At 36.9% G+C, this 144,179-nt stretch overlaps 3 protein-coding genes across 4 annotated transcripts; 2 read left to right on the top strand and 1 right to left on the bottom strand.

Annotated features, from left to right (window-relative positions):
* The first annotated feature begins 72,886 nt into the window (after positions 1–72,886).
* Positions 72,887–98,131, top strand: LOC135154474 (uncharacterized). Its single transcript, XM_064100647.1, has 8 exons — positions 72,887–72,910; positions 74,707–74,855; positions 77,618–77,726; positions 79,072–79,138; positions 80,463–80,648; positions 88,533–88,669; positions 89,899–90,013; positions 97,618–98,131. The coding sequence occupies exons 1-8, from the start codon at positions 72,887–72,889 to the stop codon at positions 97,740–97,742; spliced, it is 912 nt and encodes a 303-aa protein (XP_063956717.1). The 3' UTR covers positions 97,743–98,131.
* A 5,332-nt stretch (positions 98,132–103,463) lies between these two features.
* LOC129263531 (uncharacterized) lies at positions 103,464–126,866 on the top strand. The gene is made up of 8 exons (XM_054901437.2): positions 103,464–103,787; positions 105,461–105,609; positions 111,519–111,627; positions 113,643–113,709; positions 116,032–116,244; positions 117,991–118,127; positions 120,539–120,656; positions 123,925–126,866. Exons 1-8 carry the CDS (start codon positions 103,533–103,535, stop codon positions 124,059–124,061), a joined length of 1,185 nt encoding a protein of 394 aa, XP_054757412.2. The 5' UTR covers positions 103,464–103,532; the 3' UTR covers positions 124,062–126,866.
* On the bottom strand, positions 124,904–141,170 carry LOC129263532 (uncharacterized). Of its 2 annotated transcripts, none has more exons than XM_064100744.1 (6): positions 140,586–141,170; positions 138,494–138,524; positions 136,786–136,932; positions 136,148–136,262; positions 130,780–130,898; positions 124,904–127,499 (listed from the first exon to the last, which is right to left on the bottom strand). In XM_064100744.1, exons 1-6 carry the CDS (start codon positions 140,586–140,588, stop codon positions 127,471–127,473), a joined length of 444 nt encoding a protein of 147 aa, XP_063956814.1. In that variant the 5' UTR covers positions 140,589–141,170; the 3' UTR covers positions 124,904–127,470. The 2 variants fall into 2 exon arrangements, with proteins under 2 accessions (XP_063956814.1, XP_063956815.1); XM_064100745.1 differs by having other exon boundaries at positions 130,780–130,895; positions 140,586–141,164.
* Between the last annotated feature and the right edge of the window lie 3,009 nt (positions 141,171–144,179).

The raw sequence follows: 144,179 nt of genomic DNA, 5'->3' as shown, positions 1-144,179 counted from the left end.
GTGGTGATGATGATGATGGTGATGATGGTGGTGATGGTGATGATGGTGGTGATGAGGATGATGAAAATGATGGTGGTGATGGTGATGATGGTGGTGATGATGATGATGAAAATGATGGAGGTGATGATGATGATGGTGGTGATGATGATGATGGTGATGATGAAAATGATGGTGGTGATGGTGATGATGGTGGTGATGATGATGGTGATAATGATGATGGTGGTGATGATGATGGTGATAATGATGATGGTGGTGATGATGATGATGGTGGTGATGGTGATGATGAAAAATGATGATGATGGTGGTGATGATGGTGATGATGATGATAATGGTGATAATGATGATGATGGTGATGATGGTGATGATTATGGTGATGGTGATGATGATAATGATGATGGTGACGATGATGATGGTGATAACATTGATGATGGTGGTGATGATGATGGTGATAATGATGATGGTGGTGATGATGATGGTGATGATGGTGATGATGGTGGTGATGGTGATGATGATGATGGTGATGATGATGATGGTGACAATGATGATTATGGTTATGATGATGGTGATGATGATGACCATGGTGATGATGGTAATGATTGTTATGGTGATGATGATGGTGATGAAGAAGATGATGGTGATGATGATAATGATGATGCTGCTAATGACGACGATGATAATGATGATGGTGATGATGATGCTGATGATGGTTATAAGGATGATAATGATGGTAATGATGATGACCATGGTGATGATGGTAATGATGGTTATGGTGATGATGATGGTGATGAAGAAGATGATGGTGATGATGATAATGATGATGCTGCTAATGACGACGATGATAATGATGATGGTGATGATGATGCTGATGATGATGGTTATAAGGATGATAATGATGGTGATGATGATGACCATGGTGATGATGGTAATGATGGTTATGGTGATGATGATGGTGATGAAGAAGATGATGGTGATGATGATAATGATGATGGTGATGATGGTGATGGTGATAATGATGATGATGTTGATGATGATGATAATGGTGGTTATAATGGTGATACTAATGATGTGATGATGATGGGGATAATGATGATGGTAATGATGATAGTGATGATGATGATGGTGATGATGAAGATGGTGATGACGATGATGGTGATGATGATGGTAATGTTGATGGTGATGATGGTAATGATGATTGTGATGATGATGGTGATGATGGTGGTGATGATGATAATGGTGATAATGATGATGATGATGATTATGATGGTGATGATGATGATTATGGTAATGATGCTGATGATGCTGCTAATGACGACGATGATAAAGATGATGGTGATGATGATGCTGATGATGATGGTTATAAGGATGATGATGATGATGGTGATGATGGTGATGATGATGGTGATGATGGAGATAATGATGATGGTGATGATGATAATGATATAGCTTAAAATATCAAGTTTTGAAGTCAATATACAAAACGTATTTCAGCTCGGACATCGAACTTTTATCATTTTGTTTGATTTACAAATTGATTTTTTTAGAGTGCTCTGTAAAATGTCCATTTTATGATGGTGTGAATATCATTTGCAGCTTTTTGCGCTGTGCACTCGCATTATTTGATTTGCCAAGTAGGCCTACATATCGTCTTTGTTTATTCAATAATATTCTTTATATATTAATTCTGTAACAAACTACTTAAATTTCCCCTTTTATGACAGTTTATCGAAAACCTTCGTCTCGCGAATTGAGCTCGCATTAATAGTTGAAAATATAACAACTCATAAAACCTATTCATGATTACAAAAGTGCTTAAAATATCAATTTTCAGGCCTCAAATGTCATCAAATTTCGGGGTCCATCCGCCAGTCAGAAGGACCATAAGTCATAATACCCGCTAGTTATAAGGACCGCTAGTCATAATAGTCATAAGGGTCGCTATTCATAAGGGGCGTTGTTCATAGAGGTCGCTAGTCATAATCAACGATGGGGGTCGCCATTCATAATGAAACAAGAGGGTCGCTAGTCATAATCAAGGAAGAGGGTCGCCAGTCATAAGGAGGAAAAGGGTTCGTTAATCATAAGGGTCGCCAGTCATAATAGTGGATGAGGGTCGCCAGTCATAATAGTAGAAGGGGTTCGCCAGTCTTAATGGTAGATGAGGGTCGCCAGTCATAATAGTGGATGAGGGTCGCCAGTATTAATAGTAGAAGGGGTTCGCCAGTCATAATAGTAGATGAGGGTCGCAAGTATTAATAGTAGCAGAGGTTCGCCAGTCATAATAGTAGATGAGGGTTCGCCAGTCACAATAGTAGAGGGGGTCGCTTGTCATAATAGTAGATTTGGCCGCCAGTCATAATAGTACAAAGGGTTCGCAAGTCATAGTAGTGGATAAGGGTCGCTAGTCATAATAACATATGGGGTTCGCCAGTCATAATAGTAGATGTGGGTTGCCAGTCATAATAGAAGAAAGGGTTCGCCAGTCATAATAGTAAGTTAGGGTCGCTTGTCATAATAGTAGATAGGGCTCGCCAGTCATAATAGTAGAAAGGGTTCGCCAGTCATAATAGTGGATGAGGGTCGCTAGTCATAATAACAGATAGGGTTCGCCAGTCATAATAGTAGAAAGGGTTCGCCAGTCATAATATTGGATGAGGGTCGCAAGTCATAATAGTAGAAGGGGTTCGCCAGTCATAATAGTGGATGAGGGTCGCCAGTCATAATAGCAGATGGGGTTCGCCAGTCATAATAATAGATGTGGGTCGCTAGTCATAGTAGTAGATGGGGTTCACCAGTCATAATAGTAGAAAGGGTTCGCCAGACATAATAGTGGATGAGTGTCGCTAGTCATTATAGTAGAAGGGGTTCGCCGGTCCAAATAGTAGAAAGGGTTCGCCAGTCATGATAGTGGATGAGGGTCGCCAGTCATAATAACAGATCGGGTTCGCCAGTCATAATAATTGATGAGCGTCGCTAGTCATAATAGTATGGGGTTCGCCAATCATAATAGTAGAAAGGGTTCGCCGGTCATTATAGTAGATGAGGGTTGCTATATAGTCATAATAGAAGAAGGGGTTCGCTAGTTATAATAGTAGATGAGGGTCGCCATTTATAGGCGGATATCAAGGTGTCGCGGAGCAACAAAAATTGTGGGAAAAGAACGAAAAACAGAAGGGAAAAGAGAGAAGAAAGAAAGGAAGAGGGGAAAAAGAGGAGGAAAAACGAGTAAATAAAATAAGGTAAGGGGAAGCCTTGGAAAATTAATTAAATATTTTAAAATATGTACAATTATTCCTCGCACGGTTTAGCGTTCACATTGCATGTGATGAGGATACATATGTTGCTCAATAGGCTGATATGGAGCTCATTACTTCTTGCAGTGAATGTACAAAACATATTTCAGCTCGGATATCGAGATTTCATTTTTTTGTTTGATTTATTAATTTATTTTAAAAATTACTTTGTAAAATGCCCGTTATAGTCTGAGTGTCAACATTTTCAGCTCGCGCTGGGCGCTCGTATTATTTGGTTAAAGTAGCTATATTTCATAAAGTTCTCAAAATTCGTTTCCATTTTCAGGTCTGATTGTCAAAACATATCAGCTATAGCGCTGCGCGCTCGCGTTTCAATTCGTGAGATATGTATACCTCTGTATTAATTATATGATTTATACTAAAAATCTCCTTTTCATGACATTCTGCTCGCGATTTGCGCTCGCATTATTAGAAATATAATAATAATAATGATAACGTTTTATTTACCCAGGGTAGCCACTTCAACTGCTCTTCCAGCGGGCCCTGCATAACATAATATGTTATCATTACCCCTCTCCAGTCTAAATGCTGAGCGCCAAGCAAGAAGGCAGAAGGTCCCATTTTTATAAGTCTTTGGTATGACTCGGCCGGGGATCGAACCCACGACCTCCCGTTCATGAGGCGGACGCTCTACCACTGAGCCACCACTGAACCCAAGCATCCTATTCACGATTACAAATTTCTTAGAATTTCCATTTTTTTGACCTCAATATCAACAAATTTGGCGCTCGATCTCATTAGGCTTATTAGAATAATAGATAAGATGAATTTTTCATGAATTCCGTCTAATTAAATCGTCCCTTTTTCAGAATGGAATATGGACAAGTTTCATATCACGCTTAGGAAGAGGAATAGGAAGACAGTCTTGATGACAAAATGTCCTTAGATTGTTCCGGTCCTTGGTCAAAATGATGAAAAAAAAATTATATCAGCTCGTGCTTCGCGCTCGCCTCATTTATTAGCTGCGATCCATATTAACTTCACAATTACTTTTCCTACGCGGTGCTTGAAGGAGTGCCAAAATTGCCCCTTTTTCAGTTAGGAATGTCAAATATTTTCATCCCGCGCTCGCATTATTGTTTTTCATGATGAAAGAATGAATTTAAGAAAGCCTATATTCTAGGTCTAAATATAGAACACGCATATGTTTTTTTAGATACGCATGCAGCTGGTTCTTTATTCAAAACGTGCGTAAATTATCGAATTTCAGATCAGAATATAAAAAAATTTCTGCTCGCGCTTCACTCCTGCATTACTGTTGTAAAACGATAACCAATTATATCCATCATTTTCATGATTTACAAAACATGAATAGAGTATCCCTTTCTTAGTTTATAAATCTCATTTTTTACACTCGCGCATCGCACTCACATTTTTTTTATACTATCTATCCTGTTCATGATTTAAAAAAGTACTCAAATGTAATTTTTTTAGGTCGTGATTGAAAAAAATACAATCAGCTCGCGATTGACGGTCGCATTATTAAAAATGTTTATCGTCTTCATGGCTTACTGCATACAGTCCTAGCTTAGCAGGATCCTTTTCGATTAGGCCAGAATGTAGATTGGAAAATTTTGCTCGCGCTGCGCGCTTGCAGTGATTATTCATTTACATACGCATCTTTTTTATGATCACAAACTTGGCCCAGAATACTGAATTTTTCAAGGCAAAATACATAAAATTTTCCACAAAATTGAGCTTGCGCTTCGCGCTCGCACTATTAAATAAGTTAGATAGGGCTTATGAGATTTTCATAATTCATAAAAATAAAGCTATAAGAAGTGACTGTTAGGACTAACCCTTCAAATAAACATCAACTTTGAGGGGCCGATCGGAGAAAACATGGGTGCAAAATTTTTCCGCCCCCCCCCCCCTATTGGCGAAAGCTGGATCCGCCCCTGCCACATCAGGGTTACCAGTCCTAACAAGAGAAGGCGGAGGGTCGCCTGCCGAGGCTCGTTGTTATTCCGGGCATGACTTTGGTTGGCATTTTCCTTGGCCGTTTCGGCGTTTTCATTATGGTGCAGGTTTACTGGTTCGCAGTCACAACCCGTCCCTCTGATAGGATGCTAAATTGGTTGAGGTTCCATATAAGGTGCAGATCCGTGTTTGTCCTTTGAAGGGGGGGGGGGGGCAGAAAACTGAAATTATGAAAGGCTAAAAATGCATTGCCGAAACACCCTTGCATATAGGCCTATCCCCTTGTACCAAAAACAAACAAAAAAGTATGAAAAATAAGAATTTGGGGCAAGATGTATAACAACCATGCAACGGCCTTATCCCGACGCTGCTGACTCGATCGCACTCCCTGTAGATTAGCAATGAGAGGAAGATTGAAAACAAGGGAAAGGGATAAGAGAAAGAAATTAACTTTTATGTTATCAAAATATCAATGGGGTTATATAAATTAATTACTTTAGTGAATTAGTTGCCTTTGAAAGGGCCTGATTTTTTTTAGCATGTTTTTTGAATGAAACCAAAATTTGTAATCATTATTTTTCCCAACCTTCACAGTGTTATTTGATTCCGATATCTAAGATAAATTATATTCGACATAAAACACGTTTTGTTAGCAATTTTTTCTTAATACTTTATGTTCTCTCTCTAATCCCCTTTAATTGTTGGCCAAGTGGCTCGATCGATTCATACCAGACATATAAATGAGACCTTCTGCTATCTTTTCCGACACTAGCCTTTTTTGTGTTCTTTTTATGATTTTCTTCAGTTTCCTGTAATCGAGGAATGGGCAAGGACTCCTGGGCCCCCTGGATCTACCCCTGAACACACCCACCGCATAAGGCCCTACCTCTTTCTCTCTCCCTCACACACACCCACACCCGCAATCACGTCCACTCTCTCATGCTGATACCATGAAGGTATAATTTTCCCCATTTTTTAGCCCTCCAAAGGCCTTTTATTGATTCACATAATATCAAAATATACAAGAGCAAACATTATTACAATAATAATACTTAAACATTTCTCTCAAATAAATAAAAAATGAAGTGACATCCATTTAGTATTAAATTTGTTAAACAAACCCGATATAGAACTAATATATCTCTCATCTGCATAATATTGAATCATTTTTTTCTTTGCATATGTAAACACTGGTTTTTTACTATTTAACTTTTGAAAAAATAAATGTTTTTTTATTATACATACCAAACAATTCAATGCATCATTTCTTTTCTCATCAAAACCAAAGATTACATTTTTCTAACTAAACTTAATGTGTGCCTGAAAACATTCATGAATCCAATTTTCAGTTTTCTTCCTAATTTCTTTACTAAATTTACATTTATAAAAAAGTGTAGAATATCTTCCAACTCCCTATTACAAAATGAAAATTTTTCATTTTAAAAAATCTTTATCTTATGTAATTGTTTGTTCAGAAATAATATTCTATTTAATGTCTTATACTGAAAATATCTTAAACCAATATCTGAAGTAAAACGAAATATCATAATATGGTTTCTTTCAATTGTTATATTATCAAGAGGGTCATCTAAATATCGATCCCATTTTGAACATATTATAGGAACACATTTTGTTTTTCCAGGCAAAGTTTTATAGACATATTGACATCCTTTTCGGTCATGTACTAATATTTTAACATGTGAAGGTATCAAAGGATTTTCTATATTTTTTTCACAAGTTTCGACATTTACTCGATATCGACACTTTATAGTTTGTCTTATAGAAAAATAGGACAAATAATTTACTTTAAAGCAAAATTTTGTTCACATTCATCATGAGTAAGTAAATTTCCGTTATCATCAATCAGGTCATTAATAAATCTAATCCCTTTTCATACCACATTTGAAGAATACAGACTTATCCCCTATTTGAATAGCATTATTTCTCCACAAAGGATTGGTAAGCCAATTATTTTTCCCCGCTTGAATTAACAAAAAAACATAGCATGAAATACGTTTTTCCAAAATGCATTACCAACTTCATGAGATAATGACAGAAAATATTCATCCACAAATTGTAATACAAATGGCTTAGTTAAAAATGATTTCATCAGATGAAAGACGTCATCACATTTTCCTAAAATCATTCTCCGAATCCATGTAAGCTTTAATGACATATTAAAGAAAATCAATGTCTGGCATCTTAAGACCTCCTTCTTCATAAGCACCAACAACCTGTTTTCTACTATTCTTGTTTGGCCTGTTCTTCAATATGAAATTAAAGAACTTTACTTTTTATAACTTTCATTAACTTAGCAGAAGGAGATAGAATTGACATAAACAAATGATTAAATTGTGGCAGTAATAATGATTTCACAACTGCAATTCTACCAGTGATATTTCGTTTAATCCATGAAATCATTTGATGTTTTATTTTGTCGAAAACTCTATCGTTATTATAATCGGGTATTTTATCAGTAACAACATGAAAGTCTGTACCAAGGTACCGAAAAGAAAAACCATTATGCACAAAATCAACTTGTTTTCCATCTAGTTGTATATCTTTTTCACTTTGTGAAGCACCTATCCAAATTGCATTATTTTTTTTTGCATATTGACCTTCAACCCACTACATTCAGCAAATGAATCCAAAATATTTAGTACATTACATAAACTGGCAGCTGTACCATCCAGAAAAAAAAACCGTGCCATCCGCATACTGAAGAATTTTGTATTCTTTTAAGCCAACATAAATTCCTTTGACAGAGCAGGGAAGTGTTAAACACTTCCCTGGACAGAGTGTGAATTTCGAATTAACAACCAAAGAATTTCAGCGCGTAACAAAAACAGATAATGCCGATAGGGGACCACCTTGCCTATATACCCTCTTTCAATACGAAATCTTAGTTTCATTTGCCCATTGACTATAGCACTAGAAAATGCATTCTGATGTAGTATTTTTATCCATTTCATGAAAGAATTGCCAAATTTAATTTTCACCAATAATTCGTCGAGACAAGAATCCTGATTAACATGAATAACATATGGTAATACTTTTTTAAAGTCTGTTAGCAATACAACTTGACAACATTCAACAATGAAATTGGTCTCCAATTTTTAATGAAATGTCTTACTTTGTCACCTTTATGAATTAATGTTATCAAGCCATTATTTTGTGAGATGGATAATTTTCCAGAAATGTAAGCAAAATTCATACTTCGTACCAAATATATACGTAAGTCCTGAAAGAATACTTAAAAAAAAATCTTACCTCTGTCATTTTACCTCTGCCATTATTACCCCTGCCATTTTACCCCTGCCATTATTACCTCTGCCATTTTTACCTCTGCCATTATTACCTCTGCCATTTTTACACCGAGCCGATTGTGCATAATTCAAAGTAGATTTCTTTGATATTGGAATTATGCACAATCTACACCTTTTCACCTAAAGATAAGGTGATTTTTTTTTAGGGGAGGTTGTCATTTATAACAGCTTCTGCTGGTAATGTTAAAAAAAATCCCCGTAGGTAAAAAAATGCCCTTTTTTCAAAAGGGAAATGCCTTTTACAAAATGGAATGTGCCCTTTTTCAAAATTAAATACTCTTTTTGAAGTCCAACATTTTCAGGATGGTCACAAAAGTTATGTGAATAACCTCAAGGTAATTTTCTTTTTAAGGGGAGAGGGTGTCATTATTAACAGCTCCTGCTGGTTATGATTTAAAAAAACAAACCAATTTTTCAAAATAGAATGTGCTCTTTTTCGAAATTGAATACCCTTTTTGAACTTCAACATAATACATATTACGTTTGAAAATCACTTTTTTGTGCTCGCACTTTGCATCCACCTCAGTTATTATGTAGCAAAGTTCCCTTCTTCTGACTGGCGAACCCCTTCCACTATTATGGCTAGCGACCTTCTTCTACTATTATGACTGGCGAACCCCTTCTACTACTATGACTGGCGAACCCCTTCTACTGTTATGACTAACGACCGTCATCTACTATTATGACTGGCGAACCCCTTCTACTATTATGACTAGCGACCCTCATCTTCGTTTTTGACAGGCCAACCGCTTCTACTATTATGTCTGGCGACCCTAATGTATTATTATGACTGGCGAATCCCGTTTGTTATTATGACTGGCGAACCCCTTTTACCATTATGACTGGCGAACCCCTTCTACTATTATGACTGGCGACCCTCATCCACTATTATTACTGGCGAACCCCTCTACTATTATGACAAGCGACCCTCATCTACCATGACTGGCGAACCCCTTCTACTATGACTGGCGAAACCCTTCTACTGTTATGACTGGCGAACCCCTTATACTATTATGACAAGCGACCCTCATGTACTATTATAACTGGTGAACCCTTTCTACTATTATTACTAGCGACCCTCATCTTCTATTATAACTGGCGAACCCCTTCTTTTATTATGACTGGCGAACCACATCTGTTATTATGACTGGCGAACCCCTTAACCATTATGACTGGCGTACCCCTTCTACTGTTATGACTAGCGACCGTCATCTACTATTATGACTGGCGAACCCCTTCTACTATTATGACTAGCGACCCTCATCTTCGTTTTTGACAGGCCAACCGCTTCTAATATTATGTCTGGCGACCCTCATGTATTATTATGACTGGCGAATCCCGTTTGTTATTATGACTGGCGAACCCCTTTTACCATTATGACTGGCGAACCCCTTCTACTATTATGACTGGCGACCCTCATGTATTATTATGACTGGCGAATCCCGTTTGTTATTATGACTGGCGAACCCCTTTTACCATTATGACTGGCGAACCCCTTCTACTATTGTGACTGGCGACCCTCATCCACTATTATTACTGGCGAACCCCTCTACTATTATGACTAGCAACCCTCATCTACTATTATGACTGGCGAACCCCTTCTTCTATTATGACTGGCGACCGTTATGTATTATTATGACTGGCAAACCCCATCTGTTATTATGACTGGCGAGCCCCTTTTACCATTATGACTTGCGAACCCCTTCTACTATTATGACTGGCGACCCTCATCCACTATTATAACTGGCGAACCCTTTTTACTATTATGACTAGCGACCCTCATCTACTATTATAACTTGCAAACCCCTTCTTCTATTTTGACTTGCAAACCCCTTCTTCTATTTTGACTCGCGAACCCCTTCTACTATTATGACTGGCGAATCCTTTCTACTATTATGACAAGCGACCCTCATCTAATATTATAACTGGCGAACCCTTTCTACTATTATGACTAACGACCCTCATCTACTATAATGACTGGCGAACCACATCTGTTATTATAACTGGCGAACCCCTTCTACCATTATGACTGGCGAACCCCTTCTACTATTATGACTGGCGAACCCTTTTTACTATTATGACTAGCGACCCTCATCTACTATTATTACTGGCGAACTCTTTCTACTATTATGACTAGCGCCCCTCATCTACTATTATGACTGGCGAACCCCTTCTTCTATTATGACTGGCGACCGTCATGTATTATTATGAATGGCGAATCCCATATGCTATTATGACTGGCGAACCCCTTCTACTATTATGACTGGCGAACCCCCTTTTACAATTATGACTGGCGAACCCCTTCTACTGTTATGACTAGCGACCGTCATCTACTATTATGACTGGCGAACCCCTTCTACTATTATGACTAGCGACCCTCATCTTCTATTATGTCAGGCCAACCCCTTCTACTATTATGACTGGCGACCCTCATGTATTACTGTATTATGACTGACGAACCCCATTTGTTATTATGACTGGCGAACCTCTTCTACTATTATGACTAGCGAACCCCTTCTACCATTATGACTAACGATCCCCGTCTACCATTATGACTGGCGAACTCCTTTTACTATAACTGGCGAACCCCTTCTACTATTATGACTGGCGACCCTCATCCACTATTATTACTGGTAAACCCCTCTACTATTATGACTAGCGACCCTCATCTACCATTATGACTGGCGAATCCCTTCTACTATGACTGGCGAATCCCTTCTACTATTATGACTGGCGAACCCCTTCTTTTATTATGACTGGCGACCGTTATGTGTTATCATGACTGGCAAACCCCATCTGTTATTATGACTGGCGAGCCCCTTTTACCATTATGACTTGCGAACCACTTGTAAAATCCTGAATATTTTTCCACATTTTAACATTGGTACAGATCCATTTAAGCAAATTACGATATAACTGTCGAAAAAATATTTCCGCTTGAGTGAGCACCACTTACTTTTGAAAAGTTAGTGAAAAATGGGGTGCTGGTTTGTTAAAAAGCCAAGAAAAAAAGTTTTTACTCCAAAATGAAAGGGGATTTGGTTAAGGGGGAAAATGACACAACAAATTATTTCAACTAAATCAAGTTCTTTTAGGTCAGAAAAAGAATTACAACAAAATAATAACAATTAGATAATAAACAATGTTTTTTCATTTTAGCATACCAAGCTAATTGCCAAGAGGATGCTGCTTATGGTGTACAAAATACCCAACAGTACTTCCGCTTCCAAGGGTTATGACCATCAAGGCGTTTATATCATATTGGATGCAGTGGTAAAGTTTCAGGGTCTTCTTTTATGCAAAGAATCTGAACCAGACGGTCTCCCTCGATCGACCCCAAATTGGTTTACCAGTCAAAACAAGATTATTATTGATTTTCATAATCAGTTACATATTCAGTGCCAAGCCTGGGAACGCATGTTTATTGTAATTCAATTATTCAAAAAGAATAGTACAGACGACATTACAAATAAGGAAATAATATTTAACCACAATCATTCATGATAATTTCAACATCTAATCTTTCCCCGCTATGTTCTCTATGTTTTCCCCGCCCCTAACCCTCTCTGTCTCTCCACCTCTCTTATGTCTACCCTTCCTCATTTTAGCATCGGTAAACCTGGCAAAACTTTAGATATAAAAAATCCAGCCAGAAAAAAAGGAATGTTATAAAATGATGAATGAGAATAGTGCAGTTTCATTTTGCTCCTGATAAATTGAATGAAAAAATATATGTTGTCTGATTTCTTTTTAAAAAGTGTTCACGGTACACCTCCAACGAATTCGTAAATAGCATTGTTTAGGCCGATGAAGACATAATGATGATGAAATGCCTAACCGTGACATGCACTTCTTATTTAATGTATGTACATGGGGGGGCTTTTTGACAATTCATTGCATGGGGGTTTAAGACTGGCCATATTTTACCTAGAGCTGTCATTTTTACCTCTCCCATTATAACCCCTGCCATTTTACCTCCGCCAATATTACCTCTGCCATTATTACCTCTGCCATTTTTACCTCTGCCATTTTTACCTCTGCCATTTTTACCTCTGCCATTTTTACCTCTGCCATATTTACCTCTGTCATTTTACCTCTGCCATTATTACCCCTGCCATTTTACCCCTGCCATTATTACCTCTGCCCTTTTAACATCTGCCATTTTTACCTCTGCCATTTTTACCTCTGCCATTATTACCTCTGCCATTTTTACCTCTGCCATTATTACCTCTGCCAATTTTACCTCTGCCATTTTTACCTCTGCCATTTTTACACCGAGCCGATTGTGCATAATTCAAAGTATATTGACCAACATTTTCAGGATGGTCACAAAAGTTATGTGAATAACGTCAAGGTAATTTTCTTTTTTAAGGGGAGAGGGTGTCATTATTAACAGCTCCTGCTGGTTATCATTTAAAAAAACAAACCAATTTTTCAAAATAGAATGTGCTCTTTTTCGAAATTGAATACCCTTTTTGAACTACAACATAATACATATTACGTTTGAAAATCACTTTTTTGTGCTCGCACTTTGCATCCACCTCAGTTATTATGTAGCAAAGTTCCCTTCTTCTGACTGGCGAACCCCTTCCACTATTATGGCTAGCGACCTTCTTCTACTATTATGACTGGCGAACCCCTTCTACTACTATGACTGGCGAACCCCTTCTACTGTTATGACTAGCGATTGTCATCTACTATTATGACTGGCGAACCCCTTCTACTATTATGACTAGCGACCCTCATCTTCTTTTATGACAGGCCAACCGCTTCTACTATTATGTCTGGCGACCCTCATGTATTATTATGACTGGCGAATCCCATTTGTTATTATGACTGGCGAACCCCTTTTACCATTATGACTGGCGAGCCCCTTCTACTATTATGACTTGCGACCCTCATCCACTATTATTACTGGCGAACCCCTCTACTATTATGACTAGCAACCCTCATCTACCATTATGACTGGCGAACCCCTTCTACTATGACTGGCGAAACCCTGCTACTATTATGACTGGCGAACCCCTTCTACTATTATGACAAGCGACCCTCATCTACTATTATAACTGGTGAACCATTTCTACTATTATGAATAGCGACCCTCATCTACTATTATAACTTGCGAACCCCTTCTTCTATTATGACTGGCGAACCACATCTGTTATTATGACTGGCGAACCCCTTCTACCATTATGACTGGCGAACCCCTTCTACTATTATGACTGGCGAACAATTTCTACTATTATGACTAGCGACCCTCATCTACTATTATGACTGGCGAACTCTTTCTACTATTATGACTAGCCACCCTCATCTACTATTATGACTGGCGAACCCCTTCTTCTATTATGACTGGCGACCCCCTTCTACTGTTATGACTAGCGACCGTCATCTACTATTATGACTGGCGAACCCCTTCTACTATTATGACTAGCGACCCTCATCTTCTATTATGACAGGCGAACCTCTTCTACTATTATGACTGGCGACCCTCATGTATTATTATGACTGGCGAACCCCATTTGTTATTATGACTGGCGAACCCTTTCTACTATTATGACTAGCGACCCTCATCTACTATTATGACTGGCGAACCCCTTCTTCTGTTATGACTGGCGACCGTTATGTATTATTATGACTGGCAAACCCCATCTGTTATTATGACTGGCGAGCCCCTTTTACCATTATGACTTGCGAACCCCTTCTACTATTATGACTGGCGACCCTCATCCACTATTATAACTGGCGAACCCTTTCTACTATTATAACTTGCGAACCCCTTCTTCTATTTTGACTGGCGAACCCCTTCTACTATTATGACTGGCGAATCCTTTCTACTATTATGACAAGCGACCCTCATCTACTATTATAACTGGCGAACCCTTTCTACTATTATGACTAACGACCCTCATCTACTATAATGACTGGCAAACCCCTTCTTCTATTATGACTTGAGAACCACATCTGTTATTATGACTGGCGAACCCCTTCTACCGTTATGACTAGCGACCGTCATCTACTATTATGACTGGCAAACCCCTTCTACTTTTATGACTAGCGACCCTCATATTCTATTATGTCAGACCAGCCCCTTCTAATATTATGACTGGCGACCCTCATGTATTATTATGACTGACAAACCCCATTTGTTATTATGACTGGCGAACCTCTTCTACTATTATGACTAGCGAACCCCTTCTACCATTATGACTAACGAACCCCTTCTACCATTATGACTGGCGAACTCCTTTTACTATAACTGGCGAACCCCTTCTAATATTATGACTGGCGACCCTCATCCACTATTATTACTGGTAAACCCCTCTACTATTATGACTAGCGACCCTCATCTACCATTATGACTGGCGAACCCCTTCTACTATGACTGGCGAATCCCTTCTACTATTATGACTGGCGAACCCCTTCTTCTATTATGACTGGCGACCGTTATGTATTACCATGACTGGCAAACCCCATCTGTTATTATGACTGGCGAGCCCCTTTTACCATTATGACTTGCGAACCCCTTCTACTATTATGACTGGCGACCCTCATCCACTATTATAACTGGCGAACCCTTTCTACTGTTATGACTAGCGACCCTCATCTACTATTAAAACTTGCGAACCCCTTCTTTTATTTTGACTGGCGAATCCTTTCTACTATTATGACAAGCGACCCTCATCTACTATTATAACCGGCGAACCCTTTCTACTATTATGACTAACGACCCTCATCTACTATAATGACTTGCGAACCCCTTCTTCTATTATGACTGGCGAACCAAATCTGTTATTATGACTGGCGAACCCCTTCTACCATTATGAATGGCGAACCCCTTCTACTATGACTGGCGAACCCCTTATACTATTATGACTGGCGAACCCCTTCTACTATTATGACAAGCGACCCTCATCTACTATTATAACTGGCGAACCCTTTCTACTATTATGACTAGCGACCCACATCTACTATTATAACTGGCGAACCCCTTCTTCTATTATGACTGGCGAACCACATATGTTATTATGACTGACGTTTCCCTTCCACCATTATGACTGGCGAACCCCTTCTTCTATTATGACTGGCGAACCCTTTTTACTATTATGACTAGCGACCCTCATCTACTCTTATTACTGGCGAACTCTTTCTACTATTATGACTAGCAACCCTCATCTACTATTATGACTGGCGAACCCCTTCTACTGTTATGACTAGCGACCGTCATCTACTATTATGACTGGCGAACCCCTTCTACTATTATGACTAGCGACCCTCATATTCTATTATGTCAGACCAACCCCTTCTACTATTATGACTGGCGACCCTCATGTATTATTATGACTGACAAACCCCATTTGTTATTATGACTGGCGAACCTCTTCTACTATTATGACTAGCGAACCCCTTCTACCATTATGACTAACGAACCCCTTCTACCTTTATGACTGGCGAACTCCTTTTACTATAACTGGCGAACCCCTTCTACTATTATGACTGGCGACCCTCATCCACTATTATTACTGGTAAACCCCTCTACTATTATGACTAGCGACCCTCATCTACCATTATGACTGGCGAACCCCTTCTACTATGACTGGCGAATCCCTTCTTCTATTATGACTGGCGACCGTTATGTATTATTATGACTGACAAACCCCATTTGTTATTATGACTGGCGAACCTCTTCTACTATTATGACTAGCGAACCCCTTCTACCATTATGACTAACGAACCCCTTCTACCATGATGACTGGCGAACTCCTTTTACTATAACTGGCGAACCCCTTCTACTATTATGACTGGTGACCCTCATCCACTATTATAACTGGCGAACCCTTTCTACTATTATGACTAGCGACCCTCATCTACTATTATAACTGGCGAACCCCTTCTTCTATTATGACTGGCGAACCACATATGTTATTATGACTGACGAACCCCTTCCACCATTATGACTGGCGAACCCCTTCTACTATTATGACTGGCGAACAATTTCTACTATTATGACTTGCGACCCTCATCTACTATTATGACTGGCGAACTCTTTCTACTATTATGACTAGCCACCCTCATCTACTATTATGACTGGCGAACCCCTTCTTCTATTATGACTGGCGACCCCCTTCTACTGTTATGACTAGCGACCGTCATCTACTATTATGACTGGCGAACCCCTTCTACTATTATGACTAGCGACCCTCATCTTCTATTATGACAGGCGAACCCCTGCTACTATTATGACTGGCGACCCTCATGTATTATTATGACTGGCGATCCCCATTTGTTATTATGACTGGCGAACCCTTTTTACTATTATGACTAGCGACCCTCATCTACTATTATGACTGGCGAACCCCTTCTTCTATTGTGACTGGCGACCGTTATGTATTATTATGACTGGCAAACCCCATTTGTTATTATGACTGGCGAGCCCCTTTTACCATTATGACTTGCGAACCCCTTCTACTATTATGACTGGCGACCCTCATCCACTATTATAACTGGCAAACCATTTATACTATTATGAATAGCGACCCTCATCTACTATTATAACTTGCGAACCCCTTCTTCTATTTTGACTGGCGAACCCCTTCTACTATTATGACTAACGACCCTCATCTACTATAATGTCTTGCGAACCCCTTCTTCTATTATGACTGGCGAACCAAATCTGTTATTATGACTGGCGAACCCCTTCTACCATTATGAATGGCGAACCCCTTCTACTATGACTGGCGAACCCCTTATACTATTATGACTGGCGAACCCCTTCTACTATTATGACAAGCGACCCTCATCTACTATTATAACTGGCGAACCCTTTCTACTATTATGACTAGCGACCCTCATCTACTATTATAACTGGCGAACCCCTTCTTCTATTATGACTGGCGAACCACATATGTTATTATGACTGACGAACCCCTTCCACCATTATGACTGGCGAACCCCTTCTACTACTATGACCTGGCGAACCCCTTCTACTGTTATGACTAGCGACCGTCATCTACTATTATGACTGGCGAACCCCTTCTACTATTATGACTAGCGACCCTCATATTCTATTATGTCAGACCAACCCTTCTACTATTATGACTGGCGAACCCCTTCTACCATTATGACTAACGAACCCCTTCTACCATTATGACTGGCGAACTCCTTTTACTATAACTGGCGAACCCCTTCTACTATTATGACTGGCGACCCTCATCCACTATTATTACTGGTAAACCCCTCTACTATTATGACTAGCGACCCTCATCTACCATTATGACTGGCGAACCCCTTCTACTATGACTGGCAAACCCCATCTGTTATTATGACTGGCGAGCCCCTTTTACCATTATGACTTGCGAACCCCTTCTACTATTATGACTGGCGACCCTCATCCACTATTATAACTGGCGAACCCTTTCTACTATTATGACTAGCGACCCTCATCTACTATTATAACTTGCGAACCCCTTCTTTTATTTTGACTGGCGAATCCTTTCTACTATTATGACAAGCGACCCTCATCTACTATTATAACCGGCGAACCCTTTCTACTATTATGACTAACGACCCTCATCTACTATAATGACTTGCGAACCCCTTCTTCTATTATGACTGGCGAACCAGATCTGTTATTATGACTGGCGAACCCTTTCTACCATTATGAATGGCGAACCCCTTCTACTATGACTGGCGAACCCCTTATACTATTATGACTGGCGAACCCCTTCTACTATTATGACAAGCGACCCTCATCTACTGTTATAACTGGCGAACCCTTTCTACTATTATGACTAGCGACCCTCATCTACTATTATAACTGGCGAACCCCTTCTTCTATTATGACTGGCGAACCACATATGTTATTATGACTGACGAACCCCTTCCACCATTATGACTGGCGAACCCCTTCTACTATTATGACTCACGAACAATTTCTACTATTATGACTTGCGACCCTCATCTACTATTATGACTGGCGAACTCTTTCTACTATTATGACTAGCCACCCTCATCTACTATTATGACTGGCGAACCCCTTCTTCTATTATGACTGGCGACCCCCTTCTACTGTTATGACTAGCGACCGTCATCTACTATTATGACTGGCGAACCCCTTCTACTATTATGACTAGCGACCCTCATCTTCTATTATGACAGGCGAACCCCTGCTACTATTATGACTGGCGACCCTCATGTATTATTATGACTAGCGACCCTCATCTACTATTATGACTGGCGAACCCCTTCTTCTATTGTGACTGGCGACCGTTATGTATTATTATGACTGGCAAACCCCATTTGTTATTATGACTCGCGAGCCCCTTTTACCATTATGACTTGCGAACCCCTTCTACTATTATGACTGGCGACCCTCATCCACTATTATAACTGGCGAACCATTTATACTATTATGAATAGCGACCCTCATCTACTATTATAACTTGCGAACCCCTTCTTCTATTTTGACTGGCGAACCCCTTCTACTATTATGACTAACGACCCTCATCTACTATAATGACTTGCGAACCCCTTCTTCTATTATGACTGGCGAACCAAATCTGTTATTATGACTGGCGAACCCCTTCTACCATTATGAATGGCGAACCCCTTCTACTATGACTGGCGAACCCCTTATACTATTATGACTGGCGAACCCCTTCTACTATTATGACAAGCGACCCTCAACTACTATTATAACTGGCGAACCCTTTCTACTATTATGACTAGCGACCCTCATCTACTATTATAACTGGCGAACCCCTTCTTCTATTATGACTGGCGAACCACATATGTTATTATGACTGACGAACCCCTTCCACCATTATGACTGGCGAACCCCTTCTACTATTATGACTGGCGAACAATTTCTACTATTATGACTTGCGACCCTCATCTACTATTATGACTGGCGAACTCTTTCTACTATTATGACTAGCCACCCTCATCTACTATTATGACTGGCGAACCCCATCTTCTATTATGACTGGCGACCCCCTTCTACTGTTATGACTAGCGACCGTCATCTACTATTATGACTGGCGAACCCCTTCTACTATTATGACTAGCGACCCTCATCTTCTATTATGACAGGCGAACCCCTGCTACTATTATGACTGGCGACCCTCATGTATTATTATGACTGGCGACCCTCATCTACTATTATGACTGGCGAACTCTTTCTATTATTATGACTAGCGACCCTCATCTACTATTATGACTGGCGAACCCCTTCTTCTATTATGACTGGCGACCGTCATGTATTATTATGAATGGCGAACCCCATATGCTATTATGACTGGCGAACCCCTTCTACTATTATGACTGGCGAACCCCCTTCTACAATTATGACTGGCGAACCCCTTCTACTGTTATGACTAGCGACCGTCATCTACTATTATGACTGGCGAACCCCTTATACTATTATGACTAGCAACCCTCGTCTTCTATTATGACAGGCCAACCCATTCTACTATTATGACTGGCGACCCTCATGTATTATTTTGACTGACCAACCCCATTTGTTATTATGGCTGGCGAACCTCTTCTACTATTATGACTTGCGAACCCCTTCTACCATTATGACTAACGAACCCCTTCTACCATTATGACTGGCGAACTCCTTCTACCATTATGACTTGCGAACCCTTTCTACTATTATAACTGGCGACCCTCATCCACTATTATTACTGGTGAACCCCTTTACTATTATGACTAGCGACCCTCATCTACCATTATGACTGGCGAACCCTTTCTACTATTATAACTGGCGACCCTCATCCACTATTATTACTGGTGAACCCCTTTACTATTATGACTAGCGACCCTCATCTACCATTATGACTGGCGAACCCCTTCTACTATGACTGGCGAATCCCTTTTACTATTATGACTGGCGAACCCCTTCTTCTATTATGACTGGCGACCGTTATGTATTATTATGACTGGCAAACCCCATCTGTTATTATGACTGGCGAGCCCCTTTTACCATTATGACTTTCGAACCCCTTCTACTATTATGACTGGCGACCCTCATCCACTGTTATAACTGGCGAACCCTTTCTACTATTATGACTAGTGACCCTCATCTACTATTATAACTTGCGAACCCCTTCTTTTATTTTGACTGGCGAACCCCTTCTACTATTATGACTGGCGAATCCTTATCACTATTATGACAAGCGACCCTCATCTACTATTATAACTGGCGAACCCTTTCTACTATTATGACTAACGACCCTCATCTACTATAATGACTTGCGAACCCCTTCTTCTATTATGACTGGCGAACCAAATCTGTAATTATGACTGGCGAACCCCTACTACCATTATGACTGGCGAACCCCTTCTACTATTATGACAGGCGAACCCTTTCTACTATTATGACTAGCGACCCTCATCTACTATTATGACTAGCGAACTCTTTCTACTATTATGACTAGCGACCCTCATCTACTATTATGACTGGCGAACCCCTTCTTCTATTATGACTTGCGACCGTCATGTATTATTATGAATGGCGAACCCCATATGTTATTATGACTGGCGAACCCCTTCTACTATTATGACTGGCGAACCCCTTCTACTATTATGACTAGCGACCCTCATCTTCTATTATGACAGGCCAACCCCTTCTACTATTATGACTGGCGACCCAAATGTTTTATTATGACTGGCGAACCCCATTTGTTATTATGACTGGCGAACCTCTTCTACTATTATGACTAGCGAACCCCTTCTACCATTATAACTAACGAACCCCTTCTACCATTATGACTGGCAAACTCCTTTTACTATTATAACTGGCGAACCCCTTCTACTATTATGACTGACGACCCTCATCCACTATTATTACTGTTGAACCCCTCTACTATTATGACTAGAGACCCTCATCTACCATTATGACTTGCGAACCCCTTCTACTATGACTGGCGAATCCCTTCTACTATTATGACTGGCGAACCCCTTTTACTATTATGACTGGCGAACCCTTTCTACTATTATGACTAGCGACCCTCATCTACTATTATAACTGGCGAACCCTTTCTACTATTATGACTAGCGACCCTCATCTACTATTATGACTGGCGAACCCCTTCTTCTATTATGACTGGCGAACCACATCTGTTATTATGACTGGCGAACCCCTTCTACCATTATGACTGGCGAACCCCCTCTACTATTATGACTGGCGAACCCTTTCTACTATTATGACTAGCGACCCTTATCTACTATCATGACTGGCGAACCCCTTCTTCTATTATGACTGGCGACCGTCATGTATTATTATGACTGGCGAGCCCCATATGTTATTATGACTGGCGAACCCCTTCTACTATTATGAATAGCGAACCCCTTCTACCATTATGACTAGCGAACAACTTCTACCATTATGACTGGCGAACTCCTTCTACTATCATAACTGGCGAACCCCTTCTACTATTATGGCTGGCGACCCTCATCAACTATTATGACTAGCGACCCTCATCTACTCTTATGACTAGCGACCCTCATCTACTATTATAACTGGCGAACCCCTTCTTCTATTATGACTGGCGAACCACATATGTTATTATGACTGACGAACCCCTTTCACCATTATGACTGGCGAACCCCTTCTACTATTATGACTGGCGAACAATTTCTACTATTATGACTAGCGACCCTCATCTACTATTATGACTGGCGAACTCTTTCTACTATTATGACTAGCCACCCTCATCTACTATTATGACTGGCGAACCCCTTCTTCTATTATGACTGGCGACCCCCTTCTACTGTTATGACTAGCGACCGTCATCTACTATTATGACTGGCGAACCCCTTCTACTATTATGACTAGCGACCCTCATCTTCTATTATGACAGGCGAACCCCTGCTACTATTATGACTGGCGACCCTCATGTATTATTATGACTGGCGATCCCCATTTGTTATTATGACTGGCGAACCCTTTCTACTATTATGACTAGCGACCCTCATCTACTATTATGACTGGCGAACCCCTTCTTCTATTCTGACTGGCGACCGTTATGTATTATTATGACTGGCAAACCCCATTTGTTATTATGACTGGCGAGCCCCTTTTACCATTATGACTTGCGAATCCCTTCTACTATTATGACTGGCGACCCTCATCCACTATTATAACTGGCGAACCATTTATACTATTATGAATAGCGACCCTCATCTACTATTATAACTTGCGAACCCCTTCTTCTATTTTGACTGGCGAACCCCTTCTACTATTATGACTGGTGAATCCTTTCTACTATTATGGAAAGCGACCCTCATCTACTATTATAACTGGCGAACCCTTTCTACTATTATGACTAACGACCCTCATCTACTATAATGACTGGGGAACCCCTTCTTCTATTATGACTGGAGAACCACATCTGTTATTATGACTGGCGAACCCCTTCTACCATTATGACTGGCAAACCCCTTCTACTATTATGACTGGCGAACCCTTTTTACTATTATGACTAGCGACCCTCATCTACTATAATGACTGGCGAACTCTTTCTACTATTATGACTAGCGACCCTCATCTACTATTATGACTGGCGAACCCCTTCTTCTATTATGATTGGCGACCGTCATGTATTATTATGAATGGCGAACCCCATATGCTATTATGACTGGCGAACCCCTTCTACTATTATGACTGGCGAACCCCCTTCTACAATTATGACTGGCGAATCCCTTCTACTGTTATGACTAGCGACCGTCATCTACTATTATGACTGGCGAACCCCTTCTACTATTATGACTAGCGACCCTCATCTTCTATTATGACAGGCCAACCCCTTCTACTATTATGACTGGCGACCCTCATGTATTATTTTGACTGACCAACCCCATTTGTTATTATGACTGGCGAACCTCTTCTACTATTATGACTAGCGAACCCCTTCTACCATTATGACTAACGAACCCCTTCTACCATTATGACTGGCGAACTCCTTTTACTATAACTGGCGAACCCTTTCTACTATTATAACTGGCGACCCTCATCCACTATTATCACTTGTGAACCCCTTTACTATTATGACTAGCGACCCTCATCTACCATTATGACTGGCGAACCCCTTCTACTATGACTGGCGAATCCCTTTTACTATTATGACTGGCGAACCCCTTCTTCTATTATGACTGGCGACCGTTATGTATTATTATGACTGGCAAACCCCATCTGTTATTATGACTGGCGAGTCCCTTTTACCATTATGACTTGCGAACCCCTTCTACTATTATGACTGGCGACCCTCATCCACTATTATAACTGGCGAACCATTTCTACTATTATGACTAGTGACCCTCATCTACTATTATAACTTGCGAACCCCTTCTTTTATTTTGAATGGCGAACCCCTTCTACTATTATGACTGGCGAATCCTTTCCACTATTATGACAAGCGACCCTCATCTACTATTATAACTGGCGAACCCTTTCTACTATTATGACTAACGACCCTCATCTACTATAATGACTTGCGAACCCCTTCTTCTATTATGACTGGCGAACCAAATCTGTAATTATGACTGGCGAACCCCTTCTACCATTATGACTGGCGAACCCCTTCTACTATTATGACAGGCGAACCCTTTCTACGATTATGACTAGCGACCCTCATCTACTATTATGACTAGCGAACTATTTCTACTATTATGACTAGCGACCCTCATCTACTATTATGACTGGCGAACCCCTTCTTCTATTATGACTTGCGACCGTCATGTATTATTATGAATGGCGAACCCCATTTGTTATTATGACTGGCGAACCTCTTCTACTATTATGACTAGCGAACCCCTTCTACCATTATAACTAACGAACCCCTTCTACCATTATGACTGGCAAACTCCTTTTACTATTATGACTGGCGAACCCCTTCTACTATTATGACAGGCGAACCCTTTCTACTATTATGACTAGCGACCCTCATCTACTATTATGACTAGCGAACTCTTTCTACTATTATGACTAGCGACCCTCATCTACTATTATGACTGGCGAACCCCTTCTTCTATTATGACTTGCGACCGTCATGTATTATTATGAATGGCGAACCCCATATGTTATTATGACTGGCGAACCCCTTCTACTATTATGACTGGCGAACCCCTTCTACTATTATGACTAGCGACCCTCATCTTCTATTATGACAGGCCAACCCCTTCTACTATTATGACTGGCGACCCAAATGTATTATTATGACTGGCGAACCCCATTTGTTATTATGACTGGCGAACCTCTTCTACTATTATGACTAGCGAACCCCTTCTACCATTATAACTAACGAACCCCTTCTACCATTATGACTGGCAAACTCCTTTTACTATTATAACTGGCGAACCCCTTCTACTATTATGACTGGCGACCCTCATCCACTATTATTACTGTTGAACCCCTCTACTATTATGACTAGAGACCCTCATCTACCATTATGACTTGCGAACCCCTTCTACTATGACTGGCGAATCCCTTCTACTATTATGACTGGCGAACCCCTTTTACTATTATGACTGGCGAACCCTTTCTACTATTATGACTAGCGACCCTCATCTACTATTATAACTGGCGAACCCTTTCTACTATTATGACTAGCGACCCTCATCTACTATTATGACTGGCGAACCCCTTCTTCTATTATGACTGGCGAACCACATCTGTTATTATGACTGGCGAACCCCTTCTACCATTATGACTGGCGAACCCCCTCTACTATTATGACTGGCGAGCCCTTTCTACTATTATGACTAGCGACCCTTATCTACTATCATGACTGGCGAACCCCTTCTTCTATTATGACTGGCGACCGTCATGTATTATTATGACTGGCGAGCCCCATATGTTATTATGACTGGCGAACCCCTTCTACTATTATGAATAGCGAACCCCTTCTACCATTATGACTAGCGAACAACTTCTACCATTATGACTGGCGAACTCCTTCTACTATCATAACTGGCGAACCCCTTCTACTATTATGGCTGGCGACCCTCATAAACTATTATGACTAGCGACCCTCATCTACTCTTATGACTAGCGACCCTCATCTACTATTATAACTGGCGAACCCCTTCTTCTATTATGACTGGCGAACCACATATGTTATTATGACTGACGAACCCCTTTCACCATTATGACTGGCGAACCCCTTCTACTATTATGACTGGCGAACAATTTCTACTATTATGACTAGCGACCCTCATCTACTATTATGACTGGCGAACTCTTTCTACTATTATGACTAGCCACCCTCATCTACTATTATGACTGGCGAACCCCTTCTTCTATTATGACTGGCGACCCCCTTCTACTGTTATGACTAGCGACCGTCATCTACTATTATGACTGGCGAACCCCTTCTACTATTATGACTAGCGACCCTCATCTTCTATTATGACAGGCGAACCCCTGCTACTATTATGACTGGCGACCCTCATGTATTATTATGACTGGCGATCCCCATTTGTTATTATGACTGGCGAACCCTTTCTACTATTATGACTAGCGACCCTCATCTACTATTATGACTGGCGAACCCCTTCTTCTATTCTGACTGGCGACCGTTATGTATTATTATGACTGGCAAACCCCATTTGTTATTATGACTGGCGAGCCCCTTTTACCATTATGACTTGCGAATCCCTTCTACTATTATGACTGGCGACCCTCATCCACTATTATAACTGGCGAACCATTTATACTATTATGAATAGCGACCCTCATCTACTATTATAACTTGCGAACCCCTTCTTCTATTTTGACTGGCGAACCCCTTCTACTATTATGACTGGTGAATCCTTTCTACTATTATGGAAAGCGACCCTCATCTACTATTATAACTGGCGAACCCTTTCTACTATTATGACTAACGACCCTCATCTACTATAATGACTGGGGAACCCCTTCTTCTATTATGACTGGAGAACCACATCTGTTATTATGACTGGCGAACCCCTTCTACCATTATGACTGGCAAACCCCTTCTACTATTATGACTGGCGAACCCTTTTTACTATTATGACTAGCGACCCTCATCTACTATAATGACTGGCGAACTCTTTCTACTATTATGACTAGCGACCCTCATCTACTATTATGACTGGCGAACCCCTTCTTCTATTATGATTGGCGACCGTCATGTATTATTATGAATGGCGAACCCCATATGCTATTATGACTGGCGAACCCCTTCTACTATTATGACTGGCGAACCCCCTTCTACAATTATGACTGGCGAATCCCTTCTACTGTTATGACTAGCGACCGTCATCTACTATTATGACTGGCGAACCCCTTCTACTATTATGACTAGCGACCCTCATCTTCTATTATGACAGGCCAACCCCTTCTACTATTATGACTGGCGACCCTCATGTATTATTTTGACTGACCAACCCCATTTGTTATTATGACTGGCGAACCTCTTCTACTATTATGACTAGCGAACCCCTTCTACCATTATGACTAACGAACCCCTTCTACCATTATGACTGGCGAACTCCTTTTAATATAACTGGCGAACCCTTTCTACTATTATAACTGGCGACCCTCATCCACTATTATCACTTGTGAACCCCTTTACTATTATGACTAGCGACCCTCATCTACCATTATGACTGGCGAACCCCTTCTACTATGACTGGCGAATCCCTTTTACTATTATGACTGGCGAACCCCTTCTTCTATTATGACTGGCGACCGTTATGTATTATTATGACTGGCAAACCCCATCTGTTATTATGACTGGCGAGTCCCTTTTACCATTATGACTTGCGAACCCCTTCTACTATTATGACTGGCGACCCTCATCCACTATTATAACTGGCGAACCATTTCTACTATTATGACTAGTGACCCTCATCTACTATTATAACTTGCGAACCCCTTCTTTTATTTTGAATGGCGAACCCCTTCTACTATTATGACTGGCGAATCCTTTCCACTATTATGACAAGCGACCCTCATCTACTATTATAACTGGCGAACCCTTTCTACTATTATGACTAACGACCCTCATCTACTATAATGACTTGCGAACCCCTTCTTCTATTATGACTGGCGAACCAAATCTGTAATTATGACTGGCGAACCCCTTCTACCATTATGACTGGCGAACCCCTTCTACTATTATGACAGGCGAACCCTTTCTACGATTATGACTAGCGACCCTCATCTACTATTATGACTAGCGAACTATTTCTACTATTATGACTAGCGACCCTCATCTACTATTATGACTGGCGAACCCCTTCTTCTATTATGACTTGCGACCGTCATGTATTATTATGAATGGCGAACCCCATTTGTTATTATGACTGGCGAACCTCTTCTACTATTATGACTAGCGAACCCCTTCTACCATTATAACTAACGAACCCCTTCTACCATTATGACTGGCAAACTCCTTTTACTATTATGACTGGCGAACCCCTTCTACTATTATGACAGGCGAACCCTTTCTACTATTATGACTAGCGACCCTCATCTACTATTATGACTAGCGAACTCTTTCTACTATTATGACTAGCGACCCTCATCTACTATTATGACTGGCGAACCCCTTCTTCTATTATGACTTGCGACCGTCATGTATTATTATGAATGGCGAACCCCATATGTTATTATGACTGGCGAACCCCTTCTACTATTATGACTGGCGAACCCCTTCTACTATTATGACTAGCGACCCTCATCTTCTATTATGACAGGCCAACCCCTTCTACTATTATGACTGGCGACCCAAATGTATTATTATGACTGGCGAACCCCATTTGTTATTATGACTGGCGAACCTCTTCTACTATTATGACTAGCGAACCCCTTCTACCATTATAACTAACGAACCCCTTCTACCATTATGACTGGCAAACTCCTTTTACTATTATAACTGGCGAACCCCTTCTACTATTATGACTGGCGACCCTCATCCACTATTATTACTGTTGAACCCCTCTACTATTATGACTAGAGACCCTCATCTACCATTATGACTTGCGAACCCCTTCTACTATGACTGGCGAATCCCTTCTACTATTATGACTGGCGAACCCCTTTTACTATTATGACTGGCGAACCCTTTCTACTATTATGACTAGCGACCCTCATCTACTATTATAACTGGCGAACCCTTTCTACTATTATGACTAGCGACCCTCATCTACTATTATGACTGGCGAACCCCTTCTTCTATTATGACTGGCGAACCACATCTGTTATTATGACTGGCGAACCCCTTCTACCATTATGACTGGCGAACCCCCTCTACTATTATGACTGGCGAGCCCTTTCTACTATTATGACTAGCGACCCTTATCTACTATCATGACTGGCGAACCCCTTCTTCTATTATGACTGGCGACCGTCATGTATTATTATGACTGGCGAGCCCCATATGTTATTATGACTGGCGAACCCCTTCTACTATTATGAATAGCGAACCCCTTCTACCATTATGACTAGCGAACAACTTCTACCATTATGACTGGCGAACTCCTTCTACTATCATAACTGGCGAACCCCTTCTACTATTATGGCTGGCGACCCTCATCAACTATTATGACTAGCGACCCTCATCTACTCTTATGACTAGCGACCCTCATCTACTATTATAACTGGCGAACCCCTTCTTCTATTATGACTGGCGAACCACATATGTTATTATGACTGACGAACCCCTTTCACCATTATGACTGGCGAACCCCTTCTACTATTATGACTGGCGAACAATTTCTACTATTATGACTAGCGACCCTCATCTACTATTATGACTGGCGAACTCTTTCTACTATTATGACTAGCCACCCTCATCTACTATTATGACTGGCGAACCCCTTCTTCTATTATGACTGGCGACCCCCTTCTACTGTTATGACTAGCGACCGTCATCTACTATTATGACTGGCGAACCCCTTCTACTATTATGACTAGCGACCCTCATCTTCTATTATGACAGGCGAACCCCTGCTACTATTATGACTGGCGACCCTCATGTATTATTATGACTGGCGATCCCCATTTGTTATTATGACTCGCGAACCCTTTCTACTATTATGACTAGCGACCCTCATCTACTATTATGACTGGCGAACCCCTTCTTCTATTCTGACTGGCGACCGTTATGTATTATTATGACTGGCAAACCCCATTTGTTATTATGACTGGCGAGCCCCTTTTACCATTATGACTTGCGAATCCCTTCTACTATTATGACTGGCGACCCTCATCCACTATTATAACTGGCGAACCATTTATACTATTATGAATAGCGACCCTCATCTACTATTATAACTTGCGAACCCCTTCTTCTATTTTGACTGGCGAACCCCTTCTACTATTATGACTGGTGAATCCTTTCTACTATTATGAAAAGCGACCCTCATCTACTATTATAACTGGCGAACCCTTTCTACTATTATGACTAACGACCCTCATCTACTATAATGACTGGGGAACCCCTTCTTCTATTATGACTGGAGAACCACATCTGTTATTATGACTGGCGAACCCCTTCTACCATTATGACTGGCAAACCCCTTCTACTATTATGACTGGCGAACCCTTTTTACTATTATGACTAGCGACCCTCATCTACTATAATGACTGGCGAACTCTTTCTACTATTATGACTAGCGACCCTCATCTACTATTATGACTGGCGAACCCCTTCTTCTATTATGATTGGCGACCGTCATGTATTATTATGAATGGCGAACCCCATATGCTATTATGACTGGCGAACCCCTTCTACTATTATGACTGGCGAACCCCCTTCTACAATTATGACTGGCGAATCCCTTCTACTGTTATGACTAGCGACCGTCATCTACTATTATGACTGGCGAACCCCTTCTACTATTATGACTAGCGACCCTCATCTTCTATTATGACAGGCCAACCCCTTCTGCTATTATGACTGGCGACCCTCATGTATTATTTTGACTGACCAACCCCATTTGTTATTATGACTGGCGAACCTCTTCTACTATTATGACTAGCGAACCCCTTCTACCATTATGACTAACGAACCCCTTCTACCATTATGACTGGCGAACTCCTTTTACTATAACTGGCGAACCCTTTCTACTATTATAACTGGCGACCCTCATCCACTATTATCACTTGTGAACCCCTTTACTATTATGACTAGCGACCCTCATCTACCATTATGACTGGCGAACCCCTTCTACTATGACTGGCGAATCCCTTTTACTATTATGACTGGCGAACCCCTTCTTCTATTATGACTGGCGACCGTTATGTATTATTATGACTGGCAAACCCCATCTGTTATTATGACTGGCGAGTCCCTTTTACCATTATGACTTGCGAACCACTTCTACTATTATGACTGGCGACCCTCATCCACTATTATAAATGGCGAACCATTTCTACTATTATGACTAGTGACCCTCATCTACTATTATAACTTGCGAACCCCTTCTTTTATTTTGAATGGCGAACCCCTTCTACTATTATGACTGGCGAATCCTTTCCACTATTATGACAAGCGACCCTCATCTACTATTATAACTGGCGAACCCTTTCTACTATTATGACTAACGACCCTCATCTACTATAATGACTTGCGAACCCCTTCTTCTATTATGACTGGCGAACCAAATCTGTAATTATGACTGGCGAACCCCTTCTACCATTATGACTGGCGAACCCCTTCTACTATTATGACAGGCGAACCCTTTCTACGATTATGACTAGCGACCCTCATCTACTATTATGACTAGCGAACTATTTCTACTATTATGACTAGCGACCCTCATCTACTATTATGACTGGCGAACCCCTTCTTCTATTATGACTTGCGACCGTCATGTATTATTATGAATGGCGAACCCCATTTGTTATTATGACTGGCGAACCTCTTCTACTATTATGACTAGCGAACCCCTTCTACCATTATAACTAACGAACCCCTTCTACCATTATGACTGGCAAACTCCTTTTACTATTATGACTGGCGAACCCCTTCTACTATTATGACTGGCGACCCTCATCCACTATTATTACTGGTGAACCCCTCCTACTATTATGACTGGCGAACCCCTTCTACTATTATGACTAGCGACCCTCATCTTCTATTATGACAGGCCAACCCCTTCTACTATTATGACTGGCGACCCAAATGTATTATTATGACTGGCGAACCCCATTTGTTATTATGACTGGCGAACCTCTTCTACTATTATGACTAGCGAACCCCTTCTACCATTATAACTAACGAACCCCTTCTACCATTATGACTGGCAAACTCCTTTTACTATTATAACTGGCGAACCCCTTCTACTATTATGACTGGCGACCCTCATCCACTATTATTACTGGTGAACCCCTCTACTATTATGACTAGCGACCCTCATCTACCATTATGACTTGCGAACCCCTTCTACTATGACTGGCGAATCCCTTCTACTATTATGACTGGCGAACCCCTTTTACTATTATGACTGGCGAACCCTTTCTACTATTATGACTAGCGACCCTCATCTTCTATTATGACAGGCCAACCCCTTCTACTATTATGACTGGCGACCCTCATGTATTATTTTGACTGACCAACCCCATTTGTTATTATGACTGGCGAACCTCTTCTACTATTATGACTAGCGAACCCCTTCTACCATTATGACTAACGAACCCCTTCTACCATTATGACTGGCGAACTCCTTTTACTATAACTGGCGAACCCTTTCTACTATTATAACTGGCGACCCTCATCCACTATTATCACTTGTGAACCCCTTTACTATTATGACTAGCGACCCTCATCTACCATTATGACTGGCGAACCCCTTCTACTATGACTGGCGAATCCCTTTTACTATTATGACTGGCGAACCCCTTCTTCTATTATGACTGGCGACCGTTATGTATTATTATGACTGGCAAACCCCATCTGTTATTATGACTGGCGAGTCCCTTTTACCATTATGACTTGCGAACCCCTTCTACTATTATGACTGGCGACCCTCATCCACTATTATAACTGGCGAACCATTTCTACTATTATGACTAGTGACCCTCATCTACTATTATAACTTGCGAACCCCTTCTTTTATTTTGAATGGCGAACCCCTTCTACTATTATGACTGGCGAATCCTTTCCACTATTATGACAAGCGACCCTCATCTACTATTATAACTGGCGAACCCTTTCTACTATTATGACTAACGACCCTCATCTACTATAATGACTTGCGAACCCCTTCTTCTATTATGACTGGCGAACCAAATCTGTAATTATGACTGGCGAACCCCTTCTACCATTATGACTGGCGAACCCCTTCTACTATTATGACAGGCGAACCCTTTCTACGATTATGACTAGCGACCCTCATCTACTATTATGACTAGCGAACTATTTCTACTATTATGACTAGCGACCCTCATCTACTATTATGACTGGCGAACCCCTTCTTCTATTATGACTTGCGACCGTCATGTATTATTATGAATGGCGAACCCCATTTGTTATTATGACTGGCGAACCTCTTCTACTATTATGACTAGCGAACCCCTTCTACCATTATAACTAACGAACCCCTTCTACCATTATGACTGGCAAACTCCTTTTACTATTATGACTGGCGAACCCCTTCTACTATTATGACTGGCGACCCTCATCCACTATTATTACTGGTGAACCCCTCCTACTATTATGACTGGCGAACCCCTTCTACTATTATGACTAGCGACCCTCATCTTCTATTATGACAGGCCAACCCCTTCTACTATTATGACTGGCGACCCAAATGTATTATTATGACTGGCGAACCCCATTTGTTATTATGACTGGCGAACCTCTTCTACTATTATGACTAGCGAACCCCTTCTACCATTATAACTAACGAACCCCTTCTACCATTATGACTGGCAAACTCCTTTTACTATTATAACTGGCGAACCCCTTCTACTATTATGACTGGCGACCCTCATCCACTATTATTACTGGTGAACCCCTCTACTATTATGACTAGCGACCCTCATCTACCATTATGACTTGCGAACCCCTTCTACTATGACTGGCGAATCCCTTCTACTATTATGACTGGCGAACCCCTTTTACTATTATGACTGGCGAACCCTTTCTACTATTATGACTAGCGACCCTCATCTTCTATTATGACAGGCCAACCCCTTCTACTATTATGACTGGCGACCCTCATGTATTATTTTGACTGACCAACCCCATTTGTTATTATGACTGGCGAACCTCTTCTACTATTATGACTAGCGAACCCCTTCTACCATTATGACTAACGAACCCCTTCTACCATTATGACTGGCGAACTCCTTTTACTATAACTGGCGAACCCTTTCTACTATTATAACTGGCGACCCTCATCCACTATTATCACTTGTGAACCCCTTTACTATTATGAATAGCGACCCTCATCTACCATTATGACTGGCGAACCCCTTCTACTATGACTGGCGAATCCCTTTTACTATTATGACTGGCGAACCCCTTCTTCTATTATGACTGGCGACCGTTATGTATTATTATGACTGGCAAACCCCATCTGTTATTATGACTGGCGAGCCCCTTTTACCATTATGACTTGCGAACCCCTTCTACTATTATGACTGGCGACCCTCATCCACTATTATAACTGGCGAACCATTTCTACTATTATGACTAGTGACCCTCATCTACTATTATAACTTGCGAACCCCTTCTTTTATTTTGACTGGCGAACCCCTTCTACTATTATGACTGGCGAATCCTTTCCACTATTATGACAAGCGACCCTCATCTACTATTATAACTGGCGAACCCTTTGTACTATTATGACTAACGACCCTCATCTACTATAATGACTTGCGAACCCCTTCTTCTATTATGACTGGCGAACCAAATCTGTAATTATGACTGGCGAACCCCTTCTACCATTATGACTGGCGAACCCCTTCTACTATTTTGACAGGCGAACCCTTTCTACGATTATGACTAGCGACCCTCATCTACTATTATGACTAGCGAACTATTTCTACTATTATGACTAGCGACCCTCATCTACTATTATGACTGGCGAACCCCTTCTTCTATTATGACTTGCGACCGTCATGTATTATTATGAATGGCGAACCCCATTTGTTATTATGACTGGCGAACCTCTTCTACTATTATGACTAGCGAACCCCTTCTACCATTATAACTAACGAACCCCTTCTACCATTATGACTGGCAAACTCCTTTTACTATTATAACTGGCGAACCCCTTCTACTATTATGACTGGCGACCCTCATCCACTATTATTACTGGTGAACCCCTCCTACTATTATGACTGGCGAAGCCCTTCTACTATTATGACTAGCGACCCTCATCTTCTATTATGACAGGCCAACCCCTTCTACTATTATGACTGGCGACCCAAATGTATTATTATGACTGGCAAACTCCTTTTACTATTATAACTGGCGAACCCCTTCTACTATTATGACTGGCGACCCTCATCCACTATTATTACTGGTGAACCCCTCTACTATTATGACTAGCGACCCTCATCTACCATTATGACTTGCGAACCCCTTCTACTATGACTGGCGAATCCCTTCTACTATTATGACTGGCGAACCCCTTTTACTATTATGACTGGCGAACCCTTTCTACTATTATGACTAGCGACCCTCATCTACTATTATAACTGGCGAACCCTTTCTACTATTATGACTAGCGACCCTCATCTACTATTATGACTGGCGAACCCCTTCTTCTATTATGACTGGCGAACCACATCTGTTATTATGACTGGCGAACCCCTTCTACTATTATGACTGGCGAACCCCCTCTACTATTATGACTGGCGAACCCTTTCTACTATTATGACTAGCGACCCTCATCTACTATTATGACTGGCGAACCCCTTCTTCTATTATGACTGGCGACCGTCATGTATTATTATGACTGGCGAGCCCCATATGTTATTATGACTGGCGAACCCCTTCTACTATTATGAATAGCGAACCCATTCTACCATTATGACTAGCGAACCCCTTCTACCATTATGACTGGCGAACTCCTTCTACTATCATAACTGGCGAACCCCTTCTACTATTATGGCTGGCGACCCTCATCAACTATTATTACTGGTGAACCCCTCTACTATTATGACTAGCGACCCTCATCTACCATTATGACTGGCGAACCCCTTCTACTATGACTGGCGAATCCCTTCTACTATTATGACTGGCGAACCCCTTCTACTATTACGACTGGCGAACCCTTTCTACTATTATGACTAGCGACCCTCATCTACTATTATAACTGGCGAACCCTTTCTACCACTAGCGTACCTACGGGGGGGCAGGGGGGGCACTCTGCCCCCCCTGACGAGTCACAACCCATGCAAAAACGTATCTTTGCCCCCCCCTGACGGGCTTGAAAAACCTTTTTTGCCCCCCCTGACGAGCTTGAAGACCTTCAATGCCCCCCTGACGAGCTTGAAGACCTTTTTTTTTTTTTTTTTTTTTTTTTTTTTTTTTTTTTTGCTTGTCAAATTTTTTGGTGGACGGTTTTGCCCCCCCTGTGAAAAATCCTAGGTACGCCAATGCTTTCTACTATTATGACTAGCGACCCTCATCTACTATTATGACTGGCGAACCCCTTATTCTATTATGACTGGCCAGTCATGAATAGCGACCCTCTTCTACTATTATGACTGGCGAACCTCATCTACTATTATGACTAGTGAACCTCTTCCCCTATTATGACTGGCGACCCTCATGATTAATGTAGCCTCTTTCTTTTTATGACTAGCGACCCTCATCTATTATTATGAATACCGACCCTCATTGTTGATTATGACTAGCGTTCCTTATGATCATTTACCCTTATCGTGCATTATGAATAGCGACCCTTACCTTGCATTATGAAAATCGGACCTTATGACTCATGGTCCTTATGACCTTATGACTAGTGACCCTTTGTCCCTATTATGACTAGCGAACATTTGGGTATAGGATTGTACACGTTATGACTAACGGTCCTTATGACCAGTTAGTATTATGACTTATGGTCCTTATGACTGGCGGGCTTACCCTCAAATTTCACCCACTCATTAGGCTTATTACATTAATAAATATTAATAAAATGTTCATGAATTTCTAATAACTAAATTGTCCCTTTTTCAGAGAGGAATATCGACAAGTTTCATTTCGCGCCTAGGAAGAGGAATAGGAACAGAGTCATCATTTTCATATGATGACAAAATGTCCTTAGGCCTAGAATGTCCAGATCCTAGGTCAAAATAATAATAATAATATCAGCTCGCGCTTCGCACTTGCATCATTTATTAAGTTTTCTCCACATACACTTCACAATTTCCCTACACAGTGCTTTAGATAGTGCTTAAATGGTGACCCGACAATTGCTCCGCCGACATCTGCTCCGCCGACAATTGCTACGCAAAATAAGACAGTTGCTCCGCCGACAATTGCTCCGGACAATTGGTCCGCCGACAGTTGCTCCGTCGACACTTGCTCCGCCGATATGTGCTCCGTCGACACTTGCTCCGCCGATATTTGCTCCGCCGATATTTGCTCCGCCGACATGTGCTCCGCCGACATGTGCTCCGCCGAAAATTGCTCCACCGACAATTGCTCCGCCGATAATTGCTCCGCCGACATCTGCTCCGATTATACGACAATTGCTCCGCCGATATTTGCTCCGCCGAAAATTGCTCCGATTATACGACAATTGCTCCGCGACAATTGCTCCGCCGATATTTGCTCCGCCGAAAATTGCTCCGATTATACGACAATTGCTCCGCGACAATTGCTCCGCCGATATTTGCTCCGCCGACATCTGCTCCGATTATACGACAATTGCATGAACATCTTATTTCTCCAAGTTGGGTATGTTAATTGATAAGAAATTCATCCTGATACAAATTGTTTTGTCGTTGTTTTGTTCTTGTTATTCGTTAATGTTTTATTTATTTTATTCTCCCCCTATCATCACAGCTTTCTGCTTAAAAAACAAAACAAATTGTTGTCCCTGCCGCTGCCACTTGACAAATTGTAACGGAGAAGGGGAATGACACACTCCCCATTGAAATTGTGAATCTGGATTTGTGTTCATATATTATTATTATTGGTTTCACTCCGGTCTTGAGCGGGGAGAGAACTGGGGGGGGGGGGGGTGCTGGACACAATATCTCTTCTGCTTTCCAGCAACTTATACACCATACATTCGCGCGGGCTCTCTCTCCCCCTCTTTCTCGTTTTGTTCTTTCACGTTGTTTATTTTTATTGGTGACCGCTTGATTTATTGTATATTTATCAGTATTATAATTATTAATATTTGTATCAATAATTTTTATTTGCGTCTTCGGCCTTATCTACCCTTGCACTTTTTTTCCTTCAATTTGTTTCAAACGAAAGTATGATCATCACTGGCGTACAGATGGGAGATGGGCGTGCTAGCGGTCACGGATCCCCCCATTCTCCCTGCCAATGAAAAAAAAAAGAATAAAGGAAAGGAAAATAAATGTCATCCTTGTCTCGCCCCCTCCATTTTTTGTTGTTGGCTCATTACGCTACTGGTGAGTTACTATAAAACTAGACTTCGGTTGTATTTTTGTTCTATTCTGTGCAAAGCGACAATATAAATATATTATAATAAATGAATATATGTATGTATCTCTCTCATTACGTCTAAACAAATAATGTTATTTTTAAAAGACAATAATATATATACCAGCAATAATATAGTTACAAATTCATGAAACCCAATACGCATCTCACTGAATTTATAATGCGAGCACAAAGCACGAGCTGTTATTGACATTGAAAGGGGACATTTATACGCCTTTTTTAAATTGTAAACATGAAGCATATCTCAGGGGGGGGGGGGATATCTCGTAAAAGAAATGAGAGCACGATGCGTTAATTTAATATTTTGGATATATTTACCAGAGTAACAATTCTATATATTTCTTTTTCTTTGTGTTATTTCTTTCGACAAACTGTAATTGAAGTATTGAAGAGTATATAGGCTGTTATGCCTGCTGATCATGATAGAATGTGGACTATTTTGCTGATTCATTAGATCTTAACATGTGTTCTTTAAATTGGGTAATTTGGGTACATGTTAAAAACACAGGCATTGTGCATTCAGATTCACATTGTGGAAATGAGATTCAGTATTCCTTGCAGCTAAGAAAGGTTTTGAACATGACACTACTCTCAATTACATGTATACTGTGTCCATAGTTGCGAGTTTGTGAAAATGAAGGTGTTTGCAGTCATTAAAGTGTAGTTTTGGTTGGAAAACGTTAATAAAACTGTCGAGAACGTACAGTCTTCATGATTTCATTTATCTCATGTTCTGATCAGTAAATCAAATAAAAAATTATAATGACAAGAACTTGTTAAGTTTATCCTTCTATTTCAATCCCATGAATAAACAGAAATCGCGATATTCAGAAATAATAAGTCATACACCTCCTTTTTTCCTCAAGCTCTCACTCACTCCCCCTCTTTCTCTCTCTCTCTCTCTCTTTCCCTCCATAACCCTTTTCACAATCATTTTTGTTTGATTTCCGCATAAGCAAAACGACGACAACAATGATAATGATGGTGATGATGAAGATGCTGATAATGATGCTGATGATGATAATGGCGGTACAATGATAATGATAATAAGTACATGAACACACGTTTTCTTCTCATATAGTTCATTCTTGGAAAATACATAGGCGGCCATATACACATGAAGGTATATCATTTATACAGAAGAAAATCTTGTTTGATTGATTTTTTTTTCTTTTTGAAACTACGTGTAAAATTATATCCCCCATCAACAACAAATTGTTACTTACATTATAACATCATAATGAATATAATTCGACTATTGGCGGACCATATTTAGATTTAGATTAAGATTTATTCATTTTCCGTTCACAAAGCACAACAAAATCAAAGTAACAATACATAGTCAAATTTAAAGTACAATATCAATCGGTATAATGCATAAGAATTAGAACGTATAAACAATGAGAACTAATGCGAACTAAAGTAACCTTGACTAATAACTATATAAAACAGAACATATGGATTTTATTTTTGGTTTATTTAAAAAAAATTAATTATCCTTTTTCTATCAGTGAAGAAAACAATCATGATCAACATAAAACAAAAAAGCAACTCACTATTATATACAGTATTATCATAATCTAAAAACCTACGGTGTGTATGACATGATGTGGATGTGGAGACCAGACTGAGAGCACTGTGTGTACGAGAGGATATGGAAACCAGAGTGGAGGGGTGTGCCGAGAAGGTGACACGACATGTAGCCTTTCACAAGTTGGTATTTTCTTGAATATTAATTTTTACTTACTGAATGTCTTGGTCATGTTTGCATGGCACACAATTTGCCGACAGTAAACATTTTGCGTGACTACAGTACAAGTTTTCGACAAAATAAGGTGGGGTATACCGTTGAATTTCACCTGGAGCAAATGTCTCCACTTCGGAGCATATTTCGCCAGTCTGAGCGATTTTGACGCTAAGAATGGGGTATGTCTAATTTGTTTCTACTGTTATAACATGGAGCTATATGGTTATAATAATTACATGAAAACGCGTTTTTTTTTTCCATTTTAATCGCCAGGCACGTAATAAAACTTACACAAATGCTCCCCCCCCCCACCATGAATAAGCATTAAGAATATCTATCCCTCCTTTGTGCTTACCCCTTTTTTTTCAATTTCTTTCTATATGCATGTATCAGGGGCCGCGGAGCCGGGGGGCTTTAGCCCCCCAATTTTCCAAAGCCGTGTACAAAAAACGTAAGAATGACCATATGATTGTGATTTTTAGCATGGACAGCCCCCACTTTTGACTCAGCCCTCACTTTGAAAACCGTTCCGCGGCCCCTGTGTATGACATTTAATATATCATGCAAGCATAGTTTAAGTTTACTTTGTAAATTCATGGAGCTATGCTCCATGGTAAATTGACGCCTTAAGCCTGTGCTAAAATTGTTATGCGTATGAAAGTACGAATAAAAAAATAAATAAATAATTGTCGCATTATCGGAGCAATTTACGGCGGAGCAGATGTCGGCGGAGCAATTATCGGCGGAGCAATTGTCGTATGATCGGAGCAGATGTCGGCGGAGCAAATATCGGCGGAGCAAATATCGCTGAGCAATTGTCGTATAATCGGAGCAATTTTCGGCGGAGCAAATATTGGCGGAGCAATTGTCGTATAATCGGAGCAGATGTCGGCGGAGCAATTATCGGCGGAGCAATTGTCGGCGGAGCAATTTTCGGCGGAGCAGATGTCGGCGGAGCAGATGTCGGCGGAGCAAATATCGGCGGAGCAAATATCGGCGGAGCAAGTGTCGACGGTGCACATATCGGCGGAGCAAGTGTCGACGGAGCAACTGTCGGCGGAGCAACTGTCCGGAGCAATTGTCGGCGGAGCAGTTGTCGTATTTTGCGTAGCAATTGTCGGCGGAGCAAATTTCGGCGGAGCAATTGTCATGGAACCGCTTAAATTCACCCTTTTCATACCGGAATATCAAATATTTTCCGCTTTATTGATTTTCATGATAAAAAATGAAATGTATTTAGAATGCCCAGATTCTTTCTAACTCTAAAACACGCGCGCACATGTTTATTGAGATTCGCAGCTTGATCTTTATTCAAAACGTGCTAAAATTATCTAGATGCGCTCGCATTATTAACGTAGGAAGATACCAAATTACCCATCCTTTTTCATGATTTACAAAACATGAATAGAATGTCCCATTTTTAGGTCTGAAATCTCATTTTAGTTTCTGCTTGCGCTTTGCGCTCGCATCAATTGTTTAGGTTTATAGTCCAGGATAGAAGGGGTCGAACCTTGTTTTTTTATATATACAATGTTTTTTTATGGTTTCTTGTCAATTCGAGGGTGCTGATTCCGAATCTGAATGATGCCACTCGTGTAACCTTGAGCATTTTCTGCAAATTGGCAAAATCCAATATGGCCGCCAAAATATTCAAATTACCCATGAAAATCATAAAATTGTCCACACATTGGCTTTAAAGTACATGCAATTGTGCTGCCGGAGTGAAATAATATCTGAAAAAAATATTTTTGTCAAAATATTTATTTTCTTGATATCAAAATGGCCGCCATCATAGACCCCTGTACAATATGAATGGGGAAAATCAATTTTTACAAAACTGAGCACTGAAATGCAAGTAATTATGATCTATGAGTGAAGCAATGTCTGTAAACATGATTGCTAACGATGTATATCATTTGTTATGTCAGTTATGTGATAAATCCTGTATTTTTATATTCAAAATGGCCTTCAAAAGCCCTAACACTATTATGTACAATGTGAATGGTGACACAAAAAAATCACAAGAGTGAGCACTAAAATGCATTTTGTTGAGATAAACGAGTGGAATACTGACTAAAAACATTATTGTTAACGAAATTTATTATTTAACATGCCATGTATGTGATAAACCCTGTATTTTGATATTTAATATGACCGCCAAAGGCCCTAAAATTATGATCTACGATGTGAGAGAGGACAAAAACAATCACAGGGTGAGCACTAAAACGTTTTTTTTTTGTGGTAAATTAGTGGAATACTGTCTTCAAATATAATTTGCAACGAAATATATTATTCGGGTTTCATATTTGTATTAAATATTGTATTTTGACTTTCAAAATGGCCGCCAAAAGACATTGACTGTATTATGTACAATCGATCTGGGAAACCAATTTTCACATGAGTCAGCACCATAACATGCATATAATTGTGATTTAAGAGTAAAATATTGTCTGAAAACATAATTCCTAACAAGATATATCATTCATTCTGTGAAGGTCAAAATGGCCGCTACAGGCCCTAACGGTAGGCCTATTATGTACTTTGTGAATGGGAACATATAATTTTAACAGAATTTGGCTTTGCTTGACTAAATGGTGTTGCATGTATGAGTGAAATATCGTCTGAAAATATGATTTTGTAACCAAATAGATCATTTCTTATGTTATTTAGGTGATAAATGCTATATTTAAATTTCAAAATGGCTGCAATATGTTTCTTTGTGGAAATTATCTTTCCCCATTCAAATTTTACATATTAAGATAAGGGACTATGGCGGCCATTTTTCATTTTTAAAAGGCTGCATTCATCACCTTTATGACACAAGCTATGATATATTTCGTTAGAAATCATTGGGTTTAGACAATACTTAACACTTACATCAAAATTAAGCCATTTTCATAGTAAAAATTTTGTCAAAACTATCTGTCCCCAGTTACAATGTACATACTACTTTGGGCTATGGCAGCAATTTTGAATTTCAAAGTAAGGCCTTTAATACCTTCTCAACCATTATGTGATGTATTTAGTCAGAAATCATGTTCAAGACCAAATTTTACCCATACATCACATAGTTACGTGCGTTTTTGGTTCTCATTCTGGTGATGATTAGTTTCCCTATACGCATGTTACAGAATTTGTAGGGGCTTGTGCGGCCGTTTTGAAAGTCAAAATACAGTATTTATCACCTATGGGAGAGGAAATGTTATATTTCATTAAAAAAAATCACGTTTTCAAACAATATTTTCCTTATACAACAGAATTATATGGATTTCATAGTCAGGCAAATCCTAATTCTTTCAAAAGTATTTGTCCCCATTTACATTGTAGATAATACTGTAAGGGCCCATAGGGGCCATTTTGAATTTTACAATACAGCATTTATCTCATGCATGAAAAATGAAATGATATGTTTCGCCAGAAATCATGTGTTTAGACAATATTTCACTCGTATAGATTACAATTACATTCATTTTATTGTTTTTACTCTTGTGAAAATTAGTTTCTTCATTCGCTTTGGTCATAATACAGATAGGGCCTATGGCAGCCATTTTGAATGTCAACATGCAGCATAATTACCGAAATTGCAAGGGAAATGATATGTTTCGTTAGAAATCCTTGTTGTCAGACAGTGTTACACCAATATTTCGCAGTTATTGGCATTTTAAAGTCAAACAAATTCAAAGGTTGTGAAAATTATTTGTCCCCTTTTATATATTGTACACAGTATAAGGGGTCTATGACAGCCATTTTGAATATCATAATACAGCATTTATCACATTAGATAGTATACAAATGACATAGTTTTGTTAATAGTCATGTTTTCATACAGTAGTACACTCGCAGGTCACAATCACATGCAATAATAGTGCTCTTGATTGAAAAAATATTTTCCCCATTCATATTCTACATAATAAAGTATACAGGGGTTATGGCGGCCATTTTGAATATCAATAAAATAAATATTTTGTCAATATCGCTTTTCCAATTGGTATGTCACTTCTGCACAACAACTACATGCATTTTATAGCTAATGTGTTGGCAATTTTATGATTTTCATGGGTAATTTGCATATTTTGGCGGCCATATTGGATTTTGCCAATTTGCGGGAAATGCTCAAGGTTACAAGAGTGGCATCATTCAGATTCGGAATCAGCACCCTCGAATTGACAAGAAACCATCAAAAAACATTGTATATCTAAAAAAACAAGGTTCGACCCCTTGTCTATGGGGCCTATCCTGGACTATTATACCTAATATACCGTTTATTTAAAAAAAAGCTTATAATGTCAATTTTTAGGTCGGAATGTCAAATAACTGGTGAACCTTTCTTATGCGCTGAATAATCACCATTGACCATTTACTGGTGAACATCATTTACCACAAGAAAGGATCACCAGTCGTTCTTAAAGTTACTCTACTATCGAACAGCGATTATGCAACACCCCCTGCTCTCATTTCTAATCTTGGTGGAATAGAGTAAAATGTGGACCAGTTTTTCGAGGAAGGAAATAACGCAATGGCCAGGATTTGAGCCCACGACCCTCTAATTCAAAGATAGGACAAATTCTCCGGGACAAAACACCCCACATATATATATAAAGAGCGAGAGAGAGGGAGGGAGAGAGAGAGAGGGAGAGAGAGAGGGGGAGGAGAGGGGGAGGGGGTGGAAGAAAGGAAAAGAAAAAGAATAACCTTTAAAATGATATATTTTGGGGAAACAAAAGTAGAAAGGGAAATTGCGATTTGGCATGGAAAATGTTTTTGATTTTTAAGTCGAAATGGGTTATTTTTCTGTGACCTGCGGAATCTGTAATATGTAGTTTCCTTTAATTTCATGTAGATGCATAATCTATGTTTTGGCTGAATGTATTAAACCAATTAAATCTATATATAGTTGTCATATTTGAGTATATTGGCGATATACCAAACGATTATGTGTATATAGCATTTCACCTCTATTCTAATTTCGAGAATTACACGGATTTCAAATGCCCTTAAGTGGCTTTTCCAAAATGGGGTTCAAAAGGAAAAAAACCGGGAAATCCCGAAACATATATACAGCGCGTCCCAAAAAAAACTATACACTTTTGAAATGGCTGCCAAATAAAAAAAATGTAGCACTTTGGGGAAAAGACTTACTGATATGGAACGCCAATAAAGTCAACTTTCAAATGACACCAAAAAGTTGGAAAACTATTCATGCTTGAGCGAGCACTGCCCGCTGAAACAAAGGGTATACAAATTAGGGTGGGCCGGAATTAGCCTTCCAATTTCTTTCAGGTCTTTTTGTTTGGGACTTGCAAAGTTGAGGGTTATTTGGTGAATTAAAGATCAGATGTGATCAGTTTGTTGTTTGTGAAAATTTAATGCGTTATTAAATTGAAATTTAATGCATGAATGATCATGAATTACAATTTTTAGTGCAGCATTTTGTCTTTATCATGTGGATCTCATTAATGGCATGACATTCAGGAGAAGAGGGGGTAATATGACGTAGGTAGGTGAAGTACGTTGATGGGATAAAGGTCAACATAACATTTAGCAACCCCTCCCCCACATCTCTCCTCCTGAGAGACAAAGCTTGGCTAGGCTGGGTAGGAATTAGCCTTACAGTTTTTTTTTGAGAGGTTAGTCCTTAGGAACTTACAAAGATAAGGGTGTTTTGCTATTTATGAGTGAGATAAGTTATGGTTTCTTAGGCAAATTCAGGAGTTACTAAATTGAAATGTAATGCATGAGTGAACAGGAATCGTAATTTTAGTGTAGCATATTCATCTTGTGGACCTCAGCAGTGTGTTCGTGAGAGTCAGAGTAATGTGATGGTACCTGTTACATGCAAGAGGGTGAGATATGCTAAGACTTGGTTAAAAGGGCATTCCTCTTCTTTTTGTCCTTTTACAAATTAAAAGTCATATGTACCCTCCCCTCTCTCAGCCCCCCCCCCCCCCCACTCTCTCTCTCTCTCTGTCTCACTTCCTGGATTGTAGCCTATTTAAAACTGAACTGCCAAGTGACCGGTGGTTGATGGTCAGTTTTTTTTATTGAATGATTACCAAAATATTCAATGATTATGATGATTTATGACATAATTTATTGAAAAAAAACTGAATGTTTGATTGATCACATTGCACATTGAATGAGTTGATTTACTGATAAATTGTTGATTAAATGATTGATAGGAAAAAGTTGATGCCCCAATTCAGAATTAATCATTAAATCAACATTCTGCTCTGGAATTCACACGTACATGACAATAGCCATCAGTCTCTCAACAGGAGGGGAGGGCGGGAAAGAGGGAGGGGGCGGGGGTTGAATGTTCTGTTGACCCTTATTCCATCAACCTACTTCTCCCACTTAAGTCCTATCTCACCCCCTATTCTCCCGACTCCCATGAACACATTGCTGAGATCCACATGATAAAGTTGAAATGCTGCCCAAAAAGGGATCCAAATGATAAAGTTGAAATACTGCCCAAAAATGTAATTTGTGTTCACTCATGCATTAAAGTTCAATTTAATAATTTATAAAATTTGTTTAAACAACCAAAACTGGTCACGGTTGATCATTAATTTATCACAATGCCCTTAACTTTGCAAGTTCGAAAGGATTTGCCTCTCAAAAACTTACATAAATTGGAAGGCTAATTCCAGCCAACCCTAATTTTCCTACCCTTTGTTTCAGTGGGCAGTGCTCGCTCAAGCATGAATAGTTTCCCAACTTTTTGGTGTCACTTAAAAGTTGACTTTATTGGCTTTCCATATATGTTAGTCTTTTTCCCCAAAGTGCTACATTTTTTATGTGGCAGCCTTTTCAAAAGTGTATAGGTTTTTTTGGGACGCACTGTATAAGGTCAATAATTTTTTTGTGGCAATGATATTCTCAGAAACTCGATGTAATCATAAACTTAGTTTAACCGACGCCCCTAAAATAGACGAAGGCCCTTATTCTGTGATATTACTTTTGAAAACATCCGGCTTGACTGCAATATAAAAAAAATATCTGGAATAGTTAAATGGAACTCTTTTACTCGTCACGCTCTGTAACGAGATTTCTACAGTCACGGATCAGTGATAAATGTACTGGGGCTCAGACTTCCCCTTTTGAATTCTTTATTTTATATTGAATTATCTCCATCCATCGATCCATGGTTCTTTTGAAATCAAAATTTGTATAAATGCCAAACTTCAAAGCATGCTACGCCAGTGAATTATATAAACTTGATTTCAACGGGCCGTGGTGGACCAAGCGTTCGTACACACGTTGCTATAAATATTTTCACTGCACAGAGACATCGTATGAATTCGACAATGGAAGTACATGGCTCCAAAGGGAGGGCTTCAGCCTCTAAAAGCCAAGGAACCGATAGGGTTACCGCAGCGGGATCACCGGTAACGGAAGGCCAAGTCCAACGCAGCGTTGGCGTAAGTGAGGGTGCGAAACAAGAAGAAATACGCGCGAAGCGGGCGGTAGAGAAGGAAGCGGTAGAGAAGGAAGCGGTTGGAGGGAATCCCCCACCTAATGCGGAAGGAACCGCAGTAAACACCGCTTCACCGCAAGAATCACCAGATGAACTTAATAATGACGAACATCGGGTAAGATCTGGGGTAATTAAGACACACAAAATTTAATGTTTTAATTAGGCACGTCAACAGAGTTATTTCATAACTATTTCATCTACTTGTATATACACCCATCAGGTACTGATTGGTGTTATATAATGTAGATGAGGGCATATGATTTCACTTCACGATAAGAGGGACAACGATTAAGAAGATGTCGTGCAATGTTACACTTTCAAGGCTTTTCGTTTAACTTGACAGGAGTGAGCCTAATTAAAGAACGTAAAATTCCTATTTTCAAGAGGAATGTGGTGACCGGGCCGGGGAGAAGTGAACCCAGCCCTCAATCCGAAATATGGATCGAAAACCCTAACTCTGAACTAAATGTTTTAAATATCTTTAAGCACTATTTCAAGCACTGTGTAGGAAAATTTCTAAGTGGAAGGGATCACACTTTATAAAAGATGCGAGCGCGAAGCGCGAGCTGATATTTTTATTATTTTGACCAAGGACCGGGACATTCTAAGGACAGTTTGTCATCATATAAAAATGATGAATATCTTCCTATTATTCCTAAGCGTGAGATGAAACTTGCCGATATTCCATTTTGAAAAAGGGCCAATTTAGTTATTAGGAATTTATGAAAATGTTATTTTCTTATTTCTTAATCTTATATGCTTATGTAAGGGACAAGTCCACCCCAACAAAAAGTTGATTGGAATAAAAGGAGAAATATCCGACAAGCATAACACTGAAAATTTCATCAAAATCGAATGTAAAAAAAGAAAGCTATGACATTTTTAAGTTTCGCTTAATTTCGGTGTGCAAATTATGAAACGGATGACATCACTCACTCACTGTTTATTTTTATTTTAATATATGAAATATAGATTATTCTAAATTTTTCATCATTGTCCTGTGAAACAAAGTTTCTCCCTGAACATGTAGAATTACCATTGTTTAACATTTTATGGTTCAGTCAAGTTGGTCCTTATTGTCAAATCGGTAAAAATTGAAGTATTGGATAATTCAAACCGATAACATAAGAAATGGTGAGTGAGGGACATCATCAATTCTTTAATTTACTTGTGACTAAATATTGTGCATGTAACCATTTCTGAAAACTAAGCGAAACTTAAAAATTTCAATTAACTGTCTTATTTTACATTCGATTTTGATGAAATTTTCAGCATTATGCTTGTCTGATTTTTTTTCAATTGATTCAAATCTTTCCTCGTCTTTTTTTCTTTCTATCTTTCTTTTTTTTCCTTTATTTCTCCCTTTTCTTCTTTTGTTTTGCTCCGCCAATTTTCATTTCTGGGGGGGGGGGGGGGGGGGGGTTGGAGCCGTGTTATGTGCAAACGCCGGGATATGTGTAAACAACGGTATATGTGCAAAATGTCGCCTGGATTTGTGGAAACAACGGAATTTGTGCATACGCCACGCCGGGAAATGTGCAAATCTGTCAAAATTTATCAACGGCATCTGTGTAAACGTGACGACGGGATATGTGCAAATGAACAATTTTCACGGGAAATGTGCAAACTTCCGGGATATGTGCAAATCACTGTTTTTTATCCAGATTAAGACTATTTCTGCCTGAACAGGGAGTAGGCTCAAGACCATTGGCAATGAAACGTTTTTCAAAGAGGCCAGGGTGGAAGGGGGGCGGCACCAGGCTTAAAGGGACATTCAGTATTGTTTCGAACACTGCATGGGGTAACTAATTAAGGGGGTGGGGGAGGCAAGCATGATTTCCACTGATCCACACATTGAACTTGATCTGTTGTTTTCATTTCCAGATTTCATCAGAAGTTGTCGAATTTCTTTAAAACTTATTTTTAAACCCAAAATTTCTTGATTACTATAGTCTTGGATATTAATTGTTATGAATCTATGAATATACAAACAAGGTATTGTTTGCTAACACCTTTTACACACCCAGAGTGATGTACAAACGCCCACTAGTGTAATAACAGCCACATATGTAAAAACACTGTACCCACTAACGTATATAATAATATTTCCCACAAATGTCATGGCGCACTTCACCAACATAAGGCATTAATTTTGAACTATATACAGATGCGGTGCACTTTACGCTCAAAATGTAATATTTTTAAGTTGTAATTCATACACGTTTTCCTCGATTTTACAACGACTGCTTCCATATGATATGAATGTAGGGGCGGCGATCCGGGGGGGGGGGGGCAGGGGGTGCACAGTGCCACCACTTTTTGAAGCACTAAAAAGTTTTCCCCTTTTAACCCAAGAACCATGCCCCTTACAACGCGTTCAGCCCCTTTCATCTTAGAAGGGTCCGTTTTATGTGTTAAAGAGCTCCCCTTTACCTTTTTATAAGTGCCCATTCTCGTATCAGATGAGTTTCCATTCTTAAAACCGCTCTTTTCACGCCCGATCATCGCCCGTTTTCCCTATTTCGCGTTCTTATCCCTTCTAAAAGTGCATTTTTAAATAATAAAAATCCTTTTAAAATGTTCTTCTAGCCCCTTTTAGTTACCCCTTTTCAGAATGAAATTCTTCTTCTGCAGTGTGTACATTTTCACCTTTGATCAAGTGCCCCATATGAATATGTCCTTGTTTACTTCTGATAAATGCCCCTTCTCTTCTGATTTGTTCAAATGTCCAGTTTGCTAATATAAGTTATATGTATTTGCAATTAGCGTCCTTTCTTTTCTGCAGGGGCATCTTAACCGGGGGAAGGGGGAGCATTGCCCCCCCCTAAAATTGAACCTCGATCCATGGACCCCAAAAGTTTTCAAGACCAAGAAAAAAAAGCAGAAAATAAAAGAAAAGTGGTGAAATATGAAATTGTTCTCTAGGTTAAAATCTATCACAAATGCTATTTTTTTCATTAAAAGTTTCAAAATTTTGCTCGCTCGCCGTTTTAAAGAAATGTTGCCCCATACGCCATGTCTGCCCCCTCAATTATTTTGTTCATTACCCTACTAGGGTATACATATGCTATTTGGGTTTTTTTGTTTTGTTTCAAGTGCCATTTTCAAAAGAGGAAGTGCCATTTTTTCCCTGTGCCCCCCCCTCCCACTTTCAATTTCGCTCCGCCGACCCTGGATGAACATTTATCTATTTTCTCAGACCTAGTGGACCATTCTGTATGAGACAAAGGGTGCTACTCTACTTTTTAGACCCTTTAATTTGTGACAAATCCATACGAAACGAATGCTGGTAGTTTCTTTTTCTTGACCCAATGCGACCGTACCGTACACGATGAATGTTATTAGTCTACTTTTTTATACTCTTGGCCATATGCTCTTCCAAGCATCAGGATTAACGCCATACCTGAGCTAGATTAAAGCGTAGTCTTTACTCAAGACCCGGTGGTTAAAAAAGGGAAATAAACTTTAAAACTTAGACCTCACCATCTTCTAAACCAAGCATATGGATATAGAGTGCATTCTTTTCTCCAGACCCAATCATTTGAAGAAAAAAAATCAAGTATCTTCGAAACTTCAATCCCGTCATCTTCAATACTAAGACCCTGTAATGTAGCACATGGGTATTCAGTGTAATTACTAGTATGCAGTGGGTATACAGTGTACAGTGTAGTTTTTTAATAAATGGGTATGGAATAAAGGCTATGCTATATACCCGTGTTTTATTATAGACTATTAGTTTGGAAGATGATGGGGTCTTAGTATTGAATTTTTTTTTTAATCACCAGGTTTGGAGTAAGGACTACACTCTATATCCATTTTTTCACAGGGATGAGACGGTGGGGCCTTCAAATTGAAAATCTCCTATTTTTTTTATATAACAGCGTCTGGGGTAAAGACTATGCTCTTATATCCATGCTTTATTACATATAGTCCGGTCTGTTAGCGTCAAAAATACCCTACTTGTGGACACGGTGGACAAAACCATGATTTTTTTCTCCAGACCTTTGTTTATGTATAAGAATTAAAAATGGGGTATGCTCCAAAAAATCTGGCTGCAGGAACAGTGAAAAAATGGGTGAAAATGTCAGAATTTATGAGTTTAGATTGGTCTGATATATAGACTAGCGCCAGTGCAAAACTCAATAGCAGTGCATTATTTTGCATTGGTTTAGTTCTTGAATTCAGACCCTTTTTTAACAGATGTTCTGTTTGTCCTCACATCTCAATGCACCATATATTTGAATGCAGATGCTAAACAAGCCGAAGGGTGGCGGAGGACTTGGTGGAGGGGTTGAATGTTGGTGTGTATGTACATATTTTGGTCTTGGGGTAAAGATGTGCAAAACAAATTTTTGCATGTTTTGGAATTGGTGTTGCCATGGTAACAGTGTATTATGGCAAAAATAAGGTAACAATCTTGCAGTTAGAACTACTTCCTCTGTTTTCATCCGATTCTCATGAAATTTGGCACACACATTGGTCTTGAGGTGAAGATGTCTAAGACACATTTTTGTGTGTCTTTCAGAAATCTTGTTGCCATGGTAACAACATATTATAAGGTGAAAACTGGAAAAATACTTACAATTCAAACTGCTTCATCAGTTTTCAATCAATTCACATGAAATTCGGCACACACATTGGTATTGAAGTAAAGATGTACAAGGCACTTTTTTGTGTGTTTCAGAAATTGTGTTGCCATGGTAACAACATATTATATGGCAAGATTTAGGTAAAAACCTTGCAATTTGAACTACTTTATCAGTTTTGAACCAATTTTCATGAAATTGGCTCACACATTGGCCTTGAGGTAAAGATGTGCAAGAACCTTTGTTTTGCATTTGTCAGAAAGTGCATTGCCAGGGTAACCACATATGATAGCTAGAAATGCAGGAAAACTCATTGTGGATCAATCTACTTCTCAGTTTTCAGCCTGTGCTCATAAAATTTGACACAAATATTCATTTTGGGTAAAGATTCATATTCAGTGTTAAAGGGGAATCCAGCCTTGGTCATAAAATGTTGTGTGGAAAAGGAGAAACATAAGAATGGTGAAAGTTTGAAAGAAATCGGAAGCAAAATTTATGGTTGCTTTAAAATTAAGACTACTAGTATGTAGATTTCAAATTGGCAACTGGGTAAGTAAATTATGACAAGGGGCGAGGCCGCAAGGACAACTTTCCCATAGGCCTTGTGCTTAATTATCAGGATATTTGGTTTTCTCCTAAATCCCTATTCCATTAGGGCCGTAATATGAACCTAGTAGTATATTGTTTTATGTCCTCATGAAAGAAAGATATAATTTGTAAAACTTTTGAAAAAGACATTTTAGCCAATTATTCCAGTACATGGAAGAGTGGTCCTTGCCTTAATACATCACTATGACATCACATATGCGGCCAATTTGAAGTCTTCATGGGTATAGTGATTACCAATGTTTACAACTTTTATATATTCACAACTTTCTTATGGTTTGTCCGATATTGTTCAAACTTTGACCTATAAACTTGTCTGATTTTTCCTCTAAAAACAAGTGTTTATTTGGGTTGGATTCCCCTTTAACGTCATATAATAGCGCAGGGTATTAATCACTTTCAATAATATTTATAGCTTCTTTTTTGGGGCAGAGGAGGTAATTAAAAACTGACAACATAAAAATATAGAAGGTTAAAGGCCATGACCATATGACCATTAGGAACTTAAACACTCTTGAAAAAAGCACCCCTTCCATTTTTTTTTTTTGGGGGGGGGCTTTAGAAAATTGCCACATAAAGAGTAATTTAAGGAAATTATTACGACTAGGAACTTAACCCCCCCCCCAAAAAAAAAAGGGGGGAAGAAAAATCCTTTACACTTCAGCATATTAATTTAAAGCCTAAAACATTCTGCTTTGATAAAAGATCGTTTCCGGTGCCCAATTATTGATCAATCTTTTATTTTGCTTCTACTCAGTTTTTGTTCATTTCAGTTCCTACTCTGACTTTCTTACATCACTTTTTGCACTTTTGATCTTTACCATATATTCTTATTTTGTTTCCTCTCTCCCCCTCTTTGTCTCCCTCTCTAAGTACATTTTTCTTTGCTATTTTAATCCATTATTATCTAGCAACAATTATTCCATTTTGAATGCTTACACCTACTCCGAAATATAATACCTGACATTCATATTTTTCATAATCTTTTAAACTCCATTTTGGCTACACTGTCCTAAACAATACTATAAGCAATATTTAATGTCTAGTTTAAAAAATTGAAGAAATGACTGTCATGATATTATATTTTGGTAAAGGTGCATCAAATTCATATTAACAAGGTTGCAGCATTCAGAATGGAATAACTGTTGCTTGAAAAAAATGGATTTAGTTATTTTCCGTAAATCCTCTGTGAAAATTTTAGTTTATCACTCAGTTTTCCCATTCCTGCAGTTACCACCATCTGAAAGGGATATGACTAGAATATGATTATATGTAGAGAAATAAAAGTCATCATTAAATTTTTGCTCAATGAACAGTGAATAAGTTTGTCTTTACTCCAATGGAAAATTATTTGCATTTTTTTTATGATTGTCAGAGTTTGCATCCGACAATTTTGCTACTGAAACATAATATTTATTTTTTGACAATGGGAGATGTAGGATGTATAAAGCAAGGGCTGTCACAGAAATATACTGAAAAAATCAATTGAAAGAAAATAGAAGGCTAAAATCTATTGTGCACATATGTATATTTTTGATATGGTATGTTATTGAGTCATGGATTTGCAAGTGAATTTCTAAAACAAGTGCAGAGATTTTTGTATATATTCATATTTCTATAATTAGTTGCATGATTAAAGGTACACTTTAAAATATGTCAGAAAAAATAGAGAATAAAAAAGGAGAGAGGAAACAGAAAGAGATGGTATGGTGAAGCTCAAAATCAAGAGTGATGTGATAAAGTTAAAAAGAAAGGGTAGGAACGGAATATGAATAAAAGACTGAGTAGGAGAATATAAATAAACAATGATTAATCGGGTAAGTAAACAATTTTTTATCAAATCAGAATGCATTAAACTTCAAATGAATGGTCTGAAGTGCAAAGGACTCTTCTTACCTTTTAAGGGGGGGGGGGGGGGGCAATTTTCTGCTCAAAAAATATATCAGCCCCCTATTTTTTTTTTTTTTGGGGGGGGGTTAAGTTCCTAGTCATAATCCTTTAACTTTTACTTTTATGAGGTCATTTTCTAAAGACCTCCCCCCCCCCAAAAAAAAAGGAGTAATGTCTCGCTTTAAAAATGCAAAGACCACTGAGGGGCAAAGGCGTAGACTGGTTTGAGCATGGGGAGGTAGAACTAAAAGTGGTATGGGGAGGGGTGCACATCTTGGGGAGGTGGAACTAAGGTTTGGAAAATCAGCTGTTGAAAGTAGAAGGGGTACACATTTCGTTTTGCTTGCCAGTGTTGGAACTCCTCTGCCTCAGCGAAAGGTTTCACATTCACCCAGTGTACCCCCAGCCTATGCCCTTGAGGGGATGCTTATTTTAAGAGTGTTTATCATTTTTATGTTCCTAATAGCCACCGCCTTTAACCTTCTTTATTTTGATGTCAGATTTGAAGGACCAATCCCGCCCCTCCCCCCCAAAACCTAGAAATATTACTGAAGGTGATTAATACCCCCACACTCTGGAGTGAACATTTTAATGCAGAGAAGACATTTAGAAGTTAATATGAATCTTTACCCCAAGATGAACATTTCTTCCAACTTTTATGAGCACTGACTAAAATCAGGGGAAGTAGTTTGATCCACAATGACTTTTCCTGCATTTCTGGCTATCATATGTGGTTACCATGGCAATGCACTCTCTGACAAATGCACAAAAAAATGGTTCTTGCACATCTTTACCCCAAGGCAAATGTGTGAGCCAAATTTCATGAAAATTGGTTCAAAACTGATAAAGTAGTTCAAATTGCAAGGTTTTTACCTAAATCTTGCCATATAATATGTTGTTACCATGGCAACACAATTTCTGAAACACACAAAAAAGTGCCTTGTACATCTTTACTTCAATACCAATGCGTGTGCCGAATTTCATGTGAATTGATTGAAAACTGATGAAGCAGTTTGAATTGTAAGTTTTTTCCCAATTTTCACCATATAACATGTTGTTACCATGGCAACGGGATTTCTGAAAGACACACAAAAGTGTCTTAGACATCTTCACCTCAAGAACAATGTGTGTGCCAAATTTCATGAGAATCGGATGAAAACAGAGGAAGTAGTTCTAACTGCAAGATTTTTACCTTATTTTGCCATAATACACTGTTACCATGGCAACACCAATTCCAAAACATGCAAAAATGTGTTTTGCACATCTTTACCCCAAGACCAAAATATGTACATACACACCAACATTCAACCCCCTCCACCAAGTCCTCCGCCACCCTTCGGCTTGTTTAGCATCTGCATTCAGATATTTGGTGCATTGAGATGTGAGGACAAACAGAACATCCGTTCAAAAAGGGTCTGAATTTAAGAACTACACCAATGCAAAATAATGCACTACCATTGAGTTTTGCACTGGCGCTAGTCTATATATCAGACCAATCTAAACTCATAAATTCTGACATTTTCACCCATTTTTTCACTGTTCCTGCAGCCAGATTTTTTGGAGCATACCCCATTTTTAATTCTTATACATAAACAAAGGTCTGGAGAAAAAAATCATGCTTTTGTCCACCGTGTCCACATAATTTCGCTAACAGACCAGACTAAGAGTCTTATTTCTAAAGATAATAACATTTTTTAACGTGTCTGGAGTAAAGACTATATTATGTACCCTTGCTTTATAAATAACAGAGTCTTAGTTTGGGGTCTTAATTTTGAAGGTTTTTAATCACAGGTCTGGAGTAAAGACTACACTCTATATCCATCTTTGATTTGATTTGATTTATTGTTTTCTTCTGCATCCATAACATTCGTATAATACATTTTTCATAACATAATAAACATAATATGCTAGCATTTTTGGCATGAATCATAAATAAAGAGTATTAAAAAGATAATTTCAGACAAAAATGATTAACTATATGAATTTGCAGGAGAAGGATTGTCATCATAAGCAGATTGCTTTAAAAAAATGACAATCCCAAACTTATACTAATTGAATTAATTAATACATTTATTAAGCAGAATGGGCACACATTTTCAAATACGAAACATGAATTCATGCAATATTGTAGTTTAAAGACGACTCGGCGATTTAAAATGATTTATAGGTCGGCGAACAAAGCCAGGTCATGAAGGTGTTTGTAATTTGGAATGGCGCGGTTGACGAGGTGATACGTCACAATGGCGCGCCAGACGGTATTGTTTATGCGCCCAATGACAATAAATTATACTGGGCGCAAGGAGCGCGATATTTTGGCGCGCTCGCCTAGCTAGGTGAAGGCGCGAAAAATCCTTCATTTTAGTCTTGGCTTTCAACGGAGATGAACGTCCAAAAAAACCATCATCGATCGGGAATCATCTTAATTTTGCTTTAAATGCTTTAAATGCTGTCCGAATTACTTGAGGATTCTCTATTTCTTGCCTGGCCTAACGATTAACCGTCTGCTTTGAATTGAACCGAGTTTTATACGACGGTACAAGGAGCTACGCTACGTGTTGTCGGCCTATATAACACTAGTAGTAGATCGGCTGGGTCCTAGAACTTTTTGGTTTCAGCAACGATGAGAAATTGACTCGAGCTGCTAGATGGAATTCCGTTCAACGACATACGGTCGACTGGGATCCATCATGATTATGAGTATTGAATGTTACGGTAGTCAGAGGTCCTACTACCGTACTACTACTAGCTCCCGAGTATGATGTGAAGCAGGTGGGCTGGCTGAGCCGAGGCAACGGTCTGGATTAGCAGACGGAACGGGGTCGGTACCAGACAATTTACAAGTTCAAGTCTTTGCAAGACCTAGCCTATCCGGTGAGTACGGAAGCAGCAATAGATCTAGATCTATTCTAGGCTAGAGCCTAGACTCAGTCTGGATTAGTGTTAGTACATGTACTAGTAGTAGTAGGCCTAGGCCAGGGCCTAGGGCCAGGCCTAACTTAAGCCTATTAGTTAGGCTTGTTGAATGATCGAGGCCTGCTACAGAGTAAAAAAGTTACAGTGCTAGTACAAAGTAGTAGTATGGTGAGACTACCACATATCGACCACCTCTTTTGAAACCGACCACCTTGCGCGCGTTAAAATTATTGCGTATTACAAACGATACGCGCGGGAGAGTAGGCGCAGTGTCCATAGAAACGGTAAGAATCGATTTTATGAGAAAAAAAAATCAACAAAAAGTAAAAATTTAGTAGAATTAATCAAAATTGTATTGACCAGACCCAAACCCCGCTGAAAAACCAAGAAATCCGATAGGAAACGGCTTTAGAACAAATATCCGTCGTCAATCGTGACTCGTCGAATCATGTGCCGGAGCTCGCAGTGGAAGTAGTGAGACGATCATTTAGCATGTTTACATCATAAAACTGATTTGGATGAATAAAAATATTTCGCCACCGCGACAAGAATCGACCGTAAACATAGTGTATCGCGGGTGGTCGGTTTCAAAAGACGGGTGCAAATGATCAAATGTAAAATCGTCGTATTCGTTGTTCGTCGATATATACGCGGATTGAATTGGAGTCGCCGAGCGAAACATAGGAATCTGATCTGCTCAATTTTCTGCACAAATGAGACGAAAACTGGGTAAAATTGATGAATATTTTCGCAGATACGATGCTTAGAAGATTAGGTGGTCGATAAGGGGTAGTTCCAACCATACAAGTAGTACTACGGTAGTATCGGGGTGGAGCGTTGTGCCCAGTGGATTAGTCTTCGGACTTTGAAACAGAGGGTCGTGGGTTCGAATCCCAGCCATGGCGTAATTTCCTTCAGCAAGAAACTGATCCACATGGTGCTGCACTCAACTCAGGTGAGGTAAATGGGTACCGGTAGGAAGTAATTCCTTAAAAAGCTGTGTGCGCTATGAACGCCTAGCTTAGCCGGGTAATATAGGAGCGCCTTGAGCACCTAACAAGGTGGATATGTGCGCAATATAAATTTCCTATATTATTATTATTATTTGTAACTTTTGGAACTTTCTTTAGACTAGCGCAGGTAGGCCTGCCTAGATCCTAGTCTGAGATTTTGAAGAAGAAAAAAAAAAAAATAAAAATAAAATAATGTTCTTATTGGTCAGAAGTCGATTAGTTACGCTCTGAGTCTGACACAAATCTTTTTCAATTTCATGGCCCTTCAATACCCCCCCCCCCCCGGTTCTTACGTTAGCACGCGAAGATCCCATTCCCATGTTTGTGCTAGGCAAATCAAATGCCTAGGGCCTAGTTCATGTAGTCAGGCAAACAGGGGGGGGGGGGCATTTGCCATTTGGCTTGCTAACGCAATTGGGGATTTACATGTAGGTCAAATGTCAAGCCATAGATCCTAGGCTAGACATAACTTGGACTTGGCCTGGAATTAATTTTAAACTTGGTCCAGGTGTTTTAATTACGATCATGATGGAAAAGGGAGGGGTCAGCTTCAAAATTCAAGCACAGGCCTAGCCTGGGCTAGACCTGGTCCTACTTGACTACTTGTTTTGGTGTCTGAACCAGGTGTGTCATGATGGAGATTGGAGGTTTTGAGAATGAGTTCAACAATTTTAACGTTGGTTACCGTAGCGTAGGCGTAGCGTAGGCCCTAGTGCATCTGCATGACTAGATCTAGGCCTATGGTTAATACGGTTGTAATATACAATTTCGAAGCCGGTGGTTTGGATTTGGCCCAGTGAATGCCAACATTGCGGTTCTAAAATTTCGGCTGGTATCGAATATGTATATACGATGGAAAATCAAAAGGAAATTGTAGTCTATATTGGTGCTAACAGTAACACTAACAGCTTATTTTAAGGCCTAGTTATGGTCTAGGCTAAGATCTATTTAATACCATGATTAATTTTGAGCCACCGTTTTTTTGTTGAAAAATTGTGAGAATAATAATAGAGGGTCTACTACCGGTAGTGATTGGCGAAAAGTTCAAACTTTTCGGTACTATTATTGAATATTGATAAATAATTGAGTGGGAAATGTCACTTTGTTATAAATTTACAAGTAGTCTACTGCACTGCAGCAGTGCATGGTGACACCACAGAGTGAAACTAGGCTCGGCCTAACGTTAGATCTACTTACAGTAGACGCAGTTTTACATGTCTGTTTGGGGATAGACCCTATTATCAGATGGTTCAGTTAGGCCTATAAAAGTAGTATTTGACCTCTATGACATTTTCTGGATTATGGGCCAGCGAGAGCTGTGTTCTTGGTCGCAAAATTATGTGGATAGACCGGTAGTGGTAATAATTATAGATTCTACTCAGCTTTCTGTTTGAAATGTTATTGTTGAATCAGTCATTATTTTGGAAAGTAGCAGATGATGCTTATCATTATGATTATGTGATTAGCATTTTGTAATAATACACTTTGATAATCAAATTATAAAATACCTCCACTTGCACCAAGCAGTTCTGTTTAAACATGTACGCCTTGAAAGGAGGTTGGTTTTGGGAATTCACTTTGCATGAATTAAATACCGATGCTTGGTAAAACTGTGAGCTCGAAGTTTCGAGGAAACATGGTACATGTAAAAGTAAACTTACCATGCACATACTATTAAATCGGATGTAATTTCGAATTAGCTTGGAATCCCCAATTTAGTTTAGATTGAAGTCAAGGGGTTCAACGAGCAGTTGTTATAATAGTATGGGCCTCCTAAAAAGATACCTTGAATTTTTATGATTTTGTATGGTTTATATCTTGTGGAAATGAAAAAATATAAATGCTTAGGCCCTATTGGAATTGAATTACTTGTTTTTATATAGCGCTTTATCAGCCTCTAACCGCTCAAAGCGCTTCAGAATTGAACCTTACACCTCATGGTTCAATATCAAATAGGCCTATATGACTGGTCAATGATTTGAACTGAGATAATATCGATAGTATCATTCAAAATAATGATAATATATTATAGATTTGGTACCGGTATATATGATCAAGGCGGCAAATAAAATAATACATAATGATGATGAGCTTATAATTATGAGCTAATTCCTTGAAGGCATTCAGTGGAAATTGATGTAGTCGATCAATTGACATGATCCTGTGTTGGAAAGTGTCTGAAATATTGTACCATACTGTCATTTCCCTTTGTTGCTTCGGGGGACACAATATACGGATGCCTTAATTATGCAATAAGCCACATAGGTATACTGGCTAATCAAACGAAATTTACCGATTGCTCAAGCAGAAACCAGGTTCCAAAAAGTATATTTTCTTCTTGGAATTGGACAGCGTGTGAAATATTCGTGTTGGTGGCCCGTTGATTATGAAAATGTATCTAATGGGCTGTATGCAGTAATTTGGCTTGATTATTTCTGCAGTGGTCTAGAGGTAAAACCGAATACTGAAATAAGAATAATAAATAATAAAAATGATAAGAGAAGTTATAGTCTAAAATTAAACAGATTATTTGAAACTTATTGAATCTGGTTTTGAAATATTGTCGAAGTTGCAACACGCACATATATGCAGATGATATTGCATCGCTGGTTGGGGTTATACTGTAAGGAATTGGAAAATAGCAGTTATAAATGAAACATAAGGAGCGGGACTAATGATTACTCTGTGAAGGCGGTTTCAGATGTTTCGGGAAGCTGCTCGTTTCGTATAAAGCTCAAAATTTAAGTACGCGTATATTGAAAAAAGCTACGATAAAGAGGGCGAAGGATATATATATTTTACAAGTTGTTTCTGAATAAATGGTACAACCCCATAGGCATTTAAGGGGTTCAATTGAGCCCCCCCCCCCCCCATACTGGTGAGGATTGTAATCTTACAAATTATTTAATATGCATTTCACTAGTGCTTGTGAGTTTGCAGTAGATGAAGAAATGTTTATAACCTCTGTTATATACGTCCTCCGGTTTTCGGGCCTACAAGGTGCGAAGAGGGACAAGAGTGATAAATTGAAAAGGATAGCAGAGGGACAGACCCGTTTTGGTACTAGATATAGAATTTGGTGTTCTGCCCAGGCTTTTTTCTTCTTTTCTTTTGCAGTGCCGGATCTTTGGATGAAAGGGATTCAAGTGGGCTACTGCGAGGCAAGGTAGGCTGGCAGGAAAGTCTGATGACAATTAGACCTACTATAGTATGATCTAGAACGCTCCAAGTCTGGCTGCCAAAGAGTTCCCCTTTGGTTGGATCTATTTCCTGACCAGTTAGCTTAGAGTCCATAGTGTAGGATGTCATTTGGGGCGTTAATACGCTCTTATAATAAATAGAACTGAACTGGGTATTGCTGCCAGCAATGACACTTATTGGAGCAGTGGTCAACGTCTTCATCTTCATAGAACTAATTTACCGACAAGGTGGTTTTAACACGTATTCCAAGGAATAGAGGTTTTTCTTCAGTCAAAAAACTGGTGAACAAACATTTTAGCCTTCAAGCAACAGGGAAAGATCATATTTGAAACATCATGATACAGTGGGCTGTCTTGAATGATGAGTTCATATAATATGAGGATGAATTCGTCATGATTTCAGTTTCAGACTTTTTATGAGGTCCCCCATATTGTTCACTTGGATGGGATTGGAACTTGAACATGTGGAACATATGAAGAAAGCCCTTTGTACGTATGCTTTTGCCAACAAGAATGGAACATATTATTCAGGATAAGCATATATTATATGAATGTATCAATGTATACGGCACTTCAAATTTTATTCATTATCGTTTGAAGGACTACTCGTTCGGATGTTATTTAATGTTTGAAATAAATAATTATTTCATGGATGTGGCGAGGATGATAAAACAATAAAAAGGCAGTCATGTTTTACGTTGATATGTGAAAACATTATTGAAATGATTCATCCCGGGTAAAATTCCAGTGTTAAATTCCATTCCATTTATGTTAAATGGTTCTAAGTTTAACAGCATATTTAATTGAGGAGTGTAGCTCTAACCGAATAGTCCTGATCGGGAAGGTTTCATATTCAAATTAGTTTTAGTGCCTTCAATTATCATGATTATACTCCATGGGTTATATGGGGTTATTCTGTGGATGTTACGCAAGCTTTCAGTTTTTTTTTATTTTATCTACAATTCAACAGAACAATTTACAAAATCCATTATAACTCAGGAATGGTATAATTATGTATTTGTTGAAATTAAGTGTGAGGTAACTAACTAAATGCTGTGGTTGGATTTAATTGATCGATTGTCTGCGATTGAATTATATTTGTGCATAGGGTTAAATCATGCACTGTTATGAATGGCAAATGGGGCAACAAGAAAATGGCAGTACCTCAGTGCGGCATGCATTGTTGGTTTAGCAATGTTGGGATGCTACTATGTGTTAACTATATGGTCAAACTGATGGCGTTCGGCCATCAAATTAGTTTTAGTGCCTTCAGTTATCATGGTTATACCCCATTATCCAATGGGGTTATTCTGTGGATGTTACTCAAGTTTTCAGTTTCAGATTTTATTTTATCTCATTTCCAACAGAACAGTATACAAAATCCATAAAAATACAATTATAACTCAGGAATGGTATGATATGTATTTGTTGGAATTAAGTGTGAGGTGACTAGCTAAATGCCGTGGTTGGATTTTAATGATCGATTGTCCACAATTGAATTATTTGTGTGCATAGGGTTAAATCATGCACTGTTATAAATTTATGGCAAATGGGGCAACAAGAAAGAGGCAGTACCTCAGTGCGGCATGCATTGCTAGTTTAGCAATGTTGGGATGCTAGTATTTGTTAATTATAAGGTCAAACCGATGGCGTGCGGCCACCATTGATAACTTAGTGATTAAAAAAAAAAAAATTAGTGATGCAATGAATTTCAATTTTGAAGCTTGCAAAAGGTTTGTATCAAAACCATGATACTTAAAATTGCATATTATCTTGTCTTCCTTCATGTTTTGTTTAGTTTTGTGCATGGTAATCAGATTTTAATTGTGAAGGAAGTTCTGACACGGTTTATGTTTAATGTATTTCTAATGGGAGATTGTTTCCAACAACTGAATACATACCTGTAGAAGTGTTTTCCATGCTCTCATTAAACTTGAGATAGATATTTGTTCATATACTTGAATTGAATATTTCTATCTGGTTTTTAAATTTCATTTCATGCTGGTTTAATAGGGAGCTGGTATGTTGGTCAAGGATAGAAAGCAGGTATTCTGGAAAAAAATAATGAATAATATCTAGAGGCAAAGAATGCAAGCCTTCAGGTAATTGTGTCAGGGAAGACAGCGACGTCAAAGGCTGTACAAAGATGTATAATTTTGATTCATTTAAATTTATTGATGGAGGGCTTGGAGGCCTGTTATGCATAACTGATTTAGCTTGGCCAGCTAACACAAAACTGGAGTAAATTATGAACGAACGCTTAAAAATGAATGAAGTGTTTTGGCGGCCGATCATATATATAAAATATATTCTCGTTTGGCGGTAATTTGTCAAATTATGCCGCCTAAACACTGATGTCATAAGATATATTGGCATGGAATATGTTATTTAATCCACAATGGTCACTTTTGCAAGGTGTGTAAAGCAGTGAATGATATTTTAGCCTCTAGTTATTAGATTTTCCACTTTGATGCCATGTACGTTGATTAATATTTCATATTGAATCGGGTCCTCATTCGGTACCTAGACGAAGGGGATTTATTTATAACTTTACATAGTACTTTAGGAACGCAATTGTAATTTGAATGTAAGGGTGTCACGCTCGAACTTTCAGTTTAGGCCTCACCTGACCTCATAGGCGGGGAGGCTGGTATTCTGTATACATTTATATTTTTCGTGAAATTTTGGCCTCACCCAAGTTCTCATGCGGGAAGGCTGGTATATATATGTATATTATATGATATAAGTATGCCATCTGTAATCCACCGATTTGCCGATAGCTCATACATGTAGTTAATAGCTGTGCTGGTATTCCTGTCCGGCTAGCAGAGAACCAGCAGTGGGAAAGCAGCCGTGAAATTTAACGTTGAATTTTCTGGGAGGGGGGCCTTCTAGCCGGGGGTTTAACCCCCCTTCGGGGAGCTAAACCAAGCCTATCGGTTGGTTCCAGACATACATGAATGTAAGTCTCTAATCAGAGGTATTCATATCCATGTTTTATACTTATGTGATTGTGACACCAGATTCGGAAAAGTGTTCATCTCTATTGAATAAAGCCACGACATAATCGCATATTATTTTGTTTTGTCATTTTGTTTGCCGAGTATAATGTATTTTAAAGACGACTCGGCGATTTAAAATGATTTATAGGTCGGCGAACAAAGCCAGGTCATGAAGGTGTTTGTAATTTGGAATGGCGCGGTTGACGAGGTGATACGTCACAATGGCGCGCCAGACGGTATTGTTTATGCGCCCAATGACAATAAATTATACTGGGCGCAAGGAGCGCGATATTTTGGCGCGCTCGCCTAGGTGAAGGCGCGAAAAATCCTTCATTTTAGTCTTGGCTTTCAACGGAGATGAACGTCCAAAATATTGGCTTGTAATTTTCCCACCTCCTCCCCAACAACCATCCATGTAAAGGGTACGTTTGGGTCAAACAATGTTGGAATGTTGTTTAAACACATGCAATGGGGAAGGTCGAGAATGAAGATACTCTAGATATCATTCAGAGTTGATTTGTGTTTTATTGGAGTGTATAGCTCGTTATGAATGGAATAACGGATGTAGAATTGTTATATGATATATGGACATTTGAATTATTTTACTTATATGAATTTAATGTTGATTTATTATAACGAAACACGAATTCAAATCCGGGGGCAGTTTGCCTGGTCGCACATCAAAACAATATAAAGATTGTCGTGTATTTAGAAGTGTGGGCCGTAAGGGATTTTTTATCCTTCTGATCTATTTTGGTCTGTGGTCAGGTGGGTTTTCGCCCTTACCCGTTTTTGGGACTGGGTGTTCGTTATATTTTGGTAATTCACATGAATTGAGTTCTCATATTATTGGCATGGCATATGTTCTTTAATCCACAATGGTCACTTTTGCAAGGTGTGTAAAGCAGTGAATGATATTTTAGCCTCTAGTTATTAGATTTTCCACTTTGATACCATGTACGTTGATTAATATTTCATATTGAATCGGGTCCTCATTCGGTACCTAGACGAAGGGGATTTATTTATAACTTTACATAGTACTTTAGGAACGCAATTGTAATTTGAATTTAAGGGTGTCACGCTCGAACTTTCAGTTTAGGCCTCACCTGATCTCATAGGCGGGGAGGCTGGTATTCTGTATACATTTATATTTTTCGTGAAATTTTGGCCTCACCCAAGTTCTCATGCGGGAAGGCTGGTATATATATGTATATTATATGATATAAGTATGCCATCTGTAATCCACCGATTTGCCGATAGCTCATACATGTAGTTAATAGCTGTGCTGGTATTCCTGTCCGGCTAGCAGAGAACCAGTGGGAAAGCAGCCGTGAAATTTAACGTTGAATTTTCTGGGAGGGGGGCCTTCTAGCCGGGGGTTTAACCCCCCTTCGGGGAGCTAAACCAAGGCTATCGGTTGGTTCCAGACATACATGAATGTAAGTCTCTAATCAGAGGTATTCATATCCATGTTTTATACTTATGTGATTGTGACACCAGATTCGGAAAAGTGTTCATCTCTATTGAATAAAGCCACGACATAATCGCATATTATTTTGTTTTGTCATTTTGTTTGCCGAGTATAATATAGTATGAAGATGAAGATGATAAAGCTGAGGGTGACGGTGATATGATGATGTTGATGATGATGATGATGATGAAGGCCATGGAGATGACGGTGGTCATGATGAAGATATTGGTAATGACTAAATCGAAGGAGGAATAAATTCACGATAAAAAGGATACGACACAGAAATTTTACTTCAAATATTCTGATAATAACATAGATTTAACGTTTGCCTTAAATGAGTGAAGAGACGAAGATTGTTTTACAGGCTCTGCTAGAGAGTTCCACAAATCTGGACCATGGTGTCTTATGGATCTCTGCGCAATAAGCAATTTAGGGTTGATTAAATGGAAATTTGAAGAGTTACGGGTAGGGTAAGAATGAATAGATGTATTCAGAGTATAAAAATTGTGGAATGAAGGTGGGAGCATGTTATTTACGTACTTAAACATAAGTAGTAAACTTTGAAGAGTATTTATGCCAAATACGGTTAGAGTCTTTAGTTTATGGAATAATGGATTTGTGTGTGATAAATATTGGGAATCAGTACAGATTCGAATTGCTTTTTTCTGTATTAAGTATATTGTATTAATTTCAGTTTTTGCACATGTTGCCAAAACTATGTTGCAATATGATATATAAGGCAATATTAATGAATTGTAGAGTATGACAAGAGTTGTATGTGGAATTAAGTTTTTCATTTTGTAAAGTATACCAAAGTTTCTAGAAATACTAGTAGTTATACAACGTACATGTTCATTCCAATTTAAATTTTCATATATTGTGACACCTAAAAACTTTGTTTCTCTTTTGTCTATGTTTATATTGTAAGGAAATTCGTTATCATGTGAGTGTGTATGCTTGAAATATATAAAGTTTGTTTTATCTATATTGAGTGAAAGCTTGTTACACTTAAACCACAAAGATAGTTTTGGTAATTCACGGTTAATTATATCTCCTAACGTTTCTAAGCTATTATGTGAACAAAAAATGTTGGTGTCATCTGCAAATAATACATATGATAATAAAGGTGTTACAGAAGTCAAATCATTGATATATATTAAAAAAAGCAAGGGGCCTAGGATTGATCCTTGTGGAACTCCGCATTGTATTAACTGAAAATCAGAACGAATATTATTGTGAATTACATATTGTTTTCCATTGGACAAATAACTCTTAAACCAAGATAGTGTAATTCCGCGAATTCCAAAATTTTCAAGTTTTTTAAGTAATATCTGGTGGTCAAGAGTGTCAAAGGCTTTGCTTAAGTCCATGAATACGCCTATTATATGTTCTTTTTTGCCATTGCATTAAAAATTTTATCGTATATTTGTATTAACGCCTGATCAGTCGAATGTCCTCTCCTGAATCCATATTGGTTAGAATTTAGAAAATGAAAAGTATCTAGAAACTTATAAAGTCTATTGTAAAAAATTTTCTCTAATATTTTGGAAATGCTGGGAAGAATAGAAATAGGCCTGTAATTTGTTATTTCATGCGGATTGTCTTTTTTTTTAACACGATTTACCTTTGCAATTTTTAGGGAATCAGGACATATTCCGGTGCTAATCGACAGATTAAAAATATGACACAAAGGAGAGGCAATATAGTGTATGATCTGCTTAAGAAGGAAAGTACTAATTCTATCAATTCCCTGTGATTTGCTTGATTTGAGATTTTTTGTTATTTCAATTAATTCCTGAACATTTGTTGGGTTAAAGAATAAAGAAGAGTTAATGGGTGTGGGAAGAAATTTTCCAAAATTTTCATCAGTTCTGTCAAGTTTGTTTGCCAATGAGGGTCCTAAGTTAACAAAAAAGGAATTAAAGGTATCAGCTACATCTTCTGAATTTATCGCAACATCATGAGCTGTGAAATTATCTTTGGGTAATATTTTGGGTTTCTTGCCAATCAAATCATTTATAATCTCCCATGTTGCTCTCATGTTTGATTTGACTTTGTAAAGCTTCTCGGAATAAAATAATTTGCGAGAAGCTCGAATTGTATTGGTTAGTCTATTTCTATAAGTTCTGTATTTATTTTTGTTTTGAATAGAAGGGTTCTTTAAAAATGCCTTGTAAAGTTTATTTCGGGTACGTATGGATCTTAAAATTGCTTTAGATATCCATGGCATTTTTGCCTTCTTTCTTTTGACCAGTGGTATCACAGGAAACTTTTTCTCGTAAAATGTCTGCAATTTATTGTTAAAATTTGTGTATGCAATGTTTGAATTAGACTCATGAAATACATCCAACCATTCTTCAATAGCAAGATCCCTTTTAAACGATTCAATGTTATTTTGAGATTCTTTTCTATACATTGTCGATTTGAGTATATTTTCTTTTGGAATATCATTATCGCAAAATGAAAAAACCGGCAAATGATCCGATATATCAGATATTAACAATCCGCTGGTAATATCTCTGTTTAATATATTTGAAAAAATGTTGTCAATAAGTGTTGATGAATGGCTATCAATTCTAGTCGGTCTATCTATATGGGGATAATAGCCAAATGAATGCATTGTGTGTAGGAATAAATCATGTTCATTATTTTGGGATAACAGGTTGATGTTAAAATCACCCATTAAATATATTTGTTTCTCTTCTTTTCTAATAGTATGAAGGCACATTTCAAGGTCTTAACAAAATAAATTTACTTTATCATGAGGGGGTCTATAAATCAATCCAATAATTATATTTTTGCTTTTTGGCTTCGTGATTTCTATGAATAAAGTTTCACTCTGTTTTAATGATATTTCTTTCCTTACTTTGAATTGTAAATGTTCACTGATGTAAAATGCTACACCTCCTCCTCTTTGATCTTCCCGGTCACGCCTAATGAGATTATAGTTTTTTAAACTGAATAAGTTAGGTGAAGTATTGTGAAGCCATGTTTCCGTGACACCAATAATGGAAAATTTGAAATTGTTTAAAGTGACTCAATGACTCAAAATTTTTGTTCAAACTACGAGCATTAATATGAAGCAAACTGAATTTATGTTCCATGTCTCTAAATCTAGATGTAAATTCTTCGGTTGAGTAATAATTATTATCAGATGATATATTGTTTGTATTGAAAATAGAAAATAGAATATAGAAAATAGAAAAAATAGAAAAAATAGAAAATAGAAAATAGAATATAGAAAAAATGTCCATGAAAATAAAAAATAGAAAATAGAAAAAATGTCCATGTCATTACTCAGGAGGATAATTTGGTATTACCGAAAACTTAAGATTATTGGTATGATATGTGATTTGTGTGTAAATTTTCTGTGTCATAACAGCAAGATGGTGGTAGTAATGGAGATGAGATGAAGAGAGGATGAAGTTTAAAAAAACTAATAAAGGATGAATGTGAAATCGAATTTGCTGTTGGTGATTATGATGATGATGATGATGATGAAAATTATGACAATGATGACAATGATGATGGAGGTGATTATTGGAGAATTGAATTCCCGTAAAAGATTGATATCAGCTCACGGTGAATAAACTACACCCGCGTGTGCACCTTCACATTCTAGTTCTACAGCAATAAAAAAAAAACGAGATCCACAAAATACATCCACATGTCTTCATATTAGAGTCTCACAATATGTGATGAAATATGAAGTATACTAATGGTAGTCACTTCTTTAACAATTTCTGCAGAAATTTCGCATCGCCAGTATGAAAAAAAAGGAAAATTCACATAGAGCTAGATTTAGCGTACACTTTCACAACTAGCTAAATGAATATCATGATATGTTGACATTTAATTGTGGTGTTTACAAAGACAATATAATATATTCAATATTTTCCTTCTAGATAATCTAGAAATTATCGCATTTAACTGAAGCTCTATAAAGACTTACAGGTAGTTGTTTTCCCTCGAACAAAACACAACCACATATTTTCATATTTTGTTGATTGAATCTAATAATGCATATTGAAATATAATTTGTATATTGATGATAATCTTATATGTTTAATAAAAAATATCTGCAGAAAATGACAAATTTCAAATATTAGATCCACATAGAATTAGATATATGTTTGGATAAAATATTACCTCATATCTTCACATTTGGCAAATGCATCTCACTGTATATATGGTTTGTATACTAATGATAGTTCAATGTTTAACAACTTTTGCAGAAATTGTCGGATCACATATAAATAAAAGATTTAACTGGAGCTAGATATATTTGATACAAAAAATGACATATTCATTTTTTAGTTATGATTGAAAAAAAGTGTCTACAGAGTCGTTACATTCCAAGTAAAAGATTGATAATGAATCGAATGTATTTTAATAAAATGCAACCGCGTGTAAACATTCACATCTATGAGTCTCACGATATATTGTCAAATTATTCAGATTTTGTTGTTTACAAAAATAATATATTTGATAATTTCCTCGAACAAAACACAACCAAATATTTTCAACTTTTGGCTGAATGGATCTGATAATATATAGTGAGATATGATTTATATACTAATGATAATCTTATGCTTTGATGACAATATCTGCAGTAATTGTCACATTTGAAACAGAAGTTCCACATTGAATTAGATGTATTTTAGGATTATATATATTTCACATTTAGTGAAGGATTTATATACTTATAATAGTCTTGTGTTTAACATCTGCATAAATCGTCACTATTTAAGTTAAAGATAGATCCCGACTCGGATGTATTTGAGCAAGCTATACAACCGCGTGCAAATTCATATGTAGTTAGATGAAATACACACTGTATCTTCAATTCATTCAAATTGATTTGTTTACAAAAATTTTTTTCTCCATATTCTTCCATTATACAATCTATATGAATTGTGACATTTATAGTTTTTCTTTTCCCCAAACAACAATACCACATAATATCTGCACATCTGGCTAAATGGATATCATAATAAGTGCATAGTAAGGTATGAAGATAATATTATGTTTAGCAATCTCTGTAGAAATTGACAGATTTCAAATAAAAGATTCACATACTAATACAAGTCCTCACATTTTGGCGAATGCATCTCACAATATATATTTTTTGTTTACTAATCATTGCAGATATTTTTTTTTGTATTTGCTTTAGGTGAAGGACTTATGAAGATTTGGATGTTGTTGTTTTTGTTTGCTTGGGGGATAAATTACAACCTTTACATTATAGCTGTATGAATATTAAAATGTGTTTCGTTTACTAAACGATTTGGAAACAATGTTTATGTCAAAATATGGATTATACACTACCAGGCCTATAAGAATTCGATATTACAGATATTTGGTAGAGACACTAACACAAGGTTAGCTTCTTGTAAGCAATTCAAACAGCATACACCTGTGTATAAAGACTGTAGGCCTATGACCGTGTTGGTGAGCTTTGATCCAACTAAGGCGTTTTGATTTTTACATAGGATATGAGTTACTAGAATTTGAAGAACATTCCGGAAAAACTTTGCTCTAGTATTAGGGCAACAAGAATAATCGTGGGTTCTTATTCTTTTATTCTTGGTAACGCTTCCATTCTGTTGATTCTTTTGATTTGGTGTACAGGACAACTTTTGTGCCGGCAACAACTATTTTGGTTGAAAGGTTGTCTTCTTTCCTGAATTTGTACGCTTTTGCAGCCAGAATTCTTCTCTCAGCTTTCAACACTGGGGGTAAGTCGGTGCGAACACTGATTCTTGCTTTGCTGGGTTGCTCATTTCCTGGACGTTGTGGCCTCCTTTCAAATGCAGATAGCAACCGATTCCTTTGGGCCATGTAAACAAACTTGGCGATGATAGGCTCTGGTGCGTTGGTGTTGGTTGCTCTACGAGTTGATGGGAGACGGTGAGCATTGATCAAGGCTACGGACTGTGCTTCCTCGTCACTCAAACCAAGCGAAATAAATGCATCACGAAGAACATTCATAACATTTTCATTTTCTTTTCTTTCCAACCCATAAAACAAGAGATTTGATTTCCTTTGATATATTTCGGATAGTAGTAGCTTTTCCTTTAGAGAGTCGATCTCATCTTGTAACTTTTTTTCCAATTGAGGCAGTTTTTCTTTCTCTAGATTCAGCATTCGCACCGAATTATCCTCAGCAGCCGCTTCTAGATCCGATACTTTTTTCTTTATTGAAGACAGGTCTGTGTGAATGATATCAAGTTTAGCACATACCCGACTAGAGAACTCGGAGAATGATTTTTGAAGATCCGCGATCGATGCCTCCATAGCTGGCATGTTGTCGGCATTCATGTGCTTACGTGGCGCCGTTGGGTCTACCTGAAGTGGGCGTTGGCTCGATGCACTAGCACGCGCACTGGTATTGGTATTGCGTTGATGTTGACCGGGTCTGGATTTACTTCTCAGATCGTATCCTTTCTTCATTAGGGGGGAAATCCCCCAAAATACGTCAGATGATACACCGAATGTTATATTGATATAATCAACCGGTCTTTACCTCAAATAATGGTTCCTGACGATGAAGGTCATATTATGAAAATTTCATGACTAGAACTAAAAAATGGCGCTCCTACTCCATTCCGTTGTTCACAGGAATGAGACTGTGGGGTCTTGAAGATTTGTTTAAATAAACGGGTGTGGAGAATTGAGAATACGTTATATACGTTCTTTATTACAGAGTCTTAGTAGTGGAAGATGGCGGGGTTTTAATAGTTTTGAATTTGTTTAATCACCCGGTCTGTAGTAAAAGACTAAACTTTATACTCATGTTATTCCACAGGAATGAGACGGTAGGTTCTTAAATTTGATTTGTTTTATTGTTATTAATATAACAGGGTCTGGGGTAAATATTACATTCTATATTCATTTTTACAGGGTCTTAATTTGGTAGACGGTGAGGTGTTGCAGTTTTTAATTATTTTTGAAAGACTATGCTCTTTACGTATGCTTTTTAGTACAGGATCTTAGTTTAGAAGGATCTTCAAATTGTTAAATGACCGGGTCTGGAGTATTAAAAGACTACACTCTACAGTGCGTATCAAAAAAAGTTAACACTTTAAAAAAGCCCTGGGAATAAAAATATACAACATGTGGGTAATTTTTTCAATTATAATCTTGGGTTTGGGTCTCATCTATCCAATGAAAGTAAAAGTTTTGACAGAATGCCACACTTGAGTGAGCACTGTCCATTTTCGTAAAGCTCGCAGAAATCTGTATTCGCAGAAATGCTCGTTTTCACGCTGTGTCAAGGGGAACGGGCGAAATCAAACTTACCCTGCGAAACATTTCTCATACATTTCCCTTCCGCCTTTAGTCAATTGAAATAAAACATACATTCAAGCATTGTGCCACCCAAATTGAAATTTCAACACTTAGTAAGCACAACCTTTACCCTTTTTGTGCCAGCTGGATCTGAGGACATAACTGAATCTGAACAAAAGTTTATATCAGACATCTCCAGCATTTTTCACTAAGTGTAAACTTTTTTTTGATACGCACTGTATATCCATGTTATTCCAATCGATAGTGGGTCTTAGTTTTTAATATTTTTTTTTCAAAGTTTTGAAATAACCGGGTCTTAGGTAAAGACCAATCTCTCTCTCTCTCTCTCTATATATATATATGTATATGTATGTTTATATATATCCATTGCACACAATGGTGTGTCTGAGTCCATTTGCCCATTTGCCGGCGATCTTAGTGTGTAATGTGTTATACGTTTGAGGGTGTTATAACAGTGTGGGTAATGGGTATAACATCTCTCGCCCGAATGACCAAAAACAATAATACGTTTGTGCCCCATTTGCCTTAAAAGTGCCTCAGGCAGTGTTCGAAATTTAGTGTCCCTTAAATTTTAGTCTGATGCCCCCCCCCCCCCCCCCCCCGCCGCCTCTCTGAAAAGCGTTACATTGCCGATGGCACTGTAGCTTCTCCCTTATGCAGGCATGTTTCTCATTTTAACAGTAATTTAATGAAACATTTCATGAGAAATAGCCTTTATATTGATAAAAACAGTGATTTGCACATATCCCGTCGTCACGTTTGCACAGATGCAGTTGATAAATTTTGACAGATTTGCACGTTTCCCGGCGTGGCGTTTGCACAAATTCCGTTGTTTGCACAAAACCCGGCGAAATGTTGGACATATACAGTTGTTTACACATATCCCGGCGTTTGCACATAACACGGCTCCAAAGGGGGACCATGGGGACACGTGCCCCCCGCCCCCAGTAACCACGCCCCTGTTTATAATAACAAGGACATTTTCAAAGTGTAAACTTTTATTTGATATGCACAGTATAAACATATACATATAATAATTTGATATTTTTAATATCTTTAAAGGTTTTAACTGCACAATATTATACGTACATATACATAGGAATGTTATATCCATCTTATTATTTAATATTTTTAATATCATCATCTGCTCAATGTTATATATATTCATATGTATGCATCTTAATTCATATTATTAGGAATATACATATCGATATATTTTTCGACTTAATATTTTTTTTATAACTTTGTAAATCTTTATGTATAATTTTTAATTCACATTTTTGAAAATTCAATCTACACTCAGCTTCCGAATATTAGGAAGATTTTTGTACAGTATGTCACCGACAAACCCTACGCTGTCACTTACTTCGGAGCTCGCCTTCACTCTCATGATTGTCGTCACGTGATCAGGGATATCGATGGCTCCGGATTGGCATATGATGTCGGACTAAGGTAAGTAACCAAACAAAACTAAACAAAACAAGGCAAATAAAAAAAAAAGAACTCGTGAATATTCTTCATGGAACGATGCGAGGAATCCTACACAGTACAAACTGAATTGAATATCTGTTTTATTCAATTTTAGCCGCTAGATGTGGGAGAGTCTTATTGCCTCGTTCGATTTTATCCAAATTTTTCTTTTCCTTCAGATCAACTTGCCATTTCGCATGTTTGGTTCAATTCTAGTTCAAATCCAGGGGCGGCGGAGCGAATTTGAAAGTGGGGGGGGGGGGCACACAGGGAAAAAAGGGCACCGTTTCTTTAAAAAAGGGCACTATATTAAACATGGCCGTATGCAGAAAAATTTCGCTGGGGGCAGCACGTGTAAACTTTTTGGAAAAAAGCTTAAAAGCGAGGGAGTGAAGCGACCGAGTTTATCATTGAGGTGCTTTCGCATTTTGTTAGGTGAAATTAAATGATTTTTGGTATACTTTTGGTGAACTTTGTGAAAATCTGCATTAAAAAAAATGTGAGTTTTCAAAATTTCGGGGGGGGGGGCAACTACCCCCTGCCCCACCCATCTACCCCATTCACATGACTTATGAAACTTAAGGCACGTAGGACTATTTTTAAAAAAAATTTTCATTTATTATGCACTTGCAGAAGGGAGCAGAACGGCGCTAAATAGAGAAACCGGGCGCACATCGGGCACGGGAAAATGTGTTTTTCAGGACAACTTATCTGATTATAAAGAACGGGCACCTATATGAGAAGGCAAAATGGCACTCGTTGACACACAAAACAAGTCCTCCTCAGGTGAAAGGGGCACAGGACATGTTCTTTGCCGCACTTTTGTGCGGTAAAAAGGGGCACCAATGCGAGAAGGCACATTGAACTGGGTATATACCCTAGGGCACACAACAGAAAATTGCGTTTCGGACAAAAAAACATTTCATATGGATTTATGGACGAAGGGTTAGTAAAACAACTCGTGTAAAATAAATCGAGGCCCAGTGAATTAGTCATCGGTCTTTGAAACAGAGGATACTGGGTTCGAATCCCAGCCATGGCGTCTTATTTCCTTCGCAAGAAATTGATTCACCCTGTGCAGCACAGCCTGCGCCCAACCCAGGTGGGTGTTTTATAAAGCTGTTCGTAAGTTAAGAGCAACTTTAAGAACGACCAGTGATCCTTTATATGATATTCACCATTAAATGTTCTTTGACGATTATTTAGCAAGTAAGAAAGCTTCACCAGTCGCTCCTAACTTACGAACAGCTTTATGAAACGGCCCCCAGTTGAGGTAAAATGGTACATGGCAGGAATTTAATCCTTGAAATGAAGTGCGCGTAACAGCTGCTCTCAGGGGCGTCGATCCATTTTTCAGATTGGGGGGGGGGGCAAAATCATGAATCAACGTTTCAAAGGCGCTCGATCACACAAAACAAACAAACTCACACATAGGCATATATATAATTATATATATATATATATTTATATATATATATATATACATATATACATACATACATATATATATATATATATATATATATATTTATATATGTATATATATATATATATATATATATATATATATATATATATATATATATACACATATATATGTATATATATGACTCATGAGAAAGAGACACATATCTCACCAACAAATTAATGCGAGCGCGAAGCGCGAGCTGAATTTTTTTTTTTAGTATACTGTCCTGAAAGCAGGAAAAGGGAACTTGTTTAGAACTGATTGTAGTAACTCATGAGGAGAATACATATCTCACTACACAGATAATGCGAGTGCTGAGAGCGAGCTTAAATTTATTTATATTCTGACCTGAAAGCTTGATATTTTAAGCATTTATGGTACCAATGATTAAGACAGGTATCTAAACGAATAATAGATGCGAGCGCGAAGCGCGAGCTGAAAATTTTGATATTTCGATCTTTAAAAAATGACAGTTTAATGGACGTTTTTAATAAAAGAACAAGATATATATCCAACAAAAGAATATCATGCAAATCGAAGCGGGAGTTCTTTTGAGGTTTAGAACTGAAATCGGGACATTCTGTTCACCTATTTAATCGTGAAAAGTATTGGTTTTTGCTAAAGAAATCATGCGAGCGCGAAGCGCGAGCTGAAAATTTTTACATTCCAGTTGGAAAAGCGGACATTTTGAGCACGCGATTTTAAATAAAGAATGAGCTGTGTATTTCAATCTCGCTTACTGATTTCTGTGTAACATTACAATCTTATTTTATTTTTGCACATGCGGAATTATTGGGGGGGGGGGGCAAAACGATATGTTTGCCCCCCAATATTTTCATTGGTGGGGCGATCGCCCCCCTGCCCCCCCCCCCCCAGGATCGACGCATCTGGCTGCTCTGCTAAACAAGCTTAATCCAGGGTAATTATGCAGAATTATTGTCGAGCGCTCAGATACTTGATAAGTACTGTATGTAAGCACATTATTAGTAGTAATAGTAGTATTATAATCATTATCGCTATTACTATTATTATTATTACTTTTATTATTATCATTATTATAATTATTGATTTTATTATTAGAGTTAAAATTATAATGATTATACTCATTATTGCTATTATTATTTTCATTATTATTATTATAATCATTATAATCATTATTGCTGCTATCATTAGTATTATTGTAATTTTTGTAATCATTATTGCCATTATCATCATTATTATTTTCAGTTATACAGTATATATATATATATATATATATATTAATTCTTTGCTACAGAAATCATGATGAATTGCTGAGTATCAACAACATTGAGACTGATTTGACCAATACAATCCAGTTAGCAGTCCTAGAGTGTTTGGCAGATATCGGTACTCGTATTGGATTGGTAAGGCAAACACAGGCGAGCATGGGGAGGGGAGGGGGGGGGGGGCTTGGGTGCATCACCCCACCTTCCCCGCCCCCCCCCCCCCCCCCCACAAAAAAAGCTTCTACGAGCGACACCGAGAAAGGAGACTAAATTACATGTGGAATAAATTATTTAAAATGAAGATGGTATAGGGTTAAATAAATTCGAAGATATTTTCTGGATAATTACAATCTGTCGCAAATATTGATCTGAGTACCCAATTTCAATGATATTTCACTCCTGTGTATTTGATTGTCTTTTTCACATGATTTGTAATTTTGTATCTGTAACAATTTTTGTATTGTTAATGTTGATTTATTACATTCAATATGTATTGACAGATGAAAAAATATATTAATTTCATATTATTTGTTCTCACTCTTTTGATAATATCTATTCATTCATTCTCTTTTTTTAACTTTACATGAACTTTGGCCAAGTTGAGGTTATCTATGGAATTACCATCATAACTGTGATATTTTATTAATCTGATTCATGAAACTTGGCCATAAGAGTGATCAAGTATCACTGAATATCCTGTGTGAGTTTCAGGTCACATAATTAAGGTCAAAGGTCATTTAAGGTCAATGAACTTTGGAAATGTTGGAGGGCATTTGTAGAATTACTATCATAACTTTGAAAGTTTATTGGTCTAGTTCATAAAACTTTGACATAGAGTAATCAAGTACCACTTCACATCCTGTGTGAATTTCAGGTCACATGATTAAGGTCAAAGGTCATGTAAGGTCAATGAAATTTGGCCAAGTTGGGGGTATTTGTTGAATTACTATCATAACTTTGAAAATTTATTGGTCTAGTTCATAAAAAAAGGACGTAAGAGTAATCAAGTAGCACTGAACAAGTGCTAACTTTAGGTCACATGACCAAAGTCAAAGGTCATATCTTTGACCATTTAGGAGGTGTTTATTAGATTGCTGTCATAACTTTCAAAGTTTATAGACATAGTTTATATAATGTAGATATAGGGGTAATCAAGTATCACTGACAAGTCTTGGGTCACATGATCAAGGTCAAATGTCATTTATTGTCAATGAACGCAATATTGTATCTGATAATAAAAGAAAGGGCGTGATTTCTGCATACTTTAAGTTTACGAGCAGTTATGATATTGATATATCTAGTATTTCTAATGATCAGCATTTTCTCTGTATTTGAGGCATAAAATTGCCCCCAAATATAGATAATTAAATTAAGAATAGTAATAAGAGAGACAAATGGATGATGACTCGAAATACGAGTTCCGAAAGGCCTAAGTCTACTGTAGCCATAAAAAGTGTTTTGCTCAACTTTCTTTGAATTGTAGGTTATCAAACGGAAAGAGCACCAAGACGAGGAGAAGTGGTTATATGCTTTCCATCTCAACGAAAAAGGTGTGATATGTTGTTTTTCACAAAATATAGTAGAGATGGGGGGGGGGGGGCTTGGACAGGTGCGCTTGCCCCTCCCTCCCGAAAAAAATAAACAACCGAGACAAAAAAAAGAGACAAGAAAATACGACCCAGAAAAAGAAACAGGCGAGAAAAATAAGGAACGGTGAACAAATCGATATTGTATTGAAAATATCGAAATTTTGGATCGCTTGCAATTTTTTGATAAATTTTCCCCGATACGCCCTATCTATAGCCCCTCAAAAGTTTTGGCTCAATACGTCAAAGTTGTGTTGGATCTGACGACTTCAAGTCCAGTTTCGTGTCCTTTACGAAGGATGGGAATTATAAATAGCCAAAATGGGTGTCTTAATTGCACAAGCCAAAACAGTACTGAGGGATACAAAAAATAAACAATCGGTTACTTTTCAAACAGTCATCGCTCATAGTCAGAAAATATCAAGAGTAAGTATTTGCGCCCATGGACATGATGGAGTTAACATTTTGATAACAGATGTAGCACTCGTAAAGTTTTGTAATCATTTTTTTGTACATTTATGTTACTTCATTTACTGAGTGTGACCAAACATTCCTAATTTTAGTGTTAATTTGACCCGAAGATTTGAAGAGCGTTTAATTTCTCTGGTATTAGACAGAACCAGTAATTAAAATGTTTTAATGCCCGTTTTTTTTTTCTTAACCACATTATACGCTATGACAATTGAGTATATTAATATAAAAAGGCCCAAGTCTATTGGAGGTCATTTCGAGACAATAAAAAAAAAAAAACTTATTTTTTTAATTTGGGCAATTGAAGTATATTTGGCCAAAAGACATCAGAGAACATCATAAAACAAATTCAATTGTTCATTTTCAATGAAAATTGATATTCACGTTACTGATGGGCGGGGCCTTTTGTCTGGCAAACCTGAGTCGTATTTGTAATCATATGAACATTCTTACATTCATAAACATGGTAGGATTCTGTAGTAAGTAGTAGAAGTAATGAGAGAGGGCGCTATGATATAAGAAAAGCCCAAGTCCTGAACTTGGAATTGGGCTTTTCTTACACTCATACCAGATTTTCCTCCTTAATTTAAGGGATTTCTGAGATGATTTCAGATTTATCATTTATACACAAGATGAGTCATTGAATAAGGATAAATTTCCCATATTTAACCTAATTTCGCCAAAACTTGGACTTGGGCCGTTTTTATATTCAGATAGTCAATTATTGTTGAGGATACAAAATATGGCTCGCATTTTTTTTTTTATATGACGAGTCGAATTTATGAAGAAAAAAAAAACCTTTTGTTGTGCTTCATAGTGATAGATGGACGACCGATTGTGGAAACCATTTCAAGGCATCTGTTGGACAGCGGAAGTGAGGACAACTCTTTCATTGAATTACTTTCGGCCAAGACTGCATTTGATGTGAAACCGTCCTATGAATATAAGAGCCAAGAACAAGTTGAACTCATTGAAAAGAGCCACGATCTATTCACAAAGATCGGTAAAAGACTGGCAACGTACGTTTTGACACGCCGTAAGTTTATTATTTTAAAAAATAAATACATATATATATAGTATATATATATATATATATATATATATGTATTTTTTGGGGGGTTTTTTTTGGTGAAATTATACATGTACAACAGCTTTGGCAACTCTTTTATTTAAAGTATACATCCGAAGAATCAAAAGTATTTTATAATGACTTTATGTGGTCATCATTGTAAGGGGAAGTATTACTAATCAGATAAATAACTTCACTTTTCAAAATAGTGATCAGAGATTGCAGAAATCAGCTCTCAAAAATGATTTATTTTCATGCCATATTTCTGCCCTCCACCGGTCCTCTTGCGAGCTCCAGCTGAGTGACGTCACACAATGAGCAGTGAGCAGCTGAGCTGACAGCAGCCAATTGGAGACGATCTTTCCAATCAGCGTTTTTTGCTCTTAGAATTGTTTATTCCTCTGAAGATTGGTCTTGTTATATAGATAAAAGCTTGAATTTACTGAACAGTGAAAAAAAAATGCACATTTAACGTATTTTGGTAACCGATATTTAGCTTAGAATTTTTTTTTTTTCAAGAAATATATGTGAATAAACAAAGCATATTTTCACGTAGAAATCACACTTGCGTCACATTAATGTTATAATCAATATAAAGCATAGACATTCTTCTTTATGACTGAACAAAAATTATGAAATTTCATTAAGTAGCGAAGTCAGGAACCACACAAAAACACGGCAATATCCATCGCGAAATGACTGAAAATGCAGTTGAATTGCCGAAGCATTATTAGGAAACAGCGGCGAGCGGACTTTCTTTCATATATCTTAAAAATGCCTCCCGGTAGGGTGATGGTCTGTGGCCAAATGTGTTGGCCATTGTTTTGTCATGTGCGAGGACCCTGGTTCGAAACTCGGATTTTTTTTTCTGGGTACTTTTTTTTTTATTCCTTCCCCGTAACTACCCATCTTTTTTTCTCTTTTTATTTTCTTGTGAAATTGTATTCAGACCTGTATTTATGAAATCTTGCTTCTTAATTGCTGCTTTTGATTTTCAAGTTCTTGATTAGATTATTTCTACTCTTATTTGGGATGGGAGGGGTAGAGTTAAAAGTCAAGTCCACATCAACTAAAAATTATTTGAATAGAGTAATTTCCCTTGTTGTTTTTACTCAAAACAGTAATATACACAAAACAATGCAAATTAGAGTTGTCACTCACATCACATTCGTTTCTATTTTTTGTGGCATTTTGTTTTTTATTCTTTGCAGATTTGACGATAGGAAACTCTTCATCTGATCACAATAGGTTATATTTACGGAACTATTAAAATAGTATTTATATAAATTTGAATCAAAGTTTTTATGAAATTTCCTGCAATATCTTGTTATTTTTCTTTGAATTCAAATGAATTTTTGATTGCGTGGACTTCTCCTTTACTCTTAATGTAGGGAATGCATAGCAAAATTTATCCAGAAACAAAATTGTCTTAGAATATGCAAATTGGACACATGTTCACTTTTCTTTCATCCAGGCCACTTCCTCACATCCACCAGGCTTTCAGTCTTATAACAAAAATGATGAACCATCACACAACATTCACAGTGCTTCACAATAAATATTTCACTTCTGTTCATACATACAATAAATATTGTGGAAAACAAATAAAAGGCGTACCCATATTCAAATACCGTTTAAAAGGACAAATATATTATACCTTTCGAGAAAAATCAGCACGTTAAATATCTGATAACAAAACATAATTATGGGGCACTGCAAGAAACTTATGTTCAATTGCAAATCAAGCGTAAGTCTTAAATTCAAATTCAAGCGTAATAAGGTCGAGTTGCAATCGCAATTCAACTACATGTTTAATCAAAGGACTTACCCTTGATTTGGGACGTGTGATGGTGTGATTGAGTATAAAATTTCTCGCAAAATGCCCTAGTAACATTAAAATTGTTCTTTCGTTTAAATTGTGTGTTATTATTTTTGACAAGCTGTATTCCTGTCCAAGTCAAATTTCTTAGTTCTCTCCAAAACTGTGCTCAAAATTGTTTCCAAGATTGATAAAGAACATTTTTCTTTTGTATCATTATCAGTCCACAACTTGCAAACCGTAGGTCCTGGAAAGAGTGAAGAAAAAAATGGCTATATCCAAATCATAGTAAAAAGGACATGATGGAATCTCCCAGATTGAGGTAGCAAGCAGAGACCTGGGGCCCATTTCATAAAGAGTTGCTATCATAGCAACTCTGGTAGAATAGCAGCTTTTGCTTGCTATGCTAGCAACTTTGCATTTCATAAAAGCACATTCGCTGGAAAGTCAGCTTGACTTTCCAGCTATTTATTTGAATAGTCATGTACGAGGCTGATTAGGGGGAAATCCCCTTTCTCTCCAGTTTTTTGTTTTCAATTCAAGTCATAAGTTTAGGTAGAAAGCACTGGCGGATCCAGGGGGGGGGGGGGGCACAGCCGGCCCGTGCCCCCCCCCCCCCCTTTGAGAAGCAAAATTAGAAGAAAAAAAATTGAAAGAGAATATTATTATTTTTTTTTGCTTATTAATTTTTTCGGGAGCGAAATTATTATTTAGCAGCTGCAAACAGGGTCTGCAGCATAAGACTAGCAGTTGAAGCAGAGTGATGGCTCTATGGCGATAGTTTGCAATTCTAGAAGAGAGTAAGAAGAAAATATCAATTTGTCACAGGATGGCATAGCATTGTTTCTCCATTGTGTAAGTTTTCAGAGAATTGATTTAATTTAGCCCTATGCCAGGGAAAAAATTATTTTAAAAAGGGGGAAAATTTATTATTATTGCCGGTCGAAATTTCACCTTCAACAAAGTTTATACCGTACAATTTCCATCCCAGTCCCACACTTGACTATTTGTGTCGGTAATGCAATGTTGTATCAACAACAAGGCAGGCGCAGGCCACTGCTGGTGCAGTGCTATTAAAAATCACCCTGAAGCAAGTAAATTTGTAGGCTCTAATTATGTATGAAACATCGAAAATGACCTTAAAAGATTATTTTTGTTCATAATGGAAATATTTTTAAGTTATCGGTTTCAACGGCGAATAACCATTCAGTACCGTAAACTAAAACTTTAAAAGTAAACGGATTCCACAATGCCATGGCCACGACTTTTTTGTTGTTGAGAAAGTCAGAAACAGAAAAAAAGGTTTTATCATTTTTTTTATGGCCTAGGACTTTTTTTAATTTAGGCTTTAAATTAAACACTTCCACATGATAGATCTACCTTCCTCTATTTTTTCCTACAAGAAAAAAAATCCTCTCCATTTGTCTTCTTTTTTTAAAGTCTGTCTATAACTTCCCTTTTTTTTCCTTGGCCTGCCCTGTGATAAACTGAAAAATTTGTTGTTTCGGAAGAATTTTTTAACAATTTTTTTTTGGTAGGTAGGACAAAAAAGAAACTGCATTTCTACTAGAAAGCGTTCCCTTAATATATTCTTTATTCATGTTATTAGCATTATTAACGCATACATTCGTAATTCCGAAGCTTCGTTATTCCAATGGTTCGCATATTCCGAAGGTTCGTTATTCCGAAGGTTCGTAATTCCGAAAGTTCGTAAGTCCGAAAACGAAATAAGGTTCGTTATTCCGAAGGTTCGTTAGTCCGAAAACAAAGTGAGGTTTGTAATTACGAAGGTTTGTTAATCCGAAAACAAAATGAGGTTCGTGATTCCGAAAACATAATGATTAACAAACCTTATTTCGTTTTCAGACTAACGAACCATTGGAACATCGAACCTTATTTCGTTTTCAGATTATCGAACCTTCGGAATAACGCCACAAATGTTCGGATTGACGAACATCGAGGTATAGGCAATTTACGTGTTTCGGAATTACGAACCTTCGGAATTACGAACCTTCGAAATATAGAACCTTCGGAATTACGAAGTGTAACCATTATTAATTATCACAGACATTGCTCTAAATATCCGTTTTCTTGTAAGAGTCCTTTGGGCATGCCTGAGCACAAAGTACGCCATTCTTAACAATGAAAAACCCTTTACAGTGTCAACTTGACGCTCCCCTATGACCAGCGACAAATATTTTACCCTATTTGACGCTCCAGTAACCATACTTGACGCTCCAGTAAAAAGTTGACGCTCCCACTGGAGCGTCAACTTTTTATGAAATGCGCTGCAGCGTCAAATATTAAATTTGACGCTGCAAGTGAAAATTTGACGCTGTTTTGGGACTTGACGCTGACGCTGTACCTTTATGAAACGGGCCCCAGAAGTCACCAGAGTCAGCAAGTGTGCAGATCTGTGTGTAGAAGAGAGAAAAAAAGAAATAGTTTAAATAATCAAATCAAAGTATGAATTTAATTATCGTGCTGATTGATGACGTGCGGTGGCATGTAATTCCCGGTCAACAACAAATGATAGTAGGTTTAGACACCTGAAAAGTTCCACTCAGAACACCGGTGCTCTACCTCAAGTGATGTTTGTGTAGGCCCCACTCCACTTCACTACCGCTACACTACCGTACATGTACGCCACACCTACCCGGGTAGGTGTGTAGCGTAGTGTAGGCTGTAGCAGTAGTGAAGTGGAGACTACACGAACATCACTTGAGGTACGGTGCTCTCTGAGTCTCTGTGTCATTACAAAGATTGCATTTATCTTCATTGTTGAAGGCATTACGCATACATATATACAGCAACACTCTAATCAGAAAGAAACACCAGACTCTAATTTTGGCCCACCCAAGGGTTCATTACATGCCGCCGCGCACAGAAAATTCAAGCCATAGAAGTCGTGGACCCAAGAAGTGAGATCCCAGCACGCGCGACCCACTAGTTAGAAATCCACTGCCAAACGCGGTTCGTGGTGCGAGGTTAGTATACTAATACTAACCTCGCAATACGTGTGAGTGATTTTGGCCAGGAATCAGTGTAATCACTGCTGAAAATTTGTCTGGCTTCATGACATCGGCATCATGGTGATATAATTCTGTGTATAATAAAAACTTAAACATTCCTCTGAAACAGCAGATTTTCAGCCATGGTCCATACCAGTGCTCCTAAATAATTTAATCGCCTGCCTGAGTCCTGACCAGTTTTAGAAATCTGAAGAAAAATCTGCTGGAATTGTGCAAAAACATTATTTCTAAAATAAAAACGTTTTAATTTTGTTAATAGTAGTTATGCCAAAATGCATGATTCTAAACTTATATCAGATCTGTATCTGTCATCTGACCTGAATGCATCGTCAGAACAAGTACAGTTTCCAAACATGCTTACCTTGACTTTTGACTGGATCAAACAGCGTAGCCTGCAACATGCATCGGGAGCAAGTGAATGGGACCGTGCAGCTTGGAGTTTTTCAATAGTTAGTAGAGCAACACAACGAAGACTGTCGTGTCGAGTGGACAAAATCGATCTTTCTAGTTCACAATTCAATAAAAAACGGGCAAAATAACACAGTTCTGGTTCCCTTATAGTCTGAAGTTGTCGAAAACAGAATTCGGATATTACAATACATGAAGAAAACGGTAAATTCGAAGAAAAATAGAGACCAGGAAGGTGATTCAGCTATCAGTGTACTGCTGGCTTGCACAGAGTGATGAGTTGATCATGTGACGTCATTATTCTCGACTGTTTTTGATCGCGTGACTGTCTGTCTGGGGGCGGCTGGGGGGCTGAGAAGGGTCTCTAATAATTTCATTTCTTGCATTTCCACGACATCAATAATACTTTTTAGTGACATATTTGTGTATAAAAAGACAAGACCTTTCCATTCATATATAATTTGTCTATAATCATCACTTTCGTGAATTTTCTTTGGATGTATACTTTAAACATTTTTTGAAAGAAATGGATGAAGAGAACAATGGTAGGCGTAGCTTAAATCAAGGTTCCCCAGAGCTATCTGCCCTTTGGAAAAATTTGGTGATGCCGAAAAAATGTCTCTGCCGGGAATCGAACCCGGGCCCCCAGCTTGGAACGCCGCACAGTGGGCCAGAATGAGTTGACAGTGCGCCAAAATTATTTTCCGTGTTATATTTTTACTTTAACATGTTGATTAAGGGTTATTTTTGGCGTAGAATCGACTGAACATAATTCAACGCCCATATGACGTCACTTTGATACCAAATTTAGATTGGCTACTTAAAACCTCTGTGAAAAGGAATATTACGCTAAATAATGTGCAGTATATAAACTTTGTGTTATGTGTTACTTTGAGATTGACCAGAGTGAATGTTGGTTTATGCTGCTCACATGCCTAAAAAGTGTGTATGAGATCCTGAAAATAATTTTATGGCATCAAAATGATCATTGGATTAAAAAAATACTTGAAAATCTGAAAAATATTAACCGTGCTTTATCAAGCTGTGTAGACTTGGGTAAAACGCGGAGTATATAACATCACGAATGTTTTACTACGAGGAGGGTTTTGGGCTGAAATTATTCTACAAGTAACTTTTAATTCTGGAAGAGGGCTGGGTAGCCCTTATGCATTATCAACCTTCATTTTGTTAACATTATGCCCGGAATTTCATGGAATGGAAGGGGAATCGTCCCCGCCGTGCAAAATTGCAAAAATGAACGGCAATGTACACCCTACACGGTGCGCTGCGATGACTGCGCTGTATAAAAATAACCGTTTTTGAACAGGTTTTGGGGGTGATGTCTTAAGTAAAATCGGCTCTAACATAAAAACGGGCAAAACGGGCAGCTAAATTTGGTATCGAATTAAAGCTTAGACATCGGGCAAAATGATGATGATAGAATTTAAACGGAAATTCACGGAAATCGAAACGTTTCTCATGTAAATGCAAAAAACATGGATTATCAGCCTATTTCGAGGAATAATTATCCTATAAACCTCCTTAAAAGTGTCTTTTATCTACTTTGAACCCTTTCACATGAAAAAAAGAATATATCAGGATTATGTTGGAGCCATTTCAGATTCCTACATGAAAAACCTCCTGTGAAATAGCTTGTTTTTCAACTAAGTTGTCATATTCGCGGCATTTCGCAAAATGTCACATTTTACGATTTAGGGTAGGAAATTAACAATCTTTATGCAAATTCCCGAATGAAATATTTTGCTGAAGTATTCTTCAAAGTCTTGTCTTTCAGCTGGGCATGACAAAAATTAAAAATCTGAAATTGCCCGAAATGACTTTTGGCGCTTTTTTGTTTCGCCCCGGCCCACTGTGCATGCGCCGGTGCCTTAACCACTGACCACAGAGACGGGTAAGTGGCTAGGGCGACCCCGATCCGATTGACCGTCAGATAGACAGATTTTCGACATTATACCAATTATAATTTATTTTGTCGGGTGTAGGTGGATATATATATATATATATATATATATATATATATATATATATATACACGTAAAAGAATTCAGGCATGGACGCTAGACGTAGCTTCATGTATATAAAGAGTTGAATGCGGGGGTATTTAAAGGGATGCTCCAGGCTGAAGATATTTATATCGAAATAAATAGAGTAAAATTCATACAGCAAAATGCTAAAAATGTCATCAAAATCGGATAACAAATAACGAAGTTATTGAATTTTAAAGATTTGCATTATTCTGATTAAACACCTTTGAGTCGAGTGCAATGGTGTGACGTGTGTAAATTTGGCAGGACGGTGAATGAAACATGCCTTTTCTTGTACTCGTGAATGTACGGAGTTGCACCTTTTGTACTGGTGAATGTACCGGAGTCCGGGCGGAAGATGATTAAAATACATTTTTTAAATCTCGTTTTAACGATATCACCTCATTAAAACGAAAATATCTCCTAATAACGAGATGCATCATGCCATTCTCCTGCAATCTGATAAAGATTTTGGTGCAGACATCTTTTCTTTTCTTTGTGACTTTGTCAACAGAAAACGTGACCCTGAACTACTATCAAGTTGTAGGTGGAGGAACCCCCCCTGGAGATCCAATCGCCATCTCCGAACCCGGGTCACCCCGCAGACCGATGTGCGTTAAAGGTGTCACTGCGGGTCCCCTTCGCGTGGTAGTAAGTTCATTGCCCTACGTGGTCGTCTTAGATGTCGTCATAATAATCGAAAATTTTTGCAACACTGCCATTATTCATCGCTTTCAACGCCGAAAAAGTCATCGTGATCATCATCACCACCATCATCATCATCACTATCATCATTATCATCATCATCCCCATCATATTACTATCATCATTATCATCACTATCATCATTATCATCATCATCATCATCATCACCATCGTATTCATCATTATCAGCATCATTATCACCATCGTTATCATCATCACTATCATCATGATCATGAATTAATGATCATCATCATCATCATTTCATCATCATCATCATCATAATCATCATCACCATCATCTTCATTATATCATCATCATTATCATCATCATCTTCGTCGTCATCATCATTTTCATCATCATCATCATCATTGTGTTGGTCGAACTAACACAATGTCTAATACCTCCTATGGCTTGCTTTTAATTTGATCTGTTTATGGGGTTGTCTAATTTCCATTGATCTATTTACTTTTGCGTATTTTTGTTAAATTAGGTTAAAATATGTCATAAATTCATCAAACTCAAATTTTCCTTATTTAATAGTTACACTCATGGTTGTCATGTTGTATAGTGTGTCCAACAGAATACGAAACGTGTCCTTAGAGACAATTTAACAACAATTAAATATTATTTTATCATAGCCTGACTTTTTAGTCAGATTGTGAAATAAAGAAGAAATGAAATGAAATAAAATTAAACACCAATAGTAAGAGTGGAATCTAAAATTTGATTCGAGACCAAATACTTACTGAACTGTTCACGCATTGGATGAATAAAAATGAATACGGAAGCTTGTCAGAAACGATTTGCGTAGAAACTCACTTGTGAATCTGAACCCACTCCCATCTTTAGTGAAATAAACTTAAAAAAAAAACAACTAAAGATTTTAACAAATCTCGACCCATTTTTCCTGCGCAACTTGGTTTTGACATTGAATTTTCAAACACTTCTTGCTAGTCCTACATCTGACGTTAAATATTCATATAAAAAAGTTGGTATCAAAATAAAGAAGACAACCTGAATATTATGATGATGTAAATGAAAAATGAAAGACTATAAATCGTTTGGCTATTTTGAGAAATATAACTGGGAATCCCGGTTTCCGTTATTTTGTTAAAGTAAAACAATGCACAGCCTTAGCTATACGAATCTCACTCCTCCCTCTCTCTCTATTGTCAGGAGTTTCCTCGCTGGATGACAAATCCCCGTTTCCAGATACCACAGAATAACAAGTTCTTTTTCTTGACATTGCCTCCTACCGGTTCAGCCATAATCAAGGCAGCCAACACTAATGGTAAGACGTTGAGGCTGTTTCACAAAGATTGAAGTATGACTCTTACCGTGTTTACACTTAATCGGCATTTGAATCGGCTTTTTCATAGCGTGTAAACGCGAGCAACTTGAATCGGCTCGCGGTTCAGAACCGGCAATTTGCACCACCAAAGTAGTAGGTTCTGAACCGCGAGCCGATGCAGAATCGGCTTTTTTACTACGTGTAAACAGAAAGCCGATTCTGCATCGGCAATTTGTGCGCATTTCATTTACTTTACCATTGTGACGTAATTGTAAGCGCACTGATCCAGCGTTGTCTTTATTATGACGTATATTGTTGGTGTGCGTATCATTTCAGGTTTTTGCATCGGCTCGCGGTTCTGAACCGCGAGCTGTAACAACGTGTAAACGCAAACCAAAAGCCGATTCAAGTTCAAGTTCAACTTTATTCAATTCCAATATTAAAAACATTTTATAACAACACATTGGATAAAAAATGCAATTCAAGATAAAATAAAGTATATGAATGGTATGTACATGCGTATTGAATAGAAAAGTATTGAAATTAGGTATAGCTGTAAAAGACCGTAAAGGTCTTGTCAAGACAGCTCCCGTACTTGCATAAGATTTGATCAATTAATAAAAGCGGAGAACAAATTCAGTAAATATTCAGTAAATAAAAATGAATTGCGTCTTGCACCAAGACTAACCCAGAACAAACATACATGAAAAGGGTAGGAGAGAATGAAAAGCAGAGGGGGGGGGGGTTGAAAGGAAAGAAGACAAAAATCATTTAAACTTCAACGAGAGTCACGTTTGATCAAATATAGCTTTACATTGTGCTTAAATCTGTTATAAAATGAAATAGAGGTTATAAATGTAGGGAGTGAATTCCAGATTGTAGGAGCATGATGCCTACATGAATAAAAAGTAAATTCTGTATTCACATTCCATCTGTGGTATTGATTCCTGTTTCTAGTATTATAAGTATGAATTAAACTGTTCTTTACAAACATATCCGATATGTATTTAGGAAGTTGAGTGTTTACATGTTTAAATATGAGAATTGCACACATATAGTCATTTAACTGGTATACATCTAATATATTGAGTTGTTTAAATAGTGGGCTAGAATGGGCTTGATAATGAGAAAGTGTAATTATTCTGACAACCCTCTTTTGCAGGAGGTATAAACATTTGAGTTTGGTTGGATGAGTATTTGCCCAAACAATATTACAGTAACTGAGATACGGTAAAATAAGAGTATTGTATAACATTAGCAAAACGGATTGAGGCAAGACATGGCGAAGTTTGCTGATGACACCAACATTTCTAGATATTGTTTTGTTAATTTGGGCTATATGAGTTTTCCAAGATAAATTTTCATCAATAGTAATACCCAAGAATTTGGTTGAGGTAACACGTTTGATATAGTTTCCTGACATTTCCAATTTAAATGAATCGAGGATATCTGCTGATAAACGTCGATATTGGGAACAAAAGTATATGAAGTTAGACTTATCAGCATTAATTACCAATTTATTACATTTAAACCAGTTCGAAACTTTCAATAATTCAATGTTTAATGTGTCATATAGAGAAGTAATATCATTTGAAGTAAATAAAATATTGGTGTCATCAGCAAATAAAATGAATTTCAATTTATCAGAACGAAAAGGCAGGTCATTGATATATATCAGAAAAAGGAGGGGCCCGAGGATTGACCCCTGGGGCACGCCGCATGAAATCTCTAATGGGTTGGACAAAATATTGTTAAAAGAAACGTATTGAATTCTATTGTATAAATAATTCTGAAACCACTGAAGAGGTAACCCTCTTATTCCATAATTATAAAGTTTTGATATAAGTACTGAAAAGTCAATGGTGTCGAAAGCTTTGCTTAAGTCTAAGAATACTCCAATAGAGTAAAGTTTTTTATTGAAAACATTAATTAAATAATCGTGTAAATCAATTACAGCCATTTCGGTTGATACATTCTTTAGGAAACCATATTGACATTCATTTAAAATTGAATTTGTACATAAAAAATCATAAAGTCGATTGTAAATAAGCCTTTCCAGAATTTTTGAAAAATAAGGAAGTATGGAAATTGGTCGATAATTAAAAACATCATGAACATCACTTTTCTTATGAACAGGTATAACTTTTGCAATCTTTAATTTGAAAGGTACAATACCAGTCAAAATAGACAAATTAAAGATAAAACATAATGGTTTGACTATACAATATATAACATTCTTTATAACTCGAGGATTAAAATTATCAATGCCACAACTATTTGTACAGTTTAGCTTTTTAACAACATCAGTGATATCGCTCTCAGTAATAGGTTTGAAGTAAAGAGAATTTGAATTTTGCATGGGCAAGAATTTGGTAAAATTATCAGAGCTGTTTGAAGTCTGGGATATTGAATTGTTTAAAGATAAACCAATGTTGACGAAATAAGTATTAAAAAAATCAGCTATCTCTTTAAAATCTGTGATTCGCCTTCCATCAGCATTGATGTAATTTGGTAATTTATTTTTTGTTTTATGTAATATATCATTGATGAGCCGCCAAGTTTGTTTCATATTTCCCTTCATTGCAAAAAATTTAGTTTTGTAATAGTCTTTACGAGCATACCTTAATAACCTATTTATATGGTTTCTTGCTTTAACATATTTTTGCCTGTTGCTTTCAGAAGGGTTTAATATATATGATTTATAAATTCTATTCTTATCTTTGATTTTTTTATAAAGATCAGGAGAAATCCATGGCTTTTTAATTTTTTACGGGTGGATTTATATGATTTTGTTACAAAAACTTTATTGTATAAAAGAGTAAAAGTATCAAGAAATTTGTCAAAAGCAAGCGTTGTATCAGTAATATCAAATAATTTAGTCCAGTCATAATCTAGGAGCTCATGTTTAAATGCATTAATAGTATCATCATTGATAAGACGTAGACTAAGCTCAGGAATACCATGGACAGGAAATTGTTTCTGTGTTATTTGAAAAATAGGGAAGTGATCAGATATATCATTGTAGAATAGACCAGAGGAAACATTTAAATCAAAATTATTGGTAAATATATTATCAATGAGTGACATAGATCCAGCAGTAACCCTAGAAGGTTTGTCAATTAAAGGAATAAAGAAGTGAGAATGTATTATACTGAGAAAATTACTTATAGTAGCATTAGTATACTTCAAAATATCTATGTTGAAGTCACCCATTAAATAAACCTGTTTGTTTTCAGAATCAAGCTTGTTTAAACAATTTTCAAAGATGGTTGAAAATTCATTTATATTTGATTGAGGTTTCCTGTATATTACACCTATTATAATGTTCTTTTCTCTAAACATGTCAATTTCAATAAAAAGTGATTCATAATTATTTGAAGGTTGTAAAAAATCATTACGGATATTAAAATTATAAGTATCAGAAACTAATAAAGCAACACCACCACCTTTGCCATGTTGACGGCTAGAGTGGACAAAAGAATAACCTGGAATGTTAAATAACAAAGGAGTATTTTTACAGATCCATGTTTCAGAGAAACCGTATATTGAGAAATCGATACACAAAGTGGATATGAAAGTAGAGATAGCATTGAAGTTTTTGTTTAGACTACGAGAATTGAAATGAAGAATACTAAAATGATTATGAACGTCGTTGAACTGAGAGGTAAAATCGTCGTCAACAAAATATTTACAGTTAAGAAATCTGCTAAAATGGAATTCATCGTTATTTTGTGAGAGTTCATTAAACATATGTCTATCAAAATCTGTACATGTCACTGTATCTTGAAATATTGCACTGAATTCATCGTCACCTATACCCTGAAAAGGGAATACAGAATCATACATATATGAAAATTGCAAAGGAGCATTGGTATTACAACTGTAGAAATCATCACCTGACATCAAGTTGTGTAAGCAATAGAATAAAGTAATAGAAATAACAGGAAAAGGATACAGGAGGAATAGTTGAGACAAAACAGAGTAGTTGAGAATAATAAGGAAAGAGAAACAAGAAACATGCAAAATATGAAAACATTCTATACAGTATTACAAATAACATTGGTCCCGCCAAAGTGGGAAAAAAGTAGCTATAAAGTTCAAAAAGTTCGAGATAAGAGTCCAGTTTCATAGTGAGGAGGATAAATGGTAAGAGTCAACCAGAAGTATACATGGCAGATCAATACATGTGATCAGAGCTTGTTTATATCTTCCTTACAAGTTAAGAGTTTCTTCACGCTACCAGCAGTATTTGGTAATGCAAATATTCGACCGTCGATGGACCATGCAGATTTCACTTTAGGACTAAGGCGAGCGGCATTGAGAAGAACAGCATTCTTTGCAGTCAGGTCTTCTAAGATGGACATTCGTTTACCTGCTAATTTACGCCGGTTTCCGATGACCTCGCGACGTTTCCTGTACGAAGAGAACTTAACGATGATAGCCCGTGGTTTGGTGTTTTCAGAGGTGGACTCCTTGGGTGGACCTATGCGATGGCTGCGATCGATGTCCTCTTTGCGCAGATTCATCTTCAGGTTATCCGTGGCAAGCTTTATAATGATGTCATCTGTGTTCTCACCAGGTGATTCTTTAATGCCGAAGAAGCGAAGGGAATTTCTCCTAGAATACTGCTCCAGACCTTCCAGACGATTGTTCAAGGCATTTAAAGCGTTCGTTCGGGTTTCCAATTGGGATCGAAGGGATTCAATTTCAGCGCTCTTGGATTTCGATGTTGATTCTAGGTCAAGAATACGTGCTTCTTGGGTTTGTAGTTCTTCCTTGATATCTAACAGACGTTTCTCTATATGACCAGCCACAACACTTTCAAACCTAGGATCAGTGAGAATGTCTTTAATCACCGCAGACACCATAGTTGCCGTTGATTTCTCCATGGCCATACTCCTAGTGGTCATACTTGAAGTTGAAGCATTGACTGATAATGTATATAGTCTAGACTCAATGTAGTTGAAGTGATCACTCAGACTCAGTTCATTCACCTTTTCTCACAAAGGCATGAAAGGATGAAGAATAGAAGAATGCATAGAATGATGAACAATGATACCAGGAGATAATAGACGAATAAGCTCAACTACAATGGCAAGAGTAGGCAATCAGTCACTTCGATGAACAAGAAAAAAAGAATCGTAGCTCTGACTAGCTCCATATATAAAGTACATGACTCATGAGTGGAGTTCAGTGGCAATCAAATGTACAAAAATAACACGAAAGTCAGTTAATGGGACCGTAGTAATAGTTGCTACATTACCACTGCAAATCGTTGATTAAAATCACACGTTGATGAATGATAGTAGTAAAATGAATCACTTCTGGTTGACTATGTACAGTTAGGCAACACACATATAAGGTAAAATACAATGAAGAAAGTTAAAAAGTGGCAAAATCCAAGTAAATTTGTAGAGTAGAGAAAACCCGGCTGACCCGACGCTTCCGCCGATTCTGCATCGGCTTTTGGTTCTGAACCAAAAGCCGATTAAGTGTAAACACGGTATAAGTCATACTTAATCTTTGTAAAACACCCCCCCCCCCCCCCTTCATATCAATTATTCAAAATATAGAGTTTCAAATATCAATGGCGGATATCCAGGTAGTGATCTAGCTTAGGGCATGCGTTGTGCCGTATTTGTTTTGCTTTATGTCCCCTCTCCTTCAAAGAACAATTATTATTATAATATAGCACAGTTTCTAAAGGGGGATTAAACTGTGTGTGGTCTCTCATTAACTGTGTGTTATAAATACATAGTCTTAAAAATATACGTTTTCAGATATATACTAATACTACATGGAATAAATTGACCTATAATTGTATTTGTATAGAGAAACAACTAAAATGTTTTGAGAGGAAAAGTAATTGTTTTGCTACTTGGTAACATAATTATTCCGGTATAAATCTATTGAGTAGTTAATTAGCATGTTATCATTCAAGTGGGTCTATATTACTAAACTACACTAGCATTATGGGTCAGGAAACTGGCCAGGTATGAGTAGTTGAGGACTCGAGATGGCGCTATTGGTTCGTATCTGCTTTAAAGTGTAGTGGTTATTACAACGGATTTTTTTTTGGCTCAGTGGCGTACGGAGGATTCAAGAACAGGGGTCCGTTGCAGAAAGAGTTGCGTTTAAACGCAAGTCACAAAATCAATCGCAAGTTCCAAATGTGCGCTGTTGATTGGTTGAAAATCAAGATGCACATGATTTTTAGAGTTGCGATTGATTGCAACTCTTTCTGCAACGGGCCCCTGAGTTAATACATTGGAAATGCCCGACAAATGACAAAGCACAGCTGGGGAGGACTTTTTGTCGAAAATTGGTGAACCGCTACAGGAGTTTCGTCCTGAATATTGGAGCTGACGCAAATATTTCGTTTGTCCCGACTCCAGAACATACTGTTTCGATTTTCCAATTTTCAAAAAAGACTTCTTAGTTGTTCTTTGAATTGTCACGTAGGGCACTTGACAATACATTTGCTGTGTTCTTGAAAGCGTTTTGCGCGGCGATGCAACAAAATCCCTATTATCATTATTGTAGCACAGTTTCTCACGAAGTTGTCTTCATTATTGTCTGTATAATCAATCCTACAACCAAACCTGATTTTAGGGACTTTACAAGACGGGACAATTCCCGAGAATGCTTAACATACTGCAGGGTTCAATGGCGCAAAACCAAACAACCGAATCAGTTTCGTCCTGGACTCTGAACAAACGATGTATTCGCCCTTTTTTCAGCTCCGAATCTTAATTTAGGACGAAACTGCTGTTCCGGTTCACCAACTTTTGACAAAGACCTTTATCAGCTGTTCGTTGTGATTTGATTTGCATTTCCTTGAGTGTCATCGACAGATATGTGCGCTATACAAATCTTTGATTATTATTATTAATATTTCAATACATTTCATTGTGCTCTTGAATTCGTTTGGCGTGGCGGTGCAATAACTCGCCATTAATGAATTGTCCATTATTGCAATGGTATCACAGGCCTAATTCATTTCCCATAGACTCGTGTGTTAAAGTGGCACTTTTAGAGGAAATTCGAGGGTTGAGTGTTTACTACCAGTGGACAAGATATTGTAGAATCACTCGGAATAAACAGATAATACAAGGGTAGTAATATGGTTTGTTGTGTGACTTTACTCCGTTTCACTGTGCATGTGTTAGTCTTCAATCAAGTCGTTATAATATTCCCACAGATATATGTCTGACATTCCATATCTGACCAGAAAAGGGTACCCCGACCAGCTCATTAAAAAAAAAAATCGGCATTTATGAAGACCACACCTGACAGGATGCAATTTATCACTTGATAGAGTAAAATAGCCCTAATTCTTCCGCCAGTGAAAAAAATTTCATTTCATTTCATTTAAAATAGTTCCAAAGTAGTGATATATCTTTCCGATTTGGAAAAAAGAAGTTCAGTAGGTACCCTCCCTATAGAATGAGTGTTAGATTGTCAATCATATTCATTCATTTTTGTCAATCAGCAATATTAAATAAAAAAAAAACAATGAGAATGGGTTGGTTCAAATGAATATCTTTTGCCTGCCGGTTGTAATTAGGCCCGTTTAACCTTATCTTGTCCAATTACCCCTACAGATCTCTACATGACTGACGTGGAATCGATTGCTAGTCTTGGTCGAACAGCCTCCGAGTTTCGAATCGTACAGGACCTCAAGGCGATTCTGCGTGTAAATCCACCGAAGAAACCCCCACCCTCGTGATGTAAAAATAAGAAAATAATAATGCGCTCTACAGATGTGTGCAATACATAAATATCGGAATTGGGTGATTCCATACGTGTCGTACGGGACATTTAGAGAACATTTGACAGTTTTTTTTACCAGAAAAACTAAAAATATTCCAGTAACTAAAGGTGATCATCAAGTACTACCAGAGTGTTAGAAAAACCAAGACTTAACATGACTTGAATTCACATCCTGTATAATACAGATTTAAAATAGTAATGTGTCGTACGGACGCAGAAAAAGTTGCTTTTTTCGAAACCTCAAGTTTGTACTCTAAAGTCTGTGAGTTCGACAGATATTTTTCATAGAAACTGAACTCAAATTGATATTCAATTACCCAAGAACAAACACATCTATGAAAGAAAGCAAAATAAAAATTCATGAATAAATAAAGCAAATTACAATTTTCGAGAACATTGTGGCGTACGGGACACTCAAAATGTGTCGTACGGGACATCTCTATAAATTGAAGCCAAACTTTCTTACTTCATGTCTCTTTGACTTCTTCAATCACTTTATTTGGCTGATGATAATGATAATCCTATCAAACTAAAGACATTCATATGTTAGAAACCGCTATTAGCTGAATATTTCTGTCAATATATCACAAACAAAATAATGTGTCGTACGGGACACTTGTGTGTCGTACAGGACACTTCTGTGTCGTACGGGACACCTGTGTGTCGTACAGGACACTTGCGTGTTGTACTGGGCAGCCTGAATAAAACAATGAACTTTTTATCAATCAGAAGGGGAGCATTGCCCACTAAATTCTTCCCTTTTCATGAAAGTCTGTTAATAAGTAGTCATTCAGGACAATATAATTAAGTAACCTCAATATATACAATCGGGAGCAATATGTTATCATTTTTTTTCATGATGGGAAATGAACAAGGGTTCACAGCATTTTAACGAGCTGAAAAACTTGAGGTTTTGTGTGAAGTTATATCTTAGTTAATTAACTGATGATTTCCAATACACTTTTTAAACAATGAATGAATGAAACTGTTTGTGTCAATTATGGGGCTCAGTAAAATGTTATAATTTTTCATATAAAATGTATCTATATATATTATATGTCACAACTCTCATTTGTAATTCCACAAATAATTTTTTTTCTAAAGAAATGCGGTTCTACTTTTTCAAACCTTTCTGCATTTCATGAAACCATATGGTTTGTCTTATTTTCCAGATTTTTTTTGAACAACATGGTTTGTCTTATTTTCCAGATTTTTTTTTACAACTTAAAAAAAAAAAGGAGTTTCAAAATAAAAAAATTAGTGATCATCAAGGGAAGTCCAAATAGTTGATTGATATGTAATTTTTTTTTTACATCTTATAATAATTCCACATTAGCATGCAAGAGGAAGTCATCTTCCAGGCTAGGGTGAATCAATTATAAAGTTTTTCTTTTCATGCTCAGTGACAAAGAAATTAACCTGCTCTGACCAGTGAAAATCACCAGTTAAGCTGAAGGGATTCATGGATTCACAAATTCAGAATACACCTACATGAAATCAATTAAAATGGTTAGAATCACCTATTTCATGTTCTATGGAGATAAAAAAAACTATTTTTTCAGTTCACTTTATGTCAAATCAATTACTTGAATTAAAATAGGCCTACTATTTATAGTTTCTGAATCCAAATCCTGCAATTAAATGCATTATATATTGTGTGTCGTACGGGACAACTTTTAATAGGACAATCATTGGAAAATGAAGGGCAGTGATAAGATCCTTATGGGAAAAATCGATCACCCATGGGTCAAAGAAAGAGAAACTGATATAAATTGCATCATCAAAAATAAATTTGTAGAAAAAACTTTTGCATTTTCACGTGTCGTACGGGACATTGCCAAAAATAGGTTCGGAAAAATCAGGGCTGCCCCTATTATGGATCCTGAAAATGATGTATATATTATTTGGAACCATCAATGATACATTATTCCATTGACCTGCAATATTTCAATCTTCTCGTGCTTTGCCAATAATTGTTTCAGTCTTTGTACTTGACTATTTAATTAGCAAAATTATTGAAAATCTAAAATTCTGACTGTATCTGACTTCACTTTTGGTTAAAACTCATAATTTTCATAAAATTTAGGTATCATTGTAAAATATTACACTACTTATGACTTATTGAAAGCATGTTGAAATTTATGATATTTTTGCAGTTCTAGTGTGGAATCGCCCAATTTAATCAACATTCAAGTAACAACATGTGTTTACACGAGCAGCACATATTTGACATCACTGTATTTGATTTATAAGTGCATATAATAACTAAGTGCATATAAGTGCATATATATATATATATATATATATATATATATATATGATAGAAATAGTCTGCTTCGGCATATGGAATAAAATAATCACAAAAGGTTTAGAAAATGCCGTGGAAATAAAATCGTAGATTTTAAAAGGAGCATAGCTCAAATAAAAAAGGAAAGGTAAAGTCACACATTATATATGTATATAAACTATGTTTTATGATGTTTTAAAATCACAGAGAGATGTAGAGGACAGAAATAGACTGAGAAAAGTAGTGGCTTGCAGCTTTTGTAGTGTACCAACGACATCATAATATCACGGTATATGTATACACTCTTAAAACAAATCAGTCAAATTGACTAGACCAGTAGTCATCTGGGTGCAAGTGATATGGCAATCACTGATAGTCATATTTCTAACATAATATATTCTAGTCAGAAATAACTGTGTTCCAGTAAAATACGACTAGAAAATAGTCAAAGATGACTAGAAAAGCAGCTGCACCCAGCTGACCCGATTAACTAGTTATTTTCACTGATTTGTTTTTAGAGTGTAGGTATATTGGTTACATAGCCCTGGGAATTGAGGGCACCAATTATTTGATCTCCATTTTTTAGTGACCCCCCCCCTTTTTTTTTTTACATCAGTTCCCCCAGTCAACAAATCATTTCTAGGGCTCTGATATGTTGTATACTGTAAAAACTGTGGTGTTAAAACTGACACCAATTTGTGTTAATAGAGGACCACACCCTGAGGTGTTAAAATAACACCCTAGAGATTGAACATAACACCAAAGAGTGTCATGTAACAACCATAGGTGTTGTAATAACACATATAGGTGTAAAACTAACACCACCAATTTAACACCGGTGTAAAATAACTGGTGTGGTCCTCTATGTACACCTGTTAACACCACAGTTTTTGCTGTGTAGTCTTGTACATTATTATAATACTGTTTTCAGTAACTCATGATTTTTTTTTTTTTGGTCCGCATCAGGCCTGTGCCAAAAAAAAATAGTCCGCATCAGGCCAGTGCTACAAAAAATAGTCCGCACCGCACCATAAAAATTGCGTTCAGTAACTATAGGAGAGCCGCACTATTATTACGATCACCCATTAAAAAACTCGGGCACGCGGGCTTATAGCACTTGCGCAGAGATGTAATTACTCTCTACGTTTCGGGAATTCCCCTCTCATAGACTGGTCAATTTACGACCAAAAATACCCTTACCCGGAACAAATGATATTTTAACGGTTTTTGTACTATTTGACCTCAGGAATAACATACTAAAAATCTACCAAAATCTGCATCCGGGAAAGTGGTTATTTTCAAGATGGCGTCCAAGATGGCCGCCATTAACTGAAAATGGATACAACTGACTCATCCACCCTAGAATCCTATTTCGGTTCATAATCCATGGTCTAGGGGTAAAAAAATGTTATTACAGGCTAAAGTGAATTATAAGCCCTCCAGTGTACCTGACGAATCCAGGCGGGCTATTTTAGCTCGCGCCATTCATAAACTCATTTGTTTTAACGATTTAGGCCGAGACTGGTCCGGATCAGCGAGTTACTGAAAGCGGTACAAAATTGTTAATCTGTGTGTCATGGGCGATAATACATGTTCATTTCGGCAAGGAATGAAGTGTCTATCATAATCTTAGTTTTAGTACAGTCAGTGAAAAATAAAATGGCAAGAATAAGGAAGACATGTACCTTTGTGATTAATGAAGTTATTTCTTTAGGAAGAACATTTTAATGTAATTTCTTTTGATTTCATGTAAATGCATAATCTATGTTTTGGCTGAATGTATTAAACCAATTAAATATATATATAGTTGTCATATTTGAGTATATTGGCGATATACCAAACGATTATGTGTATATAGCATTTCACCTCTATTCTAATTTCGAGAATTACACGGATTTCAAATGCCCTTAAGTGGCTTTTCCAAAATGGGGTTCAAAAGGAAAAAAACCGGGAAATCCCAAAACATATTATAGGGTCAATAATTTTTTGAGGCAATGATATTCTCAGAAACTCGATGAAATCATAAACTTAGTTTAACCGACGCCCATAAAATAGACGAAGGCCCTTATTCTGTGATATTACTTTTGAAAACATCCGGCTTGAGTGTGCAATAGAAAAAAAAATATCTGGAATAGTTAAATGGAATGTTTTAGTCTTTACTCGTCACGCTCTGTAACGAGATTTCTACAGTCACGGATCAGTGATAAATGTACCGGGGCTCAAACTTCCCCTTTTGAATTCTTTATTTTATATTGAATACATCTTGGTGGGGGGGGGGGAGATCGGGGTGATGATTTATTTTCGGCTAGCCTGGGCGGAGGAAAGGGGATGAAAATGGATGTTATTGGATGTGATATTGTGAAACAGTGTTCGTGGTGCGATGTGCATGGGTGACGGGTAGGGCAGGCTGGGTGTGAGTGTCCCTATATGGTTGTTCAAGAAGTTGGAAAAAAAAGAGAGACGAACTAAGAAAACAATGATATTAGGGCCTAATGTATAATCCACGCATTGATAATCGGGGGGGGGGGCGTCAATTGAGATTGTTTTGTCCCCAAAATTGGGACCGACCTTGGACGTGTGTGTGTGTGAGGGTGGGTTAGACAGGGAGATAGGGAGAGAAGGGGGGGGGCGAGAGTGTGTGGGGGTGGGGTATGGAGGAGAGTACAGGCTAGCATGTACACAGCAAAAACTGTGGTGTTAACCGGTGTACATTGAGGACCACACCAGTTATTTTACTCCGGTGTTAAATTGGTGGTGTTATTTTAACACCTATAGGTGTTATTACACCTTTGGTTGTTACATTCACACTCTTTGGTGTTATGTTCAATCTCTAGGGTTTAAATTTAACACCTCGGGATGTGGTCCTCTATTAATACCAACTGGTGTCAGTTTTAACACCACAGTTTTTACAGTGTATGTATAACTAATAAATTGTAGGCCTACATGCATGTAGCTGCGTTGTGGAATACAGATATGAAAAGAAAGATGGAACAATTATTATTATCAGATTCTGGCAGAAAGATCAAGAGAGATTGAACTAGAGGATATGGAGGCAGATGGGGAGAGACAGACAGACAGACACAAATTTACAATAAACATTTATGTTTAGAGGGTGTGGCTACCACGAACTGCCTCCCTCGTCAAATAAACTAGGACACTAATATTTTATAACTCAAAATGAAATCGAAACTATATTTTCTCTCTAAACAGATTGAAACCCATTTATTTTGTTACATGGAATTCCTTTCAATATTTTACAAAAGTTTATGCCTGCGTATTATCTCCATCCATCGACCCATGGTTCTTTCGAAATCAAAATTTGTATAAATGCCAAACTTCAAAGCATGCTACGCCATTGAATTATATAAACTTGATTTTTAACGGGCCGTGGTCGACCAAGCGTTCGTACACACGTTGCAATAAATATTTTCCCTGCACATCAAAATCGTGGCTTCGACAATGGGAATACACGCTTCAAAAGGGATGGCTTCAGCCTCTAAAAGCCGAGGAACGGGTAGGGTTACCGCAGAAGGATCACCGGTAACGGAAGGCCAAGTCCAACGCGACGTTGGCGTAAGTGATGGGGCGAGCCCAGAAGAAACACGCGTGAAGCGGGCGGTAGAGAAGGAAGCGGTTGGAGGGCAAGGAACCGCGGCGGTAAACACCGCTTCACCGCAGGAATCACCAGATGAACTTAATGATGACGAACATCGGGTAAGATCCGGGGTAATTAAGACACACAAAATTTAATGTTTTAATTAGGCACGTCAACAGAGTTATTTCATAACTATTTCATCTATTTCTATATACACCCATCAGGTACTGATTGGTGTTATATAATGTAGATGAGGGCATATGATTTCACTTCACGAAAAGAGGGACAACGATTAAGAAGATGGCGTGCAATGTTACACTTTCAAGGCTTTTCGTTTACTTAACTTGACAGGAGTGAGCCTAATCAAATAACGTAAAATTCCTATTTTCAAGAGGAATGTGGTGCCGGGCCGGGGAGAAGTGAACCCAGCCCTCAATCCGAAATATGGATCGAAAACCCTAACTCTGAACTAAATGTTTTAAATATCTTTAAGCACTATTTCAAGCACTGTGTAGGAAAATTTCTAAGTGGAGGGGATCACACTTTATAAAAGATGCGAGCGCGAAGCGCGAGCTGATATTTTTATTATTTTGACCAAGGACCGGGACATTCTAAGGACAGTTTGTCATCATATAAAAATGATGAATATCTTCCAATTATTCCTAAGCGTGAGATGAAACTTGCCGATATTCCATTTTGAAAAAGGGCCAATTTAGTTATTAGTAATTTATGAAAATGTTAATTTCTTATTTCTTAATCTTATGTGCTTATGTAAGGAACAAGTCCACCCCAACAAAAAGTTGATTGGAATAAAAGGAGAAATATCCGACAAGCATAACACTGAAAATTTCATCAAAATCGAATGTAAAAAAAAGAAAGCTATGACATTTTTAAGTTTCGCTTAATTTCACCAAACAGTTAAATGCAATCACTCACTCACTATTTCCTTTTATTTTAATATATGAAATATAGAATATTTTAAATTTGTCCTCATTGTCCTGTGAAACAAAGTTTCTCCCTGAACATGTAAAATTACCATTATTTAATATTTTATGGTTCAGTCAAGTTGGTCCTTATTGCCAAATCGGTAAAAATTGAAATATTGTATAATTCAAACCGATAACAAAAGAAATGGTGAGTGAGGGACATCATCAATTCTTTAATTTACTTGTGACTAAATATTGTGCATGTAACCATTTCTGAAAACTAAGCAAAACTTAAAAATTTCAATTAACTTTCTTATTTTACATTCGATTTTGATGAAATTTTCAGCATTATGCTTGTCTGATTTTTTTTCTATTGATTCAAATCTTTCCTCGTCTCTTTTTCTTTCTATCTTTCATTTTTTTTTATTTCTCCCTTTTCTTCTTTTGTTTTGCTCCGCCAATTTTTATTTCTGGGGGGGGGGGCATGGGGACACGTGCCCCCCGCCCCCAGTAACCACGCCCCTGTTTATAATTACAAGGACATTTTCAAAGTGTAAACTTTTATTTGATATGCACAGTATAAACATATACATATAATAATTTGATATTTGTAATATCTTCAATGGTTTTAACTGCACAATATTATACGTATATATACATAATAATGTTAAATACATCTTATTATTTAATATTTTTGATAACATTATCTGCTCAATGTTATATATATTCATATGTATGCAGCTTAATTCATATTATTAGGAATATACATATCGATATATTTTTCTACTTAATATTTTTTTTATAACTTTGTAAATCTTTATGTATAGTTTTTAATTCACATTTTTGAAAATTCAATCTACACTCAGCTTCCGAATATTAGGAATATTTTTGTACAGTACGTCACCGACAAACCCTACGCCGTCACTTACTTTGGAGCTCGCCTTCACTCTCATGATTGTCGTCACGTGATCAGGGATATCGATGGCTCCGGATTGGCATATGAGGTCGGACTAAGGTAAGCAACCAAACAAAACTAAACAAAACAAGGCCAAAAAAAAAGAAAAAAGAACTCATGAATATTCTTCATGGAACGATGCGAGGAATCCTACACAGTACAAACTGAATTGAATGTCTGTTGTATTCAATTTTTTTGCCGCTAGATGTGGGAGAGTCTTATTGCCTCGTTCGATTTTATCCAAATTTTTCTTTTCCTTCAGATCAACTTGCCATTTCGCATCTTTGGTTCAATTCAAGTTCAAATCCAAGGGCGGCGGAGCGAATTTGAAAGTGGGGGGGCACACAGGGAAAAAAGGGCACCGTTTCTTTCAAAAAGGGCGCTATATTAAACATGGCCGTATGCAGAACAATTTCGCTGGGGGCAGCACGTGTAAACCATTTGGAAAAAAAAGCTTAAAACCGAGGGAGTGAAGCGACCGAGTTTATCATATAGGTGCTTTCGCATTTTGTTAAGTGAAATTGAATGATTTTTTGTATACTTTTGGTGAATTTTGTGAAAATCTGCAGTAAAAAAAATGTGAGTTTTCAAAATTTCGGGGGGGGGGGTGGCAACTACCCCCTGCCCCACCCATCTACCCCATTCACATGACTCATGATACTTAAGGCACGTAGGATTATTTTTTACAAGTTTTTTCATTTATTATGCACTTGCAGAAGGGAGCAGAACGGCGCTAAATAGAGAAACCGGGCGCACATCGGGCACGGAAAATGTGTTTTTCAGGACAACTTATCTGATTATAAAGAACGGGCACCTATATGAGAAGGCAAAGTAGCACTCGTTGACACACAAAACAAGTCCTCCTCAGGTGAAAGGGGCACAGGACTTCTTTGCCGCACTTTTGTGCGGTAAAAAGGGGCACTGATGCGAGAAAGGGCACTTACAAGAAGACATAAAACGGGTCCTTCTCAGGTGAAAGGGGCACAGAACACGTTCGCAAGGGGTCATTTTTCTTGCGTTAAAAGGGCACTTTTTCAGTGCTTCAAAAAGTGTGGGGGGGGGGGGTACTGTGCCCCCAGCCCCCCAAGATCGCCGCCCCTGTTCAAATCGCATAAGCCCTTCCCCTCTGACCCTTCCCATAATTTCGAAATAGGCCCATATCTCAAAGGGGAATGAAACCTTTGGAACAAGTAGGGGTGTGTCGAAACAGAAAAATCGAAGAATAAGAACAAAGAAAGTTTGAGAAAAATCGGACAAATAATGAGAAATTTATGAGCATTTGAATATAGCAATCACTAATGCTATGGAGATCCTCCCATTGGCAATGTGACAAGGATGTGTGATGTCACATGTGAACAACTTTCCCTTTGATGGACCATAAAATACCCTCAAAATGTCTCTTTGCTTTTTCTTAAATGGTGATACAAACTTTTTATCCATGATGTATTTTTCAAAAATCTGTATTACATGCCCTCCAATAGAAAGAACACTGATCTACTGATAGATGTGATAAAAAAGGCAATTTAAGTGAAATACATACTAAAGTAATGGGGAGAGTAATTGTTCACAAGTGACATCACACATCTTTGTCGCATTGCCAATTTGAGGATATCCATAGCATTAGTGATCGAAAATTTCAAATGCTCATATCTTTCTCATTATTTGTTCGATTTTACTCAGACTTTCGTTGATCTGTTTCTTTCAATTTTCTGTTTTCACACAAGCTATTTTGTTCCAAAGGTTTCATTCTCCTTTAACTATGCACGACGACTTACGCTCGTACAAACATGGAATGACATTTTGAATGAGAAATACTTTAAACCTAAACCAAAAAATAAATAAATAAATAAAAAATCACAATTGATGGAGAAATTCTGTCATGAACGAAAGTCTTTTATTGGGCTCTGAAAGAACATATTCTCTCAAACAATGTGATAACATCTTTCCGTGGTTTATGTCTACGCTTGGATTTAATCAAAGGATATCATAATGATATGAAATATTATTTCCGCCAATGAATGTCATGACTACTTCGAATGTATTCACGGTCCATAAAGCTAATATCCTCAGGAATTGCAGTAGAATTCGTTAGTTGCAATACCTTTTAAATTCAATTAACATAAGAATTTATTTTTTTTTAATGTCAATCCTCACATTAATCAAATTGAAAAAAAAGTACTTTGCAAATGAATTTCATGGCACTTTTAAAGGGAAATTCATTATAGATACTGAATTACTTTATTGCAGACATGTCTTACATTCAAAGCTAAATGAACGTAGTTGCAGTAAAACATTGATTTCATGAGAAAGTCTGTAAAACCAAGGTAAAGTATTGATATATCATCGTGGATCTAGATCTTGTACAGTTACATAAACTGAACTTTGTGAAATCATAATATCTAGCTAAAAAAAACGATCACACTGAACACAGATAGGCACACGTGGGACAGTGTATCATTCTTGCTGGAATAAAGACCCGACGCACAGTGGGCCGGGGCGAAACAAAAGTGCGCCAAAAGTCATTTTGGGCAATTTCTGATTTTTATTTTTTGTTATGCCCAGCTGAAAGACAACACTTTGAAGAATACTTCAGCAAAATATTTCATTCCGAAATTTGCATAAAGGTTGTTAATTTCCAACCTCAAATCGTAAAATGTGACATTTTGCGAAATGTCGCGTATATGACAACCTAGTTAAAAACAGACAATTTCCCAGGAGGTTTTTCATGCAGGAATCTGAAATGGCTCCAACATAATCCTGATATATTCTTTTTTGTGTGTGAAAGGGCTCAAAGTAGATAAAAGACACCTTTCAGGAGGTTTATAGTATGATTATTCCTCGAAATAGGCTGAAAATCCATGTTTTTTGCATTTACATTAGAAACGTTTGGATTTCCGTGGATTTCCGTCTAATTTTTATCATCATCATTTTTTCTGATGTCTAAGCTTTAAGACGATACCAAATTCAGCTGCCCGTTTTTGCCCGTTGCCATGTGAGAGCCAATTTTACTTGACACAACACCCCCAAAACCTGTTCAAAAACGGTAATTTTATACCGCGCAGTCATCGTAGCGCACCGTATGGGTGTACATTAATTGCCGCTCGCTTTTGCAGGGCGAGGACGATTCCCCTTCCATTCCATGAAAATGACATGAATTCCGGGCAAAATAAAGTAAACAAAATAAAGGTTGCTAACGCAAATAAGGGCTATACTCACAACTCTTCCAGAGTTAAAACTTACTTGTAGAATAATTTCAGCCAAAAACCCTCCTCATAGTGATACATTCTTGGTGCTAAATACACTGCATTTTACACAAGTAAACACAGCTTCATAAAGCACGGTTAATATTTTTCAGATTTTATTTTTTCTTTTTATAAATCTAATTAATGATCATTTTGATGCTATAAAATTATTTTCAGGATCTCATACACACTTTTTAGGCATGTGAGAAGCCTAAACCAACATTCACTCTGGTCAATCTTAAAGTAGCACATAACACAAAATTTATATACTACACATTGTCTAGCGTAATTTGTCTTCACAGATATGTTTTAAGTAGCCAATCAAAATTTGGTATCAAGGTGACGTCAAATCGGCTTTAGATTATGTTCAGTCGATTCTACGCCCAAAATTACCCATAGTCAACATGTTAAAGTAAAAATCTAACACGGAATATAATTTTGGCGCACTTTCAACTCATTCTGGCCCACTGTGCGACGGATCAGTGACCGAATCCGCGCTTATTTTGCTTATTTCTCAGCAATTACACAATTTCTTCCAGAATCCTTTGGCACATATTTTTTATTCATACAAACAGACACTTTGGTGATCATTATATTAAATTCTGTAAAAAGTCATTTTGAGATCGTTCCCAAAACTGAAATTTACCTTTAATTAGAAAATACCAACTAATTCTACATTTTCGGAGCAGAAAGAATACTGGTTTTCATGCATGAATACAACACAATAAGGGTAGGCCAATAAATCATTGAAAAGACATACAATCGAGGCATCTATAACCATAAAGATAGTCATTGATTCATGACAATAGCTTTCATTGTTTCCATACAACGAGAAAATATTTTGTGGAATGTTATGCGGTATTCAAAAGGCACATTGAACTGGGTATACCCTAGGGCACAAAACAGAAAAGTGCGTTTCGGATAAAGAACACTTTATATGGATTTATGGACGAAGGGTTGGTAAAAGAACTCATGTATAATCGAGGCCCAGTGAATTAGTCATCGGTCTTTGAAACAGAGGATCCTGGGTTCGAATCCCAGCCATGGCGTCTTATTTCCTTCGCAAGAAATTGATTCACCCTGTGCAGCACAGCCTGCATGCACTCAACCCAGGTGGGTGTTTTATTAAGCTGTTCGTAAGTTAAGAGCAACTTTAAAGGAGAATCCAACCCAAATAAAAACTTGTTTTTATAAGGAAAAGAAAAATTAGACAAGTTGATAGGTGAAAGTTTGAACAATATTGGACAAACAACAAGAAAGTTATGAATTTTTAAAAGTTGTAAATATTGGTAATCACTATACCCATGGAGACTTCAAAGTGGCCGCATATGGGATGTCATAGTGATGTAAGGCAAGGACTACTCTTCCATGTACTCCAATACATTATGGCTAAAATGTCATTTTTCCCAAAAGTTTTATTTCAAATTATATTTTTCATTCATGAGGACATGAAATAATATACTACCTGGGTTATATTTAAATTACTGTCCCAGGGGAATGGGTACTTAGGAGAAAACCACAAATCCCTCATAATAAAGTACATGGCCTATGGGAAAGTTGTCCTTGCCCCTTGTCATAATTTACTTACCCAGTTGCCAATTTGAAATCTACGTTGTATTAGTGATCTCAATTTTAAAGCAGCTATTTACTTTCTTATTGCTTGTCTGATTTCTTTCAAACTTTCACCATTCTGTTTAATTTATTTTTCTCCTTCCCAACACAACATTTTATGGCCAAGGCTGGATTCCTCTTTAAGAACGGCTAGTGATCAATTTCTTGTGGTAAATGATATTCACAATTAAATGTTCATTGACGATTATTCAGCACGTAAGAAAGGTTCACCAGTCGTTCTTAAAGTCGCTCTTAACTTACGAACAGATTTATGAAACGGCCCCCAGTTGAGGTAAAATGGTACATGGCAGGAATTGATTCCTTGAAATGAAGTGCGCGTAACAGCTGCTCTGCTAAACCTGCTCAAGCCAGGGTAATTATGCAAAATTATTGTCGAGTACTGTATGTAAGCACATTATTAGTGGAAGAGCCGTGGTGTAGTGGTTCTGACTCTCGCCTTGTAAACAGAGGGTCGTGTGTTCGAATCCCACCGCGGTCTAGCGTCCTTTGGCAAGGCGTTAATCCACACTTTGCCACTCTCGACCCAGGTGCTAAATGGGTACCCGGTAGGATGCGAAAGATATTGTACGTTTGATTTTGCCAGCGCCATAATGTGGCTGCGACGAATGCAAGGAATGCTCCCCAGGGAGTGGAAATTGTGCACTTTTCGTGCTTGATTGAAATGAATCCAATGACCGGGGTAATAATATGCTGTAACGCGCTTTGGGCCATTCTGGGAAAAGCGCTTTATAAAAATTTGCTATTATTATTATTATTATTAGTAGTAGTAGTAATAGTAGTATTATAATCATTATCGCTACTATTATTATTATTACTTTTATTATTCTCACTATTATAATTTCTGGTTAACACTTAGAGACTTGAATAGCACTGTATATATAAGCACATTATTATTATTATCATCTTTGCTTTTATTATTAGAGTTAAAATTATAATCATTATACTCATTATTGCTATTATTATTATCGTTATTATTATTTTAATTATTATAATCATTATTGCTGTTATTATTAGTATTATTGTAATTATTATTGCCGTTAGTTTTATTTTCAGCTCTATAAAAAAAAACGTTTCATTTTGTTTTCTTTGCTACAGAAATCATGATGAATTGTTGAGTATCAACAACATTGAGACTGACTTGACCAATACAATCCAGTTAGCAGTCCTAGAGTGTTTGGCAGATATCGGTACTCGTATTGGATTGGTAAGGCAAACACAGGCGAGCATGGGGAGGGGAGGGGGGCTTGGGTGCATCACCCCACCCTCCCCCCCCCCCCCCCAAAAAAAAAGCTTCTACGAACGACACCGAGAAAGGGAACTAAATGTTAGAAGAAATGATATGAAATGAAGATGGTATAGGGTTAAATAAATTCGAAGATATTTTCTAGATAATTACGATCTGTCGCCAAAATTGATTTCAATGCCTAATTCTAATAATGTAAGGCAAACACTGGCGAGCAAGTGTGGGTGGGGGGGATTGTGGGCTTGGGTGCACCACCCCACCTCTCCACCCCCCCCCCCCAAAAAAAAAAGTTTCTACGAGCGACACCGACAAGGGGGACTAAATTACATGTACAAGAAATGATATGAAATGAAGATGGTAAAGGGTTGAATAAATTCGAAGATATTTTCTGGATAATTACAATCTGTCGCCAAAATTGATTTCAATGCCTAATTCTAATAATGTAAGGCAAACACTGGCGAGCAAGTGGGGGGGGGGGGTGGGCTTGGGTGCACCACCCCACCTCTCCACCCCCCCCCCCAAAAAAAAGCTTCTACGAGCGACACCGACAAGGGGGACTAAATGACATGTACAAGAAATGATATGAAATGAAGATGGTAAAGGGTTGAATAAATTCAAAGATATTTTCTGGATAATTACAATCTGTTGCCAAAATTGATTCCAATGCCTAATTCTAATAATATAAGGCAAACACAGGTGGGGGGGGGGGTGTAGGTCTTGGGTGCACCACCCCACCTCTCCACCCCCCCCCCCCAAAAAAAAAAAAAAAGCTTCTACGAGCGACACCGAAAAAGGGGACTAAATGACATGTACAAGAAATTATATGAAATGAAGATAGTATAGGGATAAATAAAGTCGAAGATATTTTCTGGATAATTACAATCTATCGCAAATATTGATCTGAATACCTAACTTCAATGATATTTCACTCCTGTGTATTTGATTGTCTTTTTTTACATGATTTGTAATTTTGTATCTGTACCTATTTTTTAATTACTGATGTTGATTTATTATATTCAATAGGTATTGAAAGATGAAAAAAATAGAATTAATTTATTTTATTTGTTCTCACTCTGTTGATAATATGTATTCATTTATTTTCATTTGAACTTTATATGAACTTTTGCCAAGTTGAGGTTATCTATGGAATTACCATCATAACTGTGAAAGTTTATGAATCTGATTCATGAAACTTGGCCATAAGAGTAATCAAGTATCACTAGATATCCTGTGCGAGTTTCAGGTCACATAACTAAGGTCAATGAACTTTGGCCAAGTTGGGGGCATTTGTTGAATTACTATCATAACTTTGACAGTTTATTGGTATAGTTCATAAAACAAGGACGTAAGAGTAATCAAGTAGCACTGAACAAGTGCTAACTTAAGGTCACATGACCAAGGTCAAAGGTCAATGAATTTTGGCCATGTTGGTGGTATTTTTTGAATAACCATCATAACTCTGAAAGTGTATACAGTAATCAAGTATCACTGAACATCTCATGCGAGTTTCAGGTCACATGACAAAAGTCAAAGATCATTTAAGGTTATTGAACTTTGGCCATTTTGGAGGTAATTATTAGATTGCTGTCATAACTTTCAAAGTTTATAGACATAGTTTGTAAAATGTGGATATAGGGGTAATCAGGTATCACTGACAAGTCTTAGGTCGCATGATCAAGGTCAAATGTCATTTATTGTCAATGAACGTAGTATTGTATCTGATAATAAAAGAAAGGGCATGGTAATATATGCATACTTTAAGTTTACAAGCAGTTATAATATTGATATATCTAGTATTTCTAATGATCAACATTTTTTCTGTATTTGAGGCATAAAATTGCCCCCAAATATAAATAATTAAATTAAGAATAGTAATTAGAGAGACAAATGGATTAGGACTCGAAATATGAGTTCCGAAAGGCCTAAGTCTACTGTAGCCCTAAAAAGTGTTTTGCTCAACTTTTTTTGAATTGTAGGTTATCAAACGGAAAGAGGGCCAAGACGAGCAGAAGTGGTTATATGCTTTCCATCTCAACGAAAAAGGTGTGATATTTGTTTTTTTCTCATAAATATATGACCAGTGGCGTAGAGATGTGGGAAGGGGGGGGGGGCTTGGTGCGCTTGCCCATCCCCCCAACAAAAATAAACAACCGAGACGAAAAAAGAGAAAAGGAAATACGACCCAGAAAAGAAAACAGGCGAGAAAAATAAGGAAGGGTGAAAAATTGATATTGTATTGAAAATATCGAAATTTTGGATCGCTCGCAACTTTTTGACAAGTTTTCCCCGATACGCCATATCTATAGCCCCCTCAAATGTTTTGGGTCATTACGCCATTGTAGAAGACAGAGAGGCGTTTCAAATAAACTGTTCGAAAAGTTGTGTAGGACCTCACGACTTCAAGTCCAGTTTCGTGTCCTTTACGAAGGATGGAAATTATAAATAGCCAAAATGGGTGTCTTAATTGCACAAGCCAAAACTGAGGGATAAAAAATAGACAATCGGTATTAATTTGAGCTCGATTACTTTTTAAACAGTCATAATATCGCTCATAGTCAGAAAATATCAAGAGTATGTATTTACGCCCATGGACATGATGGAGTTAACATTTTGATAACAGATGTAGCACTCATAAAGTTTTATAATCATTTTTTTTGGTACATTTATGTTACTTCATTTACTGAGTGTGACCAAACATTCCTAATTTTAGTATTAATTTGACCCGAAGATTTGAAGAGCGTTGAACTTCTCTGGTATTAGACAGAACCAGTAATTAAAATGTTTTGATGCTCATTTGTTTTTGTTTTTGTCTTAACCACATTATACGCTAGACAATTGAGTATATGAATATAAAAAGGCCCAAGTCTGTTGGAGGTCATTTCGAGAAAATCTTTTTAAACAGCGGTGGCGTTTACCCTCTGTTGGAGGTCATTTCGAGAAAATCTTTTTATTTGGGCAATTAAAGTCTATTTAGCCAAAAGACATCAGAGAACATCATGAAATAAATTTAAAGGGGAATCCAACCCAAATAAAAACTTGTTTTTATAAGGAAAAGAAAAATCAGACAAGTTGATAGGTGAAAGTTTGAATAATATTGTACAAACAATAAGAAAGTTATGAATTTCTTAAAGTTGTAATTATTGGTAATCACTATACCCATGGAGACTTCAAATTGGCCGCATATGGGATGTCATAGTGATGTAAGGCAAGGACTACTCTTCCATGTACTCCAATACATATTATGGCTAAAATGTCATTTTTCCCAAAAGTTTTATTTCAAATCATATTTTTCTTTCATGAGGACATAAAACAATATACTACCTGGGTTATATTTAAATTACTGCCCCAGGGGAATGGGTACTTAGAAGAAAACCACAAATCCCTGATAATAAAGTACATGGCCTATGGGAAAGTTGTCCTTGCCCCTTGTCATAATTTACTTACCCAGTTGCCAATTTGAAATCTACATAGTATTAGTGATCTCAATTTTAAAGCAGCTATAACTTTCTTATTGCTTGTCGGATTTCTTTCAAACTTTCACCATTCTGTTTAATTTATTTTTCTCCTTCCCATCACAACATTTTATGGCCAAGGCTGGATTCCCCTTTAAGTGTACATTTTTATGAACATTAATATCCACTTTCCTTGTAGGCGGGCCCTTACATTCATATAAATGGTAGAATTCTGTAGTAAGTAGTAGAAGTAATGAGAGAGGGCGCTATGATATGGATGTAAGAAAAGTCCAAGTCCTGGAGTTGGAATTTGGCTTTTCTTACACTCCTACCAGATTTTCCTCCTGAAGCGAAGGCGTTTTTGAGATGATTTCAGATTTATCATTTATACACAAGATGAGTCATTGTATAAGGATAAATTCCCCATATTTAACCCAATTTCACCCAAAATTGGACTTGGGCCGTTTTTATATTCAGATAGTCAGTTATTGTTGAGGATACAGTATATGACTCACATTAGTCTTATTTAATTATTTATTTATTCATTCATTCGTATCTGCATGTCTTGACAATGTACATAGTATGACCATCAAGACATTGAATACATTAAATTTTACATTATAATAATGTATAATTATGATCATTTACATAACTGATTATATCAAGGTTGCAGACATGCAGTGGTATGACAATATAAGCAGATGCTTGAGCTGTTGTCACAGCTATGAATATATGTAATACATACATAAATATAAAAGAATACTAAAAATTAAAAACTAACGATTACACACAGAAAAAAAAAAACAAACAAATTATATGTGCCACAACTATTTACAAATATTTAATGTGACGAGTCGAATTTATGAAGAAAACAAATGTGGATAGGAGCTTCTGTTGTGCTTCATGTTGATAGATGGACGACCGAATGTGGAAACCATTTCAAGGCATCTGTTGGACAGCGGAAGTGAGGACAATTCTTTCATTGAATTACTTCCGGTCGAGACTGCATTTGACGTGACACCGACCTATCAATACAGAAGGTCGGCACAAGTTGAACTCATTGAAAGGAGACTGGATCGATTCACAGAGATCGGTAGAACACGGGCAACGTACGTTTCGACCAGCCGTAAGTTTATTACTTGCGAGTTATATATATATATATATATATATATACATATATATGTGTGAAGTTATACATGTACTACAGCTTTGGCAACTCTTTTATTTAAATATTGTGTGAAAGAAATGGATGAAGAGAACAATGGTAGGCGTAGCTTAAATCATGGACCTATTAATAGGTCCATGCTTAAATCAAGGTTCCCTAGAGCTATCGACCCTTTTGGAAAAATTGGTGATGCCGAAAAAATGTCTCTGTCGGGAATCACTACATATACATATATACATATACATATATATATATATATATATATATATATATACATACACACATATATATATATATATATATATATATATATATATATATATATATATATATATATATATATATATTTGGGGTCAGAAGTTTACATACACCCAGGAATTTTTTCAAAAAGTTTAAAATTGCCAAACATCATAAAATTTACTGTATCTTATAAAATATTTGTGCTATCATAAAAAATTTCATATTAAACAAATGAGTATGTCATGCCCCTTTATCACATTGCTTTTTCATCAGGAGCTGAAAAATATTTAGCTGTAATTTTTCCCCAAAAAATCTTCATATTTTAGACAATTTAAAAATAAAAACTTGACAAAAACTTTTTCATATTTGTGAAAGTTATTTCTCAACACAAACATTTCAGATTACACTTTTTACACTTTTTGTTCAGTGGTGACATATCATGATAGAAAAAGTTATATAAATCATAGATTTGACATTTATATATTTCTATGAAACGATGTTTGAAAATATAATAACAAACAATAGAATACATTTGACATGAATTTTACTTTTTTTCTTAAAAAAAAAATCCACCTGAAATTTACTTTAATCCCAGCTGCATCCTAATCATGTGAAAGAGCTCAATATGCTCTTTCATTTGACAACAAATTCGCCATGGTAGTATTTATATTTCTGAAGATATAGTAAAATTTAGGATGTTTGGCAAACAAACATTTTTCACTGAATTCCATGGGTGTATGTAAACTTTCGGCCTCAACTGTATATATATATATATATATATATATATATAAATAATTTATTGGTTGGATTGCTTAACTAAGCTAGTCATACAGACTGTTTCACCCTAAGGCTCATCAGCGACTCATCAGGGGTCGCTGATGAGCCTTAGGGTGAAACAGTCTGTACGACTAGCTTAGTTAAGCAATCCAACCAATAAATTATTTATACTCAGCTCCTACACAGTCGAGCACTATTAGATATTGCAGTATATCACTATATACTTACCTACCTATATATATATATATATATATATATTGTGAAGCTTTGGCAACTCTTTTGTGAAAGAAATGGGTGAAGAGAACAATGGTAGGCGTAGCTTAAATCAAGGTTCCCTAAAGCTATCTGCCCTTTGGAAAAATTGGTGATGCCATAATAAATAAATATATTGTGTTACATGTTTCTTTATACATTTCAATTGTTATAAATGTATTTATGATGGATTTTGTATATTGTTTTGTTGGAAATGAGAAAAAATAAAACTGAAACTGAAACACCCTAGAGATTGAACATAACACCGAAGAGTGTAAATGTAACAACCATAGGTGTTGTAATAACACCTATAGGTGTAAAACTAACACCACCAATTTAACACCGGTGTAAAATAACTGGTGTGGTCCTCTATGTACATCGGTTAACACCACAGTTTTTGCTGTACATCTTTTCTTTTCTTTGTGACTTTGTCAACAGAAAACGTGACCCTGAACTACTACCAGGTTGTAGGTGGAGGAAACCCTCCTGGAAATCCAATCGCCATCTCCCAACCCGTGTCATCCAGCAGACCGATGTGCATTGAGGGTGTCATCGCGGGCCCCCTTGATGTGGTAGTAAGTTCATCGCCCTCCGTGGTTGTCTTTGATGTCGTCATAATAATCGAAAATGTTTGCAACACCACTGCCATTATTCATCGCTTTCAACGCCGAAAAAGTCACCATATATCGTGATCGTCATCACCACCACCATCACCATCATCATCATCACTATCATTATTATCATCACTATCATCACCATCTTATTATTACCATCATCATCATCATCATCATCATCACCATCATCATCTTCATCATCATCACCACCACCATCATCTTAATCATAATATCATCACCATCTTCATCATATAATAATAATAATATAGGGTATTTATATTGCGCACATATCCACCTTGTTAGGTGCTCAAGGCGCTCCTATATTACCTGGCTAAGCTAGGCGTTCATAGCGCACACAGCCTCTTGAGGAATAACTTCCTATCGGTACCCATTTACCTCACCTGGGTTGAGTGCAGCACATTGTGGATCAGATTCTTGCTGAAGGAAATTACGCCATGGCTGGGATTCGAACCCACGACCCTCTGTTTCAAAGTCCGAAGACTAATCCACTGGGCCACAACGCTCCACGCATCATCATCATCATCATCATCACCATAATCATCTTCATCATATTATCATCATCATCATCATCACCACCACCATCATATTCATCATATCATCACCATCTTCATCATATCATCATCATCACCACCATCATCATCATCATCACCACCATCATCATCTTCATCATATCATCATCATCTTCTTCGTCGTCATAATCATTTTCATCATCATCATCATCATCATTGTGTTGGTCGAACTAGCACACTGTCTAATACCTCCTATGGCTTGCTTTTAATTTAATCTGTTTATGGGGTTGTCGAATTTCCATTGATCTTTTTACTTGTGCGTATTTTTGTTAAATGAAATGTCAATATTTCATAAATTCATCAAACTCAAATTTTCCTTATTTAATAGTTACACTCATGGTTGTCATATTGTATAGTGTGTCCAAAAGAATACGAAACGTGTCTTTAGAGATAATTTAATAACAATTGAATATTCTTTTATCATAGCCTGACTTTTTAGTCCGATTGTGAAATAAAGAAGAAATGAAATGAATAAATTAAACACCAATAGTAAGAGTGGAATCTCTAATTTGATTCGAGACCAATTACTAAGTGAACTGTTCAGACGTTGGATGAATACAAATGAACACGGAAGCTTGTCGGAATCGATTTGCGTAGAAACTCACTTGTGAATCTGAACCCACTCCCATCTTTAATGAAATAAACTTTTTCAAAAAAAAAAAACTAAAGATTTTAACAAACCTCGACCCATTTTTCCTACGCAACTTGGTTTTGACATTGAATTTTCAAACTGTTCTTGCTAGTCCTGACGTTAAATATTAATATTATAGTTGGTATCAAAATAAAGAAGAAAACCTAAATGTTATGATGATGTAAATGAAAAATGAAATACTATAAATCGTTTGGCTATATTGAGAAATATAACTGGGAATCCTGGTTTCCGTTATTTTTAAAGTAAAACACTGTACAGCCTCGACTCACAACTTCAGCTTACTTTCTTAATTTGACAGATTTTGGCTAATTGTAATTGTATATAATACACGTCTTATTACTTTCACGTCATCTGCTTTTTAAATCATTGTGCTTTTATTGTCGATTATATGTTTCCTTATTTCCTTCACATGTACTTACTAATTTATTTATGCCTCTTTGCTATGTAAATTAATTTGTTATAATTGTTATGTTATGTTATGTACACTGTCATTGGGCCCCATGGGAGACCAACACTTTGTTGAATGGGCTTCCCTGTTTTTGAATAAATGAATGAATAAATAAATGAATAAATAAATAAATAAATAAATAAATAAATAAATAAATAAATAAATAAATAAATAAATAAATAAATAAATAAATAAATAAATAAATAAATAAATGAATAAATAGATAAATAAATAAATAAATAAATAAATAAATAAATAAATAAATAGATAAATAAATAGATAAATGAATAAATGAATGAATAAATAAATAATAAATAAATGAATAAATAAATAAATAAATGAATGAATAAATAAATGAATAAATAAATTAATAAATAAATAAATAAATGAATAAATAAATAAATAAATATATGAATAAATAAATAAATAAATAAATAAATAAATAAATAAATAAATAAATAAATAAATAGATAAATGAATAGATAAATGAATAAATGAATGAATAAATAAATAATAAATAAATGAATAAATAAATAAATAAATGAATGAATAAATAAATGAATAAATACATTAATAATTAAATGAATAAATGAATAAATGAATAAATATATGAATAAATAAATAAATAAATAAAATATACGTAGCCGTCTCCACTAATCCTTCTCTCTATCTCTCTTGTCAGGCGTTTCCTCGTTGGATGAGAGATCCCCGTACGCAGATACCACAGAATAACATGTTCTTTTTCGTGACATTGCGTCCTACCGGTTCAACCGTCATCAAGGCAGCCAACACTAACGACGGTAAGACCATGAGGCTGTTTCACAAAGATTCAAGTATGACTTACTTAAGTCGCACTTAAATGCCGACGCGTACACAGTAAAAAAAATATACAACGCTGTTTACTATATTACTATATTTTATAAAAACAGTTTAAACAAGATTGATTGATTGATTGATTTTATTTGGCAAGTCACCATAATATATATACAGTAGCATTAAAACTAAAGGCTTGCACAGGATGACCCACGAAAGCTCGAAAGCTTATTTCCAGTGTTTAAATCTTAAGTAACAAAGTCTAATTTTCAATATCTAGTCTTCAATAAATTAAACATAATTGTTTAAACAGTTAAACAAATACTGTAAGCTTCATAATTATAGTAAACAGCGTTTTATAAAATCTTAAACAGCGTTTTTACTGTGTACATGATATGCAACGGGCAATCGTATATTGATCATCACGCAGCAGTAGGAGGTCCTCTTCGCATGATCTCACTTTATACCGCGCGCAACTAGGCATTTAAGTGCGACCCTAAAGGCGACCGCACACCTTACAATTGGTCTACGACTCAATTTTGGAATAAAACGTAGTAGAATTTGATGCTAATATTGAGACGGAATATCTTACTGCGTAATGTTTGAAATCATTGTACGAATACCTCTGTTCAAATCTGTGACTATGCTATCATCCTTCTTAGAATAAAAGCAAATTTAATATCTAGTCGTAATGACGTCATAGCAGTCGTACGATTGGCTACGATTTGAAACTAATTTGGCCTTTACTCCAAAATAAAGGCTTGCAATCTTTCAAAATGGTTATATTAGTATTCTTTCAATTAATTTTAACCTAACATAAAATGATATGTTCCATTCACATTTTCAGAAAATGAGCAAAATGCGATTTGTTCCAAAATCGGATCGCAAACAGTCGTAAGGTGTGCGGTGGCCTTAAGTCATACTAAACCTTTGTGATACATCCCCCATATCAAATATTCAAAATATTTTTCAAAACAGTGTCAAATATCAATGTCGGATATCCAGGCAGTGATCTATATAGCTTAGGGCATGTGTTGTGCCATTTTTGCTTTGTTTTATGTTCCCTCTCCTTCAAAGAACAATTATCATTATTATGATATAGCACAGTTTCTCCTTAAAGGTGGATTGAACTGTGTGTGGTCTCTCATTGACTGTGTGTTATAAATACATAGTCTTCAAATATACGTTTTCAGATATCTACTAATACTACAGAGGATAAATGGACCTATAATTACAAATGTTTTGAGAGGAAAAGTAATTGTTTTGCTACTTGGTAACATAATTATTGCGGTATAAATTTATTGAGTAGTTAATAAGCATGTTATCATTCAAGTTGGTCTATATTACTAGACTACACTAGCATTATGGGAAAGGAAACTGGCAAGGTATGAGTATAGTTGAGGACTCTAGATGGCGCTATTGGTTCGTATCTGCTTTAAAGTGTAGTGGTTATTATTATTATTAAGATTAAGGTTTTTTCGCTCAGTGACATACGGAGGATTCAATAACAGGGTAAATACATTGAAAATGCCTGACAAATGACAAAGCACAGCTGGGGAGTAGTCTGCTATGCAGACTCTGAAAGGTTCGTATATGGTGGGATCTCAGCGCGCACGCTGATGCTGGTTTGTGAAGCACACCAGCCTGAAAGGACAATCGAAGCGAGCCATTTCACATCTTCAGCCATAATAGACATAGGCCCCGTTGTACAAAGAGTTACGATTGATCCAATCAGTCTAACTATGGAAAGCCAGCAACGTCAACATATGAAATGCATGTTTGTTAAAAAAAAGTTCTAAAGAATCCATATCCATAAATTAATTGATTTCTTGACAATTTGGAGTGTTCTCCTTTGATTACAATGGACATTTTGCAAATTTCCTGTAGAAAAAATTATGACACTGATGGATTTCCATAGAGTTAGGATTGATCGGATCGATCGTAACTCTTTGTACAACGGGGCCCTAGTCTGCTATGCAGACTCGTTGAATCAGTTGTGGTACACACACTGCAGATGTGGGTCTACATTTGTAGACTAGCTGGGGAGGACTTTGTCGAAAAAAAAAAGAAAATCGGTGAACCGGAACAGGAGTTTCGTCCTAAATATTGGAGCCGACAAAAATTACAAATATGTCGTTTGTCCCGATTCCAGGTCATGCTGATTTTATTTACCAATTTTCCACAAAGACTACTTGGTTGTTCTTTAAATTGTCACAAAGGACATTTGACAATACATTTGCTGTGTTACTGAAAGCGTTCTGCGTCGCGGTGCAAAAAAAACCCCTCTATTATCATTATTGTAGCACAGTTTCTCCTAAAAACTGTCTTCATTATTGTCTGCCCCCCTGACGAGTTACAACTGATCCCTGACGAGCCATAATTGAACTTGAAGACCTTTTTTGGTACAAAATCCGTTATTTGTGGTTGAAAACCTTTTTTTGCTTATCAAATTTTTGGGCGGAAGAATTTGCCCCCCCCCCTTTGGAAAATCCTACGTACGCTACTGGCTGCAGCTAAACTCATTTGACTTTACAAGACGGGACAATTCCCGGGAACGCTAAATATACTGCAGGGTTCAATGGCGCAAAACCGAATATCAGATTCAGTGTGCGTGTGTGAGCCTGTAATGACCTTCTTTTGAGGATTTTTTTTTATTACAGTTTACCGATCAACCGGGGACGTTCCGGTCAAGATAATTAATTCCTTATAAATATCCTTTCATACCGTTTCATATTGGAAAAAAAAATACACTCAAGTTGTGTGTAAATATAGAGCGGTGGGAAGCGTACCCAAATAGCGATCTCGTGTGTTAAAGTGGCATTTAAAAAAAAATCATAAAAAATAAGGAGGAAATTCGCGGGTTGAGTGTTTACTACCAGTGGACAGGATATATGGTAAGACATTCCATATCTGACCAGAAAAGGGTATCTCGACCGGCTCATTTTAAAAATAAATCGGCAGTTATGAAGACTACACCTGTCAGGATCCAATTTATCACTTGAGAGAGTAAAATGGCCCTAATTCTTCCGCCAGTAAAAAATAGTTCCAAAGTAGTGATACATCTTTCCAATTTGGAAAAAAGAAGTTCAGTAGGTACCCTCCCTAGAATCAGTGTTAGATTGTCAATCGTATGCATTTGTGTCAATCAGTATCATGTTTAAAAATTGAGAATGGGTTGGCTCGAATGAATATCTTTTGCCTGCCAGTTGTAATTAGGCCCGTGTAACCGTATCTTGTCCATTTACCCCATCACAGATCTCTACATGACGACTGAGAACATGAACAGGGAATGGATTGCTAGTCTTGGTCGAACAGCCTCCGAGTTTCGAATCGTACCTCAAGGCGGTTCTGCGTGTAAATCCACCGAAGAAACCCCCACCCTCGTGATGTAAAAAAAGAGGATAATAACGCGCTCTACAGATTTTTATAAATCACCTTTTATTCATAAAAAAGGGGAAACAATTACAATAATGGGCCCAGGTTATCAGTTCTAAACGAACGTAATACAGGGCAATGTACCATACAGAAATATCGGAATTGAATCAATATTCATTAATAATAGCAGGGCCCGCTGGGAGAACAGTTTTCGGAACTGAAGCGGCTACCCTGGGTAAATATACCGCTATTATTATTATTATTATTATTCATGAGACATGTGTTAACACGAGCAGCACATGTTTGACATCACTGTATTTGATTTATGACTGCATATATATACATATATATCATCACACTATATATATATAGATATAATTGTATTTATCATATACTCTGTAAAATGCTCTGTTTAAATTTGAACTAGAAAATCAGCACTCGTAGTGCAGTCACTACACAAGCACTTTAAGTGCTAAAATATCACTTCATTTTTTACAGTGTCTGTGTAACAATTGCGCTCAGTAACTTTCGCAGAGCCGCACTATTTTTTACGATCACCCATTAAACAACACGGGCACGCGAGTCTATTGCCGTTCTGGTGCTAATAAAAGCAGCTTCAAAATAGCCCGGGTCCTGGCGCGGGCTATTTTTAGCTCGGGCCATTCATAAACTCATTTTTTTAACGACTTAAGTAGCCCGAGAGGCCGAGACTGGACTGCGGATCAGCGAGTTACTGAAAGAGGTATGATATGGGCGATACTACAGTTTCATTTCGGCAATGAATGAAGTGTCTATCATGTTCTTATTTTTTCCAAGTATAGTCAGTGAAAAGGAATAAATAGCAAGAACAAGGAAGACAATCATTGAGATTAACGAGGTTTAATAGGAAGAACATTCTGGAAGAAATTACAGAGAATAGTCATTTCCATTATTTGCTATCCACTTATCTTATCAATCAAAACATGATAATAATAAGGTGAAAAATAATAAGTTCGAAGGTGATTGTATTTGGTTTTGGTGGACTTCTAGGCATTTTGGTAATTCAAAAATCATTCAGTATTTATTTACTCGTTCCATTATATTGTAACATTTTTTTAAATTCCTGTGACAATGTTTCTTTCGAAATATTCAACCTAATGAGCAGAGCTTCATTATTGAAGAGGAAACAAAATTGCTCATGAACAGATGTTTTTTTAAAATGAAATGATTGATTATTGTAAATTAAAACAATTATTTGTAATCGTGTTTCTGTTTCTGTTTCTGTTTGTGGTAACTCCCGTAGGAACTCGGCAGGACAGCATTTTTTGCTGGTAAACGCCAAGCTGGTATACAACCAATTACCTTGGAAACATTTTACGTCTAGGTTAATCAGTCATAGTGGCTGACGTAATAGACGACAGATATCACTCTTGGGCCTTTTTATCAAAGTGGAGACAATGGCAGAGTCGGGATTCGAACTCACAACCTTGCAATTATGAGTCCAATGCTCTAACCACTGGACCACACGACCCGTGGTTATGTTCTCGTCTTTAGTCTGAATTATACACAGTATTATTATAACCACTTATTTGAATTTATGATTTGCCCTTGATTATGGCTCTGCATGTGATATTTTGGTAAATAGTTTTATGAAAAAGTTGAGCAGATTTTTTTTTTTTTTTTGTCCTCATCAGAGGTATTTATTACATTAAAATCAATAATCAAACACATACAATATATACAATTAGTTTCATATTTCACAACCTTTTGATTTCAATATACTGTTTTTCTGATATTTTTATCATGTTACTCTTTTACATTGAAATCAATAAACAAACACAAACAATATATACAATTAGTTTCACATTTCACAGGCTTTTGATTTCGTTGTACTGTTTTTCTGTTAGTTTTATCTTATTACTCTTTTCAAGAAATCTTAAATTAATGACTAATTCTCTCTTGAAATCTGACAACATAGAAAAATAGCTGAATTTTTTTGAAGTGAACTGAGCCAACATATAGACTCTATAAATCGTATATTGTGCGAAAACCAAAATTACATTAAGAAAAGCCATGTTTTCATTTTCAACATCGTGGCCAATCAATAATGTTTTCTCATTAATCTGAATATTCACATTAAACTGGATCTTAATGAAATACCGTAGTTTTTGCCAAAATAAATTCACATGTGGACAATGCAACAAAACATGATCTAGAGTTTCAATTTGTTTACAATGGTTACAAGTCATGTCTGATGTGATATTCCATCGAACTAAATTCTCTTTATACGGCAAAATCCGATGCAGCAATTTGAAATTATATTGTTTAACTCTGTTATTAAATAATTTTCCAAAAAAAAAAAAAAAAAGTTGAGCAGATTGGTGCGGTGACATTAATTTTATTTAAAGGAGAATGAAACTCTTGGAGCAAGTTAGCTTTTGTGAAAGCAGAAAAATCAAAGAATAAGATCAACAACAGTTTGAGTAAAATAGGACTAGCAATAGAAGAGTTATGAGCATTTGAATGTCGAGATCACTAATGCTATGGAGATCCTCCCATTGGCAATGCGACCAAGATCTATGATGTCACAGATGAACAACTCTCCCCTTTTGGACACTGAAAATATACCCCAAAACATCTCTTTTTGCTCATTCTAATCATATGACAAACGATTCATCAATGATATAATGTTGTGAAACCTCTGTACTTGTCCTCTCATATTAAAAGAGAACACCTCAACTTGTGATAGACTCTATAAAAGTGAGAATATAAGTGAAATAAGTACTAAAGTAGTGAGGAAGTTGTACGTGTGTGACATCACAGATCTTGGTCGCATTGCCAATGGGAGGATCTACATGGCATTAGTGATCTCAATATTCAAATGCTCATAACTTTCTTATTATTCATCCAATCTTCCTCAAACTTTCAACAATATGTTTCTTTGATTTTTCTCTTTGATATGGATTCAGCTGGTTTCAAGGGTTTCATTCTCCTTTAATTCTATTTAAAGAAAAAAAATCTCTTTTTCACAATCATGAAGTTTTACCTGTCGCCCTGCAACAACAACTACGCCATCTACGGTGAAGTTCTGATGATGCTTCCAGCCTCCGAAGTGAACACTAAAAAACAAAAAGGTTGATTTCCCAATATTGGGTAAAATGGGAACATGCATGTTGGGTGATGTTTTGTAAATTTACGCAATTTTATGTTGCGGTGAAATAGCCCAATATGGGGTAACCAAAAAACAAATACCGAGCAAACATGCATGTTCCCTTTTTACTTAATATTGGGTAAAATTTTACTCAGTGTTTTTAAAGTGAACCCATACAGAAACGGGAAAAATTTCATAATTGTGAAAAAGCGCAAGTTTTCTTATGTAATTTTGGTAATTAGTTGTTTTAATATTCCGTCCAATATCAAGTTCACTTGTCAAATGTAAAGAAGGATTCACGGGGATGTCACGATTCTCTCGAATTCTGTAGAGACACAAAAAGAAAGGAAAGAGGAAATTAAATTAGAATGGATGAGATGATTGCATGGAGTCGATGGACTAAGTTTGTGTTTATGTGTGAGAGAGTAATATTCCGCATTTATATAGCGCTTAAAACATCGGAACGACGTCTCCAAGCACTTAACATATATATTATTACCCCGGTGGTCATCGGATCCTTGCATGCCCGCATACAATGTATGCACCTTATCCACTCCCTGGGGAGCATTCCAACAAGAGTCCCAAGACTCAATTGCTAGGCATACTTCATAGGCTTTCGCATCCTATCGGGTACCCATTAAACACCTGGGTGGAGAGTGGCAAATGGTGGATTGGCGCCTTACCAAAGGGCATTTGGCTATGATGGGATTCGAACACACGACCCTCTGATTACAAGGCGAGAGTCAGAACCGCTACACCACGGTTCTTCCACCAGAGAGAGAGAGAGAGGGGGGGGGGGGAGGGGTGTCAAAGAGAAGAAAAATAAAGGAGGTGTGACCGTAAGCGATAAAAGGAGATCTAATAGGGATACAGTATAAAGGAGAAGGATAGGGGCAAGGAGAAAGAGAGAATGGGGGGGGGGGGGGGTGGGAGATCGAGAAAGAACGGAGATTGACTAAACGGAGAGAAACCCAGAGAGAAGAAGGGAGGGGACGGGGGGGGGGGGGGGAGAAAAGAATAGCAGGATGTAGGACGAGGAGGATGATCGAGGGTGGGGATTTAAGTCAAACAAATTTTTTTTTCATAATACTTTACAATTATACAAATGCTAGCTACTCAAATTTCACACGAGTCATTTTTCCATTAAACAAAATCCTTATCGAACCATGTTATCTCGGGAGGGGAATTCCCGAAATGTCCGGGGTCCCGTAACACAAAGGTTATTGATTGATCGTACGCTTGGCTTTTACGACTGATTGTACATTGTAGTCTATGCAATCAATCGTAGACAAATGTTCTACGATCATTGCTAAGCTTTGTGTTACGGGCCCCCGAACAATTACATCTCTGCGATTTCATCTTTCGAAACGTTTTATTCAGTCATGGTTGATCGGCGTTGTACTTTGTGGAGAAATCTATTGCAGAATAAAATTATGATTTGTTTTAATGAATTAACGCCTCTGGAAGAGGGGCGGGGTGACACTTAGTAATTTCATACACTGTAAAAACTGTGATGTTAAAACTTACACCAATTGGCGTTAATAGAGGACCACACCCTAAGGTGTTAAAATAACACCCTAGAAATTGAACATAACACCAAAGAGTGTAAATGTAACAACCATAGGTGCTGTAATAACACCTATAGGTGTAAAACTAACACCACCAATTTAACACCGGTGTAAAATAACTGATGTGGTCCTCTATGCACAACGGTTAACACCACAGTTTTTGCTGTGTACATTATGGCCTACCGTCTTCAATATTAGGCAAAGGGAAATGCATCGGCTTTAAAGGTGAAGTTCACCCTGTTAAAAAGTTTATCGTAAAATAGCGGACAAAACTAACGATAAAAAAAATTGCAAAGGTTTAAGAAAAATACATCAAAGAATAAACAAGTTATTAGAATTTTAATTCTTTGATTTGGAACGTCATATGCGAGCAGCTTTACTACATATCGTATGGGGAAAATCAATGAATTGTCATTTTCTAAGAAAATTGAAAACTTTACTGTATTTTCAGTACATAAATCTATAGACAAATCATATCCACACCCGTTTCTAGAAGAAAAAGACATCACAAACCATTAATTTATTCTTCTTAGGATACATACCGTATGGGGCAGCTGCTCGTTCACGATGTCACAAATCCAAAACTTAAAATTCGAATAACTTCCTTAATACTCTATAATGGATTTTCCTCAAACCTTCATCAATATTTTGTATTTTTTTTATTATTATTTTTTTATAAACAAACTTTTTTCAGTGTGAACTTCCCCCTAGGCTTCAAGTGTGTTGTAACACAACAAACAAAAAATACATGTCATCCAAACGTTCAAATTCCTTTGTAACATTTACAGGATTTTATAACATATTCTCAACGTTCAAAATATTTACGAAAAGGATATGGAAACATTTTCTCAACGTCGGATTTATATATACAAGTTTCATATCCTCTAAACTTCTTCAGAACGTTAAAACATTTTCAAAAAGTATAAAGGATGTGAAAACATTTTCAGGACATTCCAAGCGCTTTGGTTACATATATAAGATTAGAAAGGATTTGTTTGAACATTTGATATGTTTTTATGGCGTCTAGAAAAAGTGAAAGCCTTTTAACAAGTTGAAAAGGGTTTTCAAAAAGTAAAATTCATTTGGAAATGTTTTTGAAAGTCATAAAAATGATAGGTGATTTCTGGGGGTACATTTTCAAGGACATGCTGGAAAGAACATTTCTGGGGGTACATTTTCAAGGACATGCTGGAAAGAACACACTGTGATCACAGTGTGTTCACATAGTAGACCATGTGAACATATTATACACACTGTTAAAATGCTCACATTCAACAATGTGAAGAAATTTCCACACTGTGGACACTTCAACAGTGTGACTGTTCCCCGGGAGGGGGGGGGGGCACTTCCATTCACGAGTGGATACCATGCGCGACCATGGGGTCTCGAAAAGCACCCTAAACACGTAATTTCCTTATTCTGAAAATGCGCCCCTTAACAAGTATTGGCGTGTGAAACCCTACCCTTAACAAGTATTGGTAACAAAACGATACTCTTGGCAAATGTTCCCTGAAATGAACCCCTAAACAAGTACAGGAATTTTTTATTGTTACGGGTCCTTCGGTCGTCGGCTTTACCTTATTTGGTTTAGTACGACCCCACCTTCTACACCTCGCGCAAATCGGACTCTAAACACGAAGTGTTGGGGCAAAAAGGGCATCCTTTATAAAACATTTTAATTTTGTTTTATCATCCCCGCGAATTCGACCCTAAACACGTAATTTTCCTAGCAAAATAGATACCCTTTTTTCATTATTTTTGTGTTTTTGAGACCCTTATCACGTTACGTACGTAACGTGCCCTATCGTGAAAAAGACATCCTTTTTACGTGTTTTTTGGGTCGCGCGCGGTATCCACTCGTCAATGTAAGTGCCCCCCCCCCCCCGGGGACTGTTCACAGCGTGTTCACATGGTCGACTGTGAATATGTGATTCACACTGTTGAAATGCTCAAATTTAACAATGTAAAGGTGATTTTACATTGTGTTCCACACTGTGGCAGACACTGTGGGGAAATTTAGATACGTGATTAAATTACCTGAATGCGTGATGTGTCCGTTCAGATCTTCATCGACCTCTTCGATCATCTCGTCGACGTCGCGGTCGTTCGCTTTGATTCCGAAATCGACCAAGACCTCCTGTAGATCCGATGCACTACTGGTCAAAATGGGAGTTTGAGTTTGGGAGGGGGGGGGGGGGAGTGTAAAAAGGTCTTTATTTAGCACTTTTTGTAAATCGTTGACTGTGTGTTATAATTGGCTAGTCTTAATATATATACCTTTTTGAGATCGAGAACGAATTATCCTCATATTCTATTTGTGTAGACTCGGACACTAAGATGTTTTTGCGAGGAAAAGTACCTGTTTGCTGCTTGGTATACCATAATTCTTGCGATATGAATGGGTGATTTCAAGTTCAGTGTTGACCTTTTGGTGATGGTGTTAGGTCAATTCTTACATGAGTATAACACCAAACATAGAATAAAGATGCTCCTGAAGTCACTCACCGGTTGTTGAGATGTCAATAATGTGATCTGGATCAGTTTTACAAACTCAATGCAAGTTTTGGAGCTAGGGGAAGCAATTCCAACACTAACACCAACATCAATTCCAACACTAACACCAACATCAACGCCAACACCGGACTTGAAATCACTGAATGTATCGAGTTCTCAATTAATCTGTTATCATTCGACTGTGTCCATATGACAAGACTACATGAATACCCTGCTCCGAATGTTGCATTATGGGTAATGGTTTTGACCAGTTATGAGTAGTTTAGGACTTGCGGTAGTGATATTAAGGCTGTTGTCTATGAGGCGCCGAATGTACCAATATTATATAGAACAATTATTTGTTATATAATCATTATTTATTAAATAATAACTATTATTTATATATAATTTACATTTTATTCGTAAATAACTACTATTATATAAAATATCATTTCTAATTATTTATATATAATTCCAAGTAATACTTCATTATTTGTAAATAATAATAGTTCGACATTCCATTATTTATAAATAATGATTATTTGTTTTTCATTATTTACAAATAATGATTATTTGTTTTTCATTATTTATAAATAATGATTATTTGTTTTTCATTATTTACAAATAATGATTATTTGTTTTTCATTATTTATAAATAATGATTATTTGTTTTTCATTATTTATAAATAATGATTATTTGTTTTTCATTATTTATAAATAATGATTATTTGTTTTTCATTATTTACAAATAATGATTATTTGTTTTTCATTATTTACAAATAATATTATTTGTTTTTCATTATTTATAAATAATGATTATTTGTTTTTCATTATTTATAAATAATTTGTTGAGTTTTCCATTATTTATAAATAATGATTATTTGTTAAATAATGAAAACGTCTACTTCATTATTTATAAATAATTTTTTCGAGTCCACCATTATTCTCATTATTTATAAATAATCATTATTTAATGTTCGAGTTTTCCATTATTTATAAATAAAGATTATTTGTTAAATAATGAAATATCTACTTCATTATTTATAAATAATAATTTTGTTTCAATATCCCATTATTTATAAATAATCATTATTTATAAACAATTTTTACAGTTTGCCATTATATACAAATAATCATTATTTATATACAAATAACCATTATTTATTAAATAATGCCATTATTTATTAAATAATGGAAAACTCGCTATAACATGCAAATGTGGGACCGCCCATGATATGAATATTCATGATGCGATTTCCTTTTTCGTGATTTTTCTTCACAAATTTTTGTCCATTTCCTCTTCATAATGGCATTTCTTGAAGCAATTTTCTAGGGATATGGTCTGATTGTAATATTCTTCATTTTCTATATAACTTCGTCTTCGTAGAAATATCAAAAAGTGTAATTTTATACGATTTTTCCTACAGTTCACAATCCCCATAGGCGCGCGTGTATCGTAGGGACAACCGGTGAATCGACGGAGTGCTCTTCATCGAAATACTACGTTGGTTGGTCCCCGGAAGTGGCGGGCGGAATTTAGCCCGAATCCTCGATGGAAGTCGATCAAGTGCATATGAGCTGAGAGAGTGAAATATCAGTGTACTTGTACAGGCCCTTCTACTTTTTATAAATATTTCTTGTTGCTTTTTTTGTTAAGTTAATTTTTCCTGGTGTAGAGATAAGTTTCAGTTCTAATAATGCACTTCAAATACATTTTGGAGTGTCTGTTTGAGGCGTTTGGGGCGATTTCACCCTGGCCCCAAAATGCTCGCAACGACAATACGGGCAGACTTGGGCATGATGACCCCTAATTTTTTTAAAACTTATTTTTCTATTGAAAATTATCACAAAATTCACCAAAAGTGTGCACGAAAGCCTTCGTATTTCACTTTTAAAACTCCAAAAAGTGCCCAAAATGACAAGCTTGGTCGCTTCGCTTCCCCCCCCCCCCCCTCCTCCGAAAGAAATTATGTATACGGCCATGCTCTAAAGAGCCTGGCACATTGATTTATGTATACTTCATTTTCATTATTTTTATCTCATTATCATCATGGCCTTACGCAGAATTTTTTCCGGGGGGGGGGGGGGGGTGGGGGAGCAGGACGCGCGTAAACTTTCTCATAAAAATCTTGAAAAAGCGAAGCGACCAAGCTTGTCATTTGAGCTTGGTCGCGTCGCTGTCTCGCTTTCAAGATTTTTTTTGAGAAACTTTACGCGCGTCCTAGCTGCTCCCCCCCCCCCCGGTAAAAATTCTGTGTAAGGCCATGATGATAATGTGATAAAAATAATGAAAATGAAAAGTACATATAAATCAATGTGCCATATGCTCTTTTGAGCATGGCCGTTCACAGAATTTCTTTCGGGGGGTGGGGGCAGACGCGCGTAAACGTTCTCAAGTTGAAAGCGAGACAGCGAAGCGACCAAGCTTGTCATTTGGGCTTGGTCCCGTGGCTGTCTCGCTTTCAAGATTTTTTTGAAAAAGTTTACGCGCGTCATGCTCTGGCCCCGGCCCCCCTGGAAAAAATTCTGCGTAAGGCCATGTTGATAATGAGATAAAAATAATGAAAATGAAAGTATACATAAATCAATGGGCCAGGCTCTTTAGAGCATGGCCGTATACAGAATTTCTTTCGGAGGAGCCGGGGGGGGGGGGAAGCAGATCTAGACGCGTAAACGTTCTCAAGTTGAAAGCGACACAGCGAAGCGACCAAGCTTGTCATTTTGGGCACTTTTTGGAGTTTTAAAAGTGAAATACGAAGGCTTTCGTGCACACTTTTGGTGAATTTTGTGATAATTTTCAATAGAAAAATAAGTTTTTAAAAATTTAGGGGTCATCATGCCCAAGTCTGCCCGTATTGTCGTTGCGAGCATTTTGGGGCCAGGGTGAAATCGCCCCAAACGCCTCAAACAGACACTCCAAAATGTATTTGAAGTGCATTATTAGAACTGAAACTTATCTCTACACCAGGAAAAATTAACTTAACAAAAAAAGCAACAAGAAATATTTATAAAAAGTAGAAGGGCCTGTACAAGTACACTGATATTTCACTCTCTCAGCTCATATGCACTTGATCGACTTCCATCGAGGATTCGGGCTAAATTCCGCCCGCCACTTCCGGGGACCAACCAACGTAGTATTTCGATGAAGAGCACTCCGTCGATTCACCGGTTGTCCCTACGATACACGCGCGCCTATGGGGATTGTGAACTGTAGGAAAAATCGTATAAAATTACACTTTTTGATATTTCTACGAAGACGAAGTTATATAGAAAATGAAGAATATTACAATCAGACCATATCCCTAGAAAATTGCTTCAAGAAATGCCATTATGAAGAGGAAATGGACAAAAATTTGTGAAGAAAAATCACGAAAAAGGAAATCGCATCATGAATATTCATATCATGGGCGGTCCCACATTTGCATGTTATAGCGAGTTTTCCATTATTTAATGAATAATGGCATTATTTAATAAATAATGGCATTATTTTAAAAATAATGGTTATTTGTATATAAATAATGATTATTTGTATATAATGGCAAACTGTAAAAATTGTTTATAAATAATGATTATTTATAAATAATGGGATATTGAAACAAAATTATTATTTATAAATAATGAAGTAGATATTTCATTATTTAACAAATAATCTTTATTTATAAATAATGGAAAACTCGAACATTAAATAATGATTATTTATAAATAATGAGAATAATGGTGGACTCGAAAAAATTATTTATAAATAATGAAGTAGACGTTTTCGTTATTTAACAAATAATCATTATTTATAAATAATGGAAAACTCAACAAATTATTTATAAATAATGAAAAACAAATAATCATTATTTATAAATAATGAAAAACAAATAATCATTATTTATAAATAATGAAAAACAAATAATCATTATTTGTAAATAATGAAAAACAAATAATCATTATTTATAAATAATGAAAAACAAATAATCATTATTTATAAATAATGAAAAACAAATAATCATTATTTATAAATAATGAAAAACAAATAATCATTATTTGTAAATAATGAAAAACAAATAATCATTATTTATAAATAATGAAAAACAAATAATCATTATTTGTAAATAATGAAAAACAAATAATCATTATTTATAAATAATGGAATGTCGAACTATTATTATTTACAAATAATGAAGTATTACTTGGAATTATATATAAATAATTAGAAATGATATTTTATATAATAGTAGTTATTTACAAATAAAATGTAAATTATATATAAATAATAGTTATTATTTAATAAATAATGATTATATAACAAATAATTGTTCTATATAATATTGGTACATTCGGCGCCTCATAGTTGTCCGTATGCCCTTAAAGGGTCTATTAAAAAAAAATCCCAAGTCCGTATTAAACGTAGGAGCTAAGAAGGGGTCTAGCAAACAGAACATTTTCAAATCGATACCTAACCGTTTTTATGACGTCCAGCACCATTTGTTAACTGTCTAAAACGGACGTTTTAAAACGTACATGCAACGTTCAAGTAAGAAGAAGGATTTGTGGAAATAATTTTCGAAACTTTAATGGACCCTACAGAATCAAACGTCCCTTACAAAATATATGTGAAACATGCTCGGGGTAACAAACTAAGATAACGTTTTCTGGGACTTATTTCTTTTATTATATTTTTAACTGTGGTTATAAGTTATTCTGTACATGTCTATGTGCTGGTAAATTGGCTATGGTATTGCAGTATTCATTTTCACAGTTAACATGACATCATTATAATTTCATCTATTGCTTTAATTATTACCAGCCCAGCAGCCCCCTCCCCACCCCACCACCACCACCACCCCCACCCCACCCCACCCCCACCCCCTCCACACACACTTTCCATAAGCAGAGTTGCTGACGCCCTCTACGGGTAACTGACCTGATGGCTCCCCTGTTGTGCTTGTCGAAAACCTTGAACATGTCTTTCAGGTCGGGCTCGGAATCTTCCTCCTTCATCAGTGATAAAAAGTCTGAGTAGGTCAGGGAAGTTTTCTCTGAAAAATTGTACGAAAAGAAGAATAAAAATAATGATGTCATCGATGCCACTGCTGCAAGTGATGAAAATGGTGGTAATGATGATGATGATGCCTGATGATGATGATGACAAAGATGATGATGATGGTGATGATGAAGATGATGATGTTGATGAAGATGATGATGATGATTCCTGATGATAATGACGATGATGTTGATGATAGTGGTGGTTATGGTGATCGAGGATGATGATGATAATAATAATAATAATAATAATGATAATAATAATAATAGTAATAACGATAATAATAATAGTAATAATAATAATATAATAGTGATATGATAATACAAACAAAAAATATATAAAATTAATAGGCATAACCAAAATGCTCTCCAACAAATAAAATTGTCTTTTGCTACAAGTAAATTAATTATCTTAAAAATACGTAATACCAAACGTATAAAAATTACGTCCTTTACTCCTTAGTGAAAAGAAAAAAAATAAAATTATTGAATTCAATAATCGCATGAATGTGTAAATACCTTTATTTCCCGTAACTTCATGAATCATGTTTATGATTTCTTCTTCTGTTGGTAAGAATCCACATGACCTCAATGCTCTGTTGACGTCATCAACTCCTATCTCTCCGGTTGATTCATTGGCAAAAAGTGAGAAGACATTTTCTAGCCCTGGGTAGAGAGAGAAAATTTGAATTACAAGATAATTATATGACCTTAGTTGTTCCTACCTCGACTAATGATACGAATACTATCAACTGGATGCTGTTGCTACTACATAATCTTCATCGTCGTCCTCCACATCATCATCATCGTCTTCGTCTTTATGGTCTTACTTCTTCTTGTAATACTACCATGACTACTACCAAGACAACAACTTCTACTGCTAATACTACTACTACTACTACTGCTACTACTACTACTACTACTACTACTACTACTACTACTACTACAACTACTACTACTACTACTACTATACTACTACTACTACTACTACTACTACTACTACTACTACTACTACTACTACTACTACTACTACCACTACCACTACTACTACTACTACTACTATACTACTACTACTACTACTACTACTACTACTACTACCACTACACTAGTACGACGACGACGACGACTACTACTAATGCTACTGCTGCTATTACTTCTGCCTCATCCCTTCTTGTTTTTCTTCTCCTTTTTCTTCTTCTTCTTATTTGTAAAATTTTGATTCTCAATAAAGTTTTACTTTGAAAAGTCAAAACGTCTTCCTCTATTATTTTCATGGTACCATTGTCACTGATCGATGATTCGAACAGCGAATCTATTTTTATTTTAATGTATGTGTGAGGGTGTGTGTGTGGGTGCATGGGGTAATATCTATTAAATCATAGAGCTGTAATAGCTCTATGATTAAATCACCTCTATTTGAATAAAATTCCATCATTATTATCCTAACTTTTAATCATTCATATGTTATTATATTATCGGTTATTATATTCATTACATTTGTAGTATAGCATCGATGAGAGTAAGAAAAGCCTAGTCATCAAAATGTTCACACTGTTCATTTAATTGAAATTTATTAAACCGACATTAATGAGAAACCATTAAAGGACTAGTCCACCCCAACAGAAAGTTGATTTGAATAAAAAGAGGAAAATTTCAAACAAGCATAACACTGAAAATTTCATGAAAATCGGATGTGAAATAAGAAAGTTATGACATTTTAAAGTTTCGCTTAAATTTACAAAACAGTTATATGCACATCCTGGTCGGTATGCAAATGAGGAGACTGATGACGTCATCCACTCACTATTACTCTTTTATTACATTATATGAAATATTCTAATTATATCCTCATTGTCGAGTGAAACAATGGTTAATCCCTACCTGAACATTTTGAATTAGAATTGTTCCATACCATTTGGTTCAGTCAATTTGGTCCTTATTGTCAAATATGTAAATAGAAATAAAATATTGTATAATATCCAAACAATAAAAAAAAAGTGAATAGTGAGTGAGGGATATCATCGTCTGTCTAATTTGTATGTTACTGAGTTGTGCATATCACTTTCCTTTGTGAAAAATAAGCAAAACTTTAAAATGTCATAACTTTTTTTTAAATTTTATATCCGATTTTGATGAAATTTTCAGTGTTGTTCTAGTTTGACAATTATCTATTTTTTTCAAATCAACATTTTTCTTGGGTGAACTTGACCTTTAAATGCTACTTTACCGTTATCTTCCTCTGTCTTCACGCAGCGTTCCTACGGACAAAATAAGATCGTTTGAAAAACTGAACAATTAAGAGTTAAACATTTGCGAAGGGGGGGAATGTGTGTCACTATGGTTTCATTTTTCTATAACTGTTATAGAAAAATGAAACCATAATGACACATACTGTAATACATTTGGAATTTCCATTTTATCTCGGGATTCACAAATTATAGATCCGTTTCAATATCCTTCTATTACACACGTAAGACGGAAGTGGGATTGTGTCATTTACAAAAACAAACAAAAAAATCAAACGAATAGATAAAAACAAAAGAAAATAACGATTTGGTTTTGCGGAAATGCAAGCTATTATCATTTTTTGCTTGGTTCTTGTCCGCTTTGTGATTGCGTTATTGCGTATTCATCAAAGAAGAACAAATCTTCACAAATTATTTGTTTTGAGGCCGAAGTTTATACTGTGAAATGAATATTACCGATTAAAAGAGAACATTTTTATCATCAGAATTAATGTAGTTAAGTCAGTATAATATATAAAGAACTCGAAACAGGATTTTGCCTCTTGATCGTGGTGACATTGAGAAATAAAAAATATAAGAAATTATAGTTTGATTTGAAATGTTACTTCATTTCTCAAATGAATTAGACCTACAAGGAGCAAGAGAGAAAACATAAAGAAATTCGTATCTAAAAAAGGAAATAAGAATAGGCCTCATACAACATAATTATATATCCTTTATTTACATGTAATACAATAACTGTCGAATCATGGTTTATCTAAATAGCTTAGATATCAAATAAGGTTTTACATTTAGATTGAAATATAATTGTTCGTGAGCAAAATAATCCTGTGAGATTAACCCTAACTAGGCCGGGCTTTTTTGGCTGTTCTGTGGCCGGGGGGGGGGGGGGGTTGATTCAACCCCCCCCCTGAGATCTCGGCCGCCGATCGCGCGAGCGCCGCAAAAATTTGCACGCTGGTAGTGTGCGATGTAATCTACAAGGCTGTATGGTAAAATTTTCAAAAATAATGAGATTTTATTTTATATGAATTAATTATGCTAATTTATGCATAAATCATACTTTTTGCTCTAATTCACTAAATAAAGCTCCTAGAATGCTAATTTTTGGTGAAAATATTCTTTGTAGCATTCTTAACAATGGCAATGGAAAAAAACTTCGGTTTGGAAATCAATTTCTTATGTATTTTATTGTTTTATGAATTTCTTATCTATTTCTTTGTTTTTCAACCTTTTGTTTTTCTTTGTTTTTTTCACCAGATTTATTGCACAACCTTTTTTAAGCATAATTATGCTAAAATCAATTGCTTTCAGCTGTTTAAAGTAAAAATAATCATATCTTTATGAATAAGATGAGAAAACTCAATTTGCATTGACTTTGTACACAAAATCACGTTTTGGAACAATTTTTGGTCTGACATGCACTTACAAAATGTTGCGTAATTTCGGAACCGTGTACCCGGGCGTCACAAATTTGGTCTCAAAAGATGCGCAAGACTTAAAAGTATAAACTCTGCGAGTGGCGCGGTCAAAAAATTTCGCGCGTCAGAATGATCGCAGAAAATGTTGAGGGGGGGGGTTGATTCAACCCCCCCCCCGGCCATTTTAGGGTTAAGAATCTTAATTGTTGAAAATAGAAATAAAAAGAAAATACTGTTAATAGAAAAAAAGAAAGAAAGAATGAATGAATGCATGAAATAAAGAAAGATATAAAGAAAGGGGGGAAAGGAAAGAAAGGAAGGAAGAAAGAAATACAGAGAGAGAAAGAAAGAAAATAACAAAAGGAAAAGAAAGCATGAAAGAAAGAAAAAATGAAAGAAAAAATAAAGAAATACAAAGAGAGATTAAAAAAAGAAAGAAAAATTGATTGTAATAATTTCTTTATTTCAAAGAAAACTGTGTACAAAAGTTATGACAGTGTTCCAGAATACCAATATACTAATATCCCATCATTCCAATGAGCGAATCGGGAGGCTTTTGACAGTGATATGCGCTATATCAGCATGCTAATATTATCATTATTATCATTATGGAAAGACAATTGTTTATTCTAGTAAAATTGTTGTAACTTACCATTTTCTTGATTATGTTTCAATCGGCTGCCCTTATAGGATCTCGAATACCAAATTTCGATCAGGCGTTTTCCTTGATAAAAGTTTAGCTTGAGCGATCAGGGTGACTCGTGAAAATGATTTGCAAAGCAATTATACAACAATCGAAATAAAAAGGTGAAATCGAAACCTAATTTCTCGTTATGATGTAGGAGGTGCACATTCGATTGAGAAAGATAACTGGCGTATCAATTTGGGTATTGATTTCAGTGCGATTTCAATGTTTGACCGATCGGGATGACTCGTGAAAATGATTTGCAAAGCAATTATACAACAATCAAAATGAAAAGGTAAAATTGAGACCTGATCTCTCGTTATGATGTAGGAGCTATTATAGGACGAGGTGCACATTCGACTGAGAAAGATAACTGGCGTATCAATTTGGGTATTGATTTCAGTGCGATGTCAATGCTTGAGCGATTGGGATGACTCGTGAAAATGATTTGCAAAGCAATTATACAACAATCGAAATGAAAAGGTGAAATCGAGACCGATATAATCTTTTATGATGTAGGAGCTATTATAGGACGAGGTGCACATTCGATTGAGAAAGATAACTGGCGTATCGATTTGGGTATCGATTTTAGTGCGCCGATCCAGGCAGTAAAGCAAAAGGAAAGAAAAAGATTAAAAAGAAAACAAAGGAAGAAAACCAAACCGCAACAAAATGAGGTTTCAGGACATCGGTTATACACCGCAACCGGAGCGGTATAACGAGTCAACAATTTCGAGGGGTATAGAGTATGCATTGTTCAAAATCTATTACCAAGTATTTAAAAAAATAAAAAGGGGTTTAAGTGAGGGAAGAGCGCGTGCGAAAATTTTGACATTTTTATAATAAAATCAATTGTTGGTGGTAGAGAAGACATATTAATCAACAAATTTATTTTACTACTTTTTATTTCCTATAATGGCGCCTTTTTTATTGGTCGGTTACTATTTATTTCCATTGATTTATTATTCATACATTTATTCGTTATTTATTTATTTTTTCTTGGGGGGGGGGGGGTCATGGGGCAATGCCCCCACAATGTTGTGCAGGGCCTACGGAAAACCATTCCATGATGATGACGTCATAACTCCAAAACAAAAAATGACGATTTCACCCAATATCCGCTAACCAAGGATAATGATTCCCATTAAGGTTAGAAGAGTCGGCTCAGTCCAATTCGTCCAATTGCCAACTCGTCCCCTATCATTTCGTCTACCATCAATTCATCCATTATCCACATGGTCTAATTGCAATTTCGTCCACTCACCATTGCGTCTAATAACCAGTCGGTCCAATAGCCATTTAGTCCATATTCCATCTGGTCTAATTGGACTAAGGCGCACTCACATTACTCCTATTTTAAGATCATTACATTGGCTCCCTGTAAAACAGCGCATTATGTTCAAGATTTTGTTTTTTTTTATTTTTGTTAACTTTTCATTGTGTTCATGGCTCATCTCCCCAGTACCTTATTTCACTTATCAAAAGTTATACCCCTTCAAGATCCTTACGTTCATCCTTCTCCAATTCTCTTGTTATCCCAAAATGTCCTAAACCTGGGGTGAAAGATCATTTGTTTACTCATCCTCTAAGCTATGGAATAGCCTCCCTCAACTGTCTTTTGAAACTTTCAAACATTACCTCAAAACGTTTCTGTTCAATTCCTCTTAATTTCTTTTATAATTTCCTAAAAAGCGCATTGAGCACTCTACAGAGTGGATTTGGCGCGATATAAGTCTAATTATTATTATTATTATTGTGCAAAATGAAATGAATATTAGACCAACTGGTTATGAGACGAAGTAGTAAGAGACGAGATGGTGATTAGACTAAGTGATGATTGGACTAAATGGTTTTTGGAACTAATGATTGAAAGACGAAATGTTGATGGACGGAATGGCAATAGACTCAATGAAATTAGGCCATGTGGTGAATGGACGAGTTGGCAGGAGACGAATTTGGCAATGTACCGAAGAGTGACGCTGCAAAATCATTTCACACCCGTTCCTAAAAGAAAACAAAATTAAGTCATCACGAACCTGCATGGACGGAAATCCCAGGGGGGGGGGGGGGGGGACGCCCCCCTACCCAAAATAGTAGGGTGACACAATATCAAATGTCCCTCTACTATTTTTTGCCTTTTAAGATGGAAAGAAATACATCATTCAAAATCGAAATAAAACATGTAGTTTGGACAAGTTTGACCTTACTTTTTGGTGTGATACTTCTTTTTTATATTTTGCTTGTCAATTTTTCCAGCCCTTGGGGAGAGATTTCCGCCCATGCGAACCTGAATGCATTTTATATTTCATAACATATGGGGCAGCTGCTCGTTTTTGACGTCACAAATCCAGAACTTAAATTCTAATAATATCTTTTCATAATCTTCAATAGATATTGATCAAACCTAATTCACCAATATTTTCTTATTATTTTTCAACTATTCTTATACAAAACTTTTCTTTGGGTTGAACGTCCCTTTTTACTGGGCGTTGTGGCGTGCGCCTGTCATCCAATACATTGTGGGTCGAGTTAAAAATGTATGCAGAGGTTCGAGCCCTGGTCAGTACGTCTTTCGGATGGTGACGTTAATGGTCGGTCCCAGACGTAAATAATCATATCTGATTGATACTGAGGGAGGTGCACATCTTGGGGGAAGTGGAACTAAAGTTTGGAATATCAGCTGTTGAAAGCAGAAGGGGGTACATATTTCGTTTTGCTTGCCAGTGTCGGAACTCCTCTACCTCAGCGGGAGGGTGCACGTGACCTCCACCCTACGCCCTTCACTCACAAACACCTTTAAAGGGATACTCCCCAGGGATACTCCGGGCTGAAGATGTTTATATCTAAATAAATAGAGTAAAATTCACAAAGCGAAATGCTAAAAATTTCATCAAAATCGGATAACAATTAACAAAGTTACTGAATTTTAAAGATTTGCAATTATACCAGTGAGATAGTTCTAGGCATGTCTTCATGGATATTCATTGGGTGGGCCGATGATGTCACATCCCCACTTTCCTGTTTGTAATGTTCATGAAATCATTTCTTCACAAATGTGTAAATGATGTGTCTCCATTATGATGAAATAAGTTACAGCAATAAGTAACTGATGCACTTAATCAGTTGTCAATCCAATTGTTTTAGTTCTTGGTAGAAAGTTTTTGAATAAACCTAATTTCATATAATAAAATACAAAAGAACAAGTGGGGATATGACATCATCAGAGTTCAAATTAACCCCAGCTGAACTATTTTTCTTCGCCATCATAGCACAATGGAAAAAGAACAGTGAACACAAGGAAAATACAATATTAAAGGACAAGACCACACCAATAAAATGTTGATTTTAATAAGAAAGAGAAAAATCAAAGAAGCATAAAACTGAAAAATTCACCCAAATCGGATTATAAAATAAGAAAGTAATGGCATTTCAAAGTTTTGCTTATTTTTCATAAAACATTTATATGCACGTCTCAGTGATATGCAAATAAGAGAGTTGATGACATCCCTAACTCACTATTTCTTTTGTTTTTTTATTGTTTGAATTGTACAATATTTCAAT

This window comes from Lytechinus pictus, chromosome 6, assembly GCF_037042905.1.
Source record: "Lytechinus pictus isolate F3 Inbred chromosome 6, Lp3.0, whole genome shotgun sequence".
Classification (NCBI taxonomy): Eukaryota; Metazoa; Echinodermata; class Echinoidea; order Temnopleuroida; family Toxopneustidae; genus Lytechinus; species Lytechinus pictus.
This window is presented reverse-complemented; position numbering and strand designations above follow the sequence as displayed.

Coding starts and splice junctions, on each gene's coding strand:
- LOC135154474 (XM_064100647.1), top strand. CDS start 72,887: ATGTTATTCCACAGGAATGAGACG. Junction 72,911..74,706: donor TATTCCACAGGAATGAGACG/GTAGGTTCTTAA, acceptor ATCTACACTCAG/CTTCCGAATATTAGGAAGAT. Junction 80,649..88,532: donor CGATCTATTCACAAAGATCG/GTAAAAGACTGG, acceptor CTTTGTCAACAG/AAAACGTGACCCTGAACTAC.
- LOC129263531 (XM_054901437.2), top strand. CDS start 103,533: ATGGGAATACACGCTTCAAAAGGGATGGCTTCAGCCTCTAAAAGCCGA. Junction 103,788..105,460: donor TTAATGATGACGAACATCGG/GTAAGATCCGGG, acceptor ATCTACACTCAG/CTTCCGAATATTAGGAATAT. Junction 116,245..117,990: donor AACGTACGTTTCGACCAGCC/GTAAGTTTATTA, acceptor CTTTGTCAACAG/AAAACGTGACCCTGAACTAC.
- LOC129263532 (XM_064100744.1), bottom strand. Junction 136,933..138,493: donor GAAGACAGAGGAAGATAACG/GTAAAGTAGCAT, acceptor CTCTCTACCCAG/GGCTAGAAAATGTCTTCTCA. Junction 127,500..130,779: donor CGGACACATCACGCATTCAG/GTAATTTAATCA, acceptor GTGTCTCTACAG/AATTCGAGAGAATCGTGACA.